A 112,410-nucleotide genomic window follows, 5' to 3' on the forward strand; every position below is an offset into this window, starting at 1 on the left:
CTCTACCAACATTAATACATGAATTGAAGAGGAAGTTCCTTCTTTAAGGCTTTTGCAGTGTGCAACTGTTTATGCCCAACACACCTTCTGCGTGTTTATAGCTGAACAAGTTCTCTTTGGAGAACTTGTCAAATGTGAATGGTTACAGTTTTAAAAAGTTTACTTCTGAGTTCTCACTGCACCTACACATTTTCGCCAGTTTTCTCCTACCCATCCTAACTTCCTGTGTCAGAGCTCTGAAGGTAACCAGATACACAGCTTGCCTGCCTCCTGACACAGTTCCCCAAACAGTGCCTAAAACTACAATATGTATGTGTGTTCAAATGGGTTTGAAGTAACCAAGGCCATGAGGCCATTGAGTGCAAATTCTGTTCCAGTATCTTTTTTCTTTTAAGATTTTATTTTTTTTATTCATGAGAGACACACAGAGAGAGAGGCAGAGACACAGGCAGAGGGAGAAGCAGGCTCCCCTCTTGGAACCCGATGTTGGGACTCAATCCCAGGACCTGGGGATCACGACCTGAGCCAAAGGCAGAGGCTCAACCTCTGAGCCACCCAGGTGCCCTCTATTCTGATATCTTTTCTCCCTGTGGCTTCCCAGGGCTGCTTATTGTGATGTAACACTCTAGTCTTTTTTTTTTTTTTTTTTTTAAGAGAAACTTGCAAAGTCACCTAAAACTTCCAAGTTTCACAAACTGGTTTCATGTGACTTAGAACGATCTTAAAAACTATTCAGCGGTTATAAAAGAGCACATCACATGAAAACCCAGTGTTCATGTCGTGGTTTGTTTTTTTTGTGTGTGTGGTGGGGTTTTAAAAAAAATTTTATGCTGGAATTGGGCAAACAATTTGGAGACGAACAGAAGCATTTAAAATGGAAATTCCTTTACTCTCCAAAATGTAAAAATCTGGGTAGTCTTTCTCATTTTTTATCAACTTTTTTTTTTTTTTAAATCAACTTTGTCAGGAACTTTTGGAACAAGAATAGGCAAATAGTAACGTGGGTTTTTTTCTTTTAGCCAATGAGACAGCATTACATTTTTAAGTAGAGATAATCATTCTTTCACATTTTATGTCTTATCCACTAAAAAGAAAGTGTTTTTCTTTAAAATTGCTTGCGGAGGTGGGGGTGGGAAAGCTTTCATTTAATTTAAAATCACTTTTATGGGAACAGCAAGTTCAATGGCCCTATGGTGGGCGGGCCAGTGGGTGGCTGACACAGACCAGGTAGGGCAAGAGTCCACTGGAGCTGAGGTCCAGTGGCAAGGGGAAGAAGGACAGAGGTGAAGTCACAAGGGCCACTGGGTTCAGTAGGGCCTTTGTCAGTCATGATAAGGACTTTGGGTTTTGTCCAAGCCGGATGGGAAGCCATTGAAACCAGGGAGTTGGTAGTGATCCCATTTGAATGGCTTTTATGAAAGTTCCCTCTGGCCGCTGTGTTAAGTTAGAGGGGGAGGGAAGCAAGGCTGGATGCAGAGATCCCCAGGCAGATGGCCATAGCAGTGGTCCAGTTGTCATGGGACTGGTTTCAAGCAAAAGTACACGGATTCTCCTCTCCCTGCATCTTTATAGTTGACAAAGCCCTTGGTGACAGGGTTCAGGAAACCCTGCTCCAGAATCTGGTACCTTGGCATATTGAAGAAGTGGAAGGAATTTGAATAAGGGCAAGTGCAAGCAGGACTCTGCCCCTCCCTTCTCCCCTGGGGCAGGTCCTCAGACCCTCCAGTGAGAGGTGCTCTCCTCATACCCGAGGCAAGGAGCACCCCTGATCCCTGCAGAGGCAGGGACACCCAGGGGACTCTGAACAAAGACTTTCTCGCCTTCCCCCAGCTCATGCCCTTTTGTTTTATCATATTTCTCCCTGATGTTCCACTCTTCATCAAACCTGGTACAAAAACGCACCAGATTAGGGGTACCTGGGTGGCTTCAGTTGGTTAAGTGTCTGCCTTCAGCTCAGGTTAGGCTCCTGGGGTCCTGGGATTGAGCCCCAGGTTAGATTCCCTGCTCAGTGGGGAGTCTGCTTCTCCCTCTCCCTCGCCTCCCCCCACCACTTGTTTTCTCTCTCTCTCTTTCTCAAATAAATACATCTTTAAAAAAAAAAAAAGTAAAAAATCCCACACCGACTTAACTGTCTTTGGGGCTTCATTCTGTTATGAAGGCCCCTGTGTCAGGTAAAATCTATATTAAGTAAATGGGAATGCTTTCCTCTTGTTCATCTGTCTTTTGCTACAGAGTCCCAGCCAAGAATTTAAGTGGGGTAGAAGCAAAAAGATTTTTTTTTCCTTCCTTCTATTGGCAATTTTGCAAATGGATGTTTCATCAAATCCAACAACCACAAATTCCCTACCCATGACCCATAATAAAAACAAACTAACAGCACAGAGAGGCAGCACAATACAAGTATAGCCTGGATCTTGGTTGCCCTGGTTATGAGGAGTAACTGCATGGGGCAGAAGCATCAGTTGTTATACCTGAATCTAGAAGGGCTCTTCGCGCCTTTTCCCACATCAATCTCCTTTTGTCTGTGTTACTTTTTTTAGATAAAAAGTTGGGTACAATTGCTGCTCTGTCTCTCTCCCAGCACTTCCTGGAATGAGAGGCTCCTTTCATTCCCTATTACCATTTCTAAACACCAGTCAGGAAGCCTGCAGCTGGCAGCGCTCCACTGCCTTTGCGAGGGCAGGGTCTTCATCTTTCAGGTCAGATGGCTTTATTTATAACTTCCCAGTAAATGCTAAATATTTTACAAAAATATTTTTAATATTTACTGTAAATGCCTAGACTGTAGAAGGCGTCATCTTGCTTTCCGAAGAGGCTACAGCCCAAAAGGAGAAAGGATGATAGCTTCATATAATTCCATTTGCATGATTATTTAAAGTGAGGTTTGCAGAGACGTTGCTGTGCATTATCGGAAATGCTGTGCAGTAGCGATTGCACATTGCTTTATTGCCCGGTGCCGGGGCAATGAGATGATCAAGAGCCACCCCAGGCCTCGGGACCCACAAAATGACGGGGAAGTGCCAATGCCGTGGCCTGGTGGCCAGCTATCATTTTACATTTTAAAAGGTATGAGAAGGACACTGCCTGACTGATGAGGCAGGGGTACAGGGACCCAGGAGGATCAGGGAGGGCTGTGATCCTCAGGGTAAATGTGGAGATGAAGTTAGCAAGGCAGAGGAATGGGGAAGGGTATTCCATCACCTTATTTGCTAGATTCCTGGCACTTCATCTACAGCATCTCATTTAACCTTCACAGCTACCCTGCCAGCATGTTAAAGGTGAGAAATCTGAGGCCTAGAGGGATTGATTAAGTTAGGTACCAGAGCCAGGTGAGGTGTTGTTTGGGGGCTTTGTTCTTATATATCCTTTTGCTTCCCCAAATGTCCAGACTTCCTATTAATTCCACTGTTTTCTAGTTGTGGTTTGTTTTTTCAATGACAAGAATGTGTGCTTTTATAGGCTCTGTCTGCCCCAGGGCTGCATCCTTCCCTCTGATGTATAAATGCAGTTCTAAATACCATTTCCTCTAAAACATAGTGGCCATTATACCTTCAGTCTCTGTACAAGCTAGGGAGATTATATAACAAAGGTAACAATCAGCCATGCCAAATGAACCAAGCTGTTTTGTATCTTTTGTTAAATTATTGCAAGCATCCCACAGGACAATTGAAAAAAAAAAGAATTTATTGGGCATGTTCTTTCTTTTAAAATACAAACAAGGTGCAAATAGGAGTAGGTTCCAAGTAGTTACTTCTTCAAATGGTGGCACATATTTTAAAATATATTTTTTAAAGATTTTTATTTAGGGGGCAGCCCGGGTGGCTCAGCGGCTTAGCGTTACCTTCAGCCCAGGGTGTGATCCTGGAGACCCAGGATCAAGTCCCACTTCGGGCTCCCTGCATGGAGCCTGCTTCTCCCTCTGCCTGGGTCTCTGCCTCTCTCTGTGTGTCTCTCATGAATAAATCTTTTTAAAGATTTTATTTATTTGAGAGAGAGCGTGTGCACACAAGCAGGGGGAGGGGTGGAGGGAGAGGGAGAAACAGGCTCCCCAGTGAGCAGGGAGCCCAGTGCAGGGCTCCATCCCAGGACTGGGGGATCACGACTTGAGCTGAAGGCAGACACTTAACTGACTGAGCCACCCAGGCACCCCGATGGCACATATTTTTTTAAAAAATCTAAAACAGCCATAGGAAAGTGACAGATCTAATTAATAAACAAAAATATTCCCCAATCAAAAACTTACTATTTTTAGAATATGTTCACTTTCAACATGTATATAAATATCGAGAGAGCTCCCCTGCAGCTGCTTTTAAATCATCAAAATGGCATTATAATTTGCTAAATTCACCTTTGTGGGTAGAAACAAAAAATTAAGACATTTCCGTGGATGCCCAGTGAGGTGTGAGTCATCTGGCTGGGTGCCACCTAATGTGCTGATTTGTAAATGACTGAACCCACTTCCTATTTTCTTTCCCCAACCACAGCCTAGCCAGAGCTCGTCCAGTCACTGTTCCACTTGGCTCTTGCCTGGGGCAGGGGAACTGAGTGAACCTCTACCAGGGCAAGCTGAAGTAGACGGTCACCCACGTCTGACTGCAAAGAACTCCCAGGTTTAAGTGGAGTGTGTGTTGTCATCTCTGAGTCCACCGGGCATCTTGTCTTTAGTGTCTCTCTGACTGAGGCCTTGAAGCTCTACAATTGTTTTTTTTTGTAAGATTTTTAATTAATTTATTTGGGATCAAGAGTGAGTGAGAGAGCATGAGCAGAGAGAGGGGTAGAGGGAGAGGGAGAAGCAGGCTTCTGGCTGAGCAGGGAGCCCGACTTGACTCGGGGCTCCATCCCAGGACCCCGGAATCGTGACCCCAGCTGAAGGCAGATGGTTAATGGACCGAGCCACCCAGGCACCGCTACAGTTGTGTTTTCATGCAGCAAATGTATGTGTATTCCCCAGCTTTGTGAAATCTCACAAATTGCTGAGCAGAAAGTTTGCAGACATTTTAGTGAATTTCAATACCATTTAAAAATCAGGTGGTGGCTAAAGGGCCCGAGGGTTCCTTTTGGGGACAACAAAAATGTTCAAAAATTGATTGTGGTGATGGTGGCACTACTATGCAAAACACCATCAAATCATACACTTGAAATGAGTGAATTGTGTGGTCTGTAAATCAGACCTCAGTATATAAAGCGGTTATAAAAAAATCAAAAGAACTGAGAGAGAGAATTAGAAATAGGACCTCGATTGAATATTTATCTCACCGAGTCACTCTGAAGCTTTAGTGTGTGCATACATGTAATGGAGAAATAATGGCAGTCTTTCTCAAACGGGCCTTGCAGGAGGCGCCCCTGCCAGTTCACACTGACCCACAGAGAGGCTGTGTCCACACGCCTCGGCCTCTGTCCAGGCAGTTTGCAGCCTTTGTATTTCTCGATAGAAGGCCTGTCCCTGTTTCAGTCACAAAACATCATTGCTCCTTATATTTCTTCCCCGTTTCTCAAGCCACAGATTTGAGCTGCACCGTGAATGATGGTCGAGCCCCTAGAACATAGAAAATCTTCTAGAGTCAACCCAGAGCAGTTGCCATTTCCATCCCTGGTTGGATCTGTGCTTCCAAACAAAACTGCAGATGAATTCAGCCCTCCACTCTTGCTGCCTCGCAGTGAGCAGTGAGGCCCTGGCCTCGGCGGCATCAGCCAGACCTGGGAGCGAATACAAACACGAGGGCCCCGTCTCAGATGTGTTGAATCTGAATGTATGTTTTCACAGAGCCCTCAGTGACTCCTTACAATGCATGTTACAGTTTGTGAGTGCTCTCTTGTCCACAGCAACCGGGCCTGTGAACTCGGCCTTCCCGCTTACACTTTTGGATGAAATGCCTGAGTCCCTAGCTAACATGGGTCTCTCGACTTCACTTGGTCACCAACCACCTCCACTCTTTGCACTACTAAATCCAAGGGACGGTTCTTCTCAGCCCTGAAACCTGCCAGCAGCATTTGACACGCCGGCCTCCTTGTGAACACTTGGTGTGGCTTACAGTAGGTTGCGCTCTCTCTGGTTTTCCCTCTTACTGGTCACTCTGTCTCAATATTATTGCTGCTTCCTCATTATTTTCCTGACCTCTTAACTTTGGAGTGTCCAGAATTTAGTCCTTGGACACTTTCTATATCTACACTCATTCCTTTGTTGATGTATCTAGTTTATGGTTTTCTTTTTTTTTTTTAAAGATTTTATTTATTTATTCATGAGAGATACACAGAGAGAAAGAGAGAGGCAGAGACATAGACAGAGGGAGAAGCAGGCTCCCTGTAAGGAGCCCGATTCAGGATTTGAACCCAGACCCTAAAATCAGGCCCTGAGCTGAAGGCAGATGCTCACCCACTGAGTCACTCAGGCATCCCTAGTTCTGTGGCTTTCTATACTATCTACATGCTGATGACTCCTCTTTATCATCAGGCTTGCATCTCTCCTCTGAATTCCAGGCCCCGACATCTAACAGCCTACTTGAGAACTCTACTTGGATGTCTAACAAGCATGTCAGACTTCATATGTTTAAAATCAAGCTTCTGATTTTCTCTCCATCACCACTCCTCCACTTAATAGCAACTCCATACTTGCATAATTTAAGCTAAAAACCTTGGAGGTATGATCAACTCCTTTCTTTCCCTTCATTCAAACTTCCAATCAATCAACAAATCCTATTGGTTCTATTGCAAAGATTAAAAATCCCAACGTAAAAATGGGCAAAAGATTGCGGCGCCTGGGTGGACCAGTTGGTTAAGCGTCTGACTCTTGATTTCAGCCCAGGTCATGATCTCACAGTCATGAGATTGAGCCTGGCATTGGGCTTTATACTGGGCATGGAGCCTGCTTAAGATTCTCTCTCTCTCTGTCCCTCCCTCTCTCTAAAAAAATATTATTATTATTTTTTAAGATTTTATTTATGTATTCATGAGAGACACAGAGAGAGAGGCAGAGACACAGGCAGAGGGAGAAGCAGGCTCCGTGCAGGGAGCCCGACGTGGGGCTCGATCCCAGGTCTCCAGGATCACACCCTGGGCTGAAGGTGGATGCTCAACCACTGAGCCACCCAGGCGTCCCCCCCAAAAAATTACTTTAAAAATGGGCAAAAATATTTAAAAGACATTTCACCAAAGAAGATCAAAGATACAGCAATGTTGAATAAGCACATGAAAAGATGCTCAACAATATTGGGGCACCCAGGTGGTGCAGTCGGTTGAGCATCTGACCCTTGGTTTTGTCTCAGGTCATGATCTCAGGGTCATGAGACTGAGCTCTGCATTGGGCTGCACACTTAGTTTGGAGTCTGCTCAAGATTCTCTCTCCCTCTCTCTCTGCCCCGCACCCCGCCTAATTCTCTTTCTCTCTCTTTCAAATAAATAAATAAATCTTTAAAAAAAAAAAGATGCTCAACATCATTAGTCATTGGGGAAATGCAAATCAAGACCACCATGAGATAGCAATTCATACCTTCTAGGATGGCTATAATAATAATTTAAAAAAGCAGAAAATAAGTGTGGCAAGGATGTAGAGAAACTGGAACTTTGTACTTTGATGGTGGGGATGTAAAATGGTGCAACCACTTTGGAAAATAGTTTGGCAATTTCTTAAAAAGTTAAACACAATTTTACTGTATAATCCAGCAATTTCACACCTTGGTACATACCCAAGAGAAAGAAAAGCCCACACAAAGACTTGTGTACGAATGTTCACAGCAGCATCACTAATAATGGCCAAAAAGTGAAACAATCAGGTGTTTATCAGCTTCTGAATGGATAAACAAATTATGGTCTCTCCATTAAAAAAAAATACTACTCAGTATTATAAAGGAATGAAGTACTGATATAATACTATATAAGTACTATATAATACTGATATAATACGTGCTATAATATAGATGAATTTTGGAAACATTTGCTAAGTGAAAGAAGCCAGCCACAAAACACCACACACTTTCTATGATTCCATTTATATGAAATGTTCAGAATAGGCAAGTCCATAAGGACAGAGGTAGATGAGCAGTTGCCTGAGGTTGAGGGTAGGACTGGGAAGTTGCTGCTAATGGGCATAAGGGATCCTATTGGGGAAATGTTCTAAATTTGGATTTAGAAATGTTCTAAAATTAGATTGTGGTGATGGCTGCACAACTCTATAAAACTGCACAAACTCTCTAAAAATCATTTGTGTACTTAAAATGAGTGAGTTTTACTGTATGTAAATTATGCCTCAGTAACGCTGTTAAAAATATCCAGAGTCTGACCACAGTATGTTTTCTACCACCATATCTAGTGTATAGATAACTGTCAGGTTGTCTTATAACCTTTCCTTTTTTTTTTCTTTTTCTAAGGAGAGCAAGCAAGAGAGCTAGTGGGTTGGGGGAGGGGAAGCGGGAGAAAGAGAATCTCAAGCAAGCTTGACACCCAGCACAGAGCCCAACATAGGGTTCGGTCTCACAACTCCAAGAACATAACTTGAGCCAAAACCAAGAGTTGGACACTTAACCAACTGAGCTACCCAGGTGTCCCAACCTTTCCCTTTTTGTATGTTACTTTCCATTTTAGTGTTCAATAGCTTTGTCACCAGAAATAAAAAAGGAAAAGGAGATCAAAATTAAGTTCTAAGGGCACCAGGGTGGCTCAGTCAGTTAAGCATCAGATTCTTTTTTTTTTTTTTTAATTTTTTTTTTATTATTTATTTATGATAGTCATACAGAGAGAGAGAGAGAGGCAGAGACACAGGCAGAGGGAGAAGCAGGCTCCATGCACCGGGAGCCCGATGTGGGATTCGATCCCGGGTCTCCAGGATCGCGCCCTGGGCCAAAGGCAGGCACCAAACCGCTGCGCCACCCAGGGATCCCAAGCATCAGATTCTTGATTTTGATCGTCATGATCTCACAGTGGGGAAATCGAGCCTGTATTTGGTTCCGTGCTCCGCAGAGAGTCTGCTTAAGATTCTCTCTCTCCCTCCTCCACTCATGCTCTCTCTAAATAAATTAAATTTTTTATTTTTATTTTTTATTTTTTTTAATTTTTATTTATTTATGATAGTCACAGAGAGAGAGAGAGAGAGAGAGAGAGGCAGAGACACAGGCAGAGGGAGAAGCAGGCTCCATGCACCGGGGGCCCGATGTGGGATTCGATCCCCGTCTCCAGGATCGCGCCCTGGGCCAAAGGCAGGCGCCAAACTGCTGCGCCACCCAGGGATCCCTAAATTAAATTTTTTAAAATAAAGATTCTGTCTCTCTCTCTCCCTCTGCCTCTCCCCCCACCTCTCTCCCTCTCAAATAAATAAATAATAAGTAAGTAAATAAATAAATAAAATTCTATCTATTCATTGTTTTACTCTGCAGAAGGCCCTACAAATCTTAGGTAAGGAACATAGTTGAAAAAGTTGTTTGATAGGGCACCTAGGTGGCTCAGTCAGTTGGTCATCTGCCTTTGACTCAGGTCATGATCTCGTGGTCCTGGGAACGAGCTCAGGCTCCCTGCTGGTTGGGGAGTCTGCTTCTCCCCCTCCCTCTCCTTCTGCCCCACACTCGTGCTCTTTCTCAAATAAAGAAATAAAATCTTTTAAAAAAAAAAGTCGTTTGGTGATTTTGCTGCTGTTGAGTTTTTCTATGTATTGTGCTTGGCTGTATGTCAGTAATTCTAAAAGTGCCTCTTTGAAAAATAATCATCCCCAAATCACATATATAAACATTATTTGTGACTTAATGAGTTTTTTCAATGGTTTTTAGTATATTCACAAAGTTGTACAACCATCATCATCTAATTCCAGAACATTTCCATCAATGACCCCCCAAAACACCTTAAACCCATTAGCAGTCACTTCCCATTCTTCCCTCCCTTGAGCCTCTGGGAACCACTAACCTACTTTCTATCTCTAGGGATTTGCCTACCCTGGACATTTCGTATCAGTGGAATCATGTAATATGTGGTCTTTTGTGTCTGGCTTCTTTCACATGCTGAAAGTATGTTTTTTTTACCTTGAGAAGTAGACCATATTTTATTAACCAAAGGAACTGTACTGGCCTTTATTTAAAGTGCAGCTTTAATTGAGTTTACATAAATAATTTAACATTTACATCTGTCATAGTTGTACTTCTTCAAATTTTTATGTCAATAATTTCTGATAATCACATGTTAAAACTTGACATTTTGAAGGACAAAAAAACCTCACTCTTAATCTACAAGATAAAGGTCACAAGATTTTTTTTCTTTAAGAAAGGGGAAATATGGATATTTTCCCTTAGTTACTTATTTTAGTTGGCAAAGTAGAGTTCAATCAGATTTCATCACTATAACCACTGTCTTTACTAAAGACTTGTATCCATTGTTTAGCAAGGACCAAAGTTAGGAATTCTTAGCAATGTGCTGGATCAGTTTTTTCTCCCCTGCATAGCTTCTTCCAAACACACCTACCGCGTGGTATAAAATTATTGTGCCTTTGAATTATATGGCTTAAAAAAATTATATGGTTTTAAAGTAGTTTCTGGGGCACCTGGGTGGCTCGGTCGGCTCACTGTCTGCCTTCGGCTGAGGTCATGATCCCGGGGTTCCAGGGTCGAGTCCTACATCAGGCTCCCTGCTCAACAGGGAATCTGCCTCTTCTTCTACCCCTCCCCCCTGCTCGTGCTCCCTCACTCTCTCTCTCACCCTCGCTCTCTCAAACAAATAAAATCTTAAAAAAAAAAAAAAGTAGTGGGTTTCCTTACACAATTCCATTATATCTCTAGGCTGAGAGATTTCACACTTAGCTCATGCTATGAATTTTCTCCATTCTATCTCTCCTCTGTTTTATCACTGCTTCATGTTATTTGTGGACATATTTTTTTTCCCTTTAATTGCCCATTAAGCTCCCTGTGCACATCTATGTTTGTATCCCTCAAAGCCCCAAGATCAATTCTGGGCATGGTAGATGCTTAAAGCAATTTTGTAAAATAGGCTTTTACTTAGAGTGGAATTTCAATGAGTCATATATGTTTCTGTTCTATATCTGCTACCCCACACTTGAAGCACTGCATCTTTAATAAACTGGATCAAATGTTAGGATTGCTAATGTTTCAAACCCTATCTCCAAAAAATAATTTACTCAAATTTATTTTGTTCATGTTATGGCATTTGAAACTTACCAAAGTAATGAAAGAAAGTTCTGAGTCATAAGAGCTGTGTTAGATTGTATTCTTGCTCAAGTATTTGATGACCTTCCCAGTGAGACAATTCTAGAATGCCATATCGCTTAGATCAGATTTGCCATGTGACTTGCACTACCCCTCCCTTTAGAAAGATTGTGCACCCTGATGTGTACTTTGGCCATGGACATATGGGTGGAAGTGATACATGTCACTTTCAGGTAGAAGCTTTAAGAGCCAGCCAACCAATGAGACCTGTAGAATATCAGACAGGCTTCTGCATTAGCTCAGGTTCATCAGCTTAGGTCCACAGGGAACATGACATGGAATGGAACCATAGCTGACCTGTAACAGACATTAAAGTGAGAAACAAATCTTTGTTTTTATAAGCCACTGAGATTGGCAGGGGTTGGGGAGGGGTCCTCTTTATTTATTTTAAAGATTTTATTTATTTATTTATTTAAAAGATCTTATTTATTCATGAAAGACACAGAGAGACAGAGAGAGGCAGAGACACAGGCAGAGGGAGAAGCAGGCTCCATGCAGGGAGCCCAATGCGGGACCCAATCCCGGATCTCCAGGATCACACCCTGGGCGGAAGGCAGGCGCTAAACCGCTGAGCCACCCAGGGATCCCCTATTTCTTTCTTTTTTTTTTTTTTTTTTGACGATGTCATGGCTAAGCCTGAACTGATCGATACAAAAGTGTTAAGAGAGGTATAATTCCAATTACCTGAATTTATATTATGAATCACAGTAGGTTTGCACTAGATGATCTACAAGATTACATTCTAACTTTGTACCATTCAGATTTTGTACAGTTGACCCTTGAAAAACACAGGTTTGAACTGCTCAGGTCCATTTATAGCTGGATTTTTAAAAATATAAATACAGTACAGTACTGTACATATACTCTCTTTTGATTTTCTTAACATTTTCTTTTGCTTTATTATAAGAATACAGTATATAATAAATATACAAAATATGTGTTAATCAACTGTTTATATTATTGATAAGGCTTCTGGTTAACAGTAGACTATTAGTAGTTAAGTTTTGGGAGAGTCAAAAGTTATATAGGAATTTCCAATGCACGGGAGTTAAAGCCCGTAACCCCCATGTTGTTCAGGTATCAACTGTAATTTCATTTTTTTTTCAACTGTAATTTCAAATAAAGATATCAACTCCTTCTGACTTAGAAGAGGAATTTCTTGGAGAGATATTGAATAGTTCTTAGAGGCAAGGCTGGAGTATTGAGTTTGGACAGTGGACAGAAACAATGAGAATCCACAACATGAATTGGCCTGATAAAGGTGCTGTCATTGCTAGGCGCTAGGTACTGCCACTGGCATCATCACCATTGGCACCATCTGTGGTTCCTGGATACCAGAGGCCACCACTACACTTGCCAGAATGAACTTTGAAGTATTCCAGCATCTCTGTGTCCCTTGTCTAAGATCCAAATCTTCAAAGAGTGTGTGACTGGCCAGTCTTGGGTCTCATGCCCGTATCGTTGTTGCCAGGGTTCTGGAAGAGCAAATATCTAAGTATCTGGCCTATAGAGTGGTTATAATGAAAAGACTCATAAAACTGTTGGCTCCCTAACAGAAAGGCATTCAGGTGCTAAGCAAAACCCCTTCTCCCAACCACCCCCCCCAAAACTCTCAGAAGATAAGAGAACTTTACAACTCCTAATCTGCATTTCTTGCTAAGTCATGCTTCCCTTTATGGAGGTCTAACATGAGCACTGTAGTATAAATGACTGTACTGTAACTGAAAGTTTCTGAAGCGAGTGGACATATTCTAGTACTATTTAACAGAATTTTCTGTGCTGGTGGAAATATTCTATATCTTCATTGTCCAGTGGGGTGGCCACTGGCCACATGTGGCCATTGAGCCCTGGAAATGAGGTAATGTAATTAAGAAACTGAATATTGAATGCTATTTAATTTTAATTTATTTATATTTCAATGTAAGTAACCCCATATAGCTTGTGGCTACTGTATTAGACAGCATATTTCTAGTCCTTTTAGGCACTTACTTCACCTACTTTTCTCCACTAAGGTCTTTACATTTTCTGTCATATTTATTTCTAAATGTTTTATAATCTTGCTATTGAAATTGGTATCTTTTTAAATACACATTTCCTGTGTTTGTTGGTTGGTTGTATAAATGGAATTTATTTTTCTTAAACATTTTTTATCTAGCCACTATCTTGGTCCATTTGGGCAGCTATTACAAAATACCACAAACTGGGTGGGTTACAAACCACAGAAATTTATTTCTCACAGTTCTGGAGGCTGGAAGTCCAAGATCTGTCAGCAGATTCCGTGTCTATTGAGAGCCCACTTTCAGGTTCATCGATAGCCCTATTTTCACAGTGTCCTCAGATGGCAGAAGGGATGAGGGAGCTCTGTGAGGCGTTTTTTTTTTTTTTTTTTTGCTTTGTTTTGTTTTGTTTAATAAGGGCTCTGATCTCATTTTGAAGGCTCCACCCTCATGATCTAATCACCTCCCAAAGGCCCCACCTCCTGAAACCATAACATTGGGGGTTAGTATTTCAACGCCTGGATTTTGAGGGGACACAAACATCTAGTCTGCAGTCTACCTTGTTAAACTCTTTGAATGATAAGTTTTCTATATAGTCCTTTTGAATTTCCAAGCATATTGTCTGTGTTTCATTCAGTTTTGTTGCTACCTTTGCAATCCTCTATTGCATACTTGTTCTATTTCTGTGTGCTGTGACCTCCAGTGCAATGTTAAATAGAGTGCTTGCAGCACACTTATTTTTTTCCTGTTTTAAAGGGCATACTTGCAGGGCAACTGGGTGATTCAGTCAGTTAAGCATCTGAGTCTTGATTTTGGCTCAGGTCATGATCTTAAGGTTGTGAGATTTAGCCCCACAACAGGTTCCATGCTGAGCATGTGCCCACTTGGGATTCTCTCTCTGCCCTCTGCCCTTCTCCATCTCAAAAAAAAAAAAAAAAAAAGGAGAGGGCATACTTACAGATTTTAACTACTAAGAATGATGTTTGGTATGGGTTTTTAGTAGATATTCTTTATGATGTTAAAGAATTTCCCTTCTATTCCTGGTTTGCTGATATTATTCGTAACAAATGGGTGTTGAATTTTATTGGATTCATTCTTTTCTTCATCTATGGAGTTGATTGTATGTTTTCTTTTCCCCTTAAACTATTCACGTTTTCATTTTGAGAGAGTGCACATGCATGTGGGAACAGGGATGGGGTGGGAGCAGAGGGAGAGGGAGAGAGAGAATCTTACGCAGGCTCCACACCCAATGCAGAACTGAAGCAGTGCTCCATCTCACAACCCTGAGATCATGACCAGAGCTGAAATCAAAAGTCAGATGCTTAACCAACTGGGCCACCCGAGTGCCCCTAAACTGTTAATGTTAAAGTGCCCTTGCATCCCTGAGATACACCCAAATTGTCATGCGTTAAATTATATTGTTTTATTTTCTCTTGATTATTAGTCACTTTTTGCTGCTTCTTTGCATGTCTAATATTTTTTTGGTGAATGCTGGACGTTGTGTATAAATACAACATAAATGCTCTAGATGATATCTTCCACCACTGAGAGGATTCCCTCTCTCTTCTATTAGGCAGATAGGGTGAGAGATTTGTCACTTTAATCCAATCATGGTCAGGTATAGGTTGAGTCTGGCTACAGCTATGGCCAGGCGTCTGCACAAGCTTGGATTATTATGTCTACTGGGATGGCCATGAGGGGAGGAGATGAGAGAATGAAAAGTTGGTTATGTGAGTGCAGCAGTGGTCTCAGGTTTTAAACCAAAAAGGTCAAGAAAGCTGTTGATGGGCATTGGGTACTCAGACATATGGCAATGGGGAAGTGGGAAGAGCAACACTTTAACATTACTGTTCTGAGCTCTAAGAGCAACACAAAGTTTTGGATGTGTCTGTGGATTTCAGGGGGGGCTTCTATTTGAAGGAAAAAGTTGCTAAGATAACTGGATTTTTGTCTTCCCTGACTATTATAGCCTAAGGAAAAGATTGATTTGGATGTCATATAAAGTTTTTCTAAAGATTCCTTAAAATTGCTTCATTAAAAAATTTCTACTTATTGCTGAAAAAATACTATAGCATGGAATTCAAATTTTAAATAAAAATTACCCAGAATCCTGCTGCCCTAACAATTCAACTGCTTTGATTTTCCTTGCTGCTTTCCATTCCTTTATAAATGAACACTCCTATGCAGAAACACCCCCCCCACACACACACACACACGTACTTTTTATATAATGTAACCATGGTGTGCCTGGAATTTTCCTTCTACTGCCACTAAAGGTGAAGTTCATCTTATGACTCACATTCATCAGGAAATCAGCAAAGGGATCAGGTTCCCCACTTCATTCCTGAATTGTAATGCCTGTTCCATTTGGCCATCTGTAATTACCAGAGTTAAGCTACGTTTAGAGTATGGTAACAAAAGAGCATCACTATTCGAAATGCGCTTAATTTTTAAAAAATATTTTATTTATTTATTCATGAGAGACACAGAGAGAGAGGCAGAGATACAGGCAGAAGGAGAAGCAGGCTCCACGCAGGGAACCCAATGTGGGACTCGATCCTGGAACCCTGGGATCACTCCCTGAGCCGAAGGCACTCAACTGCTGAGCCCCCTAGGTGTCCCACACTTAATATTTTTTAAGAGAATACATAAGAGCTAGTTATGGCTGAAGAAACAATTATAATTTTGGTTTTTTCATCAGTTATGAATATTTTCTAATAGTTTGCATCTTTTCCTGTTTAGAATTTTATTGAGTGCTACCATGTGCAAGGTTCTTAGTGAACAGCTCTTTTCTCAACTGATACCACCTTTCCACAGCTCATCTTAGGGCTCAGCAGAGTCCTCTGATTCATGCCCTTTCTGGTCCCATCCCCTGTGTTCCCACTGCCTGCACCTTGTTTCTTTCCTTCCTGTTTCCTCATCCAGTTTTTAACTACACATATGTCTAGTTGCTCACTGAATGCCTCCCTCACTCTTCTGAGCTTTCCTAACAAAGAGATTGAATCTATTTGATTCACCAAGATAAGGTCATGTTATGTAAATACAGCTAGTAGATGGGAGCAAAAATGCAGGAAGGGTGCTTGGGGACACCCCTTGAATTCCCCCTGCATCTTGTCTACCACTATTCTCAGTACCTGGCACACTGAAGGCACTCACTATATATATTTGTTGAATCAATAAACATTAACATGAAATGACTTTTCATTTCCTGAAAAGTCTTAAAACCACCCAGGGAAAGAGAGTAGATGTGTGTCTGTACTGCAAGCATTGGAGGGGTTTGGGCTGGTGTGGTGGTTACCCACAAACTTGGGAGGTGCCAGTTACATTGGCTCATGACTCCCATGCCCCCTCTCTTCTGACAGTGGGCAGGCTGATAGAAGGATACATGTTGGTGGTTTTTGATTCTCTGGTACCCATTCAACATCAGCCACTGTACAGAGCTCATGGGACCCATGAAAAAACTATGTTCTATCATGGTTTTCAAGTCAGACTTTCCATTTGATTATATCAACCTAAAGATCACAAATTCTGAAGTTTTCTTACTAATGAGATATACATTAAGGATGATGGCACTATTCATTTTTTGATTTACTACTCCTTTTTAAGCAAAGCAGTAAAGAAATCAGATTTCTGATATTTTCTCATATTGAAATTTTATCAGACTTAAAGATCATGATGAAAAGTTAGTGTAGGAAACATGCTGAGTTTAGTGTCTAGCCAAACTGGAAAGGTGTGACATGTGACATTGTTTGAAATAATCAAAATGTATATATAAATATATAAATAAACAAATCTTAAAAATGAATATATAATTATAAATGAATATTATAAATCTATGTAAATATAGATATTAGACAAATATTTCAATATTTATTGAAAAGTTATATAAGAAATGTTTCCTCCACCAAATTGGGATTTTTTTGCCTTCATATACTATTTGATAACATTTTTTTCCACTTATTGTATGTTGTTACCTATTTTCACTCTGACTTTAAAGCCAAATATAATGGATTTCGAATTATTTTTTATGCTTTTCTTTCTTCTTAGTACAGCTATGCAAGTATATCTATGTAATATTGAGAACAAATCTCCTATTTTGTTTTTTTTTTTCTTTTTTTAAAATTTTATTTATTTATGGACAGAGAGAGAGAGAGAGAGAGAGAGAGGCTGAGACACAGGCAGAGGGAGAAGCAGGCTCCCTGCAGGGAGCCTCACAGGGGACTCATCCAGGGTCTCCAGGATCACACCCTGGGCTGAAGGCAGTGCTAAAACGCTGAGCTGAGCCACCCAGCCTGCCCCCAAATCTTATTTTGGTCAATGATTTAGGGAAAATAGTAAATTTCTGATTATTTAAATATGTCATTGAATGGTCAAATTGCCTACCATTGAGTTCTGTGTTTCTCCTTGTATCTGAAGAGTACAATCAATTTAACTATATCAGTATTTATGATTCATGAGTCTGGGGTCCACTTATTTGTAGTTTTTCATCAGAGATACCAGATATTATTTCTTTCAGACTCCAGCTGGAAATGGGGTATTAACTCCCGGTGCTCACAGTAATAAGTGGGTGTCATTTAACAAAAGAAAACATTAATGCTGAGCAACCTTGACCTCTTTTTCCTCCACGAGTGATGCAATAGATGTTTACAGAATATAAAGACAAAAATCTTAATTAGATGAAGTGAGTCAAATAAGGTCAATTTTTAGATGTTTTTCATCAATAAACAAGTTCATGGAGCAAGAAAGATAGAAACCATCTAACTTGTGTCAGCTTGCCAACCACACACATCCAGCAACAAAAATCCCCCAAACTTGCCCTTCAGGGAAATTTTTTTTGACCCACCCTACTCTTGCACTGTCAAATCAATTAGATAAAGAAATGAATGGTGGGAGAGACCAGAATATAGGAGTATTCTTAAGTGTCCAGTTGTCTAGTGTCTAAGTAATAGTTTTTTTCAGAAAAAGTAACCCCTTATTTTTTAGGGGGATGCTGATGGTAAGCTCTATTCTCAGATGTTTGTATGCTTTGCTTACATTTTGGAATAGCCTAAAAATCACTTCTAGGACCTTCTTAGAACCCTTTTTTGGAAAACTCTTGGATTTTCCAAGACTTACTTTAAGATTTTTTTTTTTAATTTGACAGAGTGGGCAAGAAAGAATACGAGTGTGGGAGAGGGGCAGAGAGAAGCAGGCTCCCCACTCAGCAGGGAGCCCAGTGGAGGGCTCTATCCCATGATCCCCAGGATCATGACCTGAGCCAAAGGCAGACACTTAACCAACTGAGCCACCCAGCTGTCCCCTTTACAAATTTTATAATTTTTATTTTATTTTCCAAGGCTTCCTTTAAATCAAGATACAGTAATTCTGTAGGAGCTCTTGTTAATAGCTTGCTGGTTTTAGTAGTTATGGAGATAAAGTGCATCACTCTCTGACTAGGATCATGATATATAATTTTCAGGTAGTCTTTCCTTAGTGATCTTGTGGATTGCTTATTACAATTTAGTCCAGTGTATGTGACAGTATATTTTGTCTTTGGGGAGATTAATTCTAATGTTCTTATATGTTTTATTGTATAGTTTTAATTATTTTGTATTTAAAACAAGATAATATTTCTTTCCCATTCCTATTTTCAGCAGGTTTATATTTTATCAACCTTTATTTATATTTCTTTGGGGAAATATCCTGCATGGATAAAAAATAGACTTCTTTATAAGAGAAAAAATTATTTAAGCTCAAACTAGAACTTAGTCTTTATTTATTTTTAAAGATTTTATTTACTTATTCATGAGAGAGAGAGAGAGAGAGAGGCAGAGACACAGGCAGAGGGAGAAGCAGGCTCCACGCAGGGAGCCCGAGGCGGGACTCGATCCCAGGACTCGATCCCAGGAATCCAGGATCACGCCGTGGGTCGAAGGCGGCGCTAAACCGCTGAGCCACCCAGGGATCCCCCTCAATCTTTATTATATGCCTGATTGTCACAAGTATTCTAAAATTGTCTTTTGTACTTGTGAAAAAGTCTCCTAAGTATGCTTTTTGTAGTGCTGAATGAAGAAACTACATTAATTCGATTCTTTACCTGAAAATGACTCCGTAAAGAGCCCGAGGTTATTTAATGATTTGCTCAGCAAATTATAAAAGTGAGATCCGTTTCTTGCAATACAAACAAACCAAATCCACCGCACAAAATATGCTGAGAGGTCACTAAAAGTCCCTCTGGCCTCCAGGGACCTGTGTCATAAGAACGACGCACTCAACTCCATGTATAAAGTGAGGAATTAAGAAGAGCTTTTGCGATACAGCCTTTCTCCACCACTGCTTTATATTTAGAGAAAACAGAGGCAGTATTTTAACGAGGTCACGGGAAAGTTTTAAATTCAATTCAAAAAATTCCCGTATGCCACATTATCACAGCTGTTTCCATTTTTCATCTCCCGTTTGCATATTCGTTTTCTTATGGTGATCCCGACAGCCTGTGAGTGTGCCGATGCGATCTGTTTGTGTCCACTCAAGGTAAACTTTTAAAGATAACTATTATTTCGTGCCGTCCGTCGGCGGAACGCGGCTGCGGCCTGGAGGGGCAGCCCGCCCCAAGAAACATTGCGGTCTAGGGAGAGGAGGACCCGCGGCCCCGGCCGCGGCCCCGAGGCCCCGCCTCCCTGGGCCCCACCGCCCAGGCCCCGCCCCCCGGGGCCCGCCCCGCCCCGGCCCGCCGCCATGTTGTTCCCTTGGTGCTGGACGTGAGGAGCCGGAGTTGGGCTGGAGCGGCGCTACGGCCTCGTGCCCGCGGGTGCCCGGCCTCGTCTCCTCTTTGCACCCAGTGGGGCCGGCCGGGAGCTCCCGGGCGTCCTGTGTGCGGCCGCGAGGTGAGTGGAGCGCGGACGCCCCTCCGGGCCGGGCGGGGGCCGGGGCCAGGCGTGCTAGAGCCAGCGTCGGGGTGCGGGGCTGGGGGGCCTGGGCCCCGAGTGCGGCCTGGCCCTCGGGCAGCCGGGGCGCGGGGGGGCGCGGGGCCGTCGTCGGTGTTGGGACAGGGGACGGATTGCTGCCTCCCGTGTCCTACTGACTGACGCAGGAGAAAAGGCGAGTTCCCACACCCACACAACCCGAGAAGAGGGACACACACCCGAACACGCGAGGCCACGCGGAGAGACGCCCAAAGATCTGGAAGACACACGGGGACACACGCACACACACCCGGGGAGAGAGAGCTCCGTGAACGCCCTGGACGCGCGCAGACCCAAACACCCAGGGAGAGCGACACGTACGCACGTTCGGGGGGGAGGGGGGAGATGTACACACACGACCCCGGGGAAACACACAAATACACCCAGTCTCTCCCCTGGCCCTCGGGGGCACCCACCGCCCCCAAACCACACCGTACCCCCGAATGATTAACGTAGAGGGAGCAAAAGCGCTCACACGGTTTGAGTTGGGCGACCTCCGACTGCCGCCCGCGTGAACGTTTGCTAATGTGTTAATGACCACTCTGTTGAGGAATTTGGAACGTGAAGCCAATTGTAGGGGCTGGCGGCACTCTTGGGGCGTTATCTGAGACTAGCTAGGGTTTCAGAATCCTGCTCGTTTCTTCCAACTTACCCTGCCGAGAGGCAAGATGAGAATTTAAAGGGCTGACCAAATAGATGTGGAGGTATTAGTGGTCTTTTTGTCGTTGTTTTTCTTTCTAAGTGATGATACATCCCGTGACCACGATTCTTTTGAGGAATGACTTTTCTACTAGTTTCCAAAATGTCATGTGACCAGTCTTTTTATAGGATTTCAGCAACCTGATAAAATCAATAGAATTTGATTGCTTTTTTAAAATTGAGGAGAATTTTTTTTGCACGTTTGTCTTTCTCTCATACATTGTGATGGAAGATTCCTAAATTGCCCGTAATCCCAAAAACTTTTGCATAAAGCAAAACTGTAGAGATGAAGGAAACGCAGAATTCTTCAGACAGGGGCTTTTAAGAAGGCTGCGCCTAGTTTCTTTTAGGAGCTTATGTCGAAATTATCGTTACTCCTTGTCTGTGACTCCCAGTATCCTAAGACAATGATGTAATCCGGTGCTTTTACTAATTTTGTATAGGCATTGTAGTAAAATCCTCTTGCTTATACTAAAAAGTTTCTGGCTTGGTGACTTATTTTGGACAGTTTTCTGATTTGGGGATATTTTTGATTTATCATTTGTGACGTTAGAGTAGACCCAACGAAAACTAAGGAGAACATCGTTGGCCTTGACTCTCTCTTGGAGATTGGGGGAAAATAATGTTAGTGCTCTTCCTCTTTTCCATCCTCTCTTGACTTTTTGTCTCTTTCTATCCCCACCACTCCTTCCATGTAGACTACAGTACTACAGAGGCCTGAAGCTAAGTTCCTCTCATTCTAGAGATTAATTTTTAGCCTCCTCTCATTTCTTACCATTTCTTGGGCACTCTGGCACTAGATGTTATGTGCTTAATAAATTCTGTTCATACACCATTTCATTTAAATCTCAGAACAGTTCTCTGGTATTAGCTCCATTTAACTGGTGAGGAGTTTGTTGGGGGCATAGGAGGTTTGGGTCTGTTTCCCAGGTCACACAAATAGAGAAGAGGGCAGAGACAGGATTTAAAGCAAGCCTTTGTGAGTTTAGAGCAGTAGTTCTCACCCTGTGAACTTTTGGCAGTGCCTGCAGGTGATTTTGGTTCTCACCTGACAGGGAGTGCTGCTGGCGCCTGAGTGGGTGGAGGCCGTGGATGCTGCCCACCATCCTACAGTGTGCAGCACAACCCTGCACAAGCAAAGAATTGTCTGGCCCAAAATGTCACTAGTGCTAAGGTTGAGAAACTCTACTTTACAGCAATCTGTGTAACTCTGGGGCTCATGTTTCAGTGCTTTCGTAGTTCTTCAAATGCAATGTAATTTTTCTATTTAGGATACCTCCACATCATTTTAAGAAAGAGCAGTGGGGAAAACTTGAGAACTTGACCAAGAGGCATATTCATATTCATTTCTTTGAAAGACTTAGGAATGAGCAGATAATTCCTGATAATAGAATCTTTTTTTTTTTAGTTTTTTTTTAGTTTTTATTTATTTATGATAGTCACAGAGAGAGAGAGAGGGAGAGAGAGAGAGAGAGAGAGGCAGAGACATAGGCAGAGGGAGAAGCAGGCTCCATGTACCGGGAGCCCGATGTGGGATTCGATCCCGGGTCTCCAGGATCGTGCCCTGGGCCAAAGGCAGGCGCCAAACCGCTGCGCCACCCAGGGATCCCCTTTAGTTTTTTTTTTTTTTTTTTTGAGAGCATGCAGGAGCAGGGGAAGGGGCAGAAGGAGAGGGAGAGACAATCCTCAAGCAGACTCCTTGCTGAGTGGGGAGCCCCACATAGGACTCAGTCCCAGGCCCCTGAGATTATGACCTGAGCCTAAATCAAGAGTTGGACACTCAACTGACTGAGCCACCCAGGCGCCCCCAGTATCTTTTTCTTTTTTTCTTTTCTTTTTAAGATTTTATTTATTCATGAGAGACAGAGAGAGAGACAAAGGCAGAGGGAGAAGCAGGCTCCATGCAGGGAACCCGATGTGGGACTCGATCCCGGGTCTCCAGGATCACATCCTGGGCTGAAGGCGGCGCTAAACCGCTAAGCCACCGGGGGCTGCCCTTTTTTTTTTTTTCTTTTTAAAGATTTTATGAGCGAGAGAGAAAGCCAGAGAGAGAGAGCGCGAACATGTGAGCAAGGGAGGGGCAGAGGGGGAGAGAGAGAGAACCCCAAGCAGACTGCACTGAGCACAGAGTCCACAGCAGGTCTTGATTCTGTGACCCTGAGATCATGACCTGAGGCAAAATCAAGAGTTGGATGCTCTACGGACTGAGCCACACAGGTGCCTCCAGAATCTTTTTTTTTTTTTTTTAAAGGCAAAAGTGTCAAAAAAAACTTGAGAGCCATTCAGAGCTGTTGAAATAGACTTAGGGGTTTGGTTTCTATAATATTCCAGTTGTCAATAAACACTGGGCAGGCTGTTGGGCACTAATACGAAGGTGCTGGTGATATGAAGGGCAATAAGGAGTCGCCAATTCTGCAAAGCTTACAGTCTCATCATAATTGTAAGAGCAGATTCTGACTTTGCCCTAGAACAAAATTTATTGCCTGGGCTACTCAAGGTCAGGGGCTAGGTGTCATTAAAAAAAAAACAAAAACTGTGTACCCACACACATACCTGTAGGGCATTTACTGTGGATGTACTTAGGTGAAATGGGGGAACAATTGATGTGTTTTTGATAGCTTTTTAGGTTGATCAGGGGTGAATATTTACAAGAATCAAATTGAGGAGCCATTCTTGTCAAGCATCAAATTCTTCCTTACATTTAGCCATAGTAGACAATAGTTATGCATGTATTGTACATGGGAATCAAGAAATAAATGAGAAATTTTTAAAAATGACTTTTGCATCATTTTTCTTTTCTTTCTGTTGTTTTCCAGCCGTTTTCACCATACCTGTCTAAGACTAGGCCCTTCAGGATATGTACTACTTCATTGTGGTGGTGAATGTAACTGTTAGGTGAACTTCGGGGGTAAGTGATTGAGTCAGAAAGGTTTGGCTATCTTTTTAGGAATCACTGTGGTGAAAGTGTTATTCACGCAGCCAACATGGCATCTTTTGTGGGTAGCGTTGCTTTTGACTCATGTTGATGGACAACATGTTCTTTGTCAATTATAGATTTCTCTGCCTCTTATCAGTAATTCTCTCCTATGGGGTAGAGGAGATGCTAAATTGTACACCTAAAAATGATTGCTATCATATGGGATCTAGCAAAGGAATGTGTGTTCTTTGGAGGGGTTTTATTCTGGGAAGGATCAAAAGAAATTGGTGCAGGAACAACATCCATTGGCCTCAGGAACCTTGCTCGATGAGTAGTTGGCTTGCTACTCTGGCTAAGGTAGGTCACCACATTTCTTTCTTTGTAAAATGAGATGGTTGTATTTTATAATCTCTATGAGATTATATGACACCAAGTAGAGACATCAAATTATTGGCTTCCAAGTAGTTCAGCTCCAGGCAATTTGCTGGTTAAGCAGCAGGAGGAAATAAGCCAAATAGAAGTGTGCTTGTGTGTTTGAGAAACGCCTCTCACATGAAAGCTAGCTAGGTAATAAATTTGTTAGTCAAAACCAAGGACCAGAAAATAGGGCTTGTGACTAAGTAGGTCATCAACAGAGAACATTTATTAAGGATTTTCGGGGGCCAGGCGATGAGCTCATAAAATGCCTCAGGGAGTTTGGAAAGCTGTGATGCAGAAGCACGTTCTGAATACTTGAGAGAGGATGCCTGGGGGACCCGGGTGTGTAAGCTGGTGGAGGGGGCCTGACCTCTCCTTGTGTTGGGGAGGTAAGGCTGGAGGTAGTCCCAGGCCTGTGCTTGCCAGGGAGCCTAGGGGTGCCCAGGCTCATTAGATAACTTAGAGGAGAAATCTCTGTTTCCCAGAATGAATCTTGATGTTGTACATGTTGTGAAAGTTGAGCTCTGGGCATTTCCACATTCTGTATTCTTCATTGCTTTTTGTTAATTTTTGACCATGGTGGATACAGGGTTTAGATGCTGTTGCTTATCACAAACACAGAGAGGACAGCTAGAAGTAAATGCAAGTAAGCTGACAGATTGCCACGGAGTGGAGAAAGACGGGTGTGAGTTTTGAAAAAAAATAACAGAAATGAAGCAGGCAATTGAGGCTTCACATTCTGCCCTCACTGAACCCAGCTCACTTCATGATGGGGAGTCTGAACACAGACTCCACCTCTGTCCAAGGCCTGATGCCTTACAAATCTTTGTACTCGTTTGACGGGACAGAGAAACGGTATGGGACAACTTGATACACTCGTTCCGTGGCCACATTCGTTATCCACATGTGAGGGATAGCAGAGCAGTGTAAACCGACAGACTGAACTATTAGGCCAATGTAAACTGAACTGTTTTAATTCCAAGTTTTTGTGAATTGGACTAGGATTTTGAGTACAGAGGCCAAAGTAGTTTTCTGAAGGTAGTTTTTACGTGCACTGTCAGTGTTAAAGAAGCCCAAAAAAACCTTACAGATTTCTCTTTCTAGAACTTGCTATGTAGAACACTTAGAGGAGTGTTGAAATGATTAAAAAGGTTTTAAAAAGTTAGAACTCACTGGGGTGTGGTGTGTAGCTGGCACCTGCTCTATTCTGTGCAGTTTCACGCTTGTGTATTTAATCAGAACATTGATTAGATAAACATACCTGAAAATGCATACGTGGTTTAGTTGGAAGTCAGAACAGCAGAAGAACGGTTTGAGGACCACACGTTGGTGAATGCAGAACATTCTCTGGAATGTGTTCCAGTATTGTTTAAAAGATTTTGGGGATCCCTGGGTGGCTCAGCGGTTTAGTGCCTGCCTTTGGCCCAGGGCACAATCCTGGAATCCCGGGATCAAGTCCCGCGTCCAGCTCCCAGTATGGAGCCTGCTTCTCCCTCTGCCTGTGTCTCTGCCTCTCTCTCTCTCTCTCTCTCTCTCATAAATAAATAAGTAAATCTTTAAAAAAAAAATAAAAGATTTTATTTGAGAGAGAGAGAGAACTCACAGAGGAAAAGGAAGAATGAGACCCCCTCATTGAGCTGGGATGTGGGGCTCGGTCCCAGGATCCTGAGATCATGACCTGAGCCTAAGGCAGATGCTTCACCAACTGAGCCACCCAGGCACCCCGAGTTCCAGTAATATTAAATAAACTTTCATAAATAGTTGTTGTGGAACAAACAGCTGCCACCTTCATGTCCTAATGCACTTTAATATTTGCGTACTACTTGATTTTTATCACCCTAGCCCTGGGAAACCCAGCTTTGCAAAGATAACAGTGTTATCAAAAGGAATGTGGTACAATCTAATGTTGAAACCATGAACTCCCTTGAGCACCAGCTTAGCTTACATGATGTCTTAGATCAGCTTCCTCTGTATAGTTCCCTCAAAAATTTAAAAAAGCCTGCCCTGCCCGTTGCCTATGAGGACTATCGCTTGATATTCTCTCCCTTGTTGTTCATAGGGTTTCATCCCCATTTTCTTCTGTACACACTTCTTTAGGAAGTAGATTTGTCTGTGGAGAAAGGGGCCACTAGGTGCAGAGCGGATGGTCATGGGGTCTTTGGCCTTTCAGGAGAAACCCTTGTGCTTTCAGCATGGCCAGCCTGCCTCAGTAATTGTCCAGAAGTGCCGTTGTGCCTCTTCAGGTCTTCCATGGGAATCAGCCTTCTCATTGTTAGCTGCTTCTCCCTGAGTTAGCGTTCCTCATCTCTTCAGTTTGTCCTTACTAGAATATTTGCTTTCCATCTCAATTTCATTGCTGTCTCTCATCTATGGTTATTCCCCTCTTCTTGTCCCTTCGGGTTTTTGTATTTTTTAGACTTTTTAATATTTTATTTATCAGAGAGTGAGCAAGCAGGGCTAGGAGCAGAGGGCAAGGGAGAAACAGACTCCTGGTTGAGCAGGGAGCCTGATGGGGGGCTCGATCCCGGACCCTGGGATCATGACCTGAGCTGAAGGCAGAAGCTCAACTCACTGAGCCATCCAGGCATCCCTATTTTCTAGACTTTTTTTGTCATTTGGTGGAAGCGAAGGTAACACATGGTTGACCTGCCCTGTTTAATTAGACTGCAGGAAGTTAATCTTTGTGAACTTGTGTTCATTGATGTGTAAAACATAGGGTGATAGTGTCCAACATGCAGATGATTTTGAAGGTGCTATATGCCAGGTACCTAGTAGATATTCAGTAAACAGTGGTGGCTAATATTACTATAGTCATAGCATTTATTATTTGAGCAAGCAAGACAATGGCAACAGGTAGGGAGAGAAGTGGACACATTCTTGTGTGGGTGAAGTGGATAAGACAGAAGAGATTTTGGAAATGGGGGAAATAATTAGCTTGGTTTTATATATGTTGAATTTGAACTGCCATCAGGGTACCACATGCACATATTTTAAAAGGGGTTGGAATTCTTGTCCCAAGGAGCGGGGAGGGTGGGGGTGCACTTTAGAAAATCACTGAGTTTTATATCTCAGGAAAATGTGGTTTGCAAAGAGGTAAGGGCTTCAACCTTATGATATACCTACTCTAAGAGCTTGTTAGAAGAAGGAGTTGCAGAAAGCTAAGGGAAGTTTTTGTTTGTTTGCTTGTTTTTAAGATTTTATTTATTTATTTATTTATTTATTTATTTATTTATTTATTTATTGAGACGGTGCGGGGGCAGAGACATAGGCAGAGGGAGAAGCAGGCTCCATGCAGGGAACCCCTCCTGGGACTCTATCCAGGGTCTCCAGGATCACACCGTGGGCTGCAGGCAGCGCTAAACCGCTGCGCCACCGGGGCTGCCCATAAGGGAAGTTTTATAGACCATTAAATAGAAAATTTTCAAAGTCACCACCAGGCTGTTTAGACCTAATAGAGGCAGTAATGGTGGCTGAGTTCTGGCTAACATTTGAAGGTTCCACTTATGCCTCTAGCTGGAGGTGTGATACTTCATTAGAATCTTTCCCAGTTGGGTCTCCATTTCCTTATTTATTTAAGAAAAATGTCTTGAGGACCCTTTGAGTTTTTATGTCATGTACATCCAGACAAATGGCTACATCTGAGAGAATTCACTGTGGAGGTGTTTTTCTGGAAGCATACACGGTGAAGTCCTAAGAGAAGCACTTTTCTCTTTATTTGCTTTGGGGCTGTGTGTACCCTAGGGCAATTCGATGAGGACTGAGGATTGGCCTTTAGGAAGTCTCTGGTGACTGCTGCTGACACTCCGGGATGGAGAAGTTGGGAGCCTGTGTATAGTGAGTGGAATGGAGTAGAGAGTTGATCAGGCCTAGAGGCGAATTCAGTAGGTAGTGAAGCTTTTTGTAAGCAGTCAGCTCCATTCTCTTGGTTGGGGCAAACTGGGGCATCATTGATGGACAAGTGGGATGAAGTGAACTTTCCTGTAAGCTGCCTGCAGTGCTCTTCCGTGTTTTCTCATTTTGACCTGGTGACCAATTCCCCACAGAATGGGCTCCTCTAATCTCGTTGAGTGCTGTATGCTAGATGTATAGCTGTCCTCTTGAAATATATCTTGGGAAATCCCCACTCCTCTTAATTTTTCTTTCTTTCTTTTTTTTTTAGATTTTATTTATTTATTCATGAGAGACAGAGAGAAAGAGAGGCAGAGACACAGGCAGAGGGAGAAGCAGGCCTCCTGCAAGGAGCCCAATGTGGGATTCGATCTCAGATCCCAGGATCACGCCCTGAGCTGAAGGCAGATGCCCAACCGCTGAACCACCCAGGCGGCCCTCTTACTTAATTTCTTAACAGCCAAAAAGTTCTACTTTTTTGTGGCTCCATGTCTTGTGTGGTCATCTTTGTGTACTAACTCTTCCCTGGGTTTTTATGAAAGTCTGGCCCTTACCTTTTCTCCAAATTACAAAGACACCTGGTTTCTTACCTGACTTGAGGTGTAGGAATCAGTGTTCCCTTTAGTACAGCAGATCATTGTGGGTCATATTTAATTTGTGTTTTGCTGCTTCAATGCGTATTTCTAACATGCATATTTAAATTCATTTCTTTCACAATGCAGTCTTCCTGAAATACCTAGCTGGAATTTCCAATATTCCAATCTTGTGACCTTTATCCATTTCTTTGTCTTTGAATTGTCCCTTACAGTGCAACCTTAAACTACCTGAAGTACTTTAAACAAGCTTAAACTAAAAAAAATCTCCTTATTGTTGAACAGTTTAATTATCTTTCACAGGTAAATGTCTTATTATAGGTAGATTTATGTGTGTTCTTTTAAGGACCTCATTAAACAGAACAGAGAACAAAATGTTATCCTCACTTCCAGGATTAGCAGTTTCCCACGAGTAAGTCTGTTCACTGAACTGTCACAGTTCATGGTCAAAATGTAATATTAATAAAGTCCCACAGGTGAGGGAGAGAATGGGGAAATAGTGATGCCAAGTAAAGATGAAAGTCTGGAGGGTGTTACAACTTACAAACGGATCATGTGTCATATACAAATGATGTAGGGGGCACCTGGCTGGCTCAGTTGGTAGAGCATCTCTGCCTCTCCCTCTCCCTCCCTCTCTCTCTCTCTCATGAATAAATAAATAAAATATTAAAAAAAAATAATTCCGAGATTATCCGTGCTTTTGTTTCCTTGGTTAGTTCCTTTCAGACTCAGAATAAGTGGTATGTCTCTAACTAGGACATTCAGGGTAAATGCAAAAGGAATGTGCGATTTTGAGGGGGAAAGATCTGTTCCTAAATTTAAACCAAGAGTGGTAAGTTCAATTTAAGTGTTTGGATGTGAGAACTAGTCGAGTAGTTACAGAGTATGTATTTCACATCTGAGCTTTTGAGGAGAGCAGTTTACAAACCCAACCTACTCTCCCTTTGGCAACTTATTGGAGGAATATAGTCATTTTTAAAGTTCACCAGCTCCCTGTTAGAGCCAGTAGTACTTATTTTTAAAGTGATGTTTTTCATTGACACTTGCAAGAAAGAATCAATTTTTTTGTCCCTTCCCACACATTTTAATAGACTTCAAAAATAGAATGGTGGAAGAACTGAATAGCGAAAGAATTATAAGCACAAAAAGTACCAATAGAAAAATAAGAATAGAATAACGAGAATAAAGGAGGAAGTTACTACTCTTTGTTCTCAACTTTGCATTTATTTGATACATCACCATATGTAAAGTTTTGTACAGGATGTTGCAGAACCAAAAAAAGGACAAATGAATAGATAGAATTGGGTGTTGTGTAATTAGGGAGTTGACATTGTAATTAGGAAAGATGCATACACGTGTACTGACAGTGGTTAGAGCGCAAGTGAGAGCTATATAATCAGGTGAAAATGATTATGAGAGCAAAGAAAAGAGGAAGATTAGGTTTCTGGGTGGGGGGCGGCAGCCTTCTTGGATGAGGTGATCTGAATTAAAGCCTTTGAATGACTCGTATTTTCGTAGGTGTCTAGGTGTGGGGAGGGAACTCCCAGTCCAAGATAAGGGCCTGAACAAAGACTTGACTGTAAATGCCTGTGATAGGTGTGGGGACAGTGAGTTATATAATTGGGACAGGCTTGTAAGCAATGTTGGATGGCCCTTTGAATGCCACACTGAAAACCTTTTCATAATGAAAATAAGAAATAAATGAGGTTAGTTATCTGTTAAGAATGGATGCAATTGAATCTATAAACAATAAAAGATGTCTGCTTTTGATCTCTACAAACATTCCTATTAGAGATTTTTATTTTCTATGCTTGGATCTGACTCCCTCTTGGTTTACTGTAATATATGGCTTTGGAAACCAGCAAGGGATTGGGAAAAGCCAGAGAAAAGGATACTACTGATATAAACTATTCATAAACAACTGGTAGTTAAAAGTATATGATAGAAATGTTGGGAAAATAGTGTTGTGAAAAGGAAAGAGTTGACATACAGTGTTTTTTATCTTCAGTTTTGAGGTATCTGTTGAAAACATAGTTCATTTTCTTTCCTGCCAGTGACCTACTTATCCATTTTCCAATTCAGATTAGTGTGTGCTGTATACAACATGTGTTGGTGCCAGCACCTGTATTGTAATCCTAAGGTATCTAGTGTGTGTGTAACTAGTTTATTGATTTAAAAGGACACTGTTGAAGGGACAAGGAGATCATTAGTGGCTTTGCATAAATCTCATTTTAGGGTCTTATTGCCAATTCTTAGGCCATATACATATTTGTGCGTGTGCCTCTAAATATATACCTATATTCTTTATCTGACTCACATACCATAACATTCACCCTGTTAATGTATACAATTCAGTGATATTTAGTATATTCACAAAGTTGTGCAACCATCACCCACTGTCTAATTCCAGAATATTTTTGTCAACCCCTTCTCCCCCCAAAAGAATCCCTGTATCCATTAGCAGTCACTCCCCATTTACCTCTTCCCTCCCATTTTCTGGAACCACGAATCTACTTTCTGTCAATGGATTTGCCTATTCTGAACGTTAGTGTCTGACTTCTTTTACTTAGTATAATATTTTTGAGATTCATCTATGTTGTTGCATGTATCAGTGCCTCATTTTTATGGCTGATTAATCTTCCACTGTATGGATACACCACTTTTTTTTAAAGATTTTATTTATTTATTTATTCATGATAGGCAGAAGCAGGCTCCATGTGGGGAGCCTGACGTGGGACTCGATCCTGGGACTCCAGGATCACGCGCTGGGCCAAAGGCAGGCGCTAAACCGCTGAGCCACCCAGGGATCCCCGGATACACCACATTTTTAAAAATACTTTTACTAATTTGAGAGAGAGTGTGTGTCTGGGAGCATGAGCCAGGGAAGGAGCAGAGGGAGAGGGAGAAGCAGGCCCCCCCACTGAGCAGGAGCCCAATGAAGGACTCAGTCCCAGGACCCTGAGATCATGACCTGAGCTGAAGGCAGACATTCATCCAGCTGAGCCACCCAGTCACCCTGTATATGCCACATTTTGTTGACCATTCAGTTGATGGACATTTGAGTGGTTTCTACTTTTTGGCTATTATGAATAATGCTGTTATGAACATATATGTACAAGTTTTTGTGTGGATGTATGTTTTCATTTCTCTTAGGTATCTACCTAAGAGAGGAATTGCTGGGTCATATGGTAACTTTATGTTTAACTTTTTGAGGAACTGCCAGGCTATTTTCCGTTATCATTGCACTATTGCATCTTTTTAAAAAGATTTATTTGGGGGAGAGAGATTGTGTGCCCATGCAAGTAGGGGGGAGGGGCAGAGAGAGAGAATCTTCAAGCAGACTCCCCACTGAGCATGGACTCCCATGTGGGGCTCATTCACGACCCATGAGATCATGACATGAGCTGAAACTAAGAGTCTGATGTTCAGTTGCCATTCAGGTGCCCCCTTGCAGACTTTAATGTAAACTCTTGTAGGCTTTTATATGATGTGATTGTGGTATGCATGCTGTTTTATCACTCAACAATAGCATATTTCTACAGTCCCACCTTTCCATGTTTCCTCAGGGAGTGCAAAACATCCCCAGTTAGGCATTTAGGGCATTTGCTCTACTGTTTACATTTTTGCAGTTTGGTTGATTGATTGATTTTTCTTTTCGGGACAATTTTAGAATAGTATGGGGATGTATTTTTGCTATAGTTTAGATAATTTTTTTTTTAAGGTTTTATTTATTTATTCATGAGAGACACAGAGAGAGAGAGAGAGACACAGGCAGAGGGAGAAGCATACTCCCCAGCCTGATGTGGGACTGGATCCAGGGACTCCAGGATCACTCCCTGAGCCAAAGGCAGACGCTCAACCCCTGAGCCACCCAGGCGTCCCTATAGTTTAGATAATTAATAATTTGGGGAAAAGTATGAGCATTTTTGTGATGGTGTAATGTGCTTCCACGAAACTGAATCTATTTATTTTTAAAGATTTTATTTATTCATGAGAGAGAGAGAGGCAGAGACACACGGAGAGGAAGAAGCAGGCTCCTCGCAGGGAGCCTGATGTGGGACTCGATCCTGGGTCTCCAGGATCACACCCTGGACTGAAAGCAGACGCTCAACCTCAACCGCTGAGCCACCCAGGCATCCCAACTGAATCTATTTATTTTTAAAGATTTTATTTATTCATGAGAGACAGAGGCAGAGACACAGGCAGAGGGAGAAGCAGGCTCCCTGTGGGGAGCCCAATGAGGGACTTAATACCAGGATCCCAGGATCATGACCTGAGCCCAAGGCAGACGCTCAACCACTGAGCCACCCAGGTGTCCTGAAACTGAATCTTTTAAGACAGCATGTTTCTTTTGTTTTAATTTTTTTTTAGATTTTATTTTCTTTTTCTAAGTAATCTCTACACCCAGCATGGAACTCCAGCTCACAACCCCAAGATCAGGAATCTCATTCTGCATCGACTGAGCCAGCCAGGTGCCCCCAAGTATGTTTCATTTTTATTAGACATAATAGGCATGCAAATTTCATCATTATTACCTCTGCACTTAGAGGTATGTACAGGGTGCTTTAGGAATGTGGGGGAAGGGACGTCAGTGGGAGATGAGGTCTAGCTGCATCTACAGGGGTGAGCGGGAGTTAGCCAGGTAGCAAGAAGAAAGGATCAAAAGGAGGTGAAGTATATAACCACAGAGTGACTATCTTACTCCAAGGTCACCTGCAAGGCAGAAAAGGCACCATTTTCAATCCCAAAGCCAGCTGGAAGAGATCATAAGGGCATCCACTGAAGCTCTACCTGAGGCCTTCCTCTTTCCTCGCCTCGGCCATTTACCTTTCTAGACTTCATATCCGATCAGGTTCCCTGCTGCTGAAGCTATTTCAGTGCTCTCATCTTTCCAGGGGTGTAGGCAGAAACCCTGCCCATGCGTCTCAGGCCCTGCCTGCTCCAGGGCCACTCCCTCCGGGCCTGTGTATAGCACTCCTCCCTCTCCGGGCTCCCGGTTCGCAGGCCTGCCTGGGGTTCTCCCTGATGTTGGGCTGCCTTCATCACTTCCTGGCTCCGCCCTCCTCTGCTTTTCTCAGGGTTTTCTCCTCCTGTTGCTGAGTTTAGCCTGTGATCAAACTGACCTACCCTGGGTCAAATCCCGCTACCGTGGAAGCAGATCTTGGTGAGGCTGCTCTCTATGGACAGCATGCAGCTAAAATGATCATTCCACAAAAATGCCCTTTGCTTAAAAAAGATGAGTGTTGGGAGTAAAACCTTTGGCTTAGACTAAGAGGGGCTAGCGCTTTAGCCCAGCTTCCCACATAATCCGTCACTCACTTGAATTTGGTCTCTAGGGCCAGGATCCTTTGGCTTCCTCATGTCTGCCAACATTATCTTCTTGTTCAACATTGTTCTTCAGCAGAACAATCTGCTGAAGACTCTTACTGAAATTTGACTTAAGAAATGGTCATGAAAGAAACCTTTCCTTAAAACTGCCAGTAAAGGGCAGCCCCAGTGACTCAGCGGTTTAGCTCCGCCTTCAGCCCAGGGCGTGATCCTGGAGACCTGGGATCCAGTCCCTAGTCAGGCTCCTTTCATGGAGCCTGTTTCTACCTCTGCCTGTGTCTCTGCTTCTCTCTGTGTGTGTGTCTCTCATGAATAAATGAATAAATAAATAAAAATTTAAAACAAAACTGCCAGTAAAGACTTCTTCATGTTGTTCATTCCTCAGAAACTTCCTGCACTCCTGTTATGAGCCTGGCACTGTGGTGAAAAGCTGTTCCCTCTCATCCGTGACCAAGTGAATCTTCCCAACGGCCCTGGGAGGTAGGTACTGTTGTTGCCATTGTCTTGTGAGCTTTGGAATGTCAAGTAGCTTGCCCAGGGGTGTGTGCTCTTGGCCTTTGGCAAGAACCATTCTCCTTTCTGACAGTGGGCTACTCTTCTGTGGCAAGAAAGTTTTCACCTCTACCTTGGCTGCCCAGAAGCTTCACGACACAGCGCTGCTTTAGCCTTAGTCTAGCTTTTCCTTTTTTTTTTTTTTTTTTTTTAGTCTAGCTTTTCCTGTGTTGCATTGGTGTCCATCCCTCTCGTGACCCTTCTTTTTTCTTGTTTGTGTTAGCTCTATTTAATTCTTTGGAATAGGATTATTCTAAGCCACTCAACATTTGGGCAAATTTTGAAGAATGAGTGGCATATTTTATACTTTTTTTCTATTTTTTTTTAATTTTTTATTTTATTTATTTATGATAGGCACACAGTGAGAGAGAGAGGCAGAGACACAGGCAGAGGGAGAAGCAGGCTCCATGCACCGGGAGCCTGACGTGGGGTTCGATCCCGAGTCTCCAGGATCGCGCCCTGGGCCAAAGGCAGGCGCCAAACCGCTGCGCCACCCAGGGATCCCTATACTTTTTTTTCTAAAAAAATTTTTACAGTTGTCTGAGTGTGAAACTTAGAAGAGTGGTGAATGGGAAGAAATCAGAGAGAGGGACAAACCATGAAAGACTTTGAACTCTGGGAAACAAACTGAGGGTTGTTGGGGGGGAGATGGATGGGGGGAAATGGGCTAACTGGGTGATGGACATTAAGGAGGGCACGTGATGTGATGAGCACTTGGTGTTACAACTGATAAATCTGCACACTACATCTGAAACTAAGTGTGTACTTTATGTTGGCTAATTGAATTTAAATTTGAAAAAAGGGTGGGCAGGTGAAAAACTTCTTGAAAAAATAGTGATTTAAAATGTAGTATTTGATATTTGATTCTAGGATTTTTTTTTTTTTTTGATTCTAGGATTTTTTTTAAGGCTGAGAAAGGTCATGGAGAGCTTTTAGGTGTGGCTTTCCTTTTATTCATTTATTTATTGGTTTTCCTTTTAAATTAAGAATCTAGGTGCTAATAGAAGTCAGATATTCATTCACATTTTAATTTTTATTTTTACCCTTAAAACTCTTGAGAACAAATTGAAAGTACATTGCTAAGGTGAGCTTTGTAACTTTTTCTTTGCAGGTAATGATGCTGCTTGAACTGAACAATTAAGGTAACATTTATGACCTATGTAATATGCTTTTCTTATTCAGGTTTCTTTATCAAATTTAGCTGAATTGTTAAAGTCATGTTTTTAACCTTGGTGAAGATTATTATTGCCTGTGGGCAATCACTCCAAACTGCAGAGTATAAAAGACTTTACATTATATTTTAATGTAAGTTCTGAAAGTAACATAACAGGGATACCTTTGTTCATTCAACTTCTACTAAAGTTTCAAAGGGTTTTACTATTTTTAGAAAAGAAAAAGTATTTTTAATGTCTCTGAGCCAGTTAGTGGTTATGTTAATGTATAGATTGCCTCAAGCTAGCTTTTGTTGAAGTCCATGGGAAATAAGATGGCTTATATAATTATCTGTATCACCATGTATGTTTATATACAACTCTATAGTAAGAATCAGAGAAATGTTTATATATATAAATTAGTTGTTTTATCAAATGCCAGCATACTCGCAAATATCTGTGAAGCCCTAGATTATAGAAGGGAAATGCAAAAAAAGAAAATTGTACCTTACTTCCTGATGCCCGGGTCTAGCATACCTCAAATTTGTTTAATCAGAATAATGGCACCAATTAGGAAATCCCACACTATTATGAAAAAAGAAAAGAGCTGTGTCAAAGTGTCCTGATAAAATTATAAATGACAAATCTCAAGGCATGTCTAACACTTAACTTGGTAGATATGTGCAACCAGTCATCTGGGTGGAGGTTATTAGATTGCATAATCTGCTTTATAATTTGATGTGAAAATCCTAACAGTTCCATGCTCTGCAGTAAAACTTTATGTCTGGTAAGGTAATTAGAGACTTATTCAAATATTAGGATAGATGGTATACTAGAATCACACACATCTCTTACATCCTCATAGCACAGCATGGAACTTTTGTGTTTATATATCTTGAAAATCTTGTGAAAAGAACAATCTTGGAATGGGGGCTGCTGGGAAAGGTTCCCAGTGTTGGTGAGACCATGTTGATTGGTTCTGAGGGCTCAGCAGTTAAGTGGAGTAGGATCCCCAGCAGAGGAAACCGCATGTGCCAGGGTGAGGGCAAGTCGAAAATGAAGAGCAGGGAATCCCTGGGTGGCTCAGTGGTTTAGCGCCTGCCTTTGGCCCAGGGCGTGATTCTGGAGTCCTGGGATCCAGTCCCACGTCGGGCTCCCAGCATGGAGCCTGCTTTTCCATCCTCCTGTGTCTCTGCCTCTCTCTCTGTCTGTCATAAATAAATAAATAAATCTTAAAAAAAAAAAAAAAAGAAAAGAAAATGAAGAGCAGGGCTAGGTATCTTAGAAGTTGGATTTAGACCTGAATCTCTGGAGAACCACTGAAGAGTATTAAGGATAGGGCATTAGACCAGTGGTGTCCTCGTATCAGAATAGCTGGTGTACATTTTTGGTTTTGTTAGTCTTTTTTTTCTGTAAATCGAAATTGTTTAAGCAAGATTGCAAAGAGTTAAAGGAACCGACTTATCAAGTTGTTACCTATGTCAGGAAATTAAAGGGGCTTGAGATCGTTTCAGTTTCTTCTCTAACATGAATTTAGTTTGGATATTGGGCAGAGCAATCCACTGAAGTCAAAAAAGTCTCTAAGAGCTAAGTACTTTGCCTCACAGTTTTGTTTGGCCAATTTAAATTGTATCAGTTATAGCAGTAATTACTGTAGTGGTAATTTTTTTTGTAGTAGTAGTAATTTAAAAGAGCCAGTAAGACTTAGGGATAAGTTGCTACAGATTTTACCAGAATAGTATATCATGTAGTTGGAAATGCAGAATTCTTACACATTACAGGAAGTATTTAATTTCATTATACAGGGTCACATTTGCCATATAATCAGGAGATTGCCAGATAATGTTTACTGCAGTGAATTTGCAAATCCATCCTGGTCAATAGAACAATTATTATTCATGTCTTCGTTACCTTCCCATTGAAGGATTCACAATATCCACTTACTTTCTTTTTTTAAAACAATATTTTATTTATTTATTCATGAGAGAGAGAGCGAGGGAGAGAGGCAGAGACACAGAGGGAGAAGCAGGCTCCACGCAGGGAGCCCGACGTGGGACTTGATCCCGGGACTCCAGGATCACACCCTGGGCCGAAGGCAGGCGCTAAACCGCTAAACCCCTGAGCCACCCAGGGATCCCCACAATATCCACTTTCATGTTAAAGTTAATTACCATTTTTGCTCTAGAACTGTCCTGGCCATTACAACAGCTATTGCCTCTTTAAATGTGACTATTCAAATTAGTTGCAATTAAATAAGATTTAAAATTCAGTTCCTCATTCCCTCCAGCCACAAGTCAAGTGCTCAGTAGTCCCCTGTGGCTAGTGGCTGCCATATTGGACAGTGCAGATGGAGGATATTTCCCATCATTACAGAAAATTTTGTTAGTGCTACTCCAAAGGTTGTCTTCTTTTACAAATGTATATATACTTTAAAAAGCCATGCAATAAAAAAAAAAAAAAAGCCATGCAATAGTGAAGTATTTATAGATTAAATAATATAATTTGATTCAAAATAACTGGGAAAAATGGGAGGTATGAAAGAAACAGGATTTGCCATAGGTTGATAATTGGCGAAGCTAGGTTTGGGATCCATGGGGGTTTCATTATATTATTCTCATTCAGAAATTTTGTGTATGTTTGAAATTTTCCATAATAAAGAATAAAAACAGAAGCCTTAAATAGGAACAGTGCTCACTCCAGTGCTTAGAAGTAGCCATCTGTAAAATGGGCATCTGAAATTCTACCCCATACAGGTTGGTTCCTGTGGTGTAGGGAAATGTTTAATCCTGCTTCTCCAAAAGGGCATGTAGAATACCACATTTTTTTCAAAGGTTTTTATTTATTTATTTTGACGGAGAGAGAGAGCACAAGCAGGGGTTAGTGGCAGAGGGAGAGGGAGAAAGCAGGGAGTCCAACGCAGGGCTCCATCCCAGGACCCTGGGATTGTGGCCTGAGCCAAAAAGCAACTGAGCCACCCAGGTGCACCTAGAGTGTACCACATTTTTAAGGTTTATCTCATTCCTCTGAAAACACAGAAGTGACAGCCCTGGTTTGCATTTATTAGCAGTTGGAACTGCCCAAATGAGTCTTGTGGGTAGAATGTGCTAGATTATAATATTCTATTAAAAAATTCCATTGCTGTTGTCATTGATTTTAGCAAAGTCCAGATAGTGTTCCTAATGAAGAGAATGAGTTCATTTACTCAATTGTTGGCTTATTTTTGTTCACAGCCAGATCAGTCAGCTTCTGTGTTTGGTTTCCTGGTTACCGGCTCCTATGGTGATGGCATTGGAAGAGAGAAAGGGGAGGTCATTGAGAAAACCCTTGGCATAAGACGAAAGCCATCAGTAAAACTGTCACTGTGCCACCGAAGGGTTGTTTGAAGTTGTTACAAACACCTGCGTACTTTGGTCTCCTGCTGCATCTCTAACAAATAGTGGCAGGGCTTATTGTGAGTAGAGAGAAATGGTTGAGGGCAAAGTCTTTGGGGTGAGACTTGGCTTTGAGTGCCCGCCTCAGTCAGTCGTGGCCCACGGAGGGGGAAGACTGAGCCCTCACCGGCTGTCTTAGGGAGCAGCAGTAGAGCTGTGCCTGGTACGTGCTTGAGTGCTCAGGATAGGACAGCTGTGGCTATTAGGTCTTTTCTGTACAGAAAGGAATGGGTACTCTGCGTTTTATTTCCTTTATGCGCTGATATTCACAGGATCGTGTAGAGAAATGTACAGGTCTAAAGGAATGTAATGGTACCTTTTTATTTTACAGAGTTCTAAAGTCAAAGATCTTGAGATCAAAAATGGCAGGAAAATCTTCACTTTTTAAAGTAATTCTCCTTGGAGATGGTGGAGTTGGGAAGAGCTCTCTAATGAACAGATATGTGACCAATAAGTTTGATACCCAGCTCTTCCATACAATAGGTGTAGAATTTTTAAATAAAGATTTGGAGGTGGATGGACATTTTGTTACCATGCAGATTTGGGACACGGCCGGTCAAGAGCGATTCAGAAGCCTGAGGACACCGTTTTACAGAGGTTCTGACTGTTGCCTGCTCACTTTTAGTGTTGATGATTCTCAGAGCTTCCAGAACTTGAGTAACTGGAAGAAAGAATTCATATATTATGCAGATGTGAAAGAGCCCGAAAGCTTTCCTTTTGTGATTTTGGGCAACAAGATTGACATAAGTGAACGACAAGTGTCTACAGAAGAAGCCCAAGCTTGGTGCAGGGACAACGGCGACTATCCTTACTTTGAAACAAGTGCAAAAGATGCCACAAATGTCGCAGCAGCCTTTGAGGAAGCTGTTCGAAGAGTGCTTGCTACTGAGGATAGGTCAGATCACCTGATTCAGACAGACACAGTCAGCCTGCACCGAAAGCCGAAGCCTAGCTCATCTTGCTGTTGATCATTAGAGAGGTTCCCTGTGCGATCTAACCAACTTACACACACATACATGAAAAATCACAGGGTGGAGAAGAGAATTAGCATTTGCAGCAATGGATCACCTACTCATAAAATTAAACTAACCATATTGCTGCTTTGTTAGTGGGTGGGAGAAGGGACACATCCACTCATGGAAGAATCAATTTACTCAGTAGTGGCACCTTACATTTATAAATTGTAATGGTTGTCTAATAACGTTTAATTTAAATATGTAAGTTACAGAGCTAATAAACGAGATGATCAAGACTTTAATTATAATTAAAACACTTGAATATTCTGGAAGTTAATGTTTTTTTTTTTTCCCCTGGGAAAATGGAGAACTACTTTTTATATGTGTATATTTTTGTGTAATTAGCATTCAATTCCTGGTTGAGGGGGGAAAAGATTCCCTAAAGCAATAATGTTAAATAATAAAGATTAAAATCTAATGCATTTGCATTGTGGTTCTTTGATTACTTCTTCATTCTCTTTAAAATTATTTAAGTGTTCACATTTTCATTCTCCTTATCAGAATTGATCTCATTAGTAATCACTCGTCATTTGTGTGCCACATGCAGGACCCCCACCCCCAACACAGAAGCCAGCTTTATCACTCTTGGAGGAAAAACTAAGGCTTGTACTTTGTGTGAAGGTAAACATCTTCGTTCAGCACATCTTTATTCATTACTGCTTTCTCTATCATTGAACACTGTTTAGTGATTTGCTCTCAAGGAGATTTTGATAAAGCAAATTACAGTTCACATGGTGTGCCATTTGTGCCCGTCCCATCCCACAGAGGCAAACCAGCTCATTGTGGGTTACCAGGACATGCTGGGGCAGGGTTATCAAGCCCTACTCATTGGGAGCCACTGAAAAAGAGTAGCAGTATCATTCAGTAACCAAGTTTTTAAAAGTCTAATCTAACATAACAATTTGGCTATACGCAAACATTTTCACATTTTGAATTTGGGGAAATTAAATCTTCATATTCTCATATTACAGATAGTTGTTTTTATTATTTATAATCAATTTCTCCCCCCTCCCAAAAGTGTAATCTGCCATCAAAAAAAAAAAAAAAAAGGGACACCGGGGTGGCTCAGGGGTTGGGGATCTGCCTTTGACTCAGGCTTCCTGCGGGGGAGCCTGCTTCTCCCTTTGCCTGTGTCTCTGCGTCCTTCATGAATAAATAAAGTCTTAAAAAAAAAAAAAAGGAATCCACTAACAGGTTGATGTATATTATATATTCTTTTTCTTCTCTAGGGGATTTGCTTTGTTTTTTTCAATCAAAAGTGTGCCCATTGTTTTGTGACTTGCTCTTTCCTCTTAATATATGTAGACATACTTCCATTATAGTATATCTACCTCATTTTTCAGCTGTACGGATGCTTATACGGATGCTTACCAATTTATTCAAACCATTCTCTAGTGACACACATCCATCCAGCAGCAGTATACGAAAGTGCCAGTTTCCCACAGGACCAGTTTCAATAGCGGGTATTAGTAAATTTCTCATTTTTTGAATAGACAAGTCACGTTTCAAAATCATAAGATATAAGAGACATATCTACCCTTGTCACTCAGTTCCTGTCCCTGGAGGCAGCATGTGTCCATTTCTTAGGTATCAAGCTAGATACTTAGTATGTAAGGAAAGCATATTGTAGTAGTTTGCTAGGGCCGCCATAACAGAATGCAGACTTGAGTGGCTTAAACAGTGGGAATTTTTCTCATAGCTCTGGAGGCTGTAAGTCCAAGATCAAGGTGTTGGTAGGTTTAGTTTCTCCTAAGATCTCTCTCCATGGCTTGCAGATGACCTTTCCTCTGTGTGCAGCACCCCACCCCCTTATCATGTGACCATGTCTCTGTCCCAAATTTCCTCCTCTCGCGAGGACACTAGTCAGATTGGATTAGGGCCACCCTAACGGGCTCTTCTTAATCACCTCTTTAAAGGCCCTGTCTCCAAATACAGTCACATTCTGAGGGACTGGGGGCTAGGGCTGCAACATGAGTTGGGGACACATATCAGCCCATAATACATATGTGGGTATTTACATAATGTATATTTGGTTCTTGTATAGATTAAACATACTTTGCTGGTTTTTTAAAAAACAAGCAGCTTTTCAGTAACCTTTTTTCAGCTAAATACTCAGGGATTCCTTGCTATTCAAGAGGTCTAGAGCTAGGAGGCAAAAAATGGTCAAGGGAACGGATCTTCATGTGTGTAAAAAGACAGGCTGGTGGGAAGGGAGAGTAATCCTGTTTAACACCGTGACTCCAGGTGATCCATGAACAGGCTAGCTGACCAAGCACAGTCCTGAAATGTGACAACTAAGGAGGAACGAAACCTGACAATTGCTTCGGCCTTCAGAGACTACAATTAACTGATGGGAAAAGCTCTTCAACAAGAAGGGAAAGGTAGCTGCAGATCGGACTTGTGTTTTTAGGAAGTAAAAGATCTCTTGATCGGCTCGTGTTACCTAAACAAAGATGAGAAATATTGAAAAAACAAGAGTTGGGAACAAAGCAGTTGGCGCCCGAGGTAGCAGGAGCCGTGGAAGCAGCTGCAAGGTCCCCAGGAAGCCAGCAGAAGCGGGGAACGTCCGCAGGCCACCCCTCCCCCGCCACCCCGCGCCAAGGGAGGAGAGGCCCCAGCGTCGCCTGCAGTGCCTGTGCTCACCACACGGCGCCAGGCTGGCTCTGTGACAACGTGTGCTTCTGTAGTTTACTCACGTAAAGCCTTTGAGACAGTTCAGCGTTAAGAAAAAAGCAAACTACTGAACTTGGAGAATAGACAGCTGTACGTCTGAAGCCCTTGTAAGCAAATACAAAGTGCAGTGTGGAAGACGGCAAAGTACAGTTCTGTCAGTGGGGTCATGTTTTTGTCGCCTTGTGAAACAGTTAAAACATCCTAGATGTTCCTTAAAATTTTTACATTTCTGTAAAAATGTGTGTCTGCTTTCCCTTTAGTATCATGACGCATGGACACCAGTGCTCTCACAATACCAGTGGCTTGTGGGGCAGTGACGTGTAAAGTAGAAAGTGTAAAGTAGAAAGTGGACCTGCGTCCTGTCCGTGGATTTTGAGAAGTCACCACTGAACTGGCAACCAGAATGGGCTGCTGTGCCTGAAAAGTGAAAGAATATGAGTGTAGCATGGGCAGAGCCGAAATCCACGGTCTCTCTATGTACACAGGAAACGTGGGCACCAGTGAAGCGTCCTAGTAAATGAAAGACCATATCAGAATTGTGCATTCTTTGGGTCCCTTGAGGAATGCTGACATAGATTAGCAGTGACATAGTGCTGACACACACATGCTGAGTGGGGCCTCATGCCCAGGGCGCTCGTGACACCATCCCATTGCTCTTGTGGTCCTGAACCTTGTGACATCACCTACTACCAGATCCAAGCTTTTGCTGGCTTTTTAGCTTTCCTACCAGTCCTGGTTCCATCCTATCCACGTGCCCAGTGCTGCTTTTTGTCCACCCCTTCTTGGCCCATGTGTTTTCCCAATGCAGCTCACATCTGACGTCCCATCCACACCCACACTTGGCACTGGACTTGCTTCAAGCTCCTTCAAAGACACAGTCGCTCATACCATTTGGTACTTGGCTACAGTAACATACTCACCTGGGGCTTGTGTGACTTGCTCCCATCGCACCCTCACAAGTCTGGAGGAGAGGATCATGGTTTGCAAGGTACCTACAACGTCCTGCTGAAAACATGCTGCTGCTGCTGCTGGCAGCTCTCTGCATCACGTGTTTACTGAGGGCAGAGCAAGCTGTATCCGCTAAGTACGCGCTGGGGTTTCTCTGGTGAGCCTGGCTGAAACCCCTCCTAGATTTCTAGCAGAGTATCTTTCTGTTCCCAAAGCTCTGGCACCTAGTTTGAGGTGATCTGAATTCTGGAAAATGGGCTAAGATAATAGTTTGTAGACTCTCAATAGGGGAAATAGGACTAAAACGGCGGTAGCAGGGTGAGCAACACTTAAAAAATTCGATTGAACTTCCACAATCTTGGACAAGCATCTTTATTTAAGAAATCAAATAAATAAATGGGGTAAACAATTATGACACCAACTTCACACAAGGGTCTGATACCGAACTTGGAATGATTTGCTCAAGTTGTTCAGGATGGAACAAAATTGAGTCCTCACAATTAGCACAGAAAATATCTGTTTATAGTACTTGTTTTTTAAGTGGACATTTAGTATTTTATAGTAAGATCCCACTTGTTACAGGAGGCCACTCCCCACCCCTTGGTGTACAGCCTAAAAAAGCCAAGAATGCAAATGTTAATATAAACTTTTCTTTGTTTACAGTTCCAGATTTCCACCTTTTTACTAGTAGAACTATCAACAGGTTCACTTAACTTTCAGTTTACTGTCTGAAGGAAAGGCAATATAAGAACATAACCTGTCACTTTGGTCCCAGCTTCCCATTTTACAAATATGGATCTAGGATTCTAGATTTTTAGCAGAATCACTATTCCCAGTCTTTGACAGAGGGGGGCTTCGTGGCATTTGGCACTGCAAAAGCTGCTTGCTTCAGCTTCTTGGGTAGTGTTATATATACTGCCTATGTGATTTTATAACAATATTTCTAGACGTATAGAAGCCCATGTACATGCTATAAATTTCATTCCCTACTGCAGAGACTTTTAGGTTTAAATCTAGCAAAATCTTGACAATGACATTTGGTTCTGGATCATGACATCAAGATCAAACTATCTGAATGAGTAAAGTCAAAAGCTCATTCTTAATTTTTAGAATAAGGATATTTTCAAGGTTATAAAGAGTTTATAAGTAACACTGTTCACAAGCAAATATTGATCTGTTGATAATCAAAAGAAACTGTACTGTTTTGAAATATACAAGAAACTTCATTAAGTTTAGGTAAATTTAGACTAGAAGTAAAACTTTTCCAGGCTATTTGTTACTTACAACGTACCCATTCCTGAGAATACCCCATTGTAGTGACATTGTGTATTTCCAAACTTTTCCAGATTCAACTTAAAAGGTGCTTCTTCCCAAGAAACTGAACTTTTCTGTCAAAAGCGCTTGATCGAATAGGAGAATTGGGTTCATAAAATGGATTCATTGCAAACTAGGAAAGAAGAAGGTATTAGTGAGGTTGTCAAAGTACAAAGGCTGACAAATCATAGATGTCTAGAAGGAAATTATTGTAAAGTTCTAAATTAAATCATCAAAGACATCCAAAACAAAAGTCTGAAGACCACATTATGTTTCAACAAAAACGTTCCATGGGTAAAGAGTAATGCCCCCTCGAGGAGGTTTGGGTCTTGGTGTTTGAGAAGTATCTGTGGCAAAACCAATGGTGGTATGATAAGTGTTGCCAATGTAAGCTAAATGAACTTTCAGGACTCACCCTTTGTGTGAAATAGTAATGTACTCATATTAATTATAAATATATGGCTCAATCCCCTGTGGTACATAAAACTGAAAATCCAGCATATGCCCATAGTTAAAAAAAAAAAAAATATATACTACATTGCTATTATTAAGTTGCACTTATGTAGCAATTTTTTTAACAATTAGGTTTTTAATACTGTCCTTTTAACACAAGGCTAAGTGATCAGTTTCTTAAATAGTGTAATATCATAATATGTGTGAGAAAACTCTTAGAGGGCTAAATATTTTTATTTGCTAATTCTGACTGGAATATTACTGTGCAGATATGCAAAAACTCTTGTCTAAGTACAAAACATTTAATAGAACATACTGTTAGCACTGCATTTTAACCATAGACATCCTAGTACTATTTTATTTTTTCTAATTATCAAGAAATGTGAGTGGCACCATTCTCCTTGAGTGACTACTTGGTAAACTGACAGTTTGTAATCTATATTTATTGCATTGTAACTTACTTGTAAAGTAGATGGAGAACATTTTAGATTGAATTATGAAGCAATTTCCTTCTGTAACCTGCTTCCTTCTCTTTTTAGGGTTCCCTAATAGATAGAATCAACCATCTGTGCTCAAAGGGGGAAACTGAAACCAATTTAAAAGTAACTACAGTGAGTTCTGTCCTAAATACATGGTAGCCTGGCAGTGAAAGACTTGCCTGAGGAGGGAGTTTGCAGGGATTGTTCTGATTGGAGGAGATGAAAACAGCAGTACGAGGGAGTTATGGCAACAGGCCAGTTTCCTGTCAAAGTTGGAATCCCCTTTTTACGATCACATTGAAAAAGTTATAGAACATACCATACCTTTATGTATAAATCATAGACATCAGTAAAAAAGTTCTTTATTCCATCTTCTTGTCTTATGTCATGAAGCATAATAAATCTCATATGTGAAAGAATTAAGGTATAATCTTAATAGAAATGAAAAGTAGTCAGGTGATACAATATCCTTCAAATGAGTCACATGCATTGTATTTGGTGATGGAAAAGCTGAATATATAAACTGGGTTTGAAGTTAGGTTAGTTTCATTTTAAGAGGACATAATCTTTTTAAAAAAATAACTACAGAACAAAGTAAAATCAACCTTATGGTTCAGGTTAACTTTAGTTTTATATGAGACTTGGCTTTAAAATTATCTGTTAAACAAAATGTGGGTATTTTTTTCCCCTAAAAAAGAAAAAAAAAAAAAAAAGGTAGCCCTCTAAGTGGCAATTTTTACCTGACACTTTGAAGTCCAGACTTGGAGTCTGGCATCTATGTCCTTTGTCGTTCTAGTTTGTTACCCCAACCTTTAGTTAGAGATCTTTATTTAAAAGATAAGGATATGACCTGCAGTAACAAATGCCGAAACAAACCACTCGTTGAACTTGTCCACGGTTTTCAGGTACATGTTGTTCGACAGCCACATATTCTCATCTACAAGGTCGAGAGCAGCATGAGCTATGAACTGGTTCAGATGACGATGATCATCCTGGATGACAATGTGAGTAGCACCAGATCAACTTTCCAGACAGCATCAAGAATGCCAGCATTTTATTCTGGAAATTGTATACATAGTTTTCTTGGGGGTGGGATGGCATCTTCTGCTTTTACTTCATTTATTACTATCATGGGTTAGAAAAGATCTTAACTGTTTTCACATCATAGTCTTTTTAATTTGGTATCTAAAACTCAGCAAATAGAAACAGCCAGTGACTTAATAAATGAAATGTGTTCAAGAAACTATATAGATTATTTTTTTAATTTTGTAAGAAGGAAGTTCCCAAATTTGGTAATCATTTAAGCACATGACGAAAGAATAGTAGGTTATAAAAAAAGAGATTCTGCTTTAAACACATTCACATCTTTTTAGAGAAAGATGTGAAAAAATCTGTAAGTGGTTATGGCTAAAGGACAGCAATTTAGGTAGGCTGGAGAGCCAAGGAGGTGGTGAAGGAGAGCTACACAGAAATGATGTTGGCGTGGATCTCAGGGTCAGCAGGGGAAAAGGGCAGGCCTTTTCACTGGGCCCAGTGACACTTGATGAGCAGTGGAGACAGCTGAGGAGGCAGTACTCTCAGAGGCTTGGCATAGGCCTCTTTCAGGTGAACTGAAGCTTATGTGACGGGGGATCTGGGAGTGGCAGGAGGCCATGCTCAGCCCCAGCTGTGAGCAGTCACCTGTCTCAACAAGGGGAAGACAGTCCTGTCAGAGCTGAATGTCCTCGTGGGCTTACCTGGAGGTGGGACTGTCCCACCATAATATGGAGAGGGAATTCACAACCTGGAACAGTCTTAGTCCTGAGGAATTCTTTATTTCAAACTAAAATTTTCGGGAAGCCTGGGTGGCTCAGCAGTTGAGCGCCTGCCTTTGGCCTGGGGCAGGATCCTGGAGTACCCGGATCGAGTCCCACATCAGGCTCCCAGCATGAAGCCTGCTTCTCCTTCTGCCTATGTCTCTGCTCACCCCTCTCTGTGTCTCTCATGAATAAATAAATAAAATCTTTAAAAAAACAAAACAAAAAAAATAAATTTGTCAAAGAACACTTCTGTTATGGGTCAAACCGAATTCTTATGTTGACGTCCTAACCACCCCCACCCCACCCAGTACCTCAAAATGTGGCCTTATTTAGAAACAGGTCATTGCAAATGTACTTAGCACACTAGAGTAGGATGGCCCCTAATCCAGTATCACTGGTGTACTTATAAAAGGGGAATTTAGAAACAGACACATAGGGAGAATGCCATGTGAAGACTAGACTTCTCCAGAAGCTAGGAGAGGGGCCTGGAACAGATCTTCCCCCAGCACCTTCACAGGGGGCCTGGCCTGCTGAACCGTTGTTCTTGGACTTCTGGCCTCCAGACCAGTGAGACAATGAGCTGCTTTTACTTGAAGCCACCCGGTTTGTGTGTTCTATGATGACAGCCCTGGGAAAGGAAACTTAATATGACCTCCTTGCTGAGGAGGCTGTCTTGTGACTGGGCTGGAGGAAGGCTGCCAGTTGCCTTGGAATCCCCTGCACAGTTCAGACATGTTTACTTCATCACATCACTATGACAAAGCTAATTTAATCCTTAGAGAAATGGATGTATTTTGTGTCTGGCTTACAGTAGTGTTTTCCATCACTTTACATGGATGATCAATTATGAGATTAGAAGAAAAATGTAGAAATGCTTTAGAAGGTGAGTGGTAGCAGGAGAAAGAACCATGGTCAAAGTGTGCAACAAAGCGTTTTTATACGCACAGCTTTGCCTACCACAGGTCCACAGAAACTATGTAAGTAGCCCTGTACCACAAAGCAACAGCTGCTACAGAGACGCTTCAATACAAAGTTTTAAAGGAGCAGTGTGCTCACAGGAATGTGTGGAATAAATATAGCAAAGCCACCTGATAATACCCTAACCAAATTTCTATCTTATTTTAGTGGCAAGATCTAAATAGTTGAAAAGCATCACACACTGGACATTATGCATTACAATTAATTTCAGAAATCAATTCTTGTCTTAAAAGACATTAAAGCTTATTTTTGGAATTGAGAGAAACACACTTTAACCTGTCAACAATTTATTAGCAACATGGACTAGTATAGAAAGGTGGAAAGGCCCCAGGTATTCTCATCTCAGGATTCTACGTTTACTCTGAATGGCATGTTCTTGAGCCAAGCTTGTTTTTCTGGAACCATTACTGGCAACAAGAAAGTTGGGTGGTTGGGCAGCCTGGGTGGCTTGTCGGTTTAGCGCCGCCTTCAGCCCAGGGTGTGGTCCTGGGGACCCAGGATCAAGTTCTGCATCAGGTTCCCTGCATGGAGCCTGCTTCTCCCTCTGCCTGTGTCTCCACCTCTCTTTCTCTGGGTCTCTCATGAATGAATGAATGAATAAATAAATAAAACAAACCTTAAAAAAAAAGAAAGTTGGGTGATGTCACTGGGGAGGACAGCATGCGGGCACCACGCAGCCAGTAGGTGGTGCAGAAGGTCACTGAAAACTGCCGTATTCTCAAGGGCAGCAGGACACGGAAGCAAGGGTCTCTTTTAACCCTCCCAGGTGTAAGTGGACCTATTATGTATGTTCTGATGAAAAAAGTAATTCACTTGGGACAGAATGGGCTCTCGTGGCATTTCCAGTTGTAACAACTGTTTTTCCAGGCCCACTACAGGTGGACTATGTTTCTATGTGCTAAGGGAGCAGCTTTTCGGAATGATTGACAGTGAACTACATATCAGAGAACAGACCCTGAGCATCCTGCTAGTATGTGCCAAATGTGTGCTGAATTAAAGAATGAATCAGCAACTCAGAGGATGTTCCCTGGCGAGCTTCTATCAACCCGTGGGACTGCAGAGCAAGCCTCATTTAGTTGTGGTGGATTCCAGTTACCTCATCTGTCCAGATCTCTTTCAGTTGTAAAATAATGCCACACTATTATCATTACAACAGTATAACAGTTCTTACAGAATTTTTTAAGGTTCCATACGCACTTTGGATTCTGCTTTTCCAGCTGGCAAAAATTCCATTTCGAAAACTGGATTATCATGGTGGCCAACAATTACAAAGTAGAAGCTTCCAGACATTGTCTTCAATATGTAGCTCCTAGTTAAGTGAAAATAACACGTGTTTTTAGTACTCTATACCAGTTAGCATTATTAGCACTAACACCAGGAAAAATTAATAAAGGGTGTTGATTTTGTCTTCTTCCTACTTGAAGACCATCTGCTACAAATTTAAGTCTCTGCAAATGCAGGAGCCTATGATATGCTTCCTCAAACATTCATGAGAAAGACAAAGACATGAGGTGCCTGGCTGGCGCAATCGGTGGAGCATGTGACTCTTGATGTTGGGATCATGAGTTCAAGCCCCATGGTGGATGTAGAGATTACTTTAAAAAAAAAAACTTTAAAAAATAAGAAAGGAAGACACAATTTTGTATTCTAGAAAAGATGGAAGAAACCATAAGCCAAAGAGAAAGACATCTAAGGCATTAAGTGTTAAAACTGTTGTTAATAAGTTTGCTAAGGAAATGAAGAGAAAGTGTGGGGGAGGCATGTTGGAGGGGGATCAGGGATTGTATGGCTTTTAGCATAATCTGGATGGACAGACGGATGGGTAGAAGGATTCATATATGAATGCATGTATTTTTAGCACAGGGTCTTTGTAATCAGACAAAGTTAGGTTCAGATCTAGCTTTGCCACTTTCTAGTAACGTGACCATAGGCACAGTCCTTAAACTCCCAGTGTCAGTTTCCTCTTCGGTGAAATAGAGATAACAATCATAGATCCCTTACAGTGACTTTGAGAATTATACAACAATGCATGTGAAGCACCAGGCACAGTATCTGGCTCATAGGAGGTGCTCAGCACGTTACCTAGAACAACATGGAGGAGCACATGCACATGGAGATGTGCTGACTGACTCTTAAGGCCTCCATGTGGGGCAGCAATCTGGTTAACTGAGTATACCATCTCAGAGAATGTACGGTGAGGTGTGTCAGAGCCCAGGGCTCTTCAAGCCTCACTAGAACTTCTGATTCACAGAGACTATCAGAAAATCTGAAATGTATTTCCTAATGAATACAACCTTTTGTTAAGGAAATCAAGGCAGAGCTGGCACTTTTAACTCTGGAAATGGAAGAAGGCCCGTGACTGGAAGAAAGGGCAAATAGGACGTTCTTTGGGCATGACGAGGTAAATAGGATTTTAAATGTTATTTTGGGCAGGTATTGGCACATTACAGCCTGCAGGCCAAATATCTGGCCTCCCATCCTTTTATTGTTGCTGAAGGCTGCCTTTGCCCAACAACACGATGACAGAGTTGAGCAGTTGGGACAGAGACCATCTGATCCTTTACAGGGAGAGTCTTAGGGATAGATGAGGAAAAGGCCCAAATAGTAAAACTGAATAACAAGACAGGCAGGAATGATATGAAAGCTCCACAAAACTAGGAGAAATAGCTACAATTCTCAAGATTGAAAGAAATTCTCAAGGGGGAGAGGGACGGGAGCTTTAAATTTGAACAAAGTTGACAAGATGTCATTAACTGGAATAGGTTTCATAGCTGGAGTTTGCCAAGGGAAGGGCTCAATTTCTTCAGTACAAACATTTAAGAAGCAGAAAACAATACACATGTAAGGAAGCTAGCCCTCATTCCCATGCCTGCATCGTGTCATAACAGGGTGAGGGTAAACAGAAAGGGAACCGAAGGAAATACCACATAAAGGTTATGTCATAAATGCTCCTGCTGGGCAGAAACTGAACTGTCAATAATTTGGTTTCACAGCAGCTGAAGGACTCACATAAGTATTCAATTCTATAGGCAAAACTGGAAGGTGTAGTGTCTCAGGAAGGGGATGCACCTGTATCTGCACTGTCCGAAGTGATAGCCACTGGTGGCTCTTGTGCCTGCAGATCTGAATTTTTGACTCTAATTTTAATTAATTTAAATTTAAACTTAAGTAGCCACCTGTGGTTAGTGGCTACTGTATCAGACAGTAGGGCTCTGTAACAATGATTTGAAGCTTTTTTTTTTTTAAGTTCTGCAACCTCTTCTACCTTCCCTCCCTCCACAGAGCAAGTACTACTTAGAACTCCAGGCTGTAATACAAATTAAGCAACTGCCGTGTGTGTGTGTGTCTGCTCGATTTCCCTATCACCTAAAATAGCGGCCCTTCAAGTATCTCCAAAGAAGACTAGGTCTCCAAGTGTGGAGGACAGAACGACACAGAACCTGGCAATGGATTAGCCTGGGGAACTGAGGAAGAGGGAAGAATCAAGGATATATCCAAATGCCTGACCGAGGTGATCAAACTGAAGAATATCAAGATGAGTCTGTTCACCAAGAAGGAAATAAGGGAAAAAAGGGGATGAAATGAACACGTCAATTTTAACATGCGGTGGTAGCCAGAATAGCACGCCCTGCTCTGTCCACATCCTGATCTCGAAAACCTGTGAATGTTAATTTCCTGCCAGAGGGGAATTATAGCTGCAGATGGAACTGAGGTTGCTCACCACCTGACCCTATGGGGAGGAGCCTGGACTAACCAAGTGTACCCAGTATAATTACAAAGGTCTTTAAAGGGGGCGGGCAGGGAAGATAAGCCCGAGAGAAAGGTCAGAAGAAAGTGCAAGGACAGAAGGAGGGTCGCAGAGCTGCAACGCAGCTGGTGTTGAAGATGGAAGAAAGGGCCAGGAGCCAAGGAAGGTTAGTGGCCTCTAGAGGCTGAAAAGCACAAAGCCGATCCTTCCTGACAACCTCCATAAGGATACACGTTCCTGCTGATACCTGGATTCCAGCCCACGAAGACCCGTGGTGGAACTCAATGTAAGGTAATAAATTTGTGTTATTTAAGCCACTCAACGTTGTTATGGCAGCAGACAACACAAGTCAGAGCTGTAAAAGCTGTAGGAATGAGAAAAAACGCAATACTCAAAGTGCTCACAGAAGGTGAGTGCATGGGATGCCTGCGTGGCTCAGTGGTTGAGCGCCTGCCTTCAGCTCTGGATGTGATGCTGGGGTCCCGGGATCGAGTCCCACATCGGGCTCCCTGCGTGGAGCCTACTTCTCCCTCTGCCTGTGTGTGTGTGTGTGTGTGTGTGTGTCTTTCATGAATAAATAAAATGTTTAAAAAGGTGAGTGCAGTGTGTAGGAGACTGAGGACAAAGGGAGTGTCCCGTTTATCACGGGATAAGGGTTTCAAAGTGCTGTGGAAGGTTGGAGGGAGGAAGGGGGGGCGGGCGGACAGTGGTGCATCAATGGGAAGCTAACTAGGGATACTAAGGTAGGTATTTTTCTTTCCCAGCATGCCTCTCTAAGGCTTACCACAGAGCTCAGTACCTAATAAGCGCTCCTCACCTGTGGAATGGAACTGCGAGGAGGGGAACAATAGTGGGGACAGTGCCAGGGAAAGCTGGAACACAGGAGTGGGAGGCATGCTGGGATTAAGTAGCCTCAACACGGAAGAGAACTTTCTAGTGCTGAGGCCCTCAGTCTCAGAGGCCTGACTGATGAAGTCTGATGAAGTGATTAACAACACTTTTGTGAAAAGTTGAGGTTTAGGCAGTCGTGAAAAAACTCCATGACAAGAGACTAGAGTTGTTGACTGAATGGAGTGGCGCCAAGACACTCACCTGGGATGAAAACAGCAGCTGCCTCTGATGGCTAGGTGATGGAAACCGCTTGAGAGAGTGCGTGACAACTGAAGAAATCAAAGTGGTGATATAGGAGCTCTGGACTACCTTGAGCTGAAAGAGGACGCTAACTAGTGATGAACATACAAAACGAGACCATGTATCTGTGAGGCTGGCATGAGAAGGGCAAAAGCACAAAATGAATGGAAATGTGTGAAATGAGAAAAAAGCCTTAGAGTACAATCAGGAAAAGGGAGAAAGGTCAGCTGGTACATATGAGGATGCAGATCTGCTGAACTTGAACTATCTCAAAGAGCCTGATTTTTTAAATAGCAACTGTGACAAAAACAAAGTTAGGTACACTGTGAACCTGAAGACAGGTATATTTAAAAAAAAAAACCCTCCCAATAAATACGGGCCTTCAAGTCTCCACATATTTTCTATTTTGGATTGACAAATGTGATTAGTATACAATCAGCAACATGAGAAATCTCAGGAACAAAAGTTACACCATCTGAGGTGTTACTATTTTCAGAAGCAAAGGCTTCTCTTCTGTAATTGGCTACATTTGGAATAGATTAAAACCCCAAGAGAAACACGCATTAATGACAGTCTCCAGTCAGATAACATGCTAGGAGCTTTTATTTTACATTAACTTCGTTAACCTGAATCCTCAGACAAAAATAGAGTAAGTGGTTATTCACTCAAAGTACCAGTTATGTGAGAATAAGTCTTGCCAAACTTACATTGTCTGTTTTGGAAGAGAAATCCAGGAGATGGCAAATAATTTTACGACGGAACCTGGTATCTACCTGAGAAGTGGAGACGGGTGGCTTGAATTTAAGATCCTGGTACCCTCAGAGCTGGGGCGGGGCGGGGCAGGCAGCACTTGCTATTTGTTGAGTGAGGGATCACTCCTACCTGACTTGCATGCTCAGGGAACTTAAGGTTCTCTGAGTCAGCTGACAGCATGGGGTCTCTAGGGAACCTTTGAGCTTGACCTTAACCTAGTCCTGTTCAACATTTTGAATCTGTAAGTGGGAGACCGTTTCTCCTATTCAAGGGTAATATGTTCAGGTAGCCAAGACACTGGAAGGCAACACTAAGGATTCAAAAACTTCTCCAGGCTAAGAGAACGTAGGTGAAAGTAACAAGATAGAGTTTAAGAGAATGCAAAAACAAGTCCCGTGTTTTAAAAAGAAAAAAAACCTGTACAACAGATGAGAAACCTAGGTTCAGAGCAGCTTATTTACAAGGTTCCAAAGTTTACATTATTTACAAGCTCTAAAAGGGGGCAGAAAGCTAATGGCAACTCTGGCCTGCATTAAGATAATGTGCTTTTAAATCATATTGCCAGGGAACATACTTTTGGGAAGCTTATATTTTTTAAAGGTTTTATTTATTCATGAGAGAGAGAGCGAGAGAGGCAGAGACACAGGCAGAGGGAGAAGCAGGCTCCATGCAGGGAGCCGGACGTGGGACTTGATCTCGGGTCTCCAGGATCACGCCCTGGGCTGAAGGCAGGCGCCAAACCGCTGAGCCACCTAGACTGCCCTGGGAAGCTTATTTTAAAAGGATTAATAACTGTGAACTGGGTATAGTAAGGAACGCTCTGGGAAGAGCTACTGAAGGAACTGAGCGGGGAGAGGAAAAGGTCTTTCTGGGGGTGGGGAGTGAGCTACCTACGGCAGGCGCTGACTCCAGATATAATGTAGGCTGTCTGATGGAAAAGGAACTGGACCAGGGATGGCAAATAGGTTACCGCTGGTGAGCCAGTTTCTATTTAACTGGTAGTGACGGCCAGGACCTGGTGCTGGTAAGACTGAGACAACGTCTGTAGCAGGAAAGCGGGCTGTGATCGAACGGCGGTACCTACGCGAGCGCCCAGTAATTAGCGCTGGACTTGACAGACTTATTCCAAACTGTCCAGAGATCAAGCTCAGGGCTGCTCCTTTGAGGTTACCTGGGAATTTATTCGGGTCGATGTTAGGCACTTTCTCACACACACACGAACTACCAGGCTAGGCCGCAGTGAGACGACTAATCCCCTCCCATCACAGGGCAGCGTCAATGAAGAACTTTCCAGCTCCAAAGAATACTGCAGCCAAGTTTAAGAAGCCCCCAGTTAGAGGACCTAATGAAAGGCTAAATGAAGCAAACGCCCTGAGCTGGCCGACGCTTGCGGGCTGAAACGCGATGTGCATTGGCGGGGTGGCCTGTGATGAGATCAGCCGAAAGGGGACTGGCCAGGTCCGACCCGGCTGCCCTCAGGCGGGCTGGAGACACTGAGCCACAACTCGCGGCGCGCGGGGCCGGGGATGTCCCCGGAAGCTCCCGCCCCCTACTCACTCCACCTCCTACCTGCGGCGAGAATCCGACAACGGGAACAGCCACACGTCCCAAGGCCGACCCGCGCCGCGCGGCCTCCGTCGGAACTCCCCGAGCGATCCTCGCGAGAGTCCGGCGTTGGCGTCTCGCGAGAGGAGGGAGGAGCTTCCGGCCAGAGTACGGCGCGTGCGCAGTAGCACTTCCGGCTTGGGCCGTTCGGTTGGGCGGGCCTCGGGGAGGGGCAGGGTCAATGCGGAACACGGCGAATTCCTGCTCCTACGTGTTTGTCTTCTGTTGCCTCACTACCGGTGCCCGCCCCCGAGGCGCGTGGGAAAGTCTCCTGTGGGCCACGACTCCGCCTACCCATGGACCGCCGAGAAAGGAAGTGCGGATGGGCTGCAGTTCGTAGTTCACAGTGAGAGGCGGAGTTCGGCTTCCTTGTTCTCCTCGACTGCCCCCAGGCGGAGACTGGACTCCGGAGGCCGGGATTCCCCCTCTTCCTGAGCCTGCAGCTCGGGCGCGGTGTTAACTCGGGCCAAAGTAGGATATAATGCAGGGTTGGGGGGAGTCGGGAGGCGGTGGGAGGCCGACACCCGAGGGCCCGGGTAGATACACTGGCCCCTCCTCGGGGAGCGGCGGAAACGTACCCTCTTGTTTGTTTTCGTTGTAGCTCCTTTCCCCCGATCGGCCTCCTAGAGTTTCCCTCCCTGGAGGCCACTCCTCTGTTTTCAGAAGTTCGCGCTGCGTCTGCCCACCAGGTAACCGGTAACCGTTTTTTCTTCCAGACCACAATGCCCTCCAAACCCGACCTCTTGAGTCAAGATGAACTGCGAAAAAAGCTGTACCAGACGTTTAAGGATCGGGGAATACTGGACACACTCAAGGTATGAGCTTTATGCATATCTTTTACAGAACTTGGGCAAGTCTAACCTGTAACAGGCACCCAACGTTTAAATACACCTAGCTCTTGCATTTTAAAAAGAATATGACATAGATTGTTTTTGGTGAGTTACATTTTTATGTTCCTGTGTAACTCTCTGCTCTGGAGCACAAAACTCTTGAAAATGGCCTAGGGTTTGAGTGGTCTTAATATATTTAAGTAATAGGCTTATTGGACTGATAATTAAGGTAGTAGTGGATAGCCACGTAAGGTGAACATATTCTAGTAGAGGTGGACTTGGTTTATAAATCTGGCTTGCAAATCTTGAATGAATAGGTTTGTAATACTACTCACTTTTGAATGAACGACTTTGACAGCATATAGAAAACATTAGTTGTACTACTTACAGTAGAATAATTTGGGAAATGAGAAACTCCTTTAAAATGTATGCAGATATATAAACATTTGGGCGCAAGCATTAGTATACATTGTATCAACACCAAGGAGTAAGAGTAGCTCAAATGTTTTTGTTACTGGATACGTTTCAAAAGTATATTTTAAGATGTTAAGGGGGCGCCTCGGTGGCTCAGTCAGCTGAGCCTCTGGTTCTTGGTTTCCTCTGAGGTCCTGATCAGGATTTTGGGCTCCGCCCAGTGTCAGCTCTGCACTGGGGGGCGGTGCCTGCTTAAGATTCTGCTTCTCCCTCTGCCCCTCCCCGCCTTAAAAAAATCAACGAAAAGTGAGCTTTTTAAAAACCTTCCTCCCTCCCATTGTTTTCATAACTTAAAAAACCTTCAGATTCATCTGAAAAATATGGAAAGACGTGGAGAAACATCATCCCTAATATAAACAGTAAATGGCATGACTATAACTCTCCTTCCCCCCCCCCCCCCCCCCCCCCCCCCGATTTTTAAGTAATCTCCATACCCAATAAAAGGCTCAGGCCCACAGACTGGATGGAGACCCAGAGTGTCCCACACTTCATCAGCTGAGCCAGCCAGGTACCCCTCCTGTATAATCTGATTTTCCTGTATCCTTTAAAGTTCCTTGAAATCCTCATTTGCAATGGCACCAGGCTTGTCTTTGAACGTATGGGTAATTTATGTAGTAGTCCCCTGTTGAAGATTTACGTTACACTCAGGTCTACACATTCCTTTAATGCATCTCTCATTTTTTGCCTAGGATAGGTTACATGACATTACTGACCTAGAAGCCTGAGTTGTTGTTGTTAAGATTTCATTTATTTATGACAGACAGAGGGAGAGAGCAGAAGGAGGTGCAGAGGAGTGGGAGAAGCGTGAAATCCAATGCAGGGCTCAATCCCAGGACCCTGAGATGAACCTAGCTAAAGTCAGACCCTCAACCGACTGAACCACTCAAGGCCTGAGCTTTTTTTAAGGCTCTCAGTATATGGTTCTTGTCCTAAAAAGATTGTAATAGTATACTACCAGCAATTTGACAATGCTTATCTCTCCAATGGTATTGTCATGACTTTGTTTAAACACTGGAAAAACTTTATTTTAACTTTATTTTAATATTCCCTTAATTATTGAGGATGCACATATTTTCTAGTGATTCATATGTTTTCTGTGGATTGGCAGTTCATGTTTCTTGCCCATTTTTCTCCCCAGGGGTGTTTTATTAACGTATAAGATGTGGTTTTTTTTTTTTTTTTTAAGATTTTATTTATTTATTCATGAGAGACCAAGAGAGAGGCAGAGACACAGGCAGAGGGAGAAACGGGCTCCATGCAGGGAGCCCAACGTGGGACTTGATCCGGGGACTCCAGGATCGTGCCCTGGGCTGAAGCAGCACTAAACCTCTGAGACACCCGGGGCTGCCCCTAAGATGTCTTTTAATAGAAACTAAATCTCTTTTCCATTTTTTGTAGCCATACTTTATCTCAGTGTTCAATTTTGATTTGATTCCAAAAATATTAATGTTATGTTTTTAATATGGCCAAATCTATTTTTTTTTCTTTTGCTGGTTATTCTCAGTTCTTCTAAGAGAACTTAATATTCCCTTTTTATTTTTTAAGAAGGCCTTTTTTTTTTTAAGTTAACTTTAACCCATTTGGAATTAGTTGTAGTATATAATGCATTAATGTGGTCTTTAATGTAGAATGGTCCTTGGATTCCTGGCCATGGCATATTTTCTTTTACTGTGCTTGTGAATTAGATTTGTGTTTCCTTTATAGTCGCAAAGGATACTGACCTATCCTTATCCTTTTTAAGTACTCCTTGTTTGGATTTGGTATCCAGATTCTGCTAACCTTGTTCACTTTACAAATGTAGCCTATCTTCTGGAGAAACATTGTTTCTTTTTTCAGCTGGCTGTTCAGTTCTGTTATTCCAGCTTTACCAATGGCAAGACAGATCTTACTAAGTCTGGGCTAATTTTTGTTTTCTCAATTCAGTGACTATGGCCTGAGTGAGTTAATTTTAATTTTATTTTTTAAGATCTTTTTTTTTTTTTTTATGATAGTCACAGAGAGAGAGAGGCAGAGACACAGGCGGAGGAAGAAGCAGGCTCCATGCACCGGGAGCCTGATGTGGGATTCGATCCCGGGTCTCCAGGATCGCGCCCTGGGCCAAAGGCAGGCGCCAAACCGCTGCGCCACCCAGGGATCCCCTATTTTTTTAAAGATCTTTTATTTACTCATGAGGGAGAGACAGGGAGAGACCGGGAGACGGAGATAGATAGAGGCAGAGACACAGGCAGAGGGAGAAGCAGGCTCCACACAGGGAGCCCGATGTGGGACTTGATCGTGGGATCCCAGGATCACGCCCTTGGATGAAGGCAGGCGCCAAACCATTGAGCCACCCAGGGATCCCGGAGTCATTGAATTTTTAATGGCTTAATGAACATTTTGTTTGGGTGTTTTTGAAAAGAATTTTGGCTAACTACAAAGTCCAGTACCCATTAAATGCAATTTATCAAGTCTTTTTCCTTATTTTCAGTCTACCCTAATTTCCAAGAGAGATGTGCTGAGGATCCACAAGTCTCTTCTCTCCCAGTTTGCCTCCCCACCCACAATAATTGTACTTCTATTTTAGGAGCAGTAATTCTGAGTGGATTTCCCTCTTTGCATTGGCTGCTGGAGAGCCCCCCCAGCCAGTTTTGGGATTCCTTCCAGCAAGTGCTAGATGGCTTGCTTTTTGTGTTTGTTGAGCTGGGGATTCATCTGTAATATTCTTTGCTTTTTTTTCTACCCTCATTTTCATCTTTATGCTTCTGTCACTCCTCTAAATTTTAACCTATTTCAGTAGGGTCTTGTTTGCAAGATCCCTTAAGTCATTTTATTAAGCTGGATCTGAATCTTTTTTAAAAAAAGATTTTACTTATTCATGAGAGACAGAGAGAGGCAGAGACACAGGCAGAGGAAGAAGCAGGCTCCATGCAGGGAGCCTGATGTGGGACTCGATCCCAGGACCCCGGGATTATGCCCTGAGCTGGAAGGCAGATAGATGCTCAACCCCTGAGCCACACAGGCGTCCCCCAAAATACATTGTTAAAAAATATATGTGTTCCTTAGTTGTTACAAATCCAATTAAATCACCTCTAAATTTTACTGGTGGAAGATGCTATAATTTCTCTTGTTTTCAGTTACTGAACTATACTAGATGAGGCAGGGCATATGTATTCTATACAGAGTACAGATTTCTTTTTTTTTCCTTCTTACTGTGGGACTTTAGATGTATTCCGAGGCCTGTTCTATACTGGTAATTATATGCTCTTCTACTCTTGAGCTAACGGCTAAAAGAAAGAGGTATAACAACTCCATTAGTTTCTTGCTTGGATTCTATTAATATGAACTTATTAGATATAATTTACTGCTGAACCTCCTGAATGTAGGCAGTGTACTCTTAAGCTCAGCCCAGTTGTGTGTTTCCAAAATAGACTAGAACAACTACCCAGTAGTCTGAGTAACTTAGGGAATTTTGTTAAAACTCAGATGAATAATGCTCATATTAAACCTTGAGAAAATGACCCACTTTGAACTGTAATTTTCTCATTTATAAAATGTGAGAAAATTACTTCCATGTCTTGAGATGTAAATACTGTATGCAAAAGTACTTCGTAGTAAGTTTTTTGGATTTACTGATTTCTCTCGCGTATGTGAGATTTCTTTTTTTGGTAACCCAATTTTGTTTTGGTCAATATGCCCAATATTTTCATATCCTCCAGTAGTCCACAGAAAAGTGAGTAAGGGGCAGAACTGTCTCCTGTACTTGGTATCCTGACTAAAACCTCCTGAAATGGGCTCCTGGGGAAGTGAAGTTAGAATATACATGCATTCTGGCTCACCACAAGTTAACTTGGAAGTCGGTGAAAACAAGCTTCTTTTTTCAAAACTCATTGAGCTACTTGTGTCACACGGTAACACAACCTATAGGGGATGGTTCCTAACTTTTGGTCATGGATCTGAAACCATTCTGGAAATAAGGATGCTAATTCATGCGACAAATCTGCATACCTCTAGTGAAATCCTGCTGAAAAATTTTTCACTCATTTCATTTTTGTTTTTTGAGCTAGACACAACTCCGAAACAAGCTAATTCATGAATTGATGCACCCTGTGTTGAATGGAGAACTGCAGCCCCCGTCCGTTTCGGTGGAAGGGAGTGCCCTCTTAACCAGCGCTTCTAACTCTCTAGTGGCAGATTACTTACAGAGATGCGGCTATGAGTATTCGCTTTCTGTTTTCTTTCCGGAAAGTGGTTTGGCCAAAGAAAAGGTAAAATCCTTCCTTTTCTATTTTTGAATTTTCTGTTAACAGCTTTCTGCATAATAGCTGAGTATTCCTTCGCTAGCAACGTCCGTTTCTCGGGTATCTCTGAATTCACATCATATAATGTAACAAAGGGGAGTACTAAAGTTGATTATCAATTCCTTGACATCTTGATTAGTCTTTGGTACAATTGTGATGTGTAGAATCACTGTTTTGAAGCTAGAACTGACCTCCCATTCCAAGTAGTCTAAGATTCCCAGTTGCCATTTACATTGAATGTCTGTTGTAAGCTTGTCACTGCACTAGTCACACTTCAGGTGTTAGCTGTTTTACAGCTGAGGAACCAACCTCTGGAGAAGTGAAATAGTTTGCTCAAGGTCACATGATTTGTAAATAGCAATGCAGGGCTGTAAATCTAGATCTCTAAACTGTGTTCTTATTACATTAAAATCTCTTCACATATTTCTATTCCTTGGGATTACCCAAGAGAAGTGAGGGATACAATAGCTTTTAAAAATTTGTGGACTACTCAAATAACTAAAACACCTGTTTTTACCTATTTTCTAATTTATGTTCAATAGTAATAGTAGAGAAATAGTCATACTTGATTATTTTAAAGGCTGATATAGCAAACTTTGCCTATTTTTTTAAATAGACTTAATTTTTTAGAGTAGTTGAGGTTCAGAGCAAAATTGAGCAGAAAAGAGGCCATCCCATATATTCCCTGCTCCCACTCATGAACAGCTTCCCCTACTAGCAACATTTTTTAATTAAATACTTGATTTTTTTTTTTTTTTTTTTTAAGAGAGGGAGGCAAGGAGGGGCAGAAAGAGGAAGAGAGAGAATCTTAAGCAGGCTTCACACCCATTGTGAAGCCTTGAGCAAGGCTCGATCTCATGACCCTGAGATCGTGATCTGAGCTGAAATCAAGGGTTTGATAGTTAACCAACTAAGCCAACTACACGCCCCCATTATATACAATTTTCCAATAGACCCTACATTGTCACACCTTACCACCTGTAGTTCATGGTTTATTTTTATTTATTTTTCAAAATATTTATTTGAGAGAGACAGAGCACACAAACGTGCATGCAAGAGAGCAGGAATAGGGGGAAGGGCAGGAGAAGCAGACTCCCTGCTAAGCAGAGAACCCAATGTGGGGCTCAACCCCAGGACCATGACCTGAGCCAAAGGCAGAGCCTTAACCAACTGAGCCACCAAGGTGCCCCTAAAGTCCATAGTTTAACTCTTGGTGTTGTTACTGTATTTTTATTCCTTGTCTATAATTGACCAAAAGTTTCATATTCAGGAGTTTTAAGAAAATAAGAACAATGTTAGTATTTGAAAATTCAAATGTGCTGTATTTCTTAACAACCAAATTTTCTTTATCAACATTGGGAATTCTTACTTGGTCCATCAGTCTTTAAGGTTTCTTCTGTTTTGTTTTTTTTAAAGTAAACTCTATACCCAATGTGGGGGTTGAACTCAACCTCAAAATCAAGAGTCAAATGTTCAGGGCACCTGGGTGGCTCATTTTGGTTAGGCATCTGGCTTCCCCTCAAGTCATGATCCCACGGTCCTGGGATTGAGCCCTATATTGAACTCTGCTCAGCAGGGAGCCTCCTGTTCCCTTTCCCCATACCGCCCCCCCCCCCCCAACCATTGTGCTTGTGTAATCTCTCTCAAATCTTAAAAAAAATAAAAAATAAAAAAATAAATCACATGTTCTACCAACTGAGCCAGGTGCCCCTAACTTTCCAAGTATGTTTTAGAATTTTGCTTATTGCATGAGTAATAGTGAATTACTTAGTTGTTACAGTAGAAGTTAATCCAGTCCACATACTTGGTTTCTACTCTAAAATGCTGTGCAGAATATTTTCTTTAAAGGAAAACCATTTGAAAACCTGTCAATGTTCTCCGGGTAGACTTAGTAAAAAAGTATTATAGTATAAATATAAAGAATAGCGACCCAAAAATGTATAAAACTATTTTGTGTATGCTTTAGTTATTCATTGTTGTAAAGACAATAAAACTTCATTTATATTTTGAAGCAATATACTTTAAAAACTTTCTTGCAGTTAGGAGACCCTGGAAATTATATATGTATTCATTGGCTCATCAGATATTTGTGTGTTTATAATCTATAAGGTATTAGCCATTTAGACATATTAGACGTATTCACTATGAAATATTTGGAGATTAATTAGGTGATCAAGAAAAATATTGGGCAGCCTGAGTGGCTCAGCAGTTTAGCACCACCTTCAGCCCAGGGCGTGATCTTGGAGACCCGGGATCAAGTCCCATGTCGGGCTCCCTCCATGGAGCCTGCTTCTCCCTCTACTTGTGTCTCTGCCTCTCTCTCTCTCTCTCTCTCTCTCTCTCTCATAAATAAATAAATTAATTAATTAAATAAAATCTTTTAAAAAAATTTTATCCTTGTGACTTTAATATGTTAATAATAAAAGAAAGTGCTTCAATTTTACATTATTAGCATGGTTATAAATTTTTAAATTTAATCCAAAGCATAATTGTCTTCAGAAGCCTCCTAGTTTATCATTTAAACACCGATGTAAAAAAGTCTAATTTTTTTTTCTTTAAGGTGCTTACTATGCAAGATCTATTACAACTCATTAAAATCAACCCTGAATCCAGTCTCTACAAATCACTGGTAGGATTGTTTAGTTTTTATAATCTGCTTTGGTCTGTTAATTATAACTGAACAGTTGAATAAAGATGAAATATTTTCTTTTAACAGATCTCAGGATTTGATAAAGAAAACAAAGGTAGGAGCCTTCATCTTTATAAAAAAAAAATAGCAAGATTTTTGTCATGTCCTTTTTCTGCAGAACTATGAAAGTAATAATCTTGAGGGGTATGAGTAGGGAATTTAATATGAATTTGATTTTTCCATGCTGTGACAGTACCTTACCTTTTTATCCTTTTTTTTTTTCTTTTTTTTTTTAAATCTAACTTTTGAAAAAGATCTTAAGTAATCTCTACACCCAACATGGAGCTTGAAATCACGACCCTAAGATCAAGAGTCACATGGTCCACTGACTAAGCCAGCCAGGCACCCCAATACCTTACCTTTTTTTTTTTTTTTTTTTTTTTTTTTTTTTTTTTTTTTTAGATCGATTTGTTAGAGAACACGGGGAGACAGGAGCAGACTCCATACTGGGCAGGGGCACCACCCCTCTGATGATACGGGGCTCGATCCCAGGGCCCTGGGATCACAACCTAAGCCGAAGGCAGACATCCAATCAACTGAGCCACCCAGGCATCCCAGTACCTTACCTTTTAAATAGAACAATTCATCCAATTTGACAATGTAAATCACTTCCCCAAGTTTCATTCTTCTTAATTGCTCTTAGTTACTCAAAGAAGAGACAGAAGTTGTTAGAACCCTACAAATGATTTGAAAGCTACTTTTTGTAAAGACACCCATTGGGCAGCCCGGGTGGCGCTGCAGTTTAGTGCTGCCTGCAACCCGGGGCGTGATCCTGGAGACCCGGGATTGAGTCCCACATCGGCTCCCTGCATGGGGCCTGCTTCTCCCTCTGCCTGTGTCTCTGCCTCTCTCTCTCTCTCTCTCTCTCTCTCTCTCTCTCTCTCGCTCTGTCTCTCATGAATAAAAAAAAAAAAAAAAAGACACCCATTGTTGGGAACGTTTCCACACACACAAATTAACAATGTTAAGGCTAGGTATCTTTGTATCCTACATCTCTCCCTCAAGTAGTTTACAGATTATTAATATTTGCTTAAAGAATGAGGTATCTGGTCAGTACTAAGTGTTAAATATATATATATTTTTATTGAGTATTTATGTGAGCCTGATAAATTGCTTTAATCTTGGCCTTGATAACCTTCATAGAGTCCATAACTGCCATGGGTGCCAGACCATGGGCTGGGCTTGATGATGGACTTTGTAGCATGAACTTAAACTGGTAACTTGCCTGTAATACATATTCTTTAGGTCTATTTTAAATAATCTATAACAATATATAGCAGCCCTTCTGTGTTGGTGTGCTCTTGGGTTTTGTTGCCAGTATTGCTACCATCCCCAGTAGGGCATTCATTTAGAACTTAGCATTCAGCAAACATTTGAGTACTTATTTTCTGCAACCATTAGTCTGTGACTTAATTACCTAGTCTCTTGGGAGTAATGTTACCAGAGGATGAGTAAATATGATCACAAGACCTTCCAGAGTACCTGCAGCATTGGACATCCAAATTGAACTTCAGTATGGTAAGTGGTTCTATATTCTGTATAGAATATAGAGGCAGTAGCATCTAATGTAAATTCCCTGTAATGATGGGAACGTCTATATCTGCTATCTGATGTAGTAGCCACTAGCCACATGTGACTATTAAACATTTGAAATGTGGCTAGTGTAACTGAAGAACTGCATCTTAGATTTTAAATAGCCACATATCATACTGGGCAGGACACAGATCTAAGGTGTAGATATATGTAGCTTAATTATTCTTTCAGAAGGAAACTTTGAGGCCTAAAGGGATATTAAGAAATAATCCACTTACTGGTAATTTATGTTATCTTTAAAAATAGTTTTTTGCCTTTATACACTCTGTTCAAATGCTTCTGGTTCAGAAAGACATGTGGTGAACAGCTCTTACCAGCTTTACCCAGCATCCTAGTGTAAGTTCTGAAATTCAGAAAAACTATGGATAGCAGGCATGTTAGGCATCCTCATGGCAAGATTTGGGTAGAACTCTTTGCTAACACTAAAACAGCTATTTTTTTTTTTAAATTAACTTTTATTGGTGTTCAATTTACCAACATACAGAAAAACACCCAGTGCTCATCCCGTCAAGTGTCCACCTCAGTGCCCGTCACCCATTCCCCTCCAACACCCGCCCTCCTCCCCTTCCACCACCCCTAGTTCGTTTCCCCGAGTTAGGAGTCTTTATGTTCCGTCTCCCTTCCTGATATTTCCCAACATTTCTTTTCCCTTCCTTTATATTCCCTTTCACTATTATTCATATTCCCCAAATGAATGAGAACATACACTGTAAAACAGCTATTTTTAAAATGAAATTAAAATTTTGTGGCTTCTGATTAAAAAATTGAGAACATTGGAAAATATGTAGGGAGATATATTGTACCTAACTGTTGTTTATGCCCTAACAGAGACCCGTAGTTTTATTTTATTGTATCTGTATTCAAGGGTGCTGAGTTGTTGAATGGCCATACTACTTTTCCCCTAGATTCCACTTAATCATCCTTTCCACCCCTAACTTTTCAGAGATAATGCTGGAAAAAAAGCTGTGCAGAGAATTTGGACATTGGCTCCTTGTTTTCTGGAACTTAAAATCCTTTTCTGTGATGGGTAAAAGAATAGCTACATATATCGGTGGGACAGAATGGCAAGCCCAGAAGTCAATCTAGACAAATACAGTTGACTCTTTTTTTTTTTTTTTGAGTTTGACAAATTTATTGGTATTTTAGTAAAGACATTCATCTCAGTCGTTTCTCTCCCATCTTGACCTTAGGTTAATATTTCATTTGAGTCAAGAAAAGATTATGTAGGAAAGGGATGTTATTTTAACATAAACAGTAAAATGGACAAAGTGGAAAGTTTGCCTACATTAAAGCAAGTTAAATTCATGTATCTTGATATAATTAAATCATGTAAGAACTAACGGTCCTATATACATTTCCATTGTTTTACTTGGGGCTTACTCGAAACTTAAATGCAAATGAACAAAGTGTTAGGAGTATATACAGGCTGCTTCTCTGGAGTTATTACCTATTAAAAGAGCTCAGCGAGTAGTTACCACCAATAAAATAGTCTGAAGCTGCCTCCAAATTAAACATTGTGGGAGTTTTCAAAGAAACCGTTATACTCTGTTTCTTTTATCTGGGACTATGCTTTTAAAGATGTGTTTTAACTGTCACATTAAAAAATAATCCATATAAAAAAAAATAATCCATATACAAAAATTCTAAAAAAAAAAATCCTACAATACATAGATCTAACAACGAATATGTGGTCAAAAGAATCCATAAAATGCTTAAAGATGCATTTTCTTTTTAATCTTCAGTACCTAAAATGTGCTTTTGAGAGGCCATTGGTTAATATGTATACACTTCAAATGAACTGTTATTACTGTACTAAAATAAGAATTGTTGCATTAAGTTCAAATCAAATTCACTTTCACAAGTTAGTAACAAGCTTTAACAAAGTTACAGAAGGTGCATCTTTCTCATTTTCATCTTCACACAATGTTGCTTTTTTGGTGTTTCTACCTTTTAAAAATTAAAAACAGCCAAATATTTAAGTATTATGCACATTTAAATTTTTGGTGGTGGTTTGTATTTTAAAAGAAACAGCTTCCTTATGATTTGCCTCAAGATCTGGTGGAAATGCTTACAGGAACTAGCTAATAACAAAAACCAGGAGAAGCACATTCAAAATACTGATTTACTTTGGTAGCAAATGGTCTTTGAAGACTAATGAAGGTAGACAAGACCCGTTAAAGTGAAGTGGGCTATCTCAAATACACAATAATTTACATAAAAGTTCTTAAAATTTTTTTTAAAGAGCTAAGCATCTGTACCAACCGATAGCAATGCAATACCTAGTTTATGATGACTTGAAACAAAACAAATGCCCATTAGGAAAAAGAAAAGCTGTATTTTATCTAACATACTTTCAGTCAATAGTCCAGTAACATTTTCCTCCCAATACGACACTCCCTCTCTATAAGGCTGTTCCTGGAGCCAGACACTTTAGGTTAATAAGGGAGTTAAGACTAATTGCTTGCAGTTTAATAGACAATAACTTTTTGCGTCCCTCTTAATATGCTAATAGTTGTGTCTAAAAAAAATATGCAATTCTTAGGTACCATTTCTGATTTTTTTTATTATCTGTAACCTTTGGAAACTAATCACATGAAACTACAAAATTAGCAAATGTCTTGAAATCTGTATATAAAACATAAATTACCTCTAATTTCAAACTCATTTATTAGTGTACCACTCAATCTTTAAAGAACAAAACAAAACAAAAAGGCGGCTCCAAAGATAGTCTTACACCATTCTTTAAAAAAGGAAACTGTTCCTTTTAACTTTACACCCACCCCACACCCCAATTTCAAAACACATCATTTAATTGTCTTGGTCATGGACATTTCCAAGATGAGATCTTATATTTTGCTCCCATAGCTTCTGGTTATCAGAAAAACCATGCTTTCCTTCATTGAAGGAGTTTGGTCCTGCTGATGTTGGTGTATCCCTTCCAATATTCTTCATCCGCATCTTTGCTTCTGGAGGCATTTCCTCTGGTTCACTATCTTCATCTTCGTTAAAAGCTGCTGCTACTGAAAGGGGTTTTGGAGCAAGCATTGAACAGTTTCTTTAGGCTTACTTGATCCAAGTTTGATGGATATGGCTGAGGCTTTCTTTGTCGTCTGACTACCTATGGCAAATCCAAACTTGGACATCTTTGTAGGCTTTGTTGGGAGGTCTGCAGCTTCTTCTTCAGCTGATCGCTTCTCAGCGCTGCGACTGGAACTTTCCCCTCCATTACTCCGGCGGCTCCAGCTCGCTGCGGTTTCCCGGGCTTCTCCTCTCCCGCCTTCCCGTCCGCCATTTTCCCCGCCGCCAGTACAGTTGACTCTTGAATAACATGGGGGTTAGGGGCTCTGACCCTCCCAACCATGTCCATTACGCAGTCAGAAATCCATGTAGAATTGTTGGCTCCCCAAAAACTAATAGCCTGTTGACTGGAAGCCTTACTGATAACATAAGCTGTCAACAGATAGTTTGTGTGCTAAATGTATTATACACCGTACTCTCAGAGTAAGCTGGAGAAGAGAACGTCATTAATAATTAAAATGAAGGGCAGCCCGGGTGGCTCAGCGGTTTAGCGCCGACTTCAGCCCAGGGCCTGACCCTGGAGACCCCGGGTTGAGTCCTGTGTCAGACTCCCTGCATGGAGCCTGCTTCTCCCTCTGCCAGTGTCTCTGCCTCTCTCTCTCATGAATAAATAAATAAAATCTTAAAAAAAAAAAAAAAAACTATGTTAACAATACTGTCTTGTATTGATTGAAAAAAATCCCCATATAAAACCCGTGTTGTTCAAGGGTCAACTGTATAGTCAAGTGATTTTCGACAAAGGGTGAGGGTGGTTCACGGGAGGAAGGATGGTCTTTTCCACCTGTGGTGCTGGAACAATTGGGGCACTCATCCACAAAAATGAACCTAGACACAGACCTTAGATCTACCGTCTGTTTTAGTTCTTATACAAGTTATAAGTTTAAATGTCGAACTATGAAACTTAGGTAAGAAAATATTAAAAATGTGACTTTGGGGTTGGCGATGAGATAGAACACCAAAAGCATGTATCTGAAAGAAAATTAACCAATTAGACTTTATTAAAAACATCTGCTCTGAAAGATACTGAGAATGAAAAGACAAGCCCCAGACTGGGAGAAAATATTTGCAAAGGACATATCTGATAAAAAGACTTATATCAAAAATACACAAAGAACAATTAAAACTCAACAGAAAAAAACGGCAAAAAAAAAAAAAATATATATATATATATATAAAAGCAGTAAAGAGACAACCCAGTTAAATTGATAAAGGGCACCTGGATGGCTCAGTTGGTTAAGTGCCTTCAGCTTGGGTCATGATCCCAGGGTCCTGGGATCAAGACCCACATTGGGTTCCCTGCTCCACAGGGAGCCTATTTCTCCCTCTTCCTCTGCCTGCCACCCCCCCCCCCCCCCCCCCCCGTTTGTGCTCTCTGTCAAATAAAATCTTGAGGAAAAAAATGGGTAAAGGATCTGAACAGACAGGTCACCAAAGATACAGAGATGGCAAATAAGCATAAAAAAAGATGTTCAAGGTCGTTTGTTACTAGGGCAATGCGAATTAAAACAACAAAGAGCTTTCACCATACTCCTGTTAGAATGGCTGAAATCCAGGCTACTTACAACAAATGGTGAGGATGTGGAGCAACAGGACCTCCCATTTGTTGATAGTGTGAATGCGAAATGGTATAGCCACTTTGGGAGATTGGTAGTTTCTCAAAAGTTAAACATAGTTTTAACATCTGACAGTGATGCTCCTAGTTATTTACCCAACTGATTTGAAAAAGTTCAGTCCATGTAGATACCCAGATAAAAATATTTGTAGCAAATTTTTTTTTGTTATAATTACCAGAAATTGGGAGCAACCAAAATGCCCTTGAGTAGGTGAGTGGATAAACAAGCTGTGGTACATCCAGACAATGGAGTACTATTTGGCTAAAGGGATGAATTGTCAATCCATGCAAAAATATAAATCTGGGGTGCCACGGTGGTATGGTTGGTCAAGTGTCCGTCTCCTGGCTTCGGCTCAGATGGTGGCCAAAGGATTGTGGGATTGAGCCCTGCATTGGTTCCACTCTTGACATGAGTCTGCTTGGGATTCTTTCTCCCGTCTCTATCCCCACACCCTACTGCTAGCACACTCATTATCTCTTGAGAGTAAATCTTAAAAAAAAAAAAAAACCTATATGTAAATTAACCTTAAATGCATAGTTAGTGAAAGAGGCTTGTCTGAAAAGGGTTCTAGTATGTGATTCCATATATATATATAGATACTTTTCTGAAAAAGGTGGAACTATAGAGCTGGTAAGTGAATCTATGGTTGCCAGGGACTCAGAGGGAGGGGGGTAGGAGGCTGATTAGGTGAAGCACAGGGAATCTTTTTTTAGGGTCACAAAGGTATTTCATATGATACTATGATGGTGGGATATATAGCACTAGATATTGGTCAAAGCCTGTCGAACTCTATAGTACAAAGGGTGAACCTTCATATATGCAAATGGAGGAGGTCAGGTGATCTCAGGATGGCCTACAAACTAACAAAACCATCTGACAGTCTCACTGGAGGGGATGGGGAAGAAAAGATGCTGAGCTGACTACCTTTGGAAATGAAGACTAAGACTAAAAGCAAATGAAACCATATATAGGCACTGTATTCAGGGTGCTAGTTGCTTTTTATGGGGTAGTGGATAACAATTTGGAAACCATCATACATGTATGCTGGAACTGAACAATTAAACGGATAGTAGAGGGTGAGAGCCGGGTTTTTCCCTGTTAAGGCACCATTTCACAGATCAATAAGGAGAAGCAGCTAGAATGATCCATGTGGTAATGGATTTGTTGGAACCCTCAGTATAAGCTTAGGTTTAGCTTAATATAGATGCAGAGGATACACAGATATTTATAGACGTGTATCTACACAGATTAGAACAAATTTCCTTGTTCTACAGGCTGAGAGGGCCTAGAAGCAATGACACCCCAGTAACAAATGAGCACACCTAGTGCCCAGTTCAGAACATTAAGATTTGGTTTCCAATACCATTCCATAATAATAGGAACCAGGGCTGCCTGGAGCAGTGGCTGATTCCAGGACTGGGGCAGAGAATGTACAAGATGAGCCTGGAGTCTTTTATAATGCCAGATGAAAGGAAATGCTTCATTAAGAAAAATAAAACTGAAAGACCTTCCAAAGGCCAAAGCTGGAACAAATGGAGCAACAAAGTAAAATACTGGATTATATAAAATGTTACATAATCATATAGGAATTGAATTGCAATGTATGAAATACTCATCCCATACCAATGTAAACAAATAGAATAAATGAGACTAGAGAATTCCTTCTTAAAGGGGATATACATATACATATATATATATGTGTGTGTGTGTGTGGAGAGGGGAGAAGTGGAACTAATTACGGGCCTGTGAACAGTACTCCAGAACTGGAAAAGGACCATTCCTCACCTAGAATGAGTGATGGGGAAAGAACACATCCCAAAAGATTATCTACTGCAGGATCTTGAAGAAAATTTCTGTAATATATCTAGCTTTTCTATAGAGGCAGAGAAGACATGCCTGAGCAAGAAGGTGTGAGGAGAGAACAAGCAGATTGGAAAAAAGGTCAGGAGAAGATCAGTGGATGAGCCAAAGAGGCATTGCAAGCAACAAATATGAAAGACTGTAGGTCACATTAGAGGAAGTGAGAAACAGATTTTCAATTCTTCAGAAAAGAGGAAAAAACAAAAAAGGCCTTTAGGTTGGCTGATGTAGAAGCCGAGTACTTCCAACTGTTTTTAAGAAACTAGAAACTTGGGGATCCCTGGGTGGCGCAGCGGTTTGGCGCCTGCCTTTGGCCCAGGGCGCGATCCTGGAGACCCGGGATCAAATCCCACGTCGGGCTCCTGGTGCATGGAGCCTGCTTCTCCCTCTGCCTGCGTCTCTGCCCCCCCCCCCCTCTCTCTCTGTGTGTGACTATCATAAATAAAAAAATAAAAAAAAAGAAACTAGAAACTTCTAATTTATACTCCTGGCTTTAAAAAAAAGTTTCAAACTATTCAGAAAAGTATAACTGAAAGAAAACTGGAAATTGCTGCTCATATCTTCTCATCTGCCTTTCCACTGATACCTAGGATGAATAGTTTCTTGTTACTCCTACCAGAATTTAGTTTATAACGGTGAAAATCCGTGTGATTAAAACCTATAACCCTAAATGGGATTGTATTGTTTTGCAACTTATTTTATTCACCGATGAATCTTTGTATATTCGGACTAATTATTTTTACAGAGTGTATTTAACCCCCTTTGGTGAAGATTTCATCATCTTACTGTGTTTTGCTGTTGAAAGCAATCAGTGTGCAGAGTACACCCTTTGTGCCCCTCGGAAGTCTAGCTGTGTAAACTTTGGGAAGTGGAAATGACAATGTCAAAGGGGGATGTGCATTTGAGCGTATGTAAACCCTGACAAAATCTCTCCCAAGTGAATGAGCATGCCTATTTCCCCATTCCCCTGCCAACAGTTAAGAGTACAGACATACCTCATTTTATTTTCACTTTTTATTGTACTTCACAGATACTGTATTTCTTACAAATTGAGAGTTTGTGGCAACACTGTGTCCAGCAAGTCTATCAGTGCTGCTTTTGCAACAGTATTTGCTCACTTTGTGTCTGTTACATTTTGTTAATTCTTGCAACGTTTTAAATTTTTGATACGGACAGATACTGTATTTCTTACAAATTGAGAGTTTGTGGCAACACTGTGTCCAGCAAGTCTATCAGTGCTGCTTTTGCAACAGTATTTGCTCACTTTGTGTCTGTTACATTTTGTTAATTCTTGCAACGTTTTAAATTTTTGATACGGGAATCTGTGATCAGTAATCATTGATGTTATTAGGGTAATTGTTTGGGGGCATCACGAACCCCACCCATATAAGATGGTGAACTTAATTGATAATTGTGTCTGTTCTCACTGCCCTGCCAACCGGCCATCCTCCGCATCTTCCTCTTCCAGCCTTTCTGTTCCCTGAGACACAAAGGTATTGAAGTGAGGCTCATTAATAACCCTACATGGCCTCTAAGTGTTTAGGGGAAAGGAAGAGTTGCAGATCTCTCGCTTTCAGCCAAAGGCCAAGATGACCAAGCTTAGTGAGGAACGTGTGTTGAGAGCCCAGACAGGCCGAAAGCTAGGCCTCTTGTGCCAAACAGCCAGGTAGTGAACGCAAAAGAGCGTTCTTAAAGGTAACATAAGGGGTTACCCCAGTGAACACACAACTGGTAAAAAAGTGTAACGGCCTTATTACTGACATGGAGACAGTTGTGCTCTGGGCAGAAGATCAAAGCAGCTAGAACATTCCTTTAAGTCCAAGCCTACTCCAGAGCAAGGCCCTACCTCTCTTTAATGGTATGAAGGCTGAGAGAGGTGAGGAAGCTGCCAAGCAAGAGATGGAAGCTCACAAGATTGGTTTGTGAGGTTTGAGGAATGAACCAGATTCTGTAACCTCAAAGTGCAAAGGGAAGCAGCAAGTGACCCAGAAGAAGATCTAGCTGGACAGATTTTCCATGTAGATGAAACACTTGTATGTTGGAAGGAGAGGGCATCTAGGACTTTCATAGCTGGAGAGGAGAAGTCAATGCCTGGCTTCAAATAACAGGCTCTCTTATTAGGGGCTAATGCAGCTGTTGACTTTAGGTTGAAGCCAGTGCTCCTCTACCTTTCCAAAATTTCTGGGGCCCACAAAAATTATGCTAAATCTAGGGCACTTGGTAGGCTCATCCAGAAGGGCATGCAACTCTTGATCTTGGGGTCATGAGTTTGAGCCCCCCGTGGGGTGTGGAGATTACTTAAAAACTTTAAAAATTACACTGTCTACTTTGCCTGTACTCTATAAATGGAGCAACAAAGCCTGGTTGGTAGATGTGCTTACAACATGGTTTAATGAATATTTTAGGTCTACTGTTGAGACCTGCTTAAGAAAGAGAATTTCTTTAAAAATATATCCTTGACAATGCATCTGGTCACCCAAGATCTTTGATGGAGATGTACAATGAGATTAATAGTGCTTTCATGTCTGCTAACACAGCGTCCATTCTGCAGGAGTAATTTTGACTTTCAAGTCTTATTTAGGAAATAGTTGCCACAGTTCCTCTGATGGATCTGAGCAGTCTGTTGAAAACCTGGGAAGAATTCACCATTCTTAGATGCCATTAAGAACATTTGCGACTGATAGGAAGAGGTCAAAATACCCACGTTAACAGGAGTTTTGAAGAAGTTGCCTTGAACCCTCATGGATGACTTTGAGAGATTCAAGTCAAGTGTTCATTCAGTGGAGGAAGTCCGTGCAAATGTGGTAGAAATAACAAGATATGTAGAATTAGAAGTGGAGCCTGAAGATGGGGCTGAATTGCTGCAATCTCAAAATCAAACTTGAATGGATGAGGATTTGCTGCTTATGGATGAGCAAAGAAAGTGGCTTCTTGAGATGGAATCTACTGGTGGAGATGCTGTGAAGGTTATTGAAATGACATAAATGTAGTGGCAGGGTTTGAGAGGATTGATTCCAGTTTTGAGAGAGATTCTATTTTGAGTAAATGATGTAGTAGAAATTGTGAAAGGAAGGGTCAATAAATGTGGCAGACTTCATTGTCCTTTTCTTGGCCACAGCCACTCCACCTCCAGCAACCCCTGCCCTGTTATCAGCCATCAACATCAAGGCAAGACCCTCCACCGGGAAGATTGTGACTGCCTTGAAAGTTCAAATGATGGCTAGCATTTTTTAGCAATATTTTAAAATTTAGATATGTACACTGTTTTTTTGGTTGTTTTGTTTTGTTTTGTTTTTACACAATGCTACTGCATGCTTAGACTCCAGTATAGTGGAAGTATTTTAAACGTACTGGGAAACATTCATTAGACTTGGTTTATGATACTCACTGTGTTGCAGTGGTCTGGAACTGAAATTGCAGATTCTCTATGGTATGCATGTATTTTTTTTAATGGGTGTGCCCCAATTAATACCATAACTGATTAATCCAATAACATATGGACAGTGCAATCATGAACATTGTTGTATATACATATCTTTCAGTAGAAATGTAATTGTATAACAATACAATGCAAAAATTATATATATAGGCCCTTTCGCCGCGTCGCCGGTGCCTGCGCCGCCCGCACCTCCTCGCCTCTCCTCTCCCGGCCCAGGCCCGGGGGACCGGAGCGAGACGCGGGGACCATGTTCCGACGCAAGCTGATGGCCCTCGACTACCACAACCTGGCTGGCTTCAACGGCAAAGATGAAACAGAATTTAGAAACTTTATTGTTTGGCTTGAAGACCAGAAAATCAGACACTACAAGATTGAAGACAGAGGTAATTTAAGAAACATCCACAGCAGTGACTGGCCCAAGTTCTTTGAAAAGTATCTCAGAGAGGTTAACTGTCTTCAATATTCAAGATCGACAAGAAGCAATTGACTGGCTTCTTGGTTTAGCTCTTAGACTTGAATATGGAGATAATGCTGAAAAATACAAGGACTTGATACCCAATAATACAAAGAATGCTGACAGTGCAGCTAAAAATGCCCAGCCGTTGATCAATTTGGATGTAAATAATCCTGATTTTAAGGCTGGTGTATGGCTTTGGCTGACCTTCTTCAGATTCAGCGTCTTGATGATTACCTGGTAATGCTTAAGAGAATTCACATTTTGGTACAGGAGCGCCTGACACAAGACGCAGATGCCAAAGCAAACCAAACAAAAGAGGACTTGCCTGTTGCACTAGATAAACACATTCTTGGTTTTGACACAGGAGATGCAGTTCTTAATGAAGCTGCTCAAATTCTGCGATTGCTGCATATAGAAGAGCTCAGAGAGCTACAGACAAAAATTAATGAAGCCATAGTAGCTGTTCAGGCAATTATTGCTGATCCAGAGACAGACCACAGACTGGGTAAAGTTGGAAGATGAACATTTTAGGATTTTAGCTTCTCACCTGATTAGTACAATTGGGAACCATGTACGCTCTGGCATGTGTTTGGAAATCAAATGTCACATTTTCAAGGGAAGAATCCTAGAAAATTGACTATGTTGTCAAGATTTACCATCATTGTTTTTTTTCTTTAATAAAGTTCAGGAAAGTGGAAAAAAAGAAATTATATATATATAACTTGATAAGCCACCCAAAAATAAACGTACCCACGAAATACCTCCTACCACAAGAAATAGAACAATACCAGCATCCCAGAAGCCCCCTTTGTATCCCTCCCAATCACTATGCTTTCCCTATTATCCAGTCTTAAGTGCTATTCTGATATCTAGCACCATAGATTATTAATGCCTATTTTTACATTTTATATACATGGAATCCTATAATACATCTTGAATGTGGCTTCTTTCTCTCAACCTTATGCTGATTCATACTATTTTTAGCAATAGTTCATATTAATTGCTGTGTATTCCATTGCGTGAGTATGCTGTTACAGTTTATTGAAGTATAATTAATATAGTGTTAATATTAGTTTCAGGTATATAGTATAACAATTCATTGTCAATATATATTTCTCAGTGCTAATTGCAGTAAGTGTACTCTTAATCCCGTTTATCTATTTCACTCATCCCCCCCCCCCCACCTCCCCTTTGGCAACCATCAGTTCTCTGTACTTAAGAGTCTATTTGACTCTTTCCTTTGTTTCTCCATTTATTCCTTAAATTCCACTTGCAAGCGAAGTTTATGATATTTCTGACATTTCGCTTAGCATTATACCCTCTAGTTCCATCCATGTTATTGTAAATGGCAGGATTTCTTTCTTTCTTTTTTTTTTTTTTTTAATTTTATTTGTGAGAGAGACAGCCCTGCGGGGAGCTCAATGGAAGATTTGGTCCCAGGACCCTGGGATCACGCCCTGAGCTGAAGGCAGATGATGGCTCAATGACTGAGCCACCCAGGCTTCCCTCTTTTTTTTTTTTTTGTTTTTTTTTTGTTTAAATGGCTGAGTGATAGTTCCATTGTGTATGTGTGTGTGTATTTACACCACAGCTTCCTCATCCATTCATCTGACAAGACACCTGAGTTGTTTCCATATCTCACCTCTTGTAGATAATGCTGCAGTAAACATAGGGGTGCGTGTATCTTTTCAAATTAGCTTTTCATATGCTTTGGGTAAATACCTAGTACCGGAATTACTGGATTGTATGGTAATTCTATTTTTAATTTTTTGTGGAACCTCCATACTATTTTCCACAGTGGCTGTACCAGTTAACATTCCCACCAACAGTGCATGAGGGTTCCTTTTTCTTCACATCCTCGCTGATACTTGTTTCTTGTGCTGTCGATTTTAGCCATTCTGACAGGTGTGAGGTGATATCTCCTTGTGGTTTTGATTTGTATTTCCCTGATGATGAGTGATATTGAGCCTCTTTTCATGTGTCTGTTGGCCATCTGGATGTCTTCCAAAAAATGTGTATTCAGGTCCTCTGCCTGTTTATTTATTGGATTGTTTTGTGTGTGTGTGTTGAGTTTATAAGTCCTTTATATATTTTGGATATTAATCCCTTATTGGATATATCATTTGCAAGTATTTTCTGCTATTCAGTAGGTTGCCTTTTTGTTTTGTTGGTTTCCTTTGCTGTGCAGAAGCTCATTATTTTGGTGTAGTCCCAATGGTTTAATTTTGCTTTTGTTTCCTTTGCCTGAGGAACCTGTGTAGAAAAATGTTTCTACAGTTGATATCAGACATATTACTGCCTGTGTTTTCTTCTAGTAATTTTATGGTTTCAGCTTTCACATTTAGGACTTTAATCCATTTTGAGTTATTTTTGTATAATGGTGTAAGAAAGTGATCCAGTTTCATTGTTTTGCATGTGGTCGTCCAGTTTGCCCAATACCATTTGTTGAAGAGACTTTTTTTTCCCCATTGTATATTCTGACACATATAAGTATAGGTTTATTTCTGGGCTATTGTGTCCCCTTGATCTATGTGTCTGATGTTATGCTAGTACCTTACTGTTTTGATTACTACAGCTTTGTAGTTTATCTTGCAATCTAGAATTGGGATACCTTCAGCTTTGTTCTTCTTTCTCAAGGTTGTTTTGGCTATTTGGGATCTTTTGTGGTTCCATACAGATTTTAGTATTATTCTAGTTCTGTGAAAAATGCTGTTGGTATTTTGATAGGGTTTGCATTGAATCTGTAGGTTGCTTTGTGTAGTGTGGACCTTTTAACAATACTGGTTTCTCTCAATCCATGAGCACGAAATATCTTTTCATTCATGTCATCTTTCTTTTTTTTATCAGTGTTTTATAGTTTCATAGTATAGGTCTTTCAGTTCATTTGTTAAGTTTATTTCTAGGTATTTTTTTTGTGCAATTGTAAATGCCATTATTAATTTCTCTCTCTGCTACTTCATTATTAAAGTATAGAAATGCAACAGATTTCTGTATATTAACTGTATATCCCGTGACCTTACTGAATTCATTTATCAGTGCTAGTGTTTTGACCTTACTGAATTCATTTATCAGTGCTAGTTTTCTGTACGTAGTATCATGTCATCTGCAGTTTTGCTTCTTGCCTATCAATTTGGATACTCTTCATTTCTTCTTCAGTGACTGTGACAAGGACTTCCAGTACTGGTTGAATAAAAGTGGTAAGAGGAGAGACACCTGGGTGGCTGAGGGGTTGAGCATCTGCCTTTGGCTCAGGGCATGATCCTGGGGTCCAGGATTGAGTCCCACATTGGGCTCCTTGTGGGGAGCCTGCTTCTCCCTCTGCCTATGTCTCTACCTCTCTTTCTGTGTCTCTCATGAGTAAATAAATAAAATTGATTATTAGCCAGCTGAGCCACCCAACATGCCACATAGATGAGTTTTGCTTTTTGGTCTATTCAGTCACCCTGTGTCTTTTGATTGGAGCATTTAGTCCATTTTACATTGAAAGTAGGTATTAATAGGTATGTGCTTAGTGCCATTTTATTACATGTTGCATGGTTGTTCTCCGTTCCTTTTCTTGCTATGCTCAGTTTGTTGGCTTTCTTTAGTGATATACTTAGATTCTTTTCTCTTTATTTTTTGCATATCACTGGTTTTTGATTTGTGGTTATATTTAGGCTAATACATATTTTTTTAAGATTTTATTTATTCAAGAGAGACACAGAGAGGCGGAGACATAGGCAGAGATAGAAGCAGGCTCCCCGTGGAGAGCCTGATGTGGGATTTGATCCCAGGACTCCAGGATCACGCCCTGGGCTGAAGGCAGGCACCAAACCGCTGAGCCAGCCAGGTGCCCCTATATTTAGGCTCATATTAACATTTTTTGCATATAGCATTATTGTATTAAGTTGATGGTTGCTTAAATTTGAGCCCATTCTAAAAGCACTAATTTTTTCCCCTTACCTCCCCACATTTTATGTATTATGATGTCATGCTTTACCTCTTTATTTGGTGAATCTCGACTGATTTTTACAGATATAACTGATTTTTACTGCTTTTGTACTTTAATCTCCATGTTGCTGTTTTTTTTTTTTTTTTTTAAGATTTTATTTATTTCTTCATGAGAGACACAGAGAGGCAGAGACATAGGCAGAGGGAGAAGGAGGCTCCATGCAGGGAGCCTGATGTGGGACTCGATCCCGGCACTCTGGGATCATGCCCTGAGCCAAAGGCAGCTGCTCAACCGCTGAGCCACCCAGGCATCCCTCCATGCTGGTTTTATAACTGATTAATCTACTTTTATTATGTTTGTATTGTGAAGATTTTTCCTTTTATAATTTTCTTATCCTTGATTATGGCCGTCTCTTAAAATTAAAAGAACTCCCTTTAACATTTCTTACAGGGCTGGCTTAGTGGTAATGAACTCCTTAAATTTTTGTCTGGGGAAACTCTTTACTTATCCTATTCTGAGTGATAGCCTTGCTGGGTAGAGTATGTGTGGTTGCAGGTTTCTTTCCTTTTAGCACTTTGAACATATCCTGCCACTTTCTTCTGGCCTGCAAAATTTATGCTAAAAAGTCAGCTGAAGCCTTTTTGGTTTGTTCTTGTATGTAACCTTTGCTGCTTTTAAAATTATCTATCATTACTTTTTTCCATTTTAATTATGTGTCTTGGGGTGGATCTTCCGGGGTTGATTTTGTTGGGCATTCTCTATGCCTCTTGAATCTGGATTTCTATTTCCCTCCCCAGATTAGGGATGTTCTCAGCTATTATGTCTTCAAATAAATTTTCTGTCCCCTTTTGCCCTCTTCTCCTGGGATCCCTGTGATGTGAATGTTATTAGGCTTGATGGTGTTGCGGAGTTCCCTTAACCTATTCTTAGTATTTATTGTTCTTTTTTCTTTTTGGTGTTCATCTTGGGAACTTTCCATTACTCTGTCTTCCAGCTCACTGGTCCATTCTTCTGTCTCCTCTAATCTGCTATTGTGATTCCCTCTAGTGTATTTTTAATTTCAGTTGATCTCTTCATCTCTGATTGGTTCTATTTTCTATCTCTTTGATGATGGTCCCATTGAGATCCTCCACTCTTTTCTCAAGTCCATCGAGTATCTTTATTACCATGACTTTGAATTTTTTATCAGGTATGTTGCTTATCTCCATTTCATTTGGCTCTTTTGTCTGGTTTTGTCCTGTTCTTTCATTTAGGATATGTTCATCTATCTCCTCATTTTGTTTAACTTTCTGTTTCTCTGTGAAGAAAGTCAGTTGTGCCTCCTTTTCTTGAATATAGTGGCCTTATGAAGGAGAGGTTCTGTGGTGCCCTGTAGCACAATGTCCTCTGTTTACCAGAACCAGACACTTCAGAGTTATCTCCTACATGGGTTATTGTGCCCTGATTGTAGCTGAGCCATGTTTGCCTTCAGTCAGCTATAGTGGCCCACTTTACCTGTTGTGGGCAGGGTTTGGTCCCTGTGATGTTAAAGGGCCAGTCTGGAGTTGAAATGGGATCGTAGTTGGGTGGTGTCAGTGGTCAGACCAGATCCCTGCTCTTTGCCTGTTTTCCTGGGGCTGTGGTAGTAACCAGCCTGCAAGATGTTCTCCCTGCCTTGTCCCTTGAGAGGCTTTTGTTGGTGGGCAGGGCCAGCAGTCCAAGCACATGCCTGCCTCCCCATCTGCTGACTGGGGGTGCAGTGAGCCCAACCTGACATGCAGGGCTTTCTCTTTGTGTTTTCCCCTGAAAGGTTGCTGGTGGGTGGAGCTGACAGAGCAGATGTCTGCCCTGAATCCATTTGCTGGGGCTGTAGTTGATCTGGTGTGTGTGGTTATCTTCTCCTATTTCCAGGGCAGGAGTCACCTTGTAATGGCTGCTTGTGGGATATATCATGGCAGGAGCTGCTTTGGAGGGACTCCTGCCATTTGGGCATTGGATGAGGCAGATCCACAGGAGAACATGGGAGCTAGTTGGTGGTAGTAAGGTAGGTTTGGGGAGGGGGTGCTCCATGCCATTCTGAAGTGTCTGGCTATCTAGACTTGGGGATCTGGGGAGAAATGGCCCCTGGTAGCTCTTCTGTTCTTGGAGATGTATCCTTAAGATCTCTGCTCCTCCAACACAGGTTCTGAGATTAGTAAATAAATCTGCTTCCAGGTAGGTGTACCCCAGGAGCATTTCAAACTGCTGCTTCTATGCTGTATCTGTGGGGTTGTTTGTTAGGCTGGCTCTTTAAGGGTGGGGACTCCATTTCCTATTGTCCTCTGGCTCTCCCAGAGCTAAGGCCACTGATTTTCAAGGTACCTGGAGTTAAGCCCTGCTGATTGTAAAAACCTGCGAAGTCAAGCTCCATTGCTTTGTAAAGCCAAAGGATATGAGGACTCCTCTTTCCAGTGCAGGCCTCCTGTGTCTGGGGTGCCTGGTGTGGCTGGGATCTGCTCCCCTCCCTTCTCTGTGCTTGTAGTGTCCCTCCAGTTGGTGTTTAGTTTGGTTCCCAACTGTGTCTCTGCCCATCCTACCATTTTCAGTGTGGTTCCTCTCGGTGATTAACTGTGGAATGTCTGTTCTGCCAGTGTTTGGGTTTGTTTTCTGGATTAGTTCCATTGCTGTGTTATCTAGGTATGTCCGTGGGAGGAGGTGAGTTTAGAATCTTCCTACTGCACCATCTTTGCAGAAGTCCCATATGCCTCTGTTTTTAATCTTAGCAATCTTACTGGGAAAACACAGTCTCTCTGTTGTATTATTTTGCATTTATTTATAATTTTGTTCACATTTGACAGTTAAACATTTTTTTTTGTGTAAACTTTGTCCGTGTCTTGTTCCATTTTTTCCATTTTTTTTTCTTACTGAATTGTAAGAGCTCTTTGATATTGTGAAACCTAGTCCTGTTTTCATAGTCCCCCAAATATTTTTTTCCAGTGTATCACCTGTCTTTTGACTTCATTTCATGCCATACAGGTCTCTAATTTTTACGTTGTTAGATTGATAAATATTTCTCCTTATTACTTCTAGTCTTGTCATGTTTGCAAAGGCCTTTCCTTAGAAATGATTCTTTAAAGATTCGTAAAATAATGCAAAAAAAAAAAAAAGATAATGTCTTAAAACCAAGATTATGGGGCAGCCTGGGTGGCCCAGCGGTTTAGCGCCGCCTTTGGCCCAGGGCGTGATCCTGGAGACCTGGGATCGAGTACCACATTGGGCTCCCTGAATGGAGCCTGCTTCTCCCTCTGCCCCTCCCTCCCTCCCTCTCTCTCTCTGTCTCTGTCTCTCTCATGAATAAATAAATAAAATCTTTAAAAAATAAAACCAAGATTACATAAACCATGACTTAGCAGTGGTTAAATGAAAGAAATTTGTGCAGCAAAACTGTGTTATACACTTTGTGTCTCTTAGGTTTTCTCCTGCACTTTTTAAGAGAATTGGCAGATTATCATCAGTCCAAGGCAAGCTGTGATGCGGAGACTCAGACAAGCTTGGCATTTCCTGGCAAAGACTCTCTTGGTAACTAGCCTTCTTTCGGAATTTTAATTGTTCTGTTTTGTCTTCAAATGACGAAATGATCTGATCTACTGTATTCTGCTTGTTCCTTGACTGGGAGGGATGTGACCCGCGGGTGGCAGAGGCACTCCTTTCCTCTGGAGTCTCGTTGGGAGAAGGGACCTGACCTGCTCTCCAGCACTGCTGCCTCCCCTCGTGACTGCTAAGGCCACACTTTCCAAATCTTGGGGGAATCCAAAGGCCCACATTCTTCCTTGTGTGCTGTGTTCAACCGCTCATAACTGACACGTTCTTCCTTGTGTCGCTAACTTTGTTTTATTGCCACTAAGTGAGAAAGTCCTAGATGACTCGCATGGCACAGAGGTTAGAGAAGTCAGCGGTGTATCACTTCAATTTACAGTTGAGGAAATGGTAGTTCCCAGAATTACAGCAACCTGGAAACACTCGCTCTGGTGCAGAACTGCTATTAGAGTCCAAGGTTTTTAAAATTATGTGATTACTCAGTTTCGTGACGCTGCCTGAGTCTTAAGGAGTAACGGGGCTTCTAACCTGTAAGAAGATAAGTCTATAATTTATAAAAGCTACACTGTATAATTTGGCCTTTATTTTGGCATAGATTTTATTCCATTGGGAACATGGTATGTGCTTGTTCTAGAGCACTGCTGTCCAATAATATGAGCCACGTGCAAGTTTTGTTTTTTTTTTTAAGATTTTATTTATTTATTCATGAGAGACACAGAGAGAGAGAGAGGCAGAGACACAGGCAGAGGGAGAAGCAGGCTCCATGCAGGGAGCCCGATGTGGGACTTGATCCCAGGTCTCCAGGATCAGGCCCTGGGCTGAAGGTGGCACTAAACCGCTGAGCCACCCGGGCTGCCCAACACATGTGCAATTTTTAATTTCCTTCTAGCCATAGTAAAAACAAAACAAACCCACAAGCAAATTTGTTTTAATATATTTTATTTAAACCCAGTATAACCAAAATAATCAATATGACCAATCAGTATAAAAAAATTGAGGTTATTTTAGATAGAATTTCTGTGCGCAGTCCTTGAAATCTGGTGTGTCTTTGATACTTAGACCACATGTCAGTTCAGATGGTCACATTTCATCTACTCAGTGGCTGCATGTGGCTAGAGAGTCCTATATTGAACAACACGATTACAGAGCATTTAGAAAATACAGAGAAGTAAATGAAAATATGTCTCAAATTCTCTAAAGAGATGAACACTGCCAATCTTAATCTACTTCTGCCATCCTTTTTTCCTAGGCATCCTTTCTGGTGGATGTTGATGTTCCACATGACCAAGATGCCTTCGGGGTTCAGGCATTCTGCCGCATTGTTGATTCTGATCCACAGTTGGTGGGAGGGCTGTGGGTCTAGTGGAGAGAGCACTGCAGTGAGAGACAGTCAGTAAACTGGTTTCAGTCCTGGTTCCACCATCACATAGTTGCTTAGCCCTGTAGGACTCAGACTGTAGGGACCACTATTTCCTTCTCTGTAAAGCAGAGTGGAAATATGGTGATCTTTGAGTTATTTTGAGGTCAGGGTTTTGAACGCATAAGTCCCCTTTAACCAAAGTCTACTGAAAGTGTGCTCTCGCTTGGCACTCCGGGACTGGAAAGAGATGCCAGTGTTTTCTGACTTGTACTCTCTGCTTTCTCTTCCCCGGACATCTGATGATGAAAATTTTCAGACATATGGAAGGGTTGAAACAGTTGCACACTGAACACTTCTATACCTAGATTCTCCCAGTAAATTTGTGTTATATTTGCTCGGTCACTTCTCTGTCACATCCATTAATCCATCTTAATTTTTTGATGTTTCCAAGTAAATTGCAGAGATCCCTACACTTTCTCCGAAGCATACTCTTTGCTTTTGAACAGAGCTCTAGCCTCTTGTTCACCTGACCACATTTCTCTATCTTAACTTCCTGTGTGTGTGTGTTTTTTTTTTAAAGCGGAAAAGCTTCAGCTTATTGATGATCAGTTTGCAGATGCTAGCCCTCAGCGTCCCAAGTTAGAATCTTTAGAAATAAAGTTAAATGAATATAAGAAAGAAATAGAACAACAACTTCAGGCAGAAATGTGTCACAAGGTAAGCTCTATCTTGTTATTAGCAAGAGTGATAGTTGTGCTTGTATTTTAAATGTCTTCATCTTACGTATAAGGAGAAAAAAAATCTAGAATCCTTATTGTGATAAACTCCTGCATATTTGATTTTTCTTTCTAGTTGATGTTACTGTTTATGCCTTTTGAATGAATCCTAGAGGTACAGTGAATGAGATGAAACTAACGATGAGTTAAACTAAATATAAGTGGAGCATTAGTGTTAAACCTAACCATGAAGAGATAAGTTATTTCTTTAGAAAAATTACTGGTATTTACAATTATTTGTAATCACTTGGCAGTTGAAGTATTTTAAAGATACTGAAGTAGCAAAAATTAAAATGGAAGAGAAAAGAAAGGCTGAGAAGGAATTAGCCAAGTTTCGGAACCAATTTGAGCGAGCTTTACAAGCCAAATCTGAAGCCTTCATTTCTCGTGAAAGGTTGGCTCTTGAGAGAATTCAAAAGCACCAGGAGGTAACATTTTACATTTATCTACTGGGTGTCTGTTTCCTGCAGCTGTTAGTAGTTTGGCTCAAGGTCCGAGAGTGGGTTGGGACGCAGGCGGTTAGACGAGATGGAGCCCTCCAGGGAGTACTAGGGACTGGGGTCAAGAGCACAAGTGGAAGGATCGGCCTTAAAAAAGGATATGTAGACTTTCTTGCCCCAAATCTGCTGGAAGGATGAACTGCGGGTGCAAACATCCAGGTGGGGATTATGAGGAACTCATGTGGAATAAGCTCCATCATCTCGGGCAGATTTGAGGGTTAAGAGGGCAGCTTCAAGAAGAGGATCACCAGTTGTGGAATGGTTTTGTGGAGGTAGAGGCAGAGCAACCATCTAAAGCAGACAGGATTGATGAAACTGTTGAGGGACCCAACTGAGATGGGCAGGCTGCCACTGATACAGACCAAACCAAGTACTTGTAGGCTACTGTTCTGTTACAGTTCTTGGGAAGGTTTGTAAGGTTAGCGAGGGTAGAAAGATAGAGGCGCTTGGGAGAGTGGCACTTTATAGAATTGCATTTACTTGGCTTGAGAAAAGCAGCCTATTTAAAGACCTTGGGGTTTGGTGGGATGGTGAAGGGAACTAGAGGGGGGAAGGTGGGTGCCTACTAACCCAGGGGAGCAGGGAATGCTGTGTGGCAGTGTCAGAGACATCAAGGACTAGGTCTGGGGATCCCGACAGGTGGAAGAAGCAGCATGGGCCAAGAGGAGAGGGTTGTAGGTGTCAGACTGGAAACAAAACAGTGTGCTGCCATGGGATCAAAGGGCAAAGTCCCAGGAGTAGTGGAGTCCAGGACTGCGGAAGTCAGGCGGGTGGCCATTTGTTTTTCTCTCCCAGAAAATGACTAGACAGGAGGTGGAAAGGCTGAGGAGCAGCAGGAGGCATGGGGTCCACTCTTTTGGGAAAACCCGATTCCTTTCCCAAGGGGCTATCTTAAACCAGCCTGAATTTGGAATGCTGTCTCCGGAGTTCAGCCAGAACTGCTCCCGTCAGAAGCTGTTGAAAGTAGAAGGGCTCCCTCCCGGCACACACACCCCCCTTTTGCTCTGGGCAATTCAGACCTTGTCATTTCATGCTGATTGCATCCTCCCATACAATTTTGTATACCATTTCTGGTGATTGGGCTCCTATAAAAATAAATGTTGGAAGCACTGTCTTTGAGATGATGGGATTACGTTTAGATTAACAACTACATCCTCAAGACTGGTGACTTCCTAGTCCAAACCAGTTACCAGACCAGAATATTCATTTAGTTAACTGACGACTTTGGAGAAGATGGCCATCCTCATGCAAATCATCTATCTTTAGTCCACCACCTGGTATGCCCTTCTTCTTCTGTCCCTAATGAGACTTTTGGCCATCCAAATCCATCTTGAATGTCACCTCATTGTGGTGCCTCCCCTGAACTCCTGCTGACAGACTCGTCCAGGTGTTACTCCTGCCAGAGTCTTTATGTATTTTGATTATAAAATCATCATATCATAGTGTGATTATTTCTCTCTCCCTAAGCTGTGAATTTTGTAAAGATTCTGTATCTGTTCATCTTTCTCTGTCTAGCTCTGAGTGTGCTGTTTGACACATGCTAGGTATTTAGTGAATCCTTGCTCAGCAAACACACAAATGGAAGTGTGACTCATTCATTCAGCTTGTTACCACTGAGTTAGAATGACTCAGGAACTGAAACTTTCTTACAGCAACAGAATCAGGCAAATTCTATTTTGAAGTTTTATTGCCAAACTTACATTTTGTGTCATTTTTTTCTTGCCAAAGCACTTACCCAAATTTTAAGTGTCTGAGAGATGTTAAGTAGAATAAATAGACCAGGGATGTTAGGAATACAGGATAATGGAGTTTAACAATCATTGAGGAAGGGAACACATGGTCGGGTAAGGAATAGGCAAAAAGCATACCTCGAATTGGAACCTCTTGAAAGGGAAATTGTAACCCTAAATGTCTGTAGTTTGTTCTCTGGAATTTAGGAAGCAGTATATGGGTTCAGATCTGTTTTTATTTTCTTTAGCTTGCTTGTTAAAAATTAATGCTTTCATACACAGATTGAAACCAAAGAAATTTATGCTCAGAGGCAGCTTCTACTAAAAGATATAGATTTGCTAAGAGGCAGAGAAGCAGAGCTGAAACAACGAATCGACGCTTTTGAATTGTGAGTAACATATTCGTTTCGGATATTCGAAATGAATGAGATTTAAAAGAACTAAATATGTATCTTGATAGTCTGCTAATTGCTAAGTAGAGTTTTTGGTTGTAGAAGTGACAACACCTAGTTTTAAAAGGCACAATTTAAGAGAAAGACTGAGGTTTTGCTTGTGAAATATTACACGTGAGGATGAGACACAGAATGAGGTGCCATCATTGGGCTACAGTAAGACCAGACACATAATTTGAAGGAGCTAATAATGCTTTAACAAATCCTGTGTTTCTCCTTTACGTTCGGTCATTCAGATCTAATAGTTTTGATGTGCACATAGCAACTGAATTCTAGATACCTAGACCTTCCTCCTTTACTTGTTCTGCTGTCAGAAATAGAAAAAGAAAGAAAAAGGAAAAAGGAAATATGGTGGCTCTGACTTGACTTGTATCGGGTGAAACTATTTCTCCTGGTGTGTGTGTTACTTTTTCTAAGTTCTCACAGATGTATCATCCTTCAAATCTTACCTGGGATTAATACCCCCCTCACCAGTCTATATTTGGTGAAATAAGCTTTCTTTGCCATCTGGGATCTTGACATTCATAGATACTCCAGGAATCTGATTTTAAGAGTTTGTCTCCATCTTTATTAATGTTGTTTTTTCATTTACATAGGCTCTGTTCATTTGATTTCTTCTCTCTGCCTACCTTACTCCTTTTGGCGATACTAAAATGACACATTGATAACGAAAGAAAAAAGAAAAGGAACAAAATTTGGGCAGATTCTTGATATAATCATGATTATATAATTACTTCCCTACCTCGTCGTCCCCTACTTCTCCTGTCTAAGTCTATTAAATGAAATAAATGGATTTAATGCTCCTTTGGTTTAAGATTAGTCAGGAGAGGGAGCTCTAACACAAAGCCTTTTTTTTTTTTTTTTTTTTAAGATTTTATGTATTCATGATATATAGGGAGAGGCAGAGACACAGGCAGAGGGAGAAGCAGGCTCCATGCACGGAGCCCGATGTGGTACTCGATCCCGGGACTCCAGGATCACGCCCTGGGCCAAAGGCAGGCGCTAAACCACTGAGCCACCCAGGGATCCCCTAACACAAAGCCTTTATCCTTTGCTTGGAACAGAGTGTTTGTAGCCCTCCTCACTACCATTTGGACTAAGTACTTGTGAACCTGATCTTAGGCTCTGGAATTGGTTTTGTGGGTGATTGAAGGTCTCCCCATGAAAAGCACTCCATTCTTCGGATTTGGAGGTTCTAATGGACTCATCCATCGTTTGCTATTTTGGCACTCTTTTCAACCTTCAACTGATGGATTTTTTAAATGCCGGAAACAAATCTTCTATCTATAATTCTTATGGGCTCGTCAATTAAGTCTCACAGTTAGAAATAATATTCTAGAAGAAACAAGCATTTAAGTACACTAGAGTTTGGTTTGTAGCTTTGTAACTAAAAACCTCACCCTTTTACCCCTAAATTGATTATGACCATTTATCCCCTGTAACCCTTTTTTGAGTGTGGATCATCTTCTATAAGCAACCACTTTGGTCTTGATACATTCACACTGCCTTTAGCCAGGTGCCACCAGGTAATTCCATCTGCTTGTTTATGAACTGAGTCAGTTCATAAAATAGATGGAGGACTTCAGGTTCTTACAGTTTATTTCCTGGCAGTGGTAGCCATATTACAGTTTTAGCCTGTGGAACTAAAACACAAGTTATTTTTTCCCCATAAAGTTTCTTACTTCAGATGTCGTGGTTTCCTTATTTGCTTTCTCTATTTTTGCTAATTTCAGGGCTCAAAGGCTACAAGAAGAACAAAATAAAAGCATAACTGATGCACTTAGGAAGCGGGAGCTGAATATAAAGAGCATTGAGGAGAGCTATGACCAGAAGCTCAAGAATGAACTTCTCAAGTAATTGCTTGGCATTTTTAAAGGAATCCTGTGTTAAAATAAGTTGCTAGAAACATGGCAACACTGATGAAGTAGATAAGACAGATAAATGATGGCAAAATTCAATGTTTAAAAAACATATTTTCATTAGTAATCAAGCCTTTCCCTTGATTATTTAAGATGAGTTTAAAAAGATACAGAGAATGGCATCCTCTGCTCATTCTTACTTGTAGCTTCTCTGACACTTACTGAGGGCCTAAGGTTTGCTTCAATTTTTAGGGAACCTTAGCACTTGCTCATTTTGCACGGCTAAGCAGCTGTAAAGTTGGAATTAAAATCACTTTCTGTTCTGTTTTCTCCTCATACTGGCACTAAGATGGGGATAGGCAATAATGTATACATTGGTCTTCTTTAAAAAAAAAAAAAAAAGATTTTATTTATTCATGAGAGACACACACACAGAGAGAGAGAGAGAGAGAGAGAGAGAGAGGCAGAGACACAGGCAGAGGGAGAAGCAGGCTCCATGCAGGGAGCCCAATGTGGGACTCGATCCTGGGTCTCCAGGACCACGCCCTGAGCCAAAGGCAGGCTTTAAACCGCTGAGCCACGCAGGGATCCCTACTTTGGTCTTCTTACCTGGTTAGAGTGTTTATCTATCATGTGCCTCATAGTCCCTCAAGGTTCTGGAAAGCCAAAATCCAGAAAAAAGGACCCAAATAATCATATGAAGCAAAAAAACAGCATAGGAGAGGAGAATGTGGACAAGTGTGGTCCCTGGGGCTTTCCTATATAGCCTGAGTTTTGTGTTCTGGTGAATAATACCTTTGTGCAAATACATTAAGCCCATATGGAAACTTTCCCTCCAGTGCGTGATATAGCATCTGGCACATAATAAGTGCTCAGTTGATACCAATTGAGTAAATGCATGTGTAGTGAAGAGATGACTCTGCTCAGCTCCTCTGATTAAGGTCATTGGTCTCCTTTTTATTGCCTTGCTCATAATTTGTCGTTGGAATTCCATTACATAGTACCCGCAAAGGTTTCTGGAGGTTATTGTTTAAAAGAATTCTGTTAAAAAGGAAAAGCAGCACCTTTTCTTTGTATCAGTTTTGAAATGGATTTTATCTACATATTTTATGTCTGCTCCCCTAACATACTAGCAAACACTGAAGTAACTCTAGTTGTTAAACTGTGACAAATGAGAAAAATGTGTGCTTTAACTTTGCATAGCTGTGGATGCAGTGAACTGTTTGGTGTCATTTGTCTGGCTTTGGGTGTCCTCATGGGCCGTTAGCAAGTGTTGAAGTTGGGGGGATATCATAGGAGCACTTCTCTTTCATTTCCTTTCTCTGACCTCTGAACCAGAAAGTTGACTGCTAACAGCTGGTGGAGATGGTGCAAGCCCCTTGAGATGTGCCTTTGGGTACCACTAATTCAGGTCTGATGCTGTTGGCAGTTGGCGCTCTCAATACTGTGCTCAGTCTTGAAGGGCAAAAGTTCTTACCTAAGAAGAGGGGATGTGGGATAGGTGAATTGCAAGTGACTGACTTGGTTATCATCTGGGATTTAGTGTCTGTCACACACGCTGTCACTTTACCTTAATTTACTTCTTGGCATATGTCGAGACCAAGAGGAATCCCTGCTCTCAGTAACCTCATGACAACAGAGCCCTTCACTTCGTGTGATTGAGTTTGGGACCGAATTTATAGGATCATAGCAGAGGTTTACGGACAGACCTTTGATGTTGAGAATCCCTGGCTTTAGTCTTGAGAGAGCCTGGGGTTTACGTGTCACCGTGGTTGATGCCCTTATGTGCCCCAGGTGTCATAGATAAGCTCACGTGTTGATGGTAGACCATCCAGGATTGCAACAGGGAGCTCATGTTTAGTTCTTCTGATTCGCAGGTATCAACTCGAACTAAAGGACGACTACATCGCCAGAACTAACAGGCTGATTGACGAAGAAAGGAAGAATAAAGGTGACTCTGGGGGCAAGCTGTATTTTTCAGCGCCGATGCGTAGGCTGTTGGTTTCCTAGTTGGGCCTGTTCTATATTCTAAAAAAGACACAGCTTACACTATCTTGTTACTACAAAAATGATATGTTGTTTGTTATTTTAATTTTACAAAATAAAAAAATACTGTCTTAACTACATTTTTGTGAACCTTAGTGCTTAACCTTTTGTATATTCCCAAAGGTCAGTAATTTATCAGTAGGATTTTATCCAACTTTATTTCGTGTGTTTTGATAAATGTGATTCTCAAGAAGGTGGCAGCAGCTTACTGCCATCCAGTAAATATTACTCTTAACCATGAGAAACTAAGGAAAATTTTAACATCTCTGTCCCTGTGATCTAGTTTCTTATTTCCTGTACTTCTAATGTATTTTTATTCTTCATGATTTTTTCATTTGACCCTATAACCTGTTATACTCTTGTATACATTAGCCTGAGACTAGGAAAGTTGAATAATTTTTCAATCTTTGAGATATTTTACATTTTAATATATTTCTAGGAACAGACTGATGACAAGAAGTTAAACTTTCAGTGGCAATTTTAAATGGACTCTTGGGAGGACACCAGGGCTAGGTACTTGATACTGACCCGCAAGGTCACTCAGCATGGGGCTGCTCCTTCGCAGCTGTCTCGTGGAGGCTAATGCTTATTTGGGTATCTGTACCATCATATAGTCAGCAAAGTGTTTTTCTGATATATCTACATAGACTTGTGTTAGATGAAGCAAAAATGATAAAATGGTGACTATAAAATCACAACAGACAAATCTCTATCTTCAAAGAAATTCAGACCTGTTGGCAGGAGGGCCCCGCGCTCCTGTAAGTGATGAGGGTGTGTAGCAGGAGGAAGTTTGCCACATATTTGACCGTTACAACTAACTTCCCATCACCTGTTGAGTAAAAGGGCTTATTTCTTACCTGCCTGCTGATATTTTTTTTGACTCTGACATCTGCTCTTTAAATAATGGAATAATAGTCATTAGGCCTGACCTACTGGCCATAAATTATGAAATGATTTGTATTCACTAGGAAAACATGATGTTAATTGGTTGGCTCTTTCTTTCAGAAAAAGCTATACATTTGCAAGAGGAGCTCAGTGCTATTAATTCAAAAAAGGAAGAACTTAATCATTCTGTCAATCGTGTCAAAGAGCTCGAGGTAATTGTTAAGCCTATTGTTTTGGAACAGATATTAATGTATGAAAGTTTAGTTTTAGTCGTGCGTCGTTTATCTTCAGTTACTTTCTTGATGTGTTTGGACTGTTGATTCCCTGAGAAGGTAAGGGCTGCTCTTTGTTCATTCACTAGTTCTTCATTTCAATTCTCGTTTCATAGGGAAGCATAGGAAGAGGATGTCTTTTGGGGCCTACAGTCCTGCCTGAATCCTGTCTCTCTCCCTTTCTGCTTGTGTGCCTTTGGGCAAGTTCTCTGACCTCAGATTCCTTACCTGTAGACTCAGGATGTTGCCTGCATTGCATGGTTGTGCAGGGAATTCAGTAAGCTGATTATGTGCATGGCACGTGGCTTACACATGCTGCTTCTACCTCAGCCTCCTCTCCTTCCCATCAAAATTTCTGTCATGGTGTCAAGATCTTACAGCTTACAGCAAAATGACATGCATTTTTCGTATGCCACTGGTACTTTATTTCTGTTAATTCGTATGTTTGCTATCTGAAGGACAGAGCTGGAACATTAGGTAATTATAATAAATTTTATGTACAGAACATGTTTTTGTAGCTGTAAGGACTCATTTGAGAACTCTGTAGGCTTCTATAACCAAACTTGAGCCCTGTTGTAGTAAGAAAAGGAAAGCACCCTGCAGCACGTTAGCGATCTCTCACCTTTTTATTTAAAAAAAATATATATATATATCTGCAACCTGTGGTTACTTCGTTGAACACTTAGTTGCGTCCAGAAACGGGGTGATGATTAGAAGCACTGGCTTTGCAGGACAGGGTTGTACACGGTAGCAGGTGGAGGAACTTCACCCTGTCCCCACTCTAGGGCAAAAGATGACTTGTACTGCTGGAGTTCGAGTCTCGCTGGAGAGAACCAGACTTCTGTCAGGGGGCCTTAATTCAAACATGATGCCCAGCTCAAGGCAGCTAGCTGGCTTTCACTTAAGCAGTGCCGTCAAGTCACTGTCAAATACAAGTTTCTCTGTTTTGATTCCAGCTTGAGTTGGAGTCTGTCAGAGCCCAGTGTTTGGCAATAACAAACCAAAACCACCTGCTGAATGAAAAGGTGAAGGAGATGAGTGATTATTCGCTTCTGAAAGAAGGAAAACTGGAGCTTCAGGCACAAAATAGATTACTCAAACAACAGGTGGAAGACTCCAGAAATGAAAACCTGCGTCTCCTAAACCGTAGGTCATCGTTTTCAGACTCATGGCTTTGTAACTGATAATAGCTTAGTTTTCTGCAACTGCTTTGTCCTCTAAGGGAGGCTTCAGTTGGGAAGATTTTATAAAATTAAGCTTCTTGGATTGAATGCACTTTGCTTTTGCCTGTTACTGCGTAATTGTGCCAGTAAGAAGACAAATTTTGCAACTGTATAAGTCTGCCTCTCTGGATGGTACCTTGCTGCCCTTGTCCTCTGACTCCTCTGGGTGGGTCAGGTTTGGCCAGTGAGGACACGCTCAGGTGCTTGGAGAAAGGGAAGAGTGAGGTGGAGGTGATTGCGATCCTTCCTCCATCTCCCCCTTGCGAAGTAGCCCCGCACTGGCACTGTGCCTCAGCAAAGTGACGTCCCAGTGCCCCGGACCTGCTCACTCTCTCTGCTTCTGGGAATGCCTCCCTTTATGACCCTCCAGGCTCAAAGACTGATAACAGCCTGGCCCCAGTACTAGCCCAGGGAACTACACCATCCTTTGTGGCTACTCTGTGTAAGTCTCTCTTTATTAAAGGGTCTTCCAGTGACCCAAATTGGGGACACCATCTGCTTTGCTCCTGGACTCTTGAGTGCCACTGACAGATGCACACAGGTTTGATTGGACCTAGGGGCAGTCATTGGCACGCTTTGAGAGTGTTCCTTCTGTGCCTTCTGTGCATACTAGAAGAGAGACTCAGGTGTTCATATTAATTTGAAGGTTTGAAAGAATTCTTTTATTGGGAGTAGAACTCTGAAGAGTAGTCAAGTTTGCAATTATGTGCATTAAATTCTATGTTCTGAAATTTGAGAGAATTGCTCTTAGTCCATTTAATAAAACTAATTTTAATTATGTGCATTCAAAGAAAGGGAAGAACAATTTAAAGCCTCTTTAGCTGCTTTTGTTAGAGAAAACTTCAGGTTGATAATGACCAGGCCTTTTTACTTTCACAGACATTGCTCAGCCATCTCCTGAGCTGGTGGTTTTTCAGAAAGAACTAAAGAAAGCAGAAAATGCTATTGCACTTGAGCATAAAGAGTTTGAAAACCACAAGCTGGCTTTGCAAAAACAACTGCAAAGTGAAGTGAGTATTGCTCTTTGCTCGTCCAAGTGTTAGGGCAGTGCACTGTGGGGGGGTGTAAATTTGGTGTATGTCACACCAGTATAAATGAGATCTATTTTAACATCATAAATTTCCCCCCTTATGCTAATCACTCCCCCCAATATTCTTTCTCATCTGAGAAAATTCTCAAATGATCATGTGACATATTCATAATAAAATTAAGAGGAAGGTAAATTCTTCTAACACACAGCTTTCCAAGTCTTGATGGTGCCCATTGTTAAAAGTATCTTTTGATTCTCAGGATTGTTAAGTCACAGGGTGACATTCTCTTTCTGATATCTGCCTCATGTCCTGGAGTAGCTGCTGTTTCAGATGAGCAAAGAAGGAGCTTTTAAACTTGTGTGTTTTATTGTTGTTTTATAGGGACCCCCTCCAAAGTGGCAGGTGTACAGCTGCTCAGAATTGGTGAAACAGAAAGAGAAAAGCCCAATGAGAGAATTGTTCCTTTTGAAGTAAGCTGTGATTTATTTTACACTGATTTCTTTTCCTTCTCTAAATCTTTTCAGATTGAACATTCTGCACAGCTGAAGGCCCAGATACGTGATTATGATGAGTCCGTAAACAGGTTAACCATACAGGTTGCCGATTTAAGATTGCAACTGAAACAAACCCAGACAGGTCAGAGACATTTTAAACCTGTGTGTATGTAAGTGTGTAAAGCTTCTGATGTTTGTGAAGATGTAATGATCATGACTCCATGAATTTTTAGTAATTCTCATAGTAGGAGAAGAGCTATAGAAATATGTGTCACCTTAGAAGGAAAATTTCTATTTCAGGACCACCAACCAGGTCAGCAGCTAAAGTGACTCGCTCTCTTTTTCTTTTTAAAAAAATTTTTTTTAAATTCAGTTAACGAACATATAATGTGTTATGGTTTCAGAGGTAGAGGTCAGTGATTCATCTGTTCCATATAACACCCAGTGTTCATGCCATCACGTGCCTTCCTTAATGCCCATCACCCAATTGCCCCATCCCCCCACCTCCCTCACCTCCAGCAACCTTCAGTTTGTTTCCTGTGACTAAAAGTCTCTTATGATTTGTCTCCCTCCTGATTTCATCTTGTTTTATTTCTCCTCTCTTCCCCATGATCATCTGTGTTTTGGTTTTTTTTAAGTGATTTGCTTTCACAGATGCCCCATGGCTTGGGAGAGCCTCATGTCCCAAATAAGAGAGGTTTGGTAGTAACACAGAAGTCTCCAAATTCATCCTGAAGCTAGGCCTTCCTGTTTTGTTTGTTACCCTGACACTAAGACCAGTTGACTTGACTCTTCAGTGGTTTTATGTGTTCCGCTGTTCTGCACCTCATACCATGAAAAATAGTTGAATAAGGTAGAACCTTTGGAACATGTGCACTGCACATCGCAAGCCTCTGCTCTCCAGCTGCATCAGGGAGGCATTGTAGGAGAGGCAGTGGGCACAGGTACTGGCTTTGCATCAGGAAATGCCAGCAGCTCTACACCTTGCTCACTGTGCGAGCTTGCCTCGGTCGAGCCTCAGTACCCGCTCTGTACAATGGGTACAGTGAGTATTCTTAGTCCACAGCATTATTGTGATGGCGCATCCTCATTCCCTTATCTAGAACTCAGGCCAGATGCTGCCATGGCCTGTGAGTTTTGCCACAGCCCTGGAGATTCTGGGGCACCATCCTGCGGTGAAACACATTCATTATTTTGTAATCAAATGCATTAGTATTCGTGCTAGGTGGAATAAATAAAGATTGTAAATGGGTTTATATTGGTTCAGGTCAAGCTCTTCAACCAAATCATTGTTTGGGCTTTGCACCAAATAAATTAGGAATATATTTTTAGTTCTCAGAGCTTTTTAGATTTCACTATTATGCATAATGGATTGTGAAATAAAATTGTGTTATAAAAGAAGGCATATGAAGCCAGAGCTGGTATATATAACTTCTTGATAAATGTTAATAATCACTATCATTACTGCTGCTTCAGAAACTAATGTGCAAGTTTGTCCTTAATACTTCCTTTCATTTTTGAGAAATAATGTTCTCCATCGACTTTAACTCTGTTCTCCACCTTTTCTCTTCATTTCTCACATGGTCCTATTGTAACCCACAGCCCTAGAGAATGAAGTGTACCGCAACCCAAAGCAATCTCTCATCGATCGTTCTGTCAGCAGACTACTAAGTGGCAAGACGGTGGTGCCTTGGAATGGTGATCTAAACGGGGATTTCTTGAAAAATCCCCTCAATCAGGAAAGGCTGATGGCAATTATACCAAAGATCACAAGTCTTCCAAATGCAAGCACGGAGAGTAGTTCCCCTGATTCTGACCTTGAGTTTGTAGTCAATACCAAGATGAGGGTGAAAGAGCTAGAACAAGAGGCCGAACGTTTGGAGAAAGCTTTCCAAAATTACCATCGAAGAGTTAGTCAATACCCTGCTAAAAGCCCTTTAACATCCAAGAGCCCGCCATCCCTGCACTTGGTAGGAACGCTCAAAAACATCACTTCAGGTGCCCCCCAAAGACCTCCTTCTGCAGAGGACAAGGTTATCTCCGAGCAGTGTGCGGTGGGCACACCTGATGAAGACAAGAGCAGTGCCTCAGAAGCTCAGACAGGCAACATGGCCTCGCGGCCACGCCGGAGCATTTCCTCCAGACGCCTCTCCTCTACTCCCCTTCCCAAAGCAAAAAGGAGCCTCGATGATGAAATGTATCTGGAAGGTGAGCTGTTGCGAAGAAGGTTGTGGGATGCTCTGGATTTGGAGGTGTCTGGTCCTCGGGGGCCCCTTAACCGAGTAAGTGTGCAGCCCGGGACGGCAGGAAGGAGCAGGGGCTGAGCCTAGGAAGGCCTGAGTTTCAGCGCTGTGTCCTCCCTCTGAACCTGCCTTTCCTGCGTTACAGTGGCATTGCCCCCACCTTGCAGGGTGCTGTGGAAGGTGGGGGATAGTGTCCCGTTCTAGCCATTTCCTTGGCACGCAGACATGTCCAGAGTGATAGTGGCTTTCCTTTTACTGCTGGTTAGTGACATATGTTTTATTGTTACTATTGTAGTTTCTTTTAGGTATGGGAATGGTTAGTTTTGTAGATCATTTATGCATTGTATTCAACTGTTGACAAGGATAATAGAATTCATTGTCAAAGTAATAGAACTGTTCAGAAACCATGTTGCTGTCTTCTCCTTGCCATTTTTAATAGTCAAGCCTTCTGCCCCTTAGGTCTAGCCCAATCCCATGCTGCTGGCCCCAGTCCTGGTCCCGACGGAACGCCCCGGCCTTCACCCGCGGAGTCCAGGCACAGCCTTTCCCTCCATCCGCTGCCCAGCCCTCCAGAGCAGGCCAGGTAATCACCTTCGGCTCGGCCTCTGCTGAACTGCACGGGGTCTCAGCCTGGATTTGGGTTTTCTGGTGATACTAAAGGCCATGTGGCAGTATAGAATTTGTAATCAGATTGTAAGATGTATGATCTTTGAAAATCCTCTAAATTACCTGGGGTGGCTGGGAGGAAACATACTTTTTAGCAAATAAGTAATTTTCTACTTGTTTGCTAAACTTGGTGTGTAGAATATACACTATAGTATCAGTAAACATCTTCATATTTCTGAGAATAGACTTGGTTTATGAAGATAAAACAATGGTAAAAAATCTGCAAAAACAAACTCAGTTGAAACTTGAAACAGTTTCACATATTGTTAAAAACTCATTTAAAAATGTTTTGGTACTTAAATATAAACAGATAAGGTTTCAGTCTTTTTGTACTTGAATATAATTTTTTTTTGTACTTGAATATAATTGATACACAACATTAGATTAGTTTTAGGTATACAACGTGGTGATTTGACTCTATACATTATACTGTGCTCACCACAGTTGTAGCTCCCATCTGTCACCATACAATGCTATTATACTGCCATTGACCGTATTCCCTATGCTATACCTTTTATTCTCATGGTTTATTCATTTCAGAAGTGGAAATCTGTACTCCCCCGCCCCTTCACCCATTTTGCTCATCCCCCCCTTCTCTCGGGCAACCATCACTTTGTTCTTTCTATCTATAGGTCTAACTCTGCTTTTTGTTTATTCATTTGTTGCTTTTTTTCTTAAGATTCTATTTATTTTAGAGAGTGCACATGCATGAGTTGGGGGTGGGGGGCAGAGGGAGAGAGAGAAAATCTCAAACAGATTCTGCGGTGAGTGTGGAGCCCAACAGCAGGGCTCAGTCTCACAACTGTGAGATCATGACTTGAGCTGAAATAAGAGTCAGAGACACTTAACCGACTGAGCCATCCAGGTGCCTCTGTTTATTCATTTGTTTTTTAGATTCCACATGTAAGTGAAATTACATGGTATTTGTCTTTCTTGGTTTGATTTATTCCACTTAGCATGACACACTCTAGGTCCATCCATGTTGTTGCATATGGCAACAATCTCATCCTTTTTTATGGCTGAGTAGTATCCCTTTATGTGTGTATATATTACATTTTCTTTATTCGTCTATTAATAGACACTTGCGTTGCTTCTATATCTTGGCTATTTTAAATAATGCTGCTGTAAACATAAGGGTGCATGTATCATTTCAAATTGATGTTTGCGTTTTCTTGGCATAAATACCCAGTAGTGAAATTACTGGATCATAGAGTAGTTCTATTTTTAATTTTTTGAGGAACCTCCATACTGTCCTCCAGAGTGGCTGCACCAGTTTGCATTCCCACCAACACTGCACAAAGGTTCCTTCTCCACATCCTCACCAATACTTGTCAGAATGGCTATAACCAAAAGACAAGAAGCAACAAGTGTCAGGTGGTATCTCATTGTGGCTTTAATTTACATTGCTCTGATGAGTGATGTTGAGCTTCTTTTCATGTGTCTATTGGCCATCTGTAGGTCTTCTTTGGAAGAATGTCTATTCAGGTTCTCTGGCCATTTTAATCAGATTATTTGTATTATTAGTATTGAGTTGTAGAAGTTCTTGACATATTTTAGATACTAACCTTTTATGGGATATATCATTTAGAAATATCTTCTCCCATTCAGTAGGTTGCCTTTTCATTTTATGATGGTTTCTTTTTGCTGTGCAAAAGCTTATTTTCTTCTTTTTTTTCCTGTAGTCCTGATAGTTTAATTTTATTTTATTTCTCTTGCCTCAGGAGACATATCTAGGAAAATGTTGCTAGGGCCAGTGTCAGAGACATTACCACCTGTGCTCTCCTTTAGGATTTCTATGGGTTCAGGTCTCACATTTAGGTTTTTAACCCCTTTTGAGTTTATTTTTGTGTATGGTTGAAAGTGGTCTAGTTTGCTTGTAGCTGTCCAGTTTTCCCAAGACCATTTGTTAAAGAGACTGTCTTTTCCCCATTTTATATTCTTGCCTCCTCTGTCATAGATCAATTGACCATATAATCATGGGTTTACTTCTGGGCTCTCTGTTCTATTCCATTGACCTATGTGTCTATTTCTGTGCCAGTACCATACTGTGTTGATAGCTACAGCTTTGTAGTATATCTTGAAATTTGGAATTGTGATCCCTCCAGCTTTGTTCTTCCTCAAGATTGCTTCGGCTGCTCAGGGGTCTTTTGTGGTTCCATATACATTTGTTCTAGTTCTCTGAAAAAATGCTGTTGGTATTTTGATCAGGATTGCATGGAATCTGTCAATTGCTTTGGGTAGCAGGGACATTTTAATAGTATTACTTCTTCCAATCCATGAACATGGAATATCTTTCCATCTGTGTCATCTTCAATTTGTTTTATAGTTTTCAGAGTACAGGTCTTTTAGCTCCTTAGTTAAATTTATTTCTAGGTATTGTTTTTGATGCATTTGTAAATGGAATTGTTTTCTTAATTTCTTTTTCTGCTGCTTCACTATAAGTATGTAGAAATGCAGCCAATTTCTGGGTCTGAATTTTCTATCCTGCAACTTCACTAAATCCATTTGTTCTAATAGTTTTTTGGTGGAGTCTTGAGAACTTTTTTGTATAGGATCATGTCATCCGCAGATGACGGTTTACTTCCATTCCAATATGGATGCCTTGTTTTTCTTACCTGATTGCTGTGGCTAGGACTTCCAGTGAATGAAAGTGGCAAGAGTGGACATCCTTGGGATCCCTGGGTGGCGCAGCGGTTTGGCGCCTGCCTTTGGCCCAGGGCGCGATCCTGGAGACCTGGGATCGAATCCCACGTCAGGCTCCCAGTGCATGGAGCCTGCTTCTCCCTCTGCCTGTGTCTCTGCCTCTCTCTCTCTCTCTGTGTGTGACTATCATAAATAAATAAAAAATTAAAAAAAAAAAGAGTGGACATCCCTGACTTATTGCTGATCTTCAAAGGTCCCAATTTGTTTATCATTGAAATAAATTCAAAATTGGTAGTGGATCCTAGGATATGATTGCTAAAGCAGGGAGGGAGTGGGTATGTTTAGGAGCTAACCAGTGGGTTTCCCACTCTAGGATTCGAGTCACATGTGGGACTCCTATTTATGCCTGATCCCCATGGCAGGAGACTCTGACCCCTTAGTTCCAGGTTCTAGCCTCGGCTTCCCCATGTTGATTCTGTTATACTGTACAGAGTTGTAAACTGCCACATGTGCCTATTATGATCCTAAAGTATGTAATGGTTTTTTATATCACTCTTTGTTGTAATAGAGCCAAGAAGAAAGACTCGTGTGCTAAGTTAGGGCCCCTTAGTGCACCTGGGGCTTATAGTATGACATCTTCAGCTGGCATGTGCTGAGGGTGTGCAGAATCTGTTGTTTTCAAAAATGTTTTCTGGTTCTGGAGAAAAGAAACTGCTCCTGGGAACAATGTGGTAATGATGGTAGTACTTATCTCACAGCATGTCGTGGTTATGAGGAATAACTAAATGTATGGCTTAGAGGGGTACCCACTGCAGTGTAGCTCCTGTATTCTGTGAGCTCAAGAAAAACTATTTCTCAAAAGCATTTTCTTGAGTCCCAAAAGGTTTTTATCACCCTGTGCTCTTGGGTTTTACGTTCCCGCAACTTGACATTCTTGAATTTTATTCTTCCGATCCAGTGTTTATCAGAAACAATTGAAGCTTCAGGACAAAACTGAATTTTCAAATCCAGACAAGCCACCTTTTAAGGACAATGAGGAACTTGAATCATCTTTTGAATGTAAGTTCAAATATGAGTACTGGTTTTTATAAGTTCAAAATGTAGAAAGCTTAGTTTTGGTGAAAACGTTCATTGTCATAAGCGAAGCAGTTACAGATTAGGACATTTTTATTTTGTGATAAAACCACAAATACAGATAGATTGCCTCATTTTTATATCACAAAGATTTCCAAGGGTGTGTTCTGAGTTCCATTTATTAAGCATTTCAGGATAGCTCACAATTTCAAAGTTGGAACTAAGTCTATAACTGAATCCTTAACTCAGTTTACCAAGTTTGAGATTGCCTCAGACTTAAAATAAGTGATTAAAAAAAAAATTTCCCCTTTTATGGAACATGAGCATACTGTTATTTTTATTTGTATACTAATTCCATTGACTACCTAAGATTTACAAAACTCATTTTTAAATTAAAGAATAGAGATAAAATAATCCAGGCTTGAGAGCCTAGAAATGGGTGTCCTGGCTGTGGCACTGCCTCAGTGCCTACTGCTTCAGTATCAAATAGAGTTTTAGGGGGGATCATCTCTGCAGTCCTTTCCAGCTTGCAAGTCTTTATATTTGTATATAACCTGTCATTTCATTTCATGAGCTTCATTGCTGAGTGTGAGAGTATAATGGTTTGAACATTTAAATGATAAGGCTTAGTAAACTTTTCAAAATCCTTATGACCAACTTTAAGCTTATTAAATCATTGATTTCAAATAGAATCCAAATGATTATCAGCAAACCAGGTGAATTATTTCACTCGATTGATTTCCCTGTTGGGTAACTAATTAGATTTTGTAGTGAACCTAATTCTTGAAAGAAGTGTGAATACCATTGTCAGGCGGCTCCAATGCAGACTTCTCAAGAGTCCTATAGACAAAGAGCTGGCCCAGTTGGTTTGGCCAGAACTGAAGTGCTTCACCATGAGTTAGCCCTACACTGCACTCCCTTCTCTTGCCCTTACTCCCGAGAACTCAGGGGATACTTGTTTGCACCTCATGTAGGTGCAGGGAGCACGCCAAAGCAGTTTGAAGTGAATGTCCTCCATCCTGCTGGTGACATGCCTCACATGGATGCTGCCACAGCCGCTGTATCCTTTCACTATCCAAGTAAGTTTTCCTTTGTTTTAATTAACAAAATATATTAACAAATTAGTAATATTCAATCTTATTTCATTTTCTGTTTGCTTCCTCCATGCCTTAAAAAAGTAGGACAAGGAAAACCTTTCTGTATTTCAATTTTCAGAAAAGCTGATGACATTGGAGGAAAACTGGTCATCAGACTTGCCTTGCTTGGGCCTACCTCGTCTTTCCTCTTAACCTTCCCCAGATGACCCACTTCCCTCCCCAGTGTGGAAGAAAGGTGTAACGGGGAGATTTGAGCTTTGCTCCAGGGCTCAGCCAACAGCCAGGTCCTTTTCTCCTTGGAACCTAAGTGTTTAAGCTTTAAAGTTGAAAGGAAATGCATCAAGTAAAGTCAGCTATTAGTCCTTTCCAAACATTGGGAGAACATCATCCCTAAAACCTATGCAAAACTTCTTATAAACAGTTTCTTGGCTTAAGGCACGGTTGGGAATGTGAGTAGTCGCTGAAAGAAGCAAGAGACTTTGAGAAGATTGATTTTTGCAGATTCCAGAATAAATCATTCTGGAAAGCAAAGCACTCATTCATTGAGACTTGATCAAGAGCCTTTTCTTTACTGGGCACTTTGCTTGGGGCTGGGCATACAGCAGTGTACCAACCCAGGTCCCTGCTTCATGGAGCTTCTAGTAGGAGAGTCGGGCAGTAGGCAAGCCATCATGGAGAGATACTGATAGGGACAGTGACAACCAAGAGAGGATCTGATGGACAGCCATTTGGCAGACAAGAGTGAGTAGGAAAGAAAAATAACAGAATAAGGGAAACCAACTGAGCAGACAGGTGTTCTGTTTCTGACATGTAACATAGATTATAATAAATGGCCTTTTAAATTACTGTTAAATAGTATGATTGCATTTTGATTATCGGGGGAAGTCTCTTACATCTGCTGTTTAACCTCTTCATCTGGGTGCAAAGGAAATGAGAAAGCTTCGGGCTTGCTGTCTTTGTGCCAGTGGAAATACTTCTTTTCTTTGCTCTTATGTCCAGGGTGGTTTCAGTTTCAGTACGCCACTAGGCAGCTACAAAGTACACTTCTCAGGGAAGAAGCAGCCTTTTTCTCTTCATCTGTGTAAAGTAGCTCCCAAACAACATTCCTACGCCAAGATTGCTGTTCTATGTGAGTGTGTGATACATCCAGGAGTAACCCTCCTTCTCCTGGCCGGGAAGAGGCTGTGTCACTGCCTATAGAAATGGTCAGTGGCCTCCTTTGGGATTTGAATTTCATGACCAGAATTAAGACTATGTTGTTCCTCTCTTATTAGTAAAACGAACTTTTTGCTAGTGACTTAGAACAGGGCACTGCAATGAGTTTTGAAGTCCCTTGGTGAACCTGTGAACTTATTGTTCATTAGCATTGCTGGGGAAAGTTGAGGTTATAGGCCAGGGCTGGGAAAGAAAAAGTCAGCACAGTCCTCTCTGGGACTGAGATTGGATTCAGCGTGAGAGGCCTGGAGACCTGTGGTGCAAGCTCAGAGAACAAACAATTAAATCCTGGTCCTTGAGCAGAAGGGATAGAAGCAGGGAGACAGGTGCATATGGGTTTTGAGAAGGCAGGTACAAAGTACTGTGTGAATATGGTGCTGGAGTGGCCAGTTGTCACTTTAGGAACAAGGAGGACCTTGCAGAGAAGGTGGCATTTAGGTGAGGGCTTGCACAGTAGGTAAGGTTTTGGGAGAAGAAGGGAGCACATCGGGTTAAGGAGATGGTGAAAACAAAGGCATGGTGCAAGGCCGATGCAGCTGTACTCAGGTAACTGAGCGCGCTGCTCTACAGAGGTGGAATGTTTCAAATGGGAAGCTATGATGATAGAAGAAGGCAGTCTGGAGAGAAAAAGACAAATTGTCAGCCTAAACCACTGTGGATTTGGACTCCCCCAGAGCAGAGAGTATGCAGAGCAGATCCAGGAAGTGACTGGTGCTCACAAAGGTGAAGGTGGGTTGCTTGAAGGCAGAGAAGCCAGTGTCATGGAGAGCATTGACTAGGTGATTTCAGCTGCCCAGGTAAATGGTGATAGGAACCCTCACTGCAGCAGGTGGAGGACGAAGAACCTGTAAGCCCTGGTGGCCGAGTGGACATAGTATGGAAAAAGCATGATTAAAGGGACAGGAATGATGAGTTCAGTATAAAGTCAGGGCTGTGAGGGGGGAGGGTGTCTCTGTGTGTCGATGGCAGGAAGATGGCAGGAAACCCATTAGAAAGCAGGGTATAAGGAAACGGAGAGGTCAGGACTAGAGAAGGAGGTGTGGGAAGTGTCGAGGATCAGCCTGGAGGAAGTGGGTGGCAGCAGCACTCTGGCTAGAGTGGGGAGGGGTGGGTACTGCGTCCTGTCTGGGTCAGGAGAGACTGGGACCCCTGCACAGGAGCAAGGGGAAGAGTCGGGAAAGTGCTGTGCAAGTGAAGAGGGAATAAGGGTTAAGTCTGAGTCCTAAAGCTAAGGGGGAGGGGCAGAGGCAGACCCAGAGGGTGAGAAGCTGAGACTGGGGTGTGTGGGGGAGTTGTCTGGGAGGCCTGAGTGGCTCAGCAGTTGAGTGTTTGCCTTCAGCTCAGGGTCTGATCCATGGGTTTCGGGATCGTGTCCCACATCCGGCTCCCTGCATGGAGCCTGCTTCCCCCTCTGCCTATGTCTCTGCCTCTCTCTCTCTTTATGTCTCTCATGAATAAATAAATAAATAAAATATTTAAAAAAAGAGTTAATGTCATCGTATTATGAGTGACTTGTCCTCATCTCACCAAAGCAAAAGGCAGGGTGCAGTGCTAGGAGTGGGTTTGGGGGCTCCAAGATGGAGCAACTCAGGAGTCCTCTAAGAACCAAGCAATCTTCCTGAGTCTTGGCAAAGGCCCCTGGAAAGTAGTCATGCATTCATTTGAAAAATCCGATGCTGGAAAAACTACGTGTTCTCTCTCTTTCCCATTAGGCAAAGATCAGAAACAAATGGGAGAACTGAAGGAAGAAGAAAAAATATGGGAAGAGCACATGAGAGAACGCAAGGAGAGAGAAGAAAGAAGGCAGAATGAGTGGCAAGAGGCTTTGGAAAGGGAACGAAGAGAACTAGAAAAATTGGATCAAGAGCGGGTAATGCTAAATACATGCAAATTCTCCACGCTGCTTTTCCCATGGTTTACCTTCAGTAAGTACCTTCCTCTCAGGTACATGAGTCCTTAGTGTGGCCCGAAGTCATAGGAGTGGAAGGTAACTGTTGATGGTTTGGTTTTGGTTTTCTTACCATTCAACACTGACTATATTCCCTATGCGGTACTTCAGATCTCTGTAACTTCCTTATTTTATGACTGGAAGTGTATACCTCTTAATCCCCTTTGTCTCTTTCACCCATCCCCCTACCCATCTTGTCCCTGGCAACCACCAGTTTGTTCTCTGTATTTGAGTCTGGGTGTTTTGGGGTTGTTGTTTCTTTGTTCATTTGTTTTCTAGATTCCACATGTAAGTGAAATCATATGGTATTTGTCTTTTTCTGACTTATTTCATTTAGCATAATATCCTCTAGGTCCATCCATGTTGTCACAATTGGCAAGATCTCATCCTTTTTATGGCTGAGTAATATTACATTATATATATATATATCATGCCTTCTTTATCCATTCATCTGTCGATGGATACTGGAGTTGGTTCCATATCTTGGCTATTGTAAATAATGCTGCAGTAAACCTAGGGGTGCACATATCTTTTCAATTTAGTGGGGTTTTTTTCCCTTTGAGTAAATACTCAGTAGTGAAATTACTGGATCAGATGGTAATTCTATTTTTAATTTTTTGAGGAACCTCCATCTTGATTTCCACAGTAGCTGCACCCTAGTAGTTTGCATTCCCACCAACAGTGCACAATGGTTCCTTTTTTTCCCACATCCTCGCCAACACTTGTTTACTGTCTTTCTGATTTTAGCCATTCTGACAAGTGTCAGGTGATACCTCATTGTAGTTTTTTTTTTTTTTTAAAGATTTATTTATTAATTCATTCAGAGAGAGCGAAGAGAGAGGCAGAGACACAGGCAGAGGGAGAAGCAGGCTCCATACAGGGAGCCTGATATGGGACTCGATCCAGGGTCTCCAAGATCACACCCCAGGCTGCAGGCGGCACTAAACCGCTGTGCCACCGGGGCTGCCCCTCATTGTAGTTTTGATTTGCATTTCCCTGATGATGAGTGATGAGCATCTCTTCCTTTGGTAGTTGGCTATCTATATGTCTTCTTTGGAGAAATGTCTATTCAGGTCCTCTGCCCATTTTTAATTGTATTGTTGGGGTTTTTTTCGTGTTGTCTAAGTTTTTTATATTTTTGGATATTGACCCTCATTGGATATATCATTTGCAAATATTTTCTTCCATTCAGTACATTGGGTTTTTTTTTTTAAGATTTTATTTATTCATGAGAGACAGAGAGAGAGAGAGAGAGAGAGAGAGAGAGAGGCAGAGGCAGAGGCAGAGGCAGAGGCAGAGACACACAGGCAGAGGGAGAAGTAGGCTCCATCAGGGAGCCCAACTCGGGACTCGATTCTCGGACTCCAGGATCATGCCCTGGGCTGAAGGCAGGCACCAAACCGCTGAGCCACCCAGGCATCCCTCAATACATTGCTTTTTCTTTTGCTGATGGTTTCCTTCACTGTGCTGAAGCTTTTTATGTTGATGTAGTCCCAGTAGTTCTGGGTTTTTTGTTTTGTTTTGTTTTGTTTTTGCTTTTGTTTCCCTTTCCTCAGGAGACATATCTAGAAAAATGTTGCTATGGCCAATGTCAGAGAAGTTACTGCCTGTGCTCTTCTAAGATTTCTATGTTTCAGGTTGCACATTTAGGTCTTTAATCCATTTTGAATTTATTTTTAAGAAAGTGGTCAGTTTCATCATTTTGCATGTTACTGTGTCCAGTTGTCCCAGCACCATTTATTGAAGAAACTTTCTTTTCCCTGCTGTATATTCTTGCCTCCTTTGTTGTACATCAGTTGACCATATAAAGCATGGGTTTATTTCTGGACTTCATTCTGTTCCATTGGTCTATTTTTTGTGCCCGTGCCATACTGTTTTGATAACTACAGCTTTGTAGTATATCTTGAAGTGGCTTTGATACCTCTGGCTTTGTTCTTCTTTTTTAAGTTTGCTTTGGCTATGTGGGGGTCTTTTGCGGTCTTTTGCGGTTCCATACAAATTTTAGTAGTATTAAGTATTTAGTAGTATTAAATTTAGTATTATTAAAAGCCTAATGTAAGCATCCCTGTCTTCTCCTTTGCTTATTAAGAGCACTGAGAAAGGTTGTGTATAAATAACATAGACCTTAGAAGTTCAGCAACAAAGGGGAGCTTTTGCAAGCTCATTTGCAGCATTTTCATCTGGTCCTGGAAATAAGCCGTAAAGGAGGTGGGCTTGGCTTTGCTATAGGTATTCTCTTTTTAAATGGGGTTTAAAGACTTCTAAGAAAGAAAGAATAAATAAATAAATAAATAAATTAATTAATTAAAATAAAATAAAATAAAGACTTCTAAGGTCAGCTAGCCTGGGGCTAGAATAACCCAGGGAAGTGACTGCTGGTCAACAGTGGCCTCCAGGGGCTCCCCTACCCTCCTCCTTCCTCTGGTTCTCTTCTGGCCTTCTGTGTTCTGATTCTGGTGCCAGGTGTGTGTATTACTCTGACCTCTTCACATACCCACGTCTTACTGAAATTCATCTTCCATATGGATGTTCCTTGGACTCCTGGTTAATTTGGTGTAAAGCACAGGACACTTTAGGCAAATTGATCCCTTCCTTCATTGAGATGACCTGTTTCGGGTGCCTGGGTGGCTCAGTGGTTGAACATATTCCTTTGGCTCAGGTCATGATCCCAGAGTCCCAGGATCAAGTCCTACATCCAGCTCCCTGCATGGAGCCTGCTTCTCCCTCTGCCTGTGTCTGTCTGTCTGTCTGTCTCTCTCTCTCTCTCTCTCTGTGTCTCTCATGAATAAATAAAATCTTTAAAAAAAAAAAATAGAGAGGACCTGTTTGCCCTCCTTTGGTAGCAGTGACTTCAATAGTTCTTTGGTATGCAGGTTGTACTTAAAGGATCAGGACTCTATTACCATGCCTTTTTAAACACTTAAAAGTTTTAATGTATTTGTATATTTCCTTTGTTGGTGTCTATTCCACAGAAGATGATTGAAGAATCATTGAAGACTGAAATGGAAAAAGAGTTAGAATTGAGTGTTGAAGAAATGAAGGAGAAAGCTGTTGGTGATGAAAATCCTTTAGAGAAATACATGAAAATTATTCAGCAGAATCAAGACCAGGAGACAGCAGATAAGGTGCTGACACTGTGGACCAGCCTTTTGTGGAGGGGGGTGCCAAGGGATGTTTTGGTTTGTTTGAAAACTATAGAACCCAAATCTGCCTTCGCCATTGGAGACAAAAAGGTAGAAAGCATAGAAAATCCACAGTCCAGGGCAGCTCCGGTGGCTCAGCAGTTTAGTGCCGCCTGCAGCCCAGGGTGTGATCATGGAGACCCTGGATCGAGTCCCAGGTCAGGCTCCCTGCATGAAGCCTGCTTCTCCCTCTGCCTGTGTATCTGCCTCTCTCTCTCTCCCCTCTCTGTGTATTCTCATGAATAAATAAATAAAATATTTTTTAAAAATTTTAAAAAAAATCCACAGTCCAAATAGAGCCTTGGGTCTTTTTGATACATTACAGTTGTGACAACAAAATTTCATCACTTTTTGCTTAAGTAAAGATTGAGGAGGTTTTGATTTGTCAAATTTTATAAAAATTAGAATGTCTCATTCTAAAAACAAGAAAGAAGGGGTGCCTGGGTGGCTCAGTTGGTTAGGCATCTGCCTTCAGTTCAGGTCATGATCCCGGAGTCCTGGGATTGAGCCCATCATCAGGCTCCTTGCTCGGTGGGGAGCCTGCCTCTCCCTCTCCCTCTGCCTGCCACTCTGCTTGTACTCTTTCTCTCTGTCAAATAAATAAATAAAATCGTAAAAAAAAAAAAAAGAAAGAAAAAGAAAAAATATAATGAAAAGTCTGTCCACGAATAATGAATGCATTAGTATTGTCTGAGACCTCAATATTTTACTTAAGTCACAACTGTGGATGTTGAGAATGTATACCAGATAGTTTACTTTGATGTGCTTGCTGAATTTTTTTTTAAGATTTTATTTATTCATGAGAGACAGAGAGAGAGAGAGGTAGAGACAGGCAGAGGGAGAAGCAGGCTCCATGCAGGGAGCCCGACGCAGGACTTGATCCCCGGTCTCCAGGATCACACCCCGGGCTGAAGTTGGCACTAAACCACTGAGCCACCCGGGCTGCCCAGCTTGCTGAATTTCATGTTTAAAAGTGACCTTTTTTAGACTCTTGAATTGGGTATATATATCTCAAATTAGTTCTTACAGAAATCAAAGTGTTAAATAAAATAGATATATATGTAATTTCAAAGTTTTTTTTTTCCCATTTTGTATCAGAGTTCAAAGAAAATTGTCAGAGAAGGCTCAGAAGTGGACACACTGCCATCTAGTGACAAAGACGAAAGGTATGGTTTCCTCAACGTGATGTTCTATGCAAACCTTTATGTTGCTGGTGTGTCAGCCAAGTTCATTCAGATATTGAAGTCAGCCTGTAAGAAATTAGTGAAACAATCAAAATTAGTTACTTTAAAAATGTATTGCATTTCTTGTGAAATTGCTTCTGAGACCAATTGTAAGCAAGGGCAGAAACCCCACAGAGAAAGAATGAGAACAATAATGTCTTCATAAGAAGATCCCTGAATAAACTTGACAAGAATTTAATAAATCACAGTTTTTTTTTCTTTCCCTAATTTAGTTTCACGGGATTTTTTCCTGAAGAACCAGATGACTTTTGGTAACCGTGTTTGCTGTCCAGCATCTTACCCTATCATGTAACTAAAGGGCTATGAATTCTCTGTAACAAGACGAAGTTCTCAATAAACATCATGTGTGTAATCCCATGCAATTTTGTTTCTCCTAATTTTGTTTGGTACCATAGTATATAAACCAAAAATCATCTAGTCAAGTAACAACTCTTTAGAATTTCTCCTTTTTAGGCTCTGCATGACATTAGAATGAGGTGCTCCCCCCGCCCCCCATTTTTGTTATAGGTTATACTTGCTCAAAAACTTACTGATCAAGTTCCAGGCTTACATTTTGAAAGTTTCAGCTGCGTTCCTTTCCTCTGCAGTTGGCTACCAGCCCCCCACCGCCGGTCACATAGGAGACCATCTTCCCCAACACTCTCCATCTGATCTATCCCTGAAAATAA

General features: G+C 41.5%; 3 protein-coding genes and 2 pseudogenes across 17 annotated transcripts; 3 read left to right on the forward strand and 2 right to left on the reverse strand.

Annotated features, from left to right (window-relative positions):
• The first annotated feature begins 19,885 nt into the window (after positions 1–19,885).
• RAB9A (RAB9A, member RAS oncogene family) lies at positions 19,886–40,547 on the forward strand. Of its 6 annotated transcripts, XR_011998227.1 has the most exons (6): positions 19,896–20,055; positions 20,262–20,450; positions 23,649–23,740; positions 34,361–34,455; positions 35,639–35,669; positions 39,441–40,547. XR_011998227.1 is itself a non-coding variant. In XM_072744035.1 (5 exons), exon 5 carries the CDS (start codon positions 39,472–39,474, stop codon positions 40,075–40,077), a length of 606 nt encoding a protein of 201 aa, XP_072600136.1. In that variant the 5' UTR covers positions 19,886–20,055; positions 23,649–23,740; positions 34,361–34,455; positions 35,639–35,669; positions 39,441–39,471; the 3' UTR covers positions 40,078–40,547. The 6 variants fall into 6 exon arrangements, 4 of the variants coding, with proteins under 4 accessions (XP_072600136.1, XP_072600135.1, XP_072600137.1 ...); XM_072744035.1 differs by lacking the exon at positions 20,262–20,450 and having other exon boundaries at positions 19,886–20,055; XR_011998228.1 differs by lacking the exon at positions 23,649–23,740 and having other exon boundaries at positions 19,912–20,055.
• A 3,555-nt stretch (positions 40,548–44,102) lies between these two features.
• On the reverse strand, positions 44,103–56,097 carry TRAPPC2 (trafficking protein particle complex subunit 2). The gene is made up of 5 exons (XM_025986722.2): positions 55,971–56,097; positions 49,967–50,078; positions 46,840–46,984; positions 46,317–46,402; positions 44,103–45,193 (listed from the first exon to the last, which is right to left on the reverse strand). Exons 2-5 carry the CDS (start codon positions 50,057–50,059, stop codon positions 45,095–45,097), a joined length of 423 nt encoding a protein of 140 aa, XP_025842507.1. The 5' UTR covers positions 50,060–50,078; positions 55,971–56,097; the 3' UTR covers positions 44,103–45,094.
• OFD1 (OFD1 centriole and centriolar satellite protein) lies at positions 56,030–112,099 on the forward strand. Of its 10 annotated transcripts, XM_025986712.2 has the most exons (23): positions 56,030–56,477; positions 56,723–56,821; positions 61,354–61,554; positions 64,148–64,216; positions 64,304–64,331; positions 83,677–83,784; positions 85,743–85,879; positions 86,193–86,366; positions 88,451–88,557; positions 90,354–90,473; positions 92,357–92,430; positions 93,531–93,622; positions 94,639–94,828; positions 95,785–95,915; positions 96,461–96,572; positions 98,033–98,638; positions 99,133–99,256; positions 102,941–103,041; positions 104,031–104,135; positions 107,081–107,238; positions 110,289–110,441; positions 111,597–111,664; positions 111,955–112,099. In XM_025986712.2, the coding sequence occupies exons 2-23, from the start codon at positions 56,729–56,731 to the stop codon at positions 111,995–111,997; spliced, it is 2,994 nt and encodes a 997-aa protein (XP_025842497.1). In that variant the 5' UTR covers positions 56,030–56,477; positions 56,723–56,728; the 3' UTR covers positions 111,998–112,099. The 10 variants fall into 10 exon arrangements, 9 of the variants coding, with proteins under 9 accessions (XP_025842497.1, XP_025842500.1, XP_025842498.1 ...); XM_025986715.2 differs by lacking the exon at positions 110,289–110,441 and having other exon boundaries at positions 56,108–56,477; XM_025986713.2 differs by lacking the exon at positions 90,354–90,473 and having other exon boundaries at positions 56,108–56,477.
• Positions 56,723–77,023, forward strand: LOC112910542 (RNA transcription, translation and transport factor protein pseudogene; annotated as a pseudogene).
• LOC112910543 (PEST proteolytic signal-containing nuclear protein pseudogene) lies at positions 68,587–69,165 on the reverse strand (annotated as a pseudogene).
• Positions 112,100–112,410: the final 311 nt, after the last annotated feature.

Source organism: Vulpes vulpes, chromosome X, assembly GCF_048418805.1.
Source record: "Vulpes vulpes isolate BD-2025 chromosome X, VulVul3, whole genome shotgun sequence".
NCBI lineage: Eukaryota > Metazoa > Chordata > Mammalia > Carnivora > Canidae > Vulpes > Vulpes vulpes.

What these genes read in the sequence shown, in the direction of transcription:
- RAB9A (XM_072744035.1), top strand. Translation starts at nt 39,472, where the DNA reads ATGGCAGGAAAATCTTCACTTTTTAAAGTAATTCTCCTTGGAGATGGT.
- OFD1 (XM_025986712.2), top strand. Translation starts at nt 56,729, where the DNA reads ATGCCCTCCAAACCCGACCTCTTGAGTCAAGATGAACTGCGAAAAAAG. An exon ending in CCAGTCTCTACAAATCACTG is followed by an intron (nt 64,217 to 64,303) that starts GTAGGATTGTTT and finishes TTCTTTTAACAG; the next exon opens with ATCTCAGGATTTGATAAAGA. An exon ending in AAACCTGCGTCTCCTAAACC is followed by an intron (nt 94,829 to 95,784) that starts GTAGGTCATCGT and finishes TTACTTTCACAG; the next exon opens with ACATTGCTCAGCCATCTCCT.
- TRAPPC2 (XM_025986722.2), bottom strand. Translation starts at nt 50,059, where the DNA reads ATGTCTGGAAGCTTCTACTTTGTAATTGTTGGCCACCATGATAATCCA. An exon ending in CTGGAAAAGCAGAATCCAAA is followed by an intron (nt 46,985 to 49,966) that starts GTGCGTATGGAA and finishes ATTGTCATCCAG; the next exon opens with GATGATCATCGTCATCTGAA. An exon ending in GGCATTTGTTACTGCAGGTC is followed by an intron (nt 46,403 to 46,839) that starts ATATCCTTATCT and finishes TAATTCTTTCAC; the next exon opens with ATATGAGATTTATTATGCTT.